The 140977-nt window shown below is 48.7% G+C and overlaps 5 protein-coding genes and 1 pseudogene across 16 annotated transcripts; 5 read left to right on the forward strand and 1 right to left on the reverse strand.

Moving 5' to 3' along the window:
- Positions 1-27276: 27276 nt before the first annotated feature.
- On the forward strand, positions 27277-63262 carry FXYD3 (FXYD domain containing ion transport regulator 3). 5 transcript variants are annotated; one of them, XM_081107046.1, is made up of 9 exons: positions 27277-27608; positions 57382-57473; positions 59818-59872; positions 60960-60992; positions 61119-61142; positions 62002-62076; positions 62156-62192; positions 62507-62544; positions 62680-63262. In XM_081107046.1, exons 3-9 carry the CDS (start codon positions 59830-59832, stop codon positions 62697-62699), a joined length of 270 nt encoding a protein of 89 aa, XP_080963172.1. In that variant the 5' UTR covers positions 27277-27608; positions 57382-57473; positions 59818-59829; the 3' UTR covers positions 62700-63262. The 5 variants fall into 5 exon arrangements, with proteins under 5 accessions (XP_080963172.1, XP_080963171.1, XP_080963170.1 ...); XM_081107044.1 differs by lacking the exon at positions 57382-57473 and adding an exon at positions 59566-59711 and having other exon boundaries at positions 27355-27608; XM_081107047.1 differs by having other exon boundaries at positions 27500-27608; positions 57382-57461.
- Positions 40334-40766, forward strand: LOC308531441 (10 kDa heat shock protein, mitochondrial-like; annotated as a pseudogene). The gene has a single exon. The product of its transcript is annotated as a 10 kDa heat shock protein, mitochondrial-like (transcript).
- On the reverse strand, positions 63228-72066 carry LGI4 (leucine rich repeat LGI family member 4). The gene is made up of 9 exons (XM_081108289.1): positions 71466-72066; positions 70988-71059; positions 70707-70778; positions 69265-69336; positions 69063-69134; positions 68673-68842; positions 66113-66277; positions 65507-66012; positions 63228-64627 (listed from the first exon to the last, which is right to left on the reverse strand). Exons 1-9 carry the CDS (start codon positions 71636-71638, stop codon positions 64313-64315), a joined length of 1617 nt encoding a protein of 538 aa, XP_080964415.1. The 5' UTR covers positions 71639-72066; the 3' UTR covers positions 63228-64312.
- Positions 72067-76266: 4200 nt separating this feature from the next.
- On the forward strand, positions 76267-80310 carry FXYD1 (FXYD domain containing ion transport regulator 1). The gene is made up of 8 exons (XM_081108487.1): positions 76267-76381; positions 77484-77548; positions 78018-78050; positions 78512-78586; positions 78895-78931; positions 79783-79832; positions 80020-80071; positions 80180-80310. The coding sequence occupies exons 2-7, from the start codon at positions 77488-77490 to the stop codon at positions 80040-80042; spliced, it is 279 nt and encodes a 92-aa protein (XP_080964613.1). The 5' UTR covers positions 76267-76381; positions 77484-77487; the 3' UTR covers positions 80043-80071; positions 80180-80310.
- Positions 80311-80432: 122 nt separating this feature from the next.
- FXYD7 (FXYD domain containing ion transport regulator 7) lies at positions 80433-88312 on the forward strand. Of its 2 annotated transcripts, none has more exons than XM_081107710.1 (6): positions 80433-80632; positions 84096-84125; positions 85747-85821; positions 85963-86005; positions 86198-86238; positions 87908-88312. In XM_081107710.1, the coding sequence occupies exons 1-6, from the start codon at positions 80602-80604 to the stop codon at positions 87928-87930; spliced, it is 243 nt and encodes an 80-aa protein (XP_080963836.1). In that variant the 5' UTR covers positions 80433-80601; the 3' UTR covers positions 87931-88312. The 2 variants fall into 2 exon arrangements, with proteins under 2 accessions (XP_080963836.1, XP_080963837.1); XM_081107711.1 differs by having other exon boundaries at positions 85963-85996.
- On the forward strand, positions 87908-101052 carry FXYD5 (FXYD domain containing ion transport regulator 5). 6 transcript variants are annotated; one of them, XR_013996876.1, is made up of 11 exons: positions 88308-88827; positions 89527-89587; positions 91129-91209; positions 91967-92023; positions 93644-93730; positions 97067-97132; positions 98164-98193; positions 98273-98347; positions 100148-100227; positions 100752-100797; positions 100865-101048. XR_013996876.1 is itself a non-coding variant. In XM_081107705.1 (10 exons), the coding sequence occupies exons 1-10, from the start codon at positions 88696-88698 to the stop codon at positions 100968-100970; spliced, it is 741 nt and encodes a 246-aa protein (XP_080963831.1). In that variant the 5' UTR covers positions 87908-88695; the 3' UTR covers positions 100971-101052. The 6 variants fall into 6 exon arrangements, 5 of the variants coding, with proteins under 5 accessions (XP_080963831.1, XP_080963833.1, XP_080963835.1 ...); XM_081107705.1 differs by lacking the exon at positions 100148-100227 and having other exon boundaries at positions 87908-88827; positions 100865-101052; XM_081107707.1 differs by lacking the exon at positions 100148-100227 and having other exon boundaries at positions 88014-88885; positions 100865-101052.
- The last annotated feature ends 39925 nt before the right edge of the window (positions 101053-140977 follow it).

The following is a 140977-nucleotide window of genomic DNA, read 5'->3' on the forward strand; positions in this document are numbered from 1 at the left end:
CACTTTCCTTTGTAATTGTCAGCCAAAAAGTGTACTGTACATGTGTTTTATGAAGTTCTGGGACTCAGAGAATATGGCCCACCCGCGGGTTCTGAGCAGACATGATCACGTCCTGGAGTGTCTGAGCGGACACAGCTCAGCTGGCCAGGAAGGGGCGGTCTAGGAGGAGAGGCTGCTGCTCCGTGGGGACGGAAGGGGCCACGGCCCTGCCCTGGGGGAGCTGAAGAATGTGGCCCTATTTCAGGGTATCTGTCCGATTTGGGGCGTTAAAAGTTAATAGGCAGCTTACTGGGAAAATGTCAATCAGGGGGCCCCTGTGGGTTCTGCCAGCATCATTGCTGCCTTGGAGGGGAAAAGGGGTGGGGAGATTATGATTCACTCAACAGCCAGTTTCCTTTGTATGCTAGGGGTCAGCCAGCCCCAGTTTCTCCTCCTGTTCCCACCAACCTGCCATTTCCCTTCCCCCCGCCCGAGCCCCCCCCCCTGCCCCCCCCCCCCCCCCCCCCCCGCAGAAGTCCCAAAGAGATTAGAAAAATAATAACAACCACAGGGCTGCTTTGAAGTAGTGCTGGAATTTTGGTCTTCAGAATAATTGCCTATCAAAACTCCCACTTCCATGTCATTGCTGTGCATCTCTGAGCCAGAGCATTTGACCAGTCTTATCTAATTACTGTAACCACATCAGCAACAGCAGCAAGGCTCTGCACTCATTGTTATGTTTATAGCTGAATATTCACTTTCAAATATAGAAAAGCCTCCTGGGTGTAACTTGGAATGGAGAGCTCCGTATGCGGTTTATAAGTTGGCATTCTCCAGTCAAATTCAAGGAGAAATGTACAATTATTCTTTCACAACAGCTATTCTGAAAGTAAAATGGCACCATGATTAACAATGATTGTGATGGGCATTCATTTTATATTCAGAAATAATTATTGTGATTGTTCAAATAGTGGTGTGAGTAGGGAATGGATTTTTGTTTCTGCAAAAAGGAATACTACTTAAATCCTGCAGTTATTAAGAGAGCAGCTGTTCCATTTCTACTGCTGTATAACAAACCGCCCTAAACTCAGTGGTATGAAATAGCAACCATTTATTATGCTCAAGATTATGTGGCTCAGAAAGTCAGACTGAGAGCAGCAGGGACCGCTTGTCTCTGCTTCGTGATGTCCAGGTCCTCATCGAGGAGACCGAAAGGGCAGAGTGGCTCAGTGAGAAGGGACTGGACTGTGAGCTTCCTTACCAGCCTGGTTGGTGTCTGGGCTGGAAGACTCCAAGACTGGGCTCAGTTGGGACTTCCAACTTAGTGTCTGTCCAAGCGGCTTGCGCATCCTCCCAGCATGGCTGTCCCAGGACATTTGAATTTCTCGCGTGGCTCGGCTCCAGAGTGAGCATTCCAGTAAATGCTGCCTTTTGCACCCAGTCTCACGTCTGCTTTACTCTGTGGTTGAAGTAGTCACACACCTGCCCAGACCCAATGAGAGGAGACAGAGACAGACCCCCAACTCTCTACCTGTTGAAAAAATTTTGGCCATGTTTTAAAACTGCTACAGGAACTATTGATTGTGAAGCATGTCGGCAGCTGACAGAGAGGAATTATACTAAATTATCACTGAAGTGTTCAGCCTGAAAGATTCACCTGCTATAATCCTTTATAATAAAAGCCTAATATGCAAATCGACTGAATGGTGGAACCACTGGTGGAATGACTGTTTGCTATGATGCACACTGACCACAAGGGGGCAGAAGCTCAACACAGGAACTGCCCCTAGCCTGCAGGCCCCAGGCCAGCCAAGGCAGGTGCCAGAGGGGGAAGGGGAGGCCCCCCAATCGCCCCACCAGTTGCCCTGCAGAAGGAAGCGACCAGCGGTGGTGAGACAATCAAAGGGGCGGGGCTGGCCAGCGAGTGGTCTGGTACCACCCCCCAATCACCCCACGGATCACCCTGCAGATCGGCCCTGATTGGTGGCCAGGCCTAGGGACTCTACCCATGCACGAATTTCATGCATGGGCCTCTAGTGTGGATAATAAAATTCTGACAGTAATACACGTCTAATACATTTTCTGATTTGTTTGTATATCTTAGAAATTCATTCTTAGATAGTGATATTCATTCAGCTTTGGCATATCTCTTTAAGTTTAAAAAAAAATTTTAAATTACAGTTGACATCCAATATATTAGTTTCAGGTGTCCAGCATAGTACATTTATATTACTTACAAAGTGATCCCCTTGATAAGTCCTGCACCCATATGGCATGATATAGTTATTACAACATTATCGACAACATTCCCTGTGCTGTATTTTTCATCCCCATGACTAATTTGTAACTATCTATCTTAAAGGTCCCAAGCACAGAACCACTTACTCACAAACATTCACCCTAAGCTCCAGAGAAGTAACATCAGCTGGAAGAGCTGCAGGGACAGCAAGGGAGAAACTGAATTATCTGGCATCAGGGCAAGAGCTGGAAGAGCAGCTCTTCTGGGACAGAAGTGCTATCAGGCACCATTGTTCCTTTGTGGAGATCTCCCCAACACAGCCTGCAGGCCCAGACAGGTGCCAAAATCTGAGCCTCCATTAACCTAACACTGCTCTTGCGCCACCTGGTGATTCTCTGAGACCCCCATCCCACTCAATTCAAGAGATCTTTCTGAGGCTACTCCACACAGGTGGCTGTCCTGGGCCCACACGGCAGACTCTCCTAAAATCTCTCGAAGGCCCACAAATCCCAAACAAGCAGCAGCTGGCCTCAGGACACCCTGTACCTCTTGCCAAATGGCCCCAAGCTCAGCACTAGTGCAACCAACCTCCATTCACAGCATAACCACCCCCAGGCACCTTCAAGCCCAGCACAGGCAGCTACCACCAAACTGCAGATCCTTTATAACTCCTATCAGGTGGCCCTAGGTCAGATACAGGTAGCACCTCACCTTGACCTGTACCAGAGCCCCTCCCAAGAGGCACCTGAACCACCATACCTGGTGGCCAGCTTCAAACCACACCTGAGCCACTACCCAGTTAGTGCCACAAAAAACACACACACCTAAAGGGTGGACTCAGCAGGCACCAGAGCCCTGCTAAAGCAAGGGGCCAGCCTTCACACAACAACTTGTCCTCTGTAGTCACAACCAGTCAGCCCACCCACGGATGTGCCAATAGCAATCAAGGCTCCATCACAACAGGAGAGCACACACAACCCACACGAGGGACACCCCTGGAGCACCCATCTCAGGTAAATAGGAAGACTGTGCCACTGGGCCCCACAGGACACCTACTACATAAGGACGCCTGCCAAAACTGGGAGACGTAGCAGATCTACCTAATATGTAGAAACAAACACAGGCAAACAGCCAAAATAAGGAGACAGAAAAACATGTCCCAAATGAAAGAACAAGACAACACTCCAGGGAAGGAACTATACAAAATGGAAGCAAGCAATCTACCAGATGCAGAGTTCAAAACACTGGTTATAAGAATGCTCAATAAACTTAGGGGAAGAATAGATGATCTCAGTGAGAACTTCAACAAAGAGATAGGAAATATTAAAAAAGAAGACAGAATACATAAAAAAGAACCAGTCAGAAATAAGGAATACAATAACTGAAATGAAAGATACATTAGATGGAATCAAAAGCAGATTAGATGAAGCACAGGAACAAATCAGCAATTTGGAATACAAGTTAACAGAAAACATCTAATCAGAATGGTAGAAGGAAAAACAAATTTTTAAATGAGGATAGTTTAAAGGGCCTCTAGGACAACACCAAGTGTATCAAAATGCCCATCATAGGGATACCAGAAGGAGAAGAGAGAGAGCAAAGGATTATTTCTATTTGAAGAAATAATGGCTGAAAACTTTCCTAACCTGGTGAAGAAAATAGACATACAAATTCAGGAAGCACAGAGAATCACAAACAAGGTGAGCCCAAAGAGGCCCACTCTAAATCACATCATAATTAAAATGCCAAAGGTTAAAGAAAAAAGAAGAGATTTTTATTTATTTATGTTTAAATATATTTTTAATTCACTTCAGAGAGGAAGGGAGAGGGAGAGAGAGCGATAAAAGCATCAATAATGAGAATCATTGACTGGCTGCCTTCTGCACGCCCCCTACTGGGCTTTGAGCCCTCAACCCTGGCATGTACCTTTGACCAGAATTGAGCCCAGGATCCTTCAGTCTGCAGGCTGACACTCTATTCACTGAGCCAAACCTGCTAGGAAAAAAAAAAAGAAAAGAAAAAGAAAAAAAAAGAGGGAGATTTTTAAAAGCAGCAAGAGAAAAGCAGTTAGTTACCAACAAAGGAGCTCTTATAAGACTGTTAGCTGATTTCTCAACAGAAACATTGCAGGCCAGAAGGGATTGGCATGAAATATACAAATGACCTATAACCAATTCTACTCTCCCCAGCAAAGCTATAATTTAGAATCAAATGACAGAGATAAAGACATTTCCAGACAAGAAGAAGCTAAAGGACTCAATCATTGCCAAACCAAGAAATATTAAAAGGAACTTTTAAAGCAGTGGTTCTCAATCTTCTGGCCCTTTAAATACAGTTCCTCATGTTGTGACCCAACCATAAAATTATTTTCGTTGCTACTTCATAACTGTAATGTTGCTACTGTTATGAATCGTAATGTAAATATCTGATATGCAGGATGGTCTTAGGCGACTTCTGTGAAAGGGTCGTTCGACCGCCAAAGGGATTGCGACCCACAGGTTGAGAACCGCTGTTTTAAAGAATGAAAGAAAGGAACATAAATAATAAAATGGGAATAACTATGTACATACCAATAATCACTTTAAATATAAACAGATTAAGTCTCCAATCAAAAGATATTGGACAGGATGTCAGCGGAATGGCAGTGTGACAGGTTACCCTAGTCTCTCTCCTTGAAGTTACAACTATTTGAACAGCTATAATTCAACAAGGGATTCCCTGCTCAACACACAGACACATCTGAGAGATCCACTTATTGAAACATCTTAAGGTGGGTGAGTCAGAACAAGTAGGGAGGAGGAAAGGAAAAAGAGCAGAGATAGGTACTATGGATGCAGTCCAAAGCTCACTGTGAGTCTCAGGAGAGGGGAGGAATCAAGATGCTGCCTGCACTCCCTGCCGCCTAGAGTAGCAAAGAGATAGAGTGAGTATTCCTGCCTGTGTGGTTGGTAGATGCTGTGGCTAAACCCAGTGACCTGGGGAGAGACAAAGTGCAGAGGTGCTGCTGTGGTCGTCCAGTGACTGCCACTGCCAGGCAGGAAAACAAAGCCAACAAACTTGCTGCCATCCCTCACCCTCCCAACACCCCCCTCCCCTCATCCTTCCAGAGCTAGCAGCAGGCACCCAGAGAAGCTGCAGAAGTGTGTCAGGCTACAGAGCACATTATCTACAACCTTGAAAAGTGGAGAAAAAGAAGCATTTTCCCCTGAGTGACAGTATACTGCAACTCATCCCAGTTATGGGTGGAGATACGGAGGGAAAGCAGCAGAGGTCTGGCAGTCTCCATTAGTAGGAGTACAAAGCCACAAATGCACCAGTTGGGCTCTCCCACTTCATCCTGCCCCTACCAATTGTGGTTACACTGCCCACGTCATCTGGTTGCAGGGGGTAGCACTGGGATTTCACAGGCTTGGAACTCCATCACCAACTGCATTGCCCCACAGGGGTAGTCCCCTGAGACAAGGCAACCTGATCACAAAGATGCCCACCTCCCCATGGAATACAGGGTATTTTCCACAACCCTACAAAGATCTGAGAGGCTAGAGCACTGTAAAAAAAAGAAAGGAAGAAAAAAAAGAAAAGAAAAAATTTGCACTTCAGCCACTCCTTCTGGAATTAAAGAAAGAGAAGATTTCTGTCCCATAAATGCTTAGATAGAGAAATAATCCATCAAGTACCATGAATAACCAAAGTAAGGCAGATAAGAAATTATTTCTTTTAATCTCTAGAAAATAAATGTAAACACATGGAAATATGGGATTTAAATGACAGAGAAAAGATGATTGCAGTTCTGAAAATGTTCAATGAGATATAAGAAAACACAAATAGGCAGTTTAATGAACTCAGAAATAAAATGAACAAAGGGAGTACTTTACCGAAGAGATTGAAACTTAAAAAAAAAAAGAAAAAAGAAATTCTGTAGCAGAAGAACTCAATAGAAGAGATAAAGCTTAGGAAATACAGTAGAGCTGACCAGATGGAGGAAAGAATTAGTGATATTGAAGATATAAATCTAAAATTGATAGAGAAGGAATACCTGAGAGTAAAAAAATTTAAATAATTCAATAAGAACTCTCTGACTCCACCAGAAAGAGCAATACTATATAATAAAAGCCTAATATGCAAATTGACTGAATGGCAGAATGACTGGTGGAACGATTGTTCACTAAGATGCACACTGACCACCAGGGGGCAGACGCTCAACTCAGGAGCTGCCCTCAGCCCGCAGGCCCCAGGCCAGCCAAGACGGGTGCCAGCAGGGGTCCTCCCATTGGCTCCGCTGATCGCCCCACAGAGAGAGGTGACTAGCAGCAGAGGGAGAGGCTGGTGAGCGGTCAGCGCCAGGCCTGCCAAGGTGGGTGCCAGTGGGAGCCCCCGGTCACCCCGCCAGTTGCCCCACAGATAAGCCCTGATCGCCGGCCAGGCCTAGGGACCCTACCCATGCATGAATTTCGTGCATTGAGCCTCTAATATAAGAATAATGGGTATACCAAAGGACAGGAGAGATTGGCACAGAGAGCCTATTCAAGCAAATAGTTGACAGAACTTCCCAAACCTATGGAGAAAAGCTAGGTCCTCAAATCTAGGAATCAAACAGAACACCTAATTATCTCAATCAAAAAAGCCTTCTCCAAGGCACATTATATTAAAATTGTCAAAAATTAATGAGGGAGATCCAAGATGGTGGTGGATTAGGTGGAAGCTACACTCAAACTGGAATAACAACTAAAGTATTAGAAAATCATCCTGAATAAGCAACTGAAGACTATCTGGAGAGAAGCTTTATAACCAAGGACTTGCAGAAGAGGCCACATCGAGACCGGCAGGAGATACGGAGGTACGAGAGGGCTGGCTGGTTACCAGAGTGAAAGGTGGGTGGGGGAGTAGTAAAGGCTAAATGTATGTTGACAAAAGGAGATTTGACTTTGGGTAATAAGCACACAATGCAATATTCAGATGATGTATTATAGAAATGTATAGTTGAGATCAATATAATTTTATTAATCAGTGTCACCCAATAAAATCGATTAAAATTTTTTTTAAATGACACAGGGTAGCTGAATAAGAAAACAAGACCCATACATATGCTGAATACAAGACATCCACCTCAGATCAAAAGACACATAGATTGAACGTAAAGGGACGGAAAAAGATATTTCATGCAAATGGAAATGAACAAAAAATCTGGGGTAGGAATACTTATATCAGTCAAAATAGACTTTAAAACAAAGGCTATAACAAGAGACAAAGAAAAACAATTTATAATGAAAAAGGGATCAATCCAACAAAAAAAATATCCTTGTAAACATTTATGCACCCACGGTAGGAGCACCTACTAGTAAATATATAAACCAAATACTGGCAGACATAAGAGAGATGGACAGTACTATAGTAATTATAGGAGATGCTAACACCCCTTCAACATCTTCCAGACAGAAAATTAACAAGAAAACAGTGACCTTAAATGAAACACCAGACCAGACACATTTAATTAATACTTTCAGATAATTTCACACTAAAGCAGCAGAATATACATTCTTTTCAAGCACACATGGAACATTTTCCAGGACAGACCACATGTTAGGCTACAACACAAGTCTCAATAAATTTAAGACAATTAAAATCATATTAAACATTTTCTCTAACTACAATGGGATGGAGCTAGAAATCAACTACAAGAAAAAAACTGAAAATACATGGATGCTAAATAACATGCTTTAAATAATGAATGGGTTAACAATGAGATCAAGGAAGAAATGAAAAGATATCTTGAAACAAATGAAAATGAAAACACAACCCAAAATTTATGGAACTAACAAAAGCAGTTGTAAGAGGGAAATTCATGGTAATACAGGCCAAACTCAAGAAATAAGAAAAATCTCAAATAAACAATATAACCTTATACCTAAGGGAACTAGAAAACAACAACCACAAAGCCCAAAGTGAGTAGAAGGAAGCAGATCAAAGCAGAAATAAAATAGTCTAAAAAATTAATACAAAATATCAATGAAACCAAGAGCTGGTTCTTTGAAAAGATAAACAAGATGAATAACTCTTTAACCAGACTCATCAAGAAAAAAAAAAGAGAGGACCCAAATAAATAAAATCAGAAATGAAAGAGAAGTAACACCTGACACCACAGAAATACAAAGGATTATAAGAAAATATTATAAATGACTATATACCAATAATTTGAACCATCTGGGAAAAATTGGTTAAATTCCTGGAAACATATAGTTTTCCAAGGCTAAACCAAGAAGAAACAGAAAATCTGAACAGACTCATTACTACTAATGACACTGAAACAGTAATAAAAAAAAAAACCCAACAAACAAAAGTCCTGGACTGGATGGTTTCACAGGTGAGTTTTACCAAATATTCAAAGAAGAGTTAACACCTATTCTTCTCAAACTGTGCCCAAAAAGTTAAGAGAAGGAAAGTTTCCCAAGTTTGTTGTACTAGGTCAGCATTACTCTGACTCCAAAACCAGCCAAAGACATTATTTAAAAAAATTAAAAATTATAGGCCAATATCCCAGATAAACATAGATGCAAAAATCCTCAACAAAATAATTGCAAACTGAATTCAGCAATATATTAAAAAGATCATACATGATGATTAAGTGGGACTTATTCCTGGGAGGAAAGGTTGGTTCGATATCCACAAATAAATTAATGTGATACACCACATAAAAAAATGAGAAATAAAAATTATATGATCATATCAATTGATGCATAAAGAGAATTTGACAAAACCCAGAACTCATTTATGATAAAAACTCTCAGCAAAGTGGGAATAGAGAGAACATACCTGGACATAATAAAAGCTTTATATGACAAATACACAGCTCACATCATACTCAACAGGGAAATGCTAAAAGTGTTTTCCCTAAGTCCAGGAATAAGCAAGAATGTCCCCTTTCACCACTGTTATTCAACATTGTATTGGAAGTCCTAGCCACAGCAATTAGACAAGAAAGAGAAATAAAAAGCATCCAAATAGAAAACGAAGAAGTAACTGTTTCTTGAAGATGACATGATACTATATACAGAAAACCCTAAAGATTCCACTGAAAACAAACAAACAAAACAAAAACAAAGACAAAAAACTATGAGAACTGACCAATGAATCCAGTAAAGCATCAGGATATAAAATTAATATTCAAGAATTGGTTGTATTTTTATACACCAATAAAGAACAATCAGAAAGAGAAATCAAGGAAACAATCCTATTTACAATTTCATTAAAGACACTAGGGGTAAATTTAACTAAGGAAGTAAAAGACCTGTATTTGGAAAATTACAGGGCATTGAAGAAAAAAAATTGAAGACAGAAAGGTGTATGTATCATGCTCATGAATAGGAAGAATTATTATCGTTCAAATGTCCATACTACCCAAAGCAATCTACAGATTCAAAGCAATCCCTATGAAAATATCAATGGCATTTTTCACAGAACTAGAACAAATAATTTTAAAATTTATGTAGAACCACAAAAACCTTGAATAGCCACAGAAAATTTGAGAAAAAGGAACAAAGTTATCAAACTATACTACCAGGCTATAGCAATGAAAACAGCATGGTAATGACAGACACAAAAATCAATGGAACAGAATACAAAGCTCAGAAATAAGCCCACACCAATATGGTCAATTAATCCATGACAAAAGAAGCAAGAGTAAACAATATGGTAAAGATAGTCTCTTCAATAAATGGTGTGGCCCTGACCGGTTTGGCTCAGTGGATAGAGCATCAGCCTGTGGACTCAAGGGTCCCAGGTTCAATTCCGGTCAAGGGCATGTACCTTGGTTGCTGGCACATCCCCAATAGGGGGTGTGCAGGAGGCAGCTGATCGATGTTTCTAACTCTCTATCCCTCTCCCTTCCTCTCTGTAAAAAATCAATAAAATATATTTTTTTTAAAAAATAAATAAATGGTGTGAAAACTAGACAGATACATGCAAAAAAAAAGAAAAAGAAAAAAAAAGAAACTAAACCACATTCATATACCAAATATAAGAATAGACTCAAAATGAATTAAAGACTTAAATATAGGACCCCAAACCATAAAACTCCTAAAAGAAAACATAGGCAGCACACTCTTCTGACCAGCAACCCCTGAATGACTGATGAACAGATTACTCCAACACAGTTTCACTGTGGGGGAGAGGGCTAAGGCACAGCCTGGTTGATAGCAGCCAGGAAGCCTCAATTGCCTGCCTCGTTAGGCTTTTATTGGAATTTTTATCTTTAGATACAATCAGTAGGGTGAGTAATCTTGGGAGGACACAGGTGTCTGCAGGGCCCTCTAAACAAGGGCACTTAGGGAGTAAGATAAGGATTCCAGTAAACACCCAGGGTTCTGCACATGCACAGAAAGGTCAAGGAATAATTAGGGGTGCCGCCTTTGACACTCCCCTAAGTCTGCTCTAAGTTAGAATTCCAATAAACAGGGCAGGTGGCCTTCCACACACTTCCTTCTTATTAGAATGTCCTCCTTACAACTTTCCAACCAAGTCTCTTGTGCTCCCCAACACTCTTTAACGTTGTTCTTAGTAATATTTTTTGATAGATCCCTTGGTCAAAGGAAACAAAATAAAACAATAAACAAACGAGACTGCATCAAACTAAAAACGTTTTGCAGAACAACACAAACCATCAACAAAATGAAAAGACAACCTACCAAATGCGAGAACATATTTGTCAATAATACATCTGATAAGGGGTTAATATCCAAAATTTATATAGAGTTCATACAACTTAACACCAACCCACCCCCCCCCCCAAATAATCCAATTAAAAAAATCGGCAAAGAATCTGAGTAGACATTTTTCCAAAGAGGACATACAGATGACCAAAAGACATATGAAAAGATGCACAATGTTAGTAATTATCAGACAAGGCAAATTAAAACCACAATGAGATACTAGCTTACACTTGTCAGAATGGCTATCATCAATAAGTCAACAAACAGTAAGTGTTGGTGAGAATGTGGAGAAAGGGGTACCCTCATGCATTTTTGGTGGGTTTGCAAATTGGTGCAGCCACTATGGAAAACATTGTGGAGATTTTTCAGATAATTAAAAAATAGAACTACCTTATGACACAGCAATTCTACTCTGGGAATTTATCCAAAAAATTCTAAAACACTATTTTGAAAAGATATATACATCCCTATGTTCATTGCTGCATTACTTACAATAGCCAAGATATAAAAGCAACCTACATATCCATCAATATTTGATTGGATAAAGCAGCTGTGGCACTTATATACAATAAAATATTACTTGGCTATAAAAAGAATGAAATCTTACCATGGATAGACAGAGAGGGTATTATGTTGAGTGAAGTAAGTCACACAGAGAAAGGCAAGTATCATATGATTTCATTTATATGTGGAGTCTGAAAGAACAAAATAAACAGAAACAGACTCATAGATACAGACAACGAAGTGATGGTTGTCAAATGGGAACTGGTTTGGGGGCTGGGTCAAAAAGGTGAAGAGATTAAGAAGTAACAAATTGGCACTGGGATGTAAAGTACAGTATTGGGAATATCCTATCTAATAAAAGAGAAACATGGTAATTAGCGTACGATCGCTACCCTTCCCATTGGCTAATAAGGGCGATATGCAAATTAACTGCCAACCAAGATGGTGGTTAATTTGCATACATAGGGGCAATGATGGGAGACCATAGGGGAAGGACGGTGATTGGAAACACAGGCGGCAGGCTAGAGCCGGGAGGCACTGCCCCTGGCCCTGGATTGGAGAACCGGCTGCCTCTGCCTGCCCCCCTGCGGTGATCGGAGAAGCTGGAGGGGGGCAGGGAAGAGGCAGGTGCCCGCCTCTTCCCTGGCAGCCCCTGCCAGGGATGAGCAACCAGAGATCCCGCAGCAGGAAAGGGCGGCCTGCAGCCAGCCCCCCTGTGCACCTGACTGCCCATGGGATCACGGATGGGATCCCACAGCAGGAAAGGGGAGCCTGCAGGCAGCCTCCATGTGTGCCTGCATGTGGGATCGCTGCGGCTATCACAGAGCAGGAAAGGGTGGCCTGCAGCCAGCCCCAGTGTGCGCCTGCCCCTGGGTCACAGCTGCAATCCCCGAGCAGGAAAGAGCGGCCTCTAGACAGCCCCTGTGTGCGCCTGTCCATGGGATCCCCCGGAGATCATGGAGCAGGAAAGGGGGGCCTGTAGCCAGCCCCTGTGTGTGCCTGCTCCTGGGTCGCCTGCGATCCCTGAGCAGGAAAGGGCGGCCTGCAGCCAGCCCCTGTGTGTGCCTGTCCCTGGGTCGCCTGCGATCCCTGAGCAGGAAAGGGCGGCCTGCAGCCAGCCCCTGTGTGTGCCTGTCCCTGGGTCGCCTGCGATCCCTGAGCAGGAAAGGGCGGCCTGCAGCCAGCCCCTGTGTGTGCCTGTCCCTGGGTCGCCACGGCGATCCCACAGCAAGAAAGGACGGCCTCTAGCCAGACCCCGTGTGCGCCTGCCTGTGGGATCGCCGTGGTGATCACAGAGCAGGAAAGGGAGGCCTCTAGGCAGCCCCCATGTGCGCCTGCCCCTGGGTCGCCATGGGGATACCACAGCAGGAAAGGGGGGCCTGCAGCCAGCCCCCATGTGTTCCTGCGGCAACAATCAAAGAGCAGGAAAGGGCGGCCTGCAGCCAGCCCCTGTGTGCACCTGCCTGCCCATGAAATCGCCGATGCGATCCCACAGCAGGATAGGGTGGCCTCCAGCCAGTCCCCCCTGTACGCCTGTCCCTGGGTTGCCCTGGCGATCCCACAGCAGGAAAGGGCGCCCCACCCTGGCCACAGCTCAAGGAAGAGTACAACATGCAGTGGAGGCCAGGAGCCTGAGAGATCAACAGAGAGGGGTGCCTGCTCCAAGTCTCCAAGGTGTGGCTGGGGGCAGGCCCCAGCAGACACACACACACACACACACACACACACACACACACACACACACACACGGGACTCCTGCACCGAGCCTCTGCTGCCAGACTGTGGCCATCAGTAGGATATCCACTGAGGGCTCCTGGACTGAGGGGCAGGCTTGGCTGAGGGAACCCCATCCCCCAGTGCATGAATTTCGTGCACCGGGACTCTAGTCCTATATAATAAAAGGGTAATATGCAAATTGACTGAATGGCGGAACAGCCAGTTACTATGATGCGCACTGACCACCAGGGGGCAGACACTCAATGCAAGAGCTGCCTCCAGCCTGCAGGCCCTAATCGCCCGATGGGGGCCTACCGGCCAATCTCTTGGTCTCTTCTCTGGCAGGCAGGCTCTGATTGCCTGATGGGGAAGGGGAAACAGGGGGTGAGTGGTGCCAGACCAAGGCCTCTGCCCTGCCAGTCGCCCCCCACACAGAGGCGACCAGGGGTGGAGGGGCCAGTGAGCAGGTGGGAAAGGGCAACCTCTCGGTCCCTCCCCCCAGCCCACAGGCTCCGATCCCTGGATGGCAAACAGGGGGCGGGGCCGGCTGCCAACAGCCTGGGAAGATGGCCCTGATCGCAGGCCAAGCCTATTTTGTGTGCAGGGCCTCTAGTAGTAAATAATATTGTAATAACTTTGTACGGTGCCAGATGGGTATTAGATTTATGGGGGGATCACTTTGTATGTTATATAAATGTCTAACCACTATGCTGTACACCTGACACTAATAAAATAGTGAATGTCAACTGTAATTGAAAATATTAAAATTAAAATGGAAAGAAAAGGTACAGGTAAATACACAGATTAGATAGAATGTCAGCAAAATGAAGCAGGGCGAGGGCTGGGGAGTGCTGGGGCAGGGCCATCAGTATTATATATTGAAGCCAAGGATGGCCCGCGGTGTGTGAGAAGTGCCAAGAGAGAGAAGGGAGGGAGCCATGTGGACTGAGTGGGAGCATTCAAGGCAGCTGGAACCAGGAAAATGGCCCAGGAAGGGTGCAGTTAATTCCCCCTCCCCAGGACTTCGGGTGCCCAAATCAAGATGAATTTTGAGCTGGAAAAAAAAACCTCCCCTGGCCCTGGCTGGTTTGGCTCAATGGATGGAGCATTGGCCTGCGGTCTGAAGGGTACTGGGTTCGATTCCAGTTAAGGGAACATGCCCGGATTATGGACTTGATCCCCAGTAGGGAGTGTGGAGGAGCCAGCGGATCAATGATTCTCTCTTATCATTGATGTTTCTCTCTCTCTCTCTCTCTCTCTCTCTCTCTCTCTCTCTCTCTTTCTCTCCCTCTCTCCTTTCCTCTCTGAAATCAATAAAAATACATTAAAAACAAACAAAAGCTCCCCTGTGTTCCATCCCAGAGCACTTCTTCTCTTCTGACTTCCTTTATTAATTCTGAGATTGGGAGGGAGACACTCCCTTCCCCAACACACACACACACACACACACACACACACACACACACACGCTCACCTCCTCAGTAATCTCTTCTCCATTATCTTTCCCCTGAGCTTTGAAACTACTGTCCATTGTTCCCCATCACTCTAGGCATGAAATCTGACCTTCACACATCTTCCTAAGAGACCCCCAAGTGCTGCTGCTTCTTGTTCAACAGCTCCCTTCACCTCTTACACGCCTTTCCCCTCTAGCTCAGCCAGCTCCTGCCACACTGGCCCCTGCTGTTCCAGATCATTCATACCGCAGGACTTCTGCATTTGCTGTTCCCTCTCCTGGAATGCTCTTCCCCAGACACCACCTGGCTGGCTCCTTCTCTCATACAGGTCTCAGCTCAGATGTTACCTCCGCAGGAAGGTCTTCGTGGCCACCGAACTCAAAGCAGCCCCAGAGGCTCGGCCACTCATTGTTACACAACTCAGCTTCTCAATCTGAAATGATCTTCCTTCTTTTGTTGCTAATTTTACTGTAAAGGCCCAGATAATAAATATTTTAGGCTTTCTGGGCAACACTTTTCCACAACTACTTAACTTTTCTGTGGTAGTGCAAGAGCAGCCCAGACAACACAAAAACAAATGAGCTGGGCTATATTAAAATGGTGTTTATGAACACTGAGATTTAAATTTTACATAATTTTCATGCCTCACAAAATGTTATTATTTAAAAATATTTTTTTCAACCACGTGAAAATGTAAAAACCATTCTGAGCTCTTTTTACTCACACTTTTGATGCCAAATGTGTGATGTTTTCACCCCCAGACCAACCTGTTCTCCAGCTCTGCGCACACCAGCTGGTGTCCTCCGGTTCAATTCGGTTCTGACACTAACTACTGGAGTCCCGGCTTCAGACTCCGCAGGTTTAAGGGCTCAGTCCATAGGATAATCCTCACCTCAGATGCCAGTCACAGAACCCACAGCCCCACGGGGAAAAATAATTTTCCCTCCAATGTTTTCCCATTGTTGCCTCTATGCTACGATTATACTCACTTTTCTATCTATGTTTGTCAGAACACATGTTTAAAAGAACAGAAACACCTCTCAAACCAGGTTAAGAAAGAAAGAAATTTCTTGGTTTACATAACTGAAAACAGTCTGCAGGCACACCTGGATCCAAGTGCCCAAACCACTGTCCAGAACTTGTCTTCATTCCCGGCCGAACTTCCCTCTGTGGGGACTCCTCTCCGGGCACTGTTGCCCCACACTGTGAGGATGATGATGGCTGCCAATTTGGTAAATGCCGCTGAACACGGAGGGCCTCTTCCGGGAAAATCTCAGGGCTGTTCCTCATTGGTCCAGCTTGAGTCATGTGACCACCTCAAGCAGTCATGTGGACTAGCTGATAGGCCGGGCCTGGGTCATGTGCTGGAAGCTCCTGTGGGTCACCTTCCTGTGAACTACATGGACAGAGAGATCGAGGGTGGTTTCCCAAGGAGATCCAAAGAAAGGAGAATAGGACGCTAAGCAGGATAAACCAAGAAATGTTCATTATTATAGTCCTGCCTTTGCTCCTTCACTTAAAAATATTTCACATATATTGGAGCATCTACTGTGAGCTAAGCAACAGGAACCAACCCAACGTGGTCCTGTTTTGAGTCTTTATCTATCTGCTCCTGCACCTCGAATGGGTGCCGGCTTGTCTGGGCTGGAGCGCCTCCTCCAGGCGCAGCCTGGCTTTGGCCTGCTGCTCAGCACTGACCTCCCCGACAACCTCAGCCTCAGCCTCAGCAGCCGCATGAGGACCACACTTGTGGGCTCTGCGGCAACTTCAAAGGCAGCAGTGACTCCAGGGGTGATGCTGAGGCCCGCATTGCCTTGGAGAAGAGCAAGGTGTCCAGTCTGCAGTGAGGAGGGGCGGACTGTCAGCCGGGAGGCGACCCTCAGGGCCCTGTGCCCTCTGCACAGTGAAATCCACCCAGATCCATGTGTATCCAGCTGTGTCAGTTGTTAGGTGGCTCAGGAAGCTGCGTAGAGAACAAAGAGAACCCAACGGTTAAAGAGGAGAAAAGGAAAAGGTTTTAATCTGTGTCCCCGGGCAACCCACGAACTCCAAAGACAGGGCCCCTCGATTCGCGCCCACAGGGAGGGGGGCACTTTGTTTTATACTGCGGTTGGGTGAGGGGGGGGGGCATGAACGGAGGAAGTCCCTGTCACAGGGGGTCGGCAGGGTATTCAGGAAGGAGTCAGTATCTGTGTGGGGGTCGTGTGGATTCCAGGGAGAAGCTGGTATCTGTGTCTGGCACGTTGATCTATTTGAAATTCCGGGGAGGGTCCATTATCTCATCACATGTCTGCATGTATCCATCCTGGGCTCTCTCCGACCTAACATCAGTCATCTGTGTCTTGCTGGGCACAGTGACCGCATCCCCTGCTTGGCCACAGTCTGTCGGGGTGCAAACGTCACTATTGGGCACGGGCGGAATTCTTCCTCCTGCGCGGAGTCATGGTCAAGCAGGGTGGGAACTCATCCACGTGCCCCTCAGACAGAGACACTTCTGTACTCCTGCGTGCCCTCAGCCACTTCCCACATTTCAAGGCCTGGGGTGGCAGGGCCTCCAGGCTCTCCCCGGATGTCAGCGGATGCATGCTGATTGGTACAGAGCCCGTGCCCTTCTGGTGGCTATGTACTTTAATACAGCCCCTGCGCTTGCTGGATGGCCCTGTGCTCTTCTCCGCCTTCTGCCAAGCGATCTGGGTGATCTTTTCCACCCTCAGGAAGCCTGGCCTGAGAGGCCCACCTTTCTAATTTCTGGAGATGCCAACATAATCATCAACAGCTGCTAACACTTACTGAGCATCCTCGCTGTCCCAAGCATGGGGCAGAGGGCTCCATGGGCTTGTTGCTGTCACCTCCTAAGAAATACCTTGTGAGTGAGAGACAATGTCTGTGCTTATCTCCTCTTACAGTTGGGGAAACTGAGGCTCGAAGAGCTAGTCAGTCATTTGTTCACAGCTAATAAAGGACATTGTGCGACTCGAACCCAAGATTTTCTTTTTCCAGGGATGGAAGAAGTTTTATCATACAACATCCTTCAATTCTTTCTTTTTTATTCACATAATTCTATAGTCTAGAAATTTTCAAACATAAACAAAAGTAGAGAGAATAGTATGACAAATGCTCCTGTATCCATCAGGCAGCTCAACCATGGCCAAGTTGTGGCTAACCTGGTTTTATCCACTCACTCCTCACCTTATTTATTTATGCTTGTAAAGTAAATCCCAGACATTGTGTAAACCTGTAAATACTTCAGCGTGAGCCTTTAATTAATTAGGATTTTAAAAAAGGTCATGATTTGTTCACACCTAACTAATTGAATAATTATTCCCTGATATCATGAAAAACCTAGTCCACATTCAGACCTTTCCGGTGTCCCCAGACATACTGCTCTCCTCCCCTGCAGCACAGCTTTTGCTGACTCCCTGGAGCTTGGATATTAGATGTTTGAAAATTAGGGCTGCAATAGGAACAAGGCACATTCTCTGGGGGTCACCACTCCCTTGCCCAACCAACAGGCACCGAGAGCCTCCAGGGACCATCCCAGGGGTCAGAATACCCCTAAAACCATGCCCTGCCCTATGTTAGAGTCATTATGAATCTGACCCCTAGGCAGTAGGGAGCCCTCAAAAGCTTTGGAGTCAGGGGAGGAGTGGGACAGTGCTCAGGGAGCTGGAAAGGTATGGATGAGGGGCTGTTTCTGGAATAACAATAGGTCATGTTTACCCTGGACTCATGATGTGCCAGGCACTGCCACAGACAATTTGTTTTACTTGCTTAGTCCTCAAAACAAATCTGAGGCCAGTCCTGAAGAGCCCACGTTAGGGATGGGGGGTGCTGGGCCCTAGAGAGGTGAAGCCACAGGTCAGAGGCAGGCCTGGGATTTGAAGTGCTGGGGCAGGGAGCAGGGACATCGGGCATGCAGATCCTAGGCCTCCTTATCTGTTTCCTTCACCCTGCTCAGCGCACAAAACCCAAGCACAGCTGCTACCTGCTCTGCTGGCCCCCACTTCCCATGTCTCTGCATCTCCACGCAGTGGCACCGGCACCAGCCCAATGGTGGCCCTGCCTACTCTCATGGCTGTGCCTGCCTCGAAGTGCACCTGTGATTCCCAGACAGGTGTGTGTGCCCCCAGCACCTCAGCGGTGAGCACAGCAGCTACTCCTACTAGGTGAGTGGAGGGCTGGGCCTTGCTCCTGTGAGGGGACCAGGCATCTTGAGGATCAGGAACCCCCAAAACATGCCAGGAATAGGTCCCCAATCCAGGACACCCATATTCAACTGGTGTAGATGGCAGACAGGGGATTTACCAGGTGCTACAACTCACGTCTGTAGTATTGGTGATTTTTACTAAGCTCATTCCCGGTGCTCAGCACTGTGTGCCAAGTGCTTCCTTTTTTTCAAAAAAATTTTTTTTATTGATTTCAGAGAGGAAGGGAGGGGGAGAGAGAGAGAGAAACATCGATGATGAGAGAGAATCACTGATTGGCTGCCTCCCACACGCCCCACACTGGGGATCGAGACTGCAACCCAGGCATGTGCCGACCTGCTTTACTATTGCTGTTGTTAGTGTTATTTTAGTGTCCAACACTTAAGTCCTGACCATACTACTATTGATAATAATAATTAAAAAAATGTATTGGGTACTAACTTTGTGTCCATACCTGGGCTTTTTGCTGTGGGAAATAGTGTCATCGTTTGCTGCCCTCTGAGCCCCACAGACCATCAGGCACTCCCTGTGGTTGACTCTCAGCATCATCTTCATGCCCGTCCTCATGCTGAGTCATCCCATTGGCCTCTGCTCTTTCCAGTCCAGCTGCCAGGCCCATACTTTTGCCTGCCCCAGGCCTCTGGCATGTCACCAGGTCAGGTCTCTCTCCCTTGGTGGGGCCTGGCTGGGTGAACCGATGCCCAGATGCTGCAGCTGTGACAGACCAGGGCTGTTGGGGAGGTCTGTGGTCTGTGGGGTAGCCAGTTGGGTGGCCTGAGCCCCCTAGACACCTGCATGGCCACTGGAGACTCTCATTATTTTACCCTTTGGTGGGACTGTGACTCACTTCCAAGGCGCCTGCACCTACCACCGGGCCTGTTCCTGTAAGCTGGTTCCCATCACGGGGGACTTCTCCTATAGTGTGGAAGCTTCTAATGGGCATTTCTGCAGCCAGCATGTGTCGTTCTTGTACCACATGGAGGTGGAGCTCAGCACTAAAGACCATGTGCTTCTGGAAAGAGGGCAGTAAGTTCAGGTGAGAAGGCAGAAGGGTAAGCCCTACTCTCAGCCCTGTACAGGCCAGTCTCTCATCTTATCCTCATCCATTTAAGTCCATGCTGCATCCATCCACCTACCATCAATCCTTACAACATCCTCCCACTTAATTATTCACCTATCCCTTAATTTTTCAATCCATTTATTCACTTTTCCATCCATTTATTTTTTTTATTTTTTTATTTTTTTATATATTTTATTGATTTTTTACAGAGAGGAAGGGAGAGAGACAGAGAGCCAGAAACATCGATGGGAGAGAAACATCGATCAGCCGCCTCCCACACATCTCCCACTGGGGATGTGCCCGAAACCCAGGTACATGCCCTTGACCGGAACCGAACCTGGGACCTTTCAGTCCGCAGGCCGACGCTCTATCCACTGAGCCAAACCGGTTTCGGCTCCATCCATTTATTGATCCATCCGTTCCTCTACCCCTCCATTCTTCTACTCCTCAATTCATTTATCCCTGCATCAACCTACCCCTCCATTGAAACTCCCTTGCATCACATCATCTGGGGCAACTTCAGTGGTAACCCCGACAATATAGCACACCACACACCATTGATCCCTCCATCCTTGCATCCATTCCTCTATCTACCCATTCATTCTTCCATCCTTCCACCCATCATCCACCCATCCATCCATCATCTGTACATTCAACAAAACTTTACTGAACATCGATTTTGTGTCAGGCCCTGTTCTAGACTTTGGGGACATAGCAGAGAACAATACAGTCAGGTCCCTTCCTCCCTGGAGCCTATTCAAAAATAGTGTGAGAAAGACAGTAAAAAATTAACATATAATATATTAGATTGTAATAAGTCCCAGAAAAATAAAACTTGAAAATGCATGCATGTATCGGGGGGGGGGTTATAATTTTAAATGGGATGAGGTTCCCTCTGGCTTCGTGTGGAAACAAATTGTTGGGGGCCAAGGGGCAGGTAGACTGTTTCAGTGGTACAGGCGGAAAGTGTTGGTGTGGTTGGAATCAGGGGGAGGGTAGTAAGGGGTGGGGAGAAATGGTGGGATTCTAAAATAGTTTGAGAGGATCAGATGTGGGGTGAGAGAGGGCAGGTTCCAGAATGACCTAGTTTTTGGTCTCTGCACCCTGTCTGTGCCTGAGATGGAAAGGGTGGGGCAGGGAGTGGGGTTGGGGTGAGATTGGAGCTCAGATTTGGTCATGCACTTTAGTGCTCCCTCACTCCCCCGTACCTGGTGTGGGGTCACGAAAGGGTGTGAGGATGGCATTGGGCAGGGGTGGGAGATGTCAGGAGAAGGCAGACCCTGATCTCCCCCACCCCCAGGTGGACAGCCAGGTGCAGCTGGGCGCTGAGGCCCATGTGCGGCGGGAGCAGAACCTGGTGCGACTGCAGATGCGTGCCAGCTCAGGTATGATTCAACAGCCTCAAAAGCTCTTCCTGCAGGTGGGGCCTGAGTACCTGGCCACCACCGTGGCTTCTGGGGCAACTTCATTGGTGACCCCAACAATGACAAGATGCTGCCCAGCAGGATGCCAGCCCCCAGTGATGCTGACTTTGGCAACCCAGGACAGCTGGCCTTGGTTAGTGGCCACACTGGGCCAGGCAGGCCTGGGCTGCGGGAACGGCTGGGCTGAGGACAGGCAGCAGGCAAGCAGTCAGAGTCCAAGGACAGACAGGATGAAGCAGGCCGCCACTAGCAAACATGTGGGCTTCTTAGTACAGGTGAGGAAACCGAGGCACAGAGGATTAGTGTTTGCCCCATTTCCCACAATAGAAAATGGTAAAATGGGGACTGGAACCCAGGCAGCCTAGCTTCAGAGCACTTGATCTCAAATACTCTGCTCTATCACATCTCAAAGAGGGGGCAGGAAATCCCCACCCTCACAGAAACTGTAGTCTGGAGATGACCAGTGCAGCAGCCATTAACCTCATGTGCTATTTAAATGTAAATTAATTTAAATCAAATATCTCATTCCTCAGTCACACTAGCTGCATTTCAAGTGCTCAATAGCCACAGGTGGCTGGTGAGCATAGATTTAGATTTGCCCAAGTAGCAAAGGTGGGATTTGAAGCCAACAAGGCTGATTCCAGAATCCATGTTCTGACAACCACTCTGCTGAACGATGGTATGAAAGTCATTTGTTACTGTGGGTGGGGGTTTTTATAAGTTTATAGAACTGTGTCTGGGACTGTCAGGGGCTGGAAGGGGGAGGCTGGGGGGCTGGCCAGGAGGGAAAGCAAGACAGGAGGCTTGGAGGTGGTCAATGTGAGTCCGCAGTATTCCCCAGCCGCCGGCAGGACACTGGTGCACCCAGCCCTGTTGAACTGCTTTGGGCCACTGCATTAGCTCCTATATCCTACACCCAGGCCTGTGTCTTCGACCTCTGCCCCTAGGGCGTGGGCAGCGGCATGCTGTGTACCCACCGGAGGCCTCCGCCACGCTCTGCACCCTGCACAGTGCCCACCTGCCGGAGCGGAGAGCCAGCCTGCGAGGCAGTAAGTGCCCCTTCACCTTCTGATGGTGACCTCACCCCATAGTCAGCTAGGATTCCAACATCCCTGGCTGATTGGAGCCCTTCATTCCCAGGGAGGCCCAAGCCCTGCTCCCTGGGATGGTGACCCAAACCTCACACCAGAAACAGGGTTTCTCTCAGCCTCTTTCTAATCCACCTCCCTGCGCTTGATCTCCAGTTGTCCTAATGGTTCGGTATGTGCCACAATTTTTAAGTGACCCATGGACATGATATTAATAAACTACATGGAAGAAAAGCATTACTCAGGCACAATGGCGGTTTGGGAAGGGTCCTATGGTCCATCCCTGACATCCCTGACCCCTCCCTGCCCTGCACCCATCCTAGTTTTTTCTCCCTCTGACTGAGGGATCCAGGGTTTTAGGGTGGTGGCCTCTGCCCATCTGTTTCCTCCCCCAGGTGTGGCATGTCCAGCCAAAAGCTACTATGATCTCTGTAGACCACCCTGCCCAGCCACTGGGCCAGCCTTAAGTCCTCAGCAACCTGCCCCTTCATGTGCACAACCGGCTGCTTCTGTCACTAGGGCTTTGCCCTGGAGATGGGCATCTGCACGCTGCACACTCACTGTGGCTGCCACTGCAGGGCCACTACCCCTCTGGGCACCATAGTGCTGCCTACAACCACCAATATGTGTGTGCTGTGGGCTTGGACACCTGTTCGGGTGCCACCCTCAAGCTGCACTGCACACTCAGGAGGGCTGGGAGTTGCCATGTCATGTGCTACAGGACACTGTGCTCTACAGAGACCCCCACCTGAATACCTTCAATGGGACAAACCATGAGTTTCAGGGCATGGCCAGGAAGTGTTGGCCAGAACATGTTAGTCACACCACACTCCATCATCTGGGCTAATGTTGGGCTCCAAGAGCCCTTGAGTGCCACATGGACCCATCAGGTGGACATGGACATGGTGGGATGGTGACTATCACTGTGGGCAGGACAGTTTGGGGTGGTCCAAGTAGGCATCACCCAAGTCTAGTCCTGGGTCTCAGAGAACCCTGATTACAAATGAACATAAATAACAGGCTGATGAAATGGTAGCCCAGTGCATCCCCTTTGGAGAGGGAGAGGTGACCTTAGAACTGGGCCCTGCCCTAGCTGTATACTTTAGAGGAACTGTTCTGACCTCCTCTGACTGTTTTCCTCTCCGGGGCTGGAGTCCAGGGACCTCTGGGAAGTCCCCCCTGGAGCCCGTGCTCCCTCCCAACCCCCTTCTAGACCATATTCCCGGGATCAGGATTCCCTACCTACAAGGCTCTCATTGAGTATCCTCATGGGAATGGACCATGCAGCCAACGTGCACATGACAAGGCCCCATGGCAGGAGCAGGGGGACCCAGCTGGGCTGAGGAGCACGGGAACACTGCAGTGCGGGCCAAAGCCAGGGACAGCAGGAGGTAGGCCTGGGGCAGCCTCTCCTGGGCACCGTATCCTGTCCAGGAACTCTGAGGACTCAAAATCCTAACTTAACAGCTGGCCTCCAGGGCACTGGGAAGGGCATGCGTCAAGGCAGGAGGATGGAACACATGTCATTTAAGAAGTTGGCAGCTTGAAGACATATGAAACGAGAGCCTCATTGGTGCTCTTGTTGTGGCCTCCAAGTGGAGGGCAAATGGATGTGGGCCCACCAGGGTGTCAGTCGATGCTCTAGCAGGCAACGTGGTGAGGTGGCAAAGTAATGAAGCATGTGGTTCTGGACACAGAAGCCTGGGTACCTTGTCCTATTGGCTTTACATCTCTGTGCCTTGGCTTCCCCAGCTGTACAAAGGGGGATAGTGGTGCTGTTCTCTGCTCACACAGAGCGCTCCTGTGACTAGACGTGTGGGTTTTCCACACCAAGCAATCCTCCACTTCTCTGTGACACTGGCCGAGTGCCCTACAATTCAGGTCAGTGCTGACTTGACCTAGAGATAGCATCAGGCTCCACAAGTTAAAGGCTCGGTCACTCAAGACTGCCCTTGACTTCTGGTGCCAATCACAAGTGTGGGTCCCAAAGTTATCACAACTCTGACTTGGCTACAAATTGGAGGTGCCCATGACTCTCTCTTCAGTTTCAATAATTTGTTATAATGGCTCACAGAACTCAGGGAAACACCTACATTTACTGGTTTGTTATAAAGGCTATTATGAGGGATACAGAAGAACAGCCAGATGGAGAGATACATAGGGTGAGGTCCAGGAGGGTCCCCAATGTAGGAGCTTCTGTCCCCATGGAGTCAGGCGTGCTGCACTCCCAGCACATGGATGTGTTCACCAACCCTGACATGCCCCACACCCCGTATTCAAGGCTTTTTACAGAGACTTCATCACATATGCACCATCAGTGTTAACTTGAAAGCCCCTTTCCCTCCCCAGAGGATGAGGGTGGGACTGAAAGATCCAGGTTTCTAATCATGGCCTGGTCTTTCTGGTGGCCAGCCCCGATCCGGGAGCCCACCAAACATTGCCTCATTAGAACAAAAGACACTCCTATCACCTAGAAAATTCCAAGGGATGTAGGAGCTCTGCATCAGGCACTGGAGTCAGAGACCAAATATCGGAACAGAGGGCTCATAGCCGTCCTGTCACTCAGGAAAGTATGCAGGTGTTAGGAGCTGAGTGCCAGAACTGGGGGCGGAGGCAATAGAGCCTATTTCCTAATATGTCACGGGTGTTTACCCATATGAAGATTAAGAAGTGTAGATTGCCGAAACCGGTTTGGCTCAGTGGATGGAGCGTCGGCCTGCGGACTGAAAAGTCCCGGGTTCGATTCCGGTCAAGGGCATGTACCTGGGTTGCGGGCACATCCCCAGTAGGGAGTGTGCAGGAGGCGGCTGATCGATGTTTCTCTCCCATTGATGTTTCTAACTCTCTATCTCTCTCTCCCTTCCTCTCTGTAAAAAAATCAATAAAATATATTTTTAAAAAAAAAGTGTAGATTGCCTAGGACAAGATACTTAGTAAGGGCATAAAAGTATTTGACTGAGAAATAAAACGTAACTGCAAAATCAAACCGACTTTCTGGCAGTGCCTTGCCGGTGGCAGGCAGAATGAAGAGGCAATCTCTAAAACCCTAAATCTGTTCACGTAGCTCCTTTCTCAGAGCCCTCCCATGGCTCCACCTTCCTCAGAGGAAAACTGTGGCATATGTGACCCCACAAAACCAGCCTCTGTCACCTCTCTGCCCTTCACTCCTCCCACTCGCCCCCACTCATGCTCCTCCAGCCACCATTACCTCTCTGTTGCTCCTTCAATGCTGCAGGCAGGATCCCCATTCAGGACCTTTGCAGCATTGTCGCTTCAGCTGTAACTTGTTCCTTGAGTTGCTCACATAGGTGATGCACTCTCATCCTTGAAGTCTCAGTACAAATGTCACCTCCTTTGAGAAGCCTTCCCTGACCACCCCCAAGAAAGGAGCCACCCTTCCCAGTCTCTATTATAACCCCATTTTCTTTCCTTTAAAGTATATCATCTTTTCTATTGATCACTTCTTTATTTCCTTCTGTCTTCCTCTTGACAGAATAGGAGTTCTCCCAGAACAAGGACTTCATTTATTTTGTTGAAACATAGATAAAAGTCCCCAGAGAAAGACAGCAAGTCAATATATGGTAGTATCCTATATAATACAGAGTGAATATGCAAATAGACCATCACTTGGCCACAAAGATGGTGACACCCAGAGTGGAGGGGGGGGGGGTGGTTTCCATAACACAAGATGGCTACACCCACAGTGGAGGCTGAGCTCCCATAACAAGCCTTAACAAGCAATCAGCAGGGACCTGAGGCTGCACGCCCCTCCCCTACCCCTACCCCGTGGGGCTTGATGGGGACCTCATGCCATGTCCCCCACCCAGGGTGGCTTGACAGGGGGTCTCAGGCTGCGTACCCCACCCAGTGGGGCTTGATGGGGGAACCTCAAGGCATGCCCCCCACCCCAGCCCTGGCTGGGGGACCTCAGGCCACGCCCCCCACCCTGGCACCAGGCCAGGGGATCTGAAGCTGTGTCCCCCATCCAGCAGAGCTTGACAAGGGTGGGACCAGCTGGGTCTGGATCTAGCCCAATGGGGAGGGGCCAGCCAGGTCTGGGTCTCGAGCCATTTTGAGGCACACATGGGTGGGCGGGACTTGACCCTGGTTCCCATGGCACACCCCAGACCCTGACAAGAGGAAGATTTTCACATACATTTTACTAATTTTCTTTAATCTCTGACACTTCTATTATAGAGAAAGGGCAAATAGCAATATTAAAATATTTCCTCTAATTAATCCCCTTTTAATGTGCATGAATTTCATGCACTGGGCCACTAGTAATTATTATAATGAGATGTAACTTCTAGTAATACAGTTTGCCCTGGAGAAAAATAAAGAAGGGAAGAAGGTCAGAGAGTGCAGTGGGGTGTTACCCTTTAAGACAGGGCAGGCAGGGAAGCAAGGGGGCAGAGGCCTGAAAGGGATGAGAAAGGGAGTCATGTAGACACTGGCGGGAAGAGCATCCAGGCAGAGGGAACAGCCAGTGTAAAGGCCCAGAGGTTGGAATGGTGTAGCTGGAGCACTGCATCCCCTCCTCCCACAGACCTGGGCCTCAGGGGCATCTTCAAGTGCCACCCACTTTTCCCTGGCACCTAGCAGGCATCTGGGCACTCACACATCACCACCTTTGATGGGAAGACTGTTGAAGTCCCAGGCACTTATTGTAAGATCAGAGTCGTTCAAGGAATTAGGCAGACTCAGCGAGCAAGTAAGCGGGGAGTTTATTAGAGGGAGTGGGGGGAAGGAGCCACAATTGGGGAAGGTTAAGACTCAGCCTCTGCTGTCCTCGGGGCTGAATTTTATGTGCCAAAACCACAAGGGGCGGAGGCTGGGGGATGCAAGTGCTCCAGTCTGATTAGATAGAGTTCGTTATCCTTCAACCCATTAGTGCTGGCCCTTGAGGCTGTGGGTTGTAGGCGGCCTTGTTATCGTTGGCCGGCTGTCTGGCCGTCGGTGCGGCTGCCTCCTGTTGAGCCCGACAGGCTGACGGCAGGCTGTTCCACGGAAGGAGGCTGGGGCCACTTTCTCATTCAGGGCTTTCTAGGCCACCTGAGCCACAGTCCTCTGCTGGCTGGCCACTTAGCTTCTGTCTCTACCAAGTCCTTGAGTCCCTTGGCTCATTGGCCCTTTGCAAGGTGGAAGTTGGGAAGGAGAACAGGTCCCTCTCAAAGACGTCTATCCAGGCAAACGGGACCCAGACTGTCGGCAGAGAGAGCCTTGACCTGGCTGAGGTAAGCACTCACTGGCCTCTGGAGATCTTGGTTTGTTTGAAGCTACAGGAAGCGCATTGGCTCAAGCTAAGTAAAACCATGTGACACATACCCAAGGGCCGTGATTCTGGGCTCGTGGAACTTCTTTGTATACCAGTTTATCTTTTCTTGGTTATAAATAACAAAAAACACATTAAAACTCACTCAAATAAGTCAGGTTTCTTTATTCCATAATTAAACAATCCATAGTGAAACCGGGTGTGGTTTGAACGGGGTGCTGACTGTTTCTCAGCTTTCTCTTGGTCTGTGGCCTCTTTAGTTTTAGCTCTGTCTTCAGGCTGCCTTTCTTGTGGTGGCAAAGTATTGGAATTTCCAGGTCTCCAATGTGCATTCCCCATCGTCCAAAGCAAACCCCAAATCTTTTCTTCCAATTACTAAACAAAACCCCCGAGCTTCACTTTGATTGGACCCCACTGATCCAGTGTTGTGGCCCAGAGATTGTCTTAAACCAGTGGTTCTCAATCTTCTGGCCCTTTAAATACAGTTCCTCATGTAAAATTATTTTCATTGCTACTTCATAACTGTAATGTTGCTACTGTTATGAATCGTAACGTAAATATCTGATATGCAGGATGGTCTTGGGCGACCCCTGTGAAAGGGTCATTTGACTGCCAAAGGGGTCGCGACCCACAGGTTGAGAACCCTTGTCTTAAACAGGTGGGAGAGATCCCCCCAACCCACACAGCTGCTCATGGCAAGGACAAGGATTCCCAAACCAGTATTTCTTGTTGCAGAAATTCTGCGAATTTACATTTATTTACAAAGATTGTAAATGCCCAGGAAGACCTGCCCTCTGAGACCTGAGACTTTTGTCTGGAATCCTCAGGGGTGGATGTATTTTCCACGCCTGAGGTCCCCTGCCTACAAGCATTCCATTGTTAACTGTTGGAATACACAGCCGTGCCCCTCCCACCTCACCCCTTCCAGGAAGGGGACAGCTTTCCGAATTAGTCATGCTGTCAGCTTTCCACACAACAGCCCTATTGAACACAAAGGGCAGCCTGTAGAGTGGGTGCTATTTTTATCCCCATTGCACAGATGGGGAAACTGAGGCCAGGAAGGGAGCCTTGCTTCCCCCAGATCACATAGTGAGAAAGTGGTGGAGCTAGGATTGAATCTAGGCTTTCTGGCTCTGACCTCCCTCCCTCTCCATCTGTGTACTTCATGTGCTCCCTCAAAGTGTGATCTACTTAAGGAGAGCTGGGTACCAGGTTCATCTGTTATGGGGCCTGGGATATAGTAAGTCTCAAGAATGGTTTTCATTTATTCACTCAACAAGTATTTCCTGAGCACGTACTATGGACCAGACCCTGTGCTCAGTGCTGGGGACACAGAGGGAATAGAATAGGCCAGGTCCCTCGCTCACTGAGCTGGCATTCCAAAGGGGAGAGACAATAAGCATGACCGGTATGTGTATAATTGTATGTATGTCAGGAGGTGATAGATGCCAGTGCTATGAAAAAAATAAAGGCCAGAACAGGATAGAGGGGGGAGCGGTGGTAGATTACAGGTGGAAGCTATGGTTGAATAGAGCGACCGAGGAAAGCGTCATCAGGAAAGTGATGTTTGAGCAAAGCCCTGAAGAAAGGAGATGAAGATGGGACATGGGTACATCTGTGGGAAGAGTAAGTCCCTAGAGGAGGGCCAGGAGCAGATTCTGGAGGCTGGAAGGTAGCTGGGGTGTATGAGGAATAGCAGAGAGGCCAGTGTGGTGAGCGAGCAAGTAAGTGAGAGGCTGAGGGAGAGAAAATGAGGCCAGAGAGGTGACAGGCAACCAGCTGGAGGGGCCTTATGGGTCGTGGTGAGGACTTTGGCTCTTTACCAGGAATGAGGCACAGCCAAGAGAGCTGAACCAGGAAGGCCCTGGCCTGACTCAGTGGTTCACAGGCTCCCTCTGGCTGTGTGTGGGGAGCAGACTGTAGGGCAGGACAGGAGCAGGGGACCAGGGAGGAGGTGGCCGTAATGTCCAGGAGGCAGGGGATGGAGGCTGGGCCAGGTTGGGGCAGTGGAGGAGGGTGGCAGTGGTTGGTTCTGAAAATATTCTCTGGGGTCTTATTCCCTCTTCCCACCCTGCTGTCTGTTCTTCAGACCCTCAAAGTTATGTGGGCCCCTGCTGTCCTTTGTCACCCCCCCCCCCCACACACACACACCTGATGTGAAGGCAGACAAAGTTGGCTTCGAATTCCAACTTTGACCCTTAATTAACTATGTGACTGAGGCTGACTGACCCCTATGTGCCACAGCTTCCTCACAGAGAGAATAATTGCTGCCTAGCAGGCAGTGTGTCCTGCAGTTGCATCCACCAGGATTGTTCTTTGAAAATGAGAGAGACTTTTAGCAGTAGGCAAATGACTCAGGGATGTGCAGGCCTGTGGAGCTGGCTCTCACTGGGCACAGCACCTTCTTGGACACGGAGGTGCTGGGAAGGGGGGATGGGGATGCTAAGATGTCAGGGTTCTGGCTGCCAGCAGGCTGCTGGGTCAGTGCCTACCATGGCCACAGAGCCAAACTCTCAAAACTGCAGACTCATCTCACTGCCTCTGCAGCCAGGCAGGAGCCTGCCAACCCTAGTGCCAGCCACAGAGCCTGGGGCCCCTTGGGCCAGGGCTGGGCAGCTGAGAGGGAGGCTCCACCACTAGGAAGATGCATAAGGGAGGGATCAGGGACTGGAAGTTGATCCAAGAGGAGGAAAAGGTAGACATTTTGGGAGGGTTAGGATTAAAAAGGAAAAAAAAATATATATATTATATAATACATACTATATGCAAAAATACATTTCCTAAGTTCAATTAAATTATTTGTTTAACTTTTAAAATAATAATTTATTCATTTTTAGAGAGAAAGAAAGGGAGAGAGAAGAGAAACATTGCTCTACATTGATCAATTGTCTGCCCCCGACATGCCCCTACCAGGGGTCTGACCAGGAATCAAATCAGCAACCCTTCAGTGCCCAGAACGACACCCAACCAACTGAGCCACACTGGCCAGGGCTGTTTATTTAACTTTTAAGTTACCCAATCCTAAATTTACTTTTCCTCTAATCTTTTATTGTTGTTTTTATCTTGTGGCTTATTATTGATTTTCCCAACTTTCCTTTTAAGCTTTTTGAATGATAGAGAAGTTGCATAAACAGTACAATGAACCCAAATCCCCTGCACAGAGATTCGCCAGCTCTTCGTATTTTGCCTCATTTGCTTTATGTCTCTCTATCTGTATCTGTTTATTATTTTTCTGAATTTCTTGCATCTCAGAAATCTCCTGCTCCTCTTTGTGCAGGCATTTCCAAAGACCGTCTTCTCTGTTGTTTGCCTGTCAACGTCTTTTCCAGAGGGAGTCACAAAGCACGACCAAGCTTTTCCTTAACTGTGCCTTTTCCTCTGACTGAATCCAGACAATGAATGGGTCTGAGCTCCCTGTCACTACTTGAGCCAATTAAGCAGAGAAAGGGTTGAATCATACATGAGCACTTTATTTTGTAACTAGAGGCCGAGTGCATGAATTTGTGCACAGATGGGGTCTGGCCAGCCCGGCCCCAATCAGAGCAGATCGGGGCTGGGCCTGTCAGGAGGAGGAGATGGCAGAAGATTGACTGGCTGGCCTGCCCAGATCGGGCTGATCAGGGCTGTGCTGGCTGGGGGAAGGGGTCTTGGGTGATTAGGGTTGGGGGGCCGATTGGGGGTGGGGCCGGCCATGGGAAGGGGCTGTGGGCAGTGGGTTGGCTGGTCCCGCCCAAGAATGGGGTGGGTGGAGGGTGCTGATCAGGGCCTAGTGGCCTGGGGGAGATGCCCTGTCCCTGATTGGGGTGGGGGGGGGGGGCAATCTGGGGTGTGGCCGGCCGGGGGGAGGGACTAAAGAGGTTGGCTGGCCAGCCCCGCCCCCTATTGAGGTGGGATGGTGATCAGGGGTGGTGCTGGCCAGGGGGAGGTGCTGCAGGCCAATCAGGGTGGTGGGGGCCCATTGGGGGCGTGGCTGGCCAGGGGGAGGGGCTGCAGGAGGTTGGCTGGCCAGCCCTGCCCCCTATTGGGGTGGGGGGTGTCATCAGGAGCAGGTTGGCTGTGGGGAGGGGCTGTGGGCCTATCATGGTGGAGCAGGCTGATGGGGTTGAGGCTGGCGTGGGGCGGGGAGGGGGGAGTATTGGGGGAAGGAGGGGATGTTTGGCCAGCAGGCCCCGTTCTTGTTCGGGGTGGGGGAGTCTGATCAGGGGCAGGCTGGCAGTGGAGAGGGGCCGAGAGGTTGGCCACCAGCCCCACCCCCTGATCCAGCTGGTTCTCTGGTCACAGTGGATGTCATAGTGACTGGTTGTTAGGTCGTTATGGCTGTTACAGTAGCTGCCTTTTTATATATATAGATATTGCAGGCAACATGGGAGAGCAGCAGGTAATCCACAAAAGTTTGCTCTACCCACCACCCCCATAAGCCAGCTGCTTATATTGGTTAGAAGGACAAAGATTACATAGGTATAATGGTTACAGGTTACAGGCAATGTGGGCTGGGGGTTGCAAAGGGCAGACACCTCTGGGACTTCATTGTTTTGGCAACAAGGTTGTTAATCTTTCCATGAAGAAGGCAGTTCTCAGATAAGGAGAATGGACCACATTTCGAGGTTAACTCCCAGCCAGGTCAGAATGCACTTTCTTTAATCAGAACAAAACAATCAGTTAACAGCATGATTAATATTTCTTATAACTATAGCTAGTCCCCACTATTCTATTTCTCCCTCTTGCCCCTAGCATGACCATGGGCAGACTTGGTGATAGTCCTGGAAGTCTTTCCTACAGAGACCCTACCCTGATCAACTCTCCAGTGTCTGTGCTGTAATGGTGGCCACAGGGTTGGAAGGTGGGTCTGAGATGGGAGATGACCTACCAGGCCTGAGCCATAGCCACTGTGAGTCTCTCTCGTGCTCACTTCCTCTCATGAAGCCTCAAACCAGGGAAAGATGGGGCTTTGGTCACTCCAGGGAGACAGGCCTACCCCTCCTAAAACTGCCCCCAAAGGGGAATGAGGTCTAGTTAGGACAGGTCTTCTAAGAGAAGCTGGAGATGCAGCCTGTTTTGTTGAAATATCCCAATGTTTAAATGTTAGCAACTATTAACTTTCAACACTTTGTGAACTGAAGGAAACATATAAAATAGTTGGCTTTGGCCCTGGAGCTACCAGTTTGAGATCCTTTGATGGGGAAAATGAGACATTTTGGGGGGCTAGCAATCTGAATCTGTGCCATTAACCTAATATACATTCTTATTAGCCTATAGTCTAGCCACTGCCCCTTTAATTGTCTGGTCCTGCAAGACCTGTTTACTCCCATTTTAGAGAGGCCATAAACCATCCCCAGATGGAGTTATCAGTGCTGGCGCCAGGCCAGGCCTTTAGTTGTGGTCTCAAGGTCCCAGCACATGGGACTCTTTAAGAACTTGCAAAGGGGACTGGAAAACCCTTATTTGGGAGACAAAGGGGTGAAAAGATATAAATAGGGAAAGCTTCCTCCATGTTTTTGCTCAGAATTTGAGAAATCTTCCTCTGAGCCTGCTGGCATAATAAACAATGTAACTCCATTTTTCTGGGTGTTGCTTGGTTTTTCTCTGGTCTTCTGTAACACCTTGTCTTAGTGAGTGAGGCAGGCTGGAAAGGAGCTGCAGGGTTCCCCCTTGACCCCTATCCCAGATATGTAGCCTTCCCCCCTCCTCCTTCTCTGTAATTCCCACTCATACCCAAGACTCCAAGCCATCCCTCCTTCAGTGATGAGGAAACTAGTCCAGGTCTGTCACCAAATCTGGTCCTCTATGCCCACCTGCCCTCACCACTTCACCTCAACTCCTGCAAGGCCTCTATGATAATTCGTAGAGGGATAAGAGCACTTTCATTATTTAACAACTACTTCACGAAACCTGCTATATGCCAGGCATGGTTCTATAATTTAGATGAAATTTCTTGGGAGTGTTACAGGCCCAAGGTTCGTGTTGAAAGCAAAATGTGGGGTTTGAATCTGAGTTTGTTGTCTCACAAAATCGAAGAATGAAGTTGTGGACAAAAACAGCTGGCAGAACCAAAGTTTCTTGAGAGAAGCCAGACCTGGAAAAGGTGCAGCTGGGGTTCAGGCCAGTGTCCAGAGCTTCTGTTCCATGTTGTAGCTGGGTGCACTTCAGCATCCATGCAAATGAAAGTCTACTAGTCCATGTGTGGAGGCCCCATATGGCCATAAGCCTTGTGGGTCCAGGGGAGCACCCCCCACCCCCCAGCTCACATCAGAAAAAAAAGAGAGGAACACGTGCTTTTTTGTATATATACTTGCTAGCTTCTGATTGGTTCTTTCAAAGAATTCTGCCTGAGTAACATTCTTGGGATTGGTTATGCGCCTCACTGCAAGCTGCCTGTCTTAGCAGCATTCATACATTTTTTTAAAAAATATATTTTATTGATCTTTTACAGAGAGGAAGGGAGAGAGATAGGGAGTTAGAAACATCGATGAGAGAGAAACATCGATCAACCGCCTCCTGCACATCTCCCACTGGGGATGTGCCCGCAACCAAGGTACATGCCCTTGACCTGAATCGAACCCGGGACCTTTCAGTCCACAGGCTGAAGCTCTATTCACTGAGCCAAACCGGTTTTGGCTGCAGCATTCATACATTTTAAAGTTTATGTCTCCCCTGTGCCCTTCTTTCCCCACCCAGCTGGGTTGCTTTTGTAACTTCCGCCAGCTGGGTTCCCCAGTTTTACTTCCTCCCCGTTATGGCCCCTGTTCCTGCCTACCTAGCTTCTGTCTATCTCCTCAGTGTAACTGATGCTTCAAAATGTCACTGAAAAGGAACTGAGACTGAGGCAGGTCTGCCCGGCACAGTCTGAATGTGTGGGTTCTAACAAAAGGAAGATAAACAATCCAATCAAAAAATGGGCAAAGGACCTAAATAGACACTTTTCAAAAGAAGACATTCAGAAAGCCAAGAGACATATGAAAACATGCTCAAAGTCACTAATCATCCGAGAGATGCAAATCAAAACAACAATGAGGTACCATCTCACACCTGTCAGTCTGGCTATCATCAACAAATCAACAAACGACAAGTGCTGGAGAGGATGCGGAGAAAAGGGAACACTCGTGCACTGCTGGTGGGAATGCAGACTGGTGCAGCCACTATGGAAGACAGTATGGAGTTTCCTCAAAAAGTTAAAAATGGAACTCCCATTTGACCCTGTGATCCCACTTCTAGGAATATATCCCAAGAAAACAGAAACACCAATCAGAAAGGATATACCCATCAGTAGATGAATGGATTAGAAAACCGTGGTACATCTACACGATGGAATACTATGCTGCTGTAAAAAAGAAGGAATTCTTACCATTTGCAACAGCATGGATGGAACTGGAGAGCATTATGCTAAGTGAAATAAGCCAGTCAATGAAGGAAAAATACCACATGATCTCACTCATTCATGGATAATAGAGACCATTATAAACTTTTGAACAATAATAGATACAGAGGCAGAGCTGCCTCAAACAGATTGTCAAACTGCAGCGGGAAGGCCGGGGAGGGTTGGGGGGCAGGAGGTAGGGGGGTAAGAGATCAACCGAAGGACTTGTATGCATGCATATAAGCATAACCAATGGACATAAGACACTGGGGGGTAGGGGAGGCCAGGGGATTGTCAAGGGCGGGGGGAAAAAAGGGACACATATGTAATACCCTTTGTAATACTTTAAGCAATAAAAAAAAAAACTGAAAACAAAACAAAACACAGGACAGTTCAATTTGAATTTCAGGTAAATGACAATAACATTTTTTTAGTATAAATATGTCCAGGTGGTGAATGGGGTATACTTACACTGAGAAGTTATTTTTTCATTGTCATCTCTGGGATTCAAATTTAACTGGTTGCCCTGAGTTTTTAATTTGCCAGATCTGGCGACCTTATCAAGAGTCCTTTTGCAGCATGTGAAAATGAAGTATGTGGGGTGAAGCAGTGAGGATCTCTCCTTTTCCGCCCTGAAGAGGAAGGCAGTTCACCGTCTCTGCTACTGGGAGACTAGGCCCTGGTGCTGCAGGTGCGTCTCCTGTCCTCTCTTTGCTGGAGCCCACCAAGCTGTTGGACAGCACCTACTGTTCCATCTGGGGAATCATGGCTGCTCAGTCTTCCCTGACCAGACACACAGAGGCTCATCATTAGAGGCCAGACTGTAACTGTGTTAGACTTTATTCTTTATTCTATTACACACCTGGGAAAACCTTCCAGACTAGATCCTCAGAAGGAGGGAGTCTACTTTGCCTCATGGCCCATTTTCTGCCAATGATAACATTTTCTGAGTATACACTGCAGTTCTGTGTGTACAGTAAGAAATTATTTTCTGAGCTTAGGTAATAATTCGTGTGTATGTGATATGACGCAGATAATAGGAGATTATTTTCTATACTGTTCAGATGAGAAGTAGATTTTGGTTTCATTATTTCCATTTTTCAAACGTTTTTGCAAAGGAGTTCTGCTAATTAATACTTGCTCTAGTTTATTAGTCCAATAGTGTTTGCATGTGAACGTCTATGGAGGACAGTTATTGTAGCACTTTGGCAGTGCACTAAATATTTCCACTTTGAAATGTTTCTGTAGTGTGTGTGTTGTGTATACACACATATATTTTTACAGTGGTTATATTCATTTATTGAAGAACAAAAATTAGTCATACTTATTGCTCAGAATTTCATTGTCTCTACTTATTCAATTATTTTCTCTTTTTGCTTTGGAAATATTTATATTCATAAAGTGCACTTAAAAAAAAAGAATGTGTGGGTTCTTGACTTCATTCAGGAAATATTTCAAGATATGAATCCAGGTGATTGTGAGAGTATGTTTATTAAAGCTGGGACAGTGAAATAAAGGAAGGTCTTAGGATGGAGAAAGCAAGAACACAGCAACAGGAGTAAGCCCAGGCAGAGCTTCTTTTTGACTCACTAAAAGGTTAGGCAAAAGGAGGATCCTTGGAGATAGAATCAGAAAGTAAGCCAGGGACAAGCTGCTGCTGCCCTCTGCTCCCCGAGTTGCAAGTCTCATTGGAACCCTTAGAGAAGTGGTTCTCAACCTGTGGGTCGCGACCCCTTTGGCGGTCCAACGACCCTTTCACAGGGGTCGCCTAAGACCATCCTGCATATCAGGTATTTACATTACGATTCATAACAGTAGCAACATTACAGTTATGAAGTAGCAACGAAAATAATTTTATGGTTGGGCCACCACATGAGGAACTGTATTTAAAGGAACCACTGCCTTAGAGCTTAGGAGAAAGAAAGAAAGCAAAGATACACCCTGAGGAAGGATGGGGAGGGAGGCTCAAGGGGAAGCAAGCACTGGCATCGTTGTCTTAAAGAGGTTTTTTTTCTGTTTTCTAATGGTAGGAATTTTAGGGGAGGTTTCAGGTTTTAGGTGAGGGTCTCAATAGAATATTCATCAGCTTTCTAGGTGTTGTTACAGAGTAGGAAAATGTTTAGTCCTGCTTAGTGACCTAGCCACCTCAGCCGCTCGACAGCCTGTGCAAAGTCTCTAGGAACCGAGCTCCCACACCTGAACAACGGCCCACAAAGGACAGATCACAATTAAGAACAGTCCTGACCTTTAAGTTACCCAGAAATGAGTGACAGGAAGAGGATGAATAGCTTGGCTAAAACTATGCAATTAGCTTTTGTAACTTGGCTTTGTTGCTATGGGAACCTGAGCACGGATGTAGTTGTCCCCTTTAAACATTGGACTCTGCAGGTGGTCGGGGCTGCTTCTCTCTTGGGCTTCCCGAGTGGAGGAGCGGACACTGGCCAGTCAATAAAGGCTCTCTACATTTTATTCCATCTGGAGTTCTGGTCATTCTGTCGCTCGCGCTCCAAGGCGTGTGACCTTGATATACTGATGAATAAAAATGAGGGTCATTCTCTGGTCAGTTTTACCTTCAAAGAATGCCGCTGGAAAGGAACCAGAACCAAGGTGGGTCTGCCCCACATGGTCTTGAATGTGTGAACCATTTGCTCTGTGGTTAGGGAAGATATTGCAATTTATTTATTTATTTTTTACATTTTGTTTTATTGCTTAAAGTATTACAAAGAGTATTACATATGTCTCCTTTTTTTTTCCTCCCCTTGACCTTCCCTGGCCTCCCCTACCCCCCAGTGTCTTGCGTCCATTGGTTATGCTTATATGCATGCATACAAGTCCTTCGGTTGATCTTTTACCCCCCCAACTCCCCAACCCTCCCTGGCCTTCCCACTGTACTTTGACAGTCTGTTCGATGTTGCTCTGCCTCTGTATCTGTTTTTGTTTATCACTTTATACTGGTCTTAATTATCCATAAATGAGTGAGATCATGTGGTATTTTTCCTTCATTGACTGGCTGATTTCACTTAGCATAATGCTCTCCAGTTCCATCCATGACGTTGCAAATGGTAAGAATTCCTTCTTTTTTACAGCAGCATAGTATTCCATCGTGTAGATGTACCACGGTTTTCTAATCCATTCATCTACTGATGGGCACTTAGGCTGTTTCCAGATCTTAGCTATGGTGAATTGTGCTGCTATGAACATAGGGGTGCATATATCCTTTCTGACTGGTGTTTCTGTTTTCTTGGGATATATTCCTAGAAGTGGGATCACAGGGTCAAATGGGAGTTCCATTTTTAACTTTTTGAGGAAACTCCATACTGTCTTCCACAGTGGCTGCACCAGTCTGCATTCCCACCAGCAGCGCACGAGTGTTCCTTTTTCTCCCCATCCTCTCCAGCACTTGTCGTTTGTTGATTTGTTGATGATAGCCAGTCTGACAGGTGTGAGATGGTACCTCACTGTTGTTTTGATTTGCATCTCTCGGATGATTAGTGACTTTGAGCATGTTTTCATATGTCTCTTGGCTTTCTGAATGTCTTCTTTTGAAAAGTGTCTATTTAGGTCCTTTGCCCATGTTTTGATTGGATATTGCGATTTATTATCTGGCTGTAAATTGTTCAGCCATTTTTAAACCATTTGTCTCAGTTTTCCTCATTCCACTTGCCAAGGAATTTTCCTAGCTTCTTGATAATCTCCTCAAAAATAAAGGCCAAGCCCCAAATGGTTTAGCTCAGTGGATAGAGCGTCGGCTTGCGGACTGAAAGGTCCCAGGTTCGATTCCGGTCAGGGGCATGTACCTGGGTTGCGGGCACATCCCCAGTAGGAGATGTGCAGGAGGCAGCTGATCGATGTCTCTCTCATCGATGTTTCTAGCTCTCTGTCTCTCTCCCTTCCTCTCTGTAGAAAATCAATAAAATATATTTTTTAAATAAAAAATAAAAATAAAAAAAAATAAAAGGTCCTGTTATGCCCAGAATTCAAGATCCCCAAGAAACCACGCCAGGGAGCCAGTCCGATGCAAAAGCAGAGGGTCTCTTATACAAGCTCGCTTGGTCCCCCCCTTGCCTCCATTACTGGATGCAAGAGAGAGCCCCGAATCCCAAGAGAACAAAGAATTTATAGGGCTTGGGGTCGGGGGTTCAGGCAGGGTGCAGCTAGGGTCTGGTTACACAAAGACAGGGGGGTGGCCAGCATACTTTTGGCCTTGGGCTAGTTTCCCCCGCTTTCCCATTGGCCGAGATAAGGGCAGGCTGAGTAACTGATACACCCTGCGGCTTTTTCTTGGAAAGAGGGGTTAAGGACACAGCCATCAGTCCTGCTCTGTCCTTTCAGGTCCCAGGTTCGATTCTGGTCAAGGGCATGTACCTTGGTTGTGGGCACATCCCCAGTAGGAGGTGTGCAGGAGGCGGCTGATCAATGTTTCTCTGTCATCGATGTTTCTGACTCTCTGTCCCTCTCTCTTCATCTCTGTTAAAAATCAATAAATTATATATTTTTAAAAAATAATAAATAAATAAAGGCCAATATTCAATAGGTCAGAGTTGGAGCAAGGAAAGGTTTATTGATCAGGAAGGCCTAGCTCAAGAGGATAGGAGAAATGATTCTCAAATGCATCTTAAGAGTCTCGACTCCAGGCATCTTCTATTGTTAAGGGAAGGGAGGAGGGGAGAGGCAAGCGGTGGGTGCTTCCCTTACACAGTTAGACAGGGAGGTGTCAAAAGGAATCCAAGGAGCCCTAACCGGTTTGGCTCAGTGGATAGAGTGTTGGCCTGCGGACTGAAAGGTCCCAGGTTTGATTCTGGTCAAGGGCATGTACCTTGGTTGCGGGCACATCCCCAGTAGGAGGTGTCCAGGAGGCAGCTGATCGATGTTTCTAACTCTCTATCCTTCTCCTTCCTCTCTGTAAAAAACAAAAAAAGGAATCCAAGGAATAGTGGGACATTCCTCAATCCCTTTGGTCCTTTAACCCCCCTCTTACCCCCCTACACACACACACACACACACACACACACACACACACACACACACTCTCTCTCTCCTCTTAAGGCAGCGGTTCTCAACCTGTGGGTCACGACCCTTTTGGGGGTCGAACGACCCTTTCACAGGGGTCGCCTAAGACCATTGGAAAACACATATATAATTACATATTGTTTTTGTGATTAATCACTATGCTTTAATTATGTTTAATTTGTAACAATGAAATTGGGGGTCACCACAACATGAGGAACTGTATTAAAGGGTCGCAGCATTAGGAAGGTTGAGAACCACTGTCTTAAGGAGACTCCTGTGAAGCTTTGAAAAAGTCATTACTGCTGCCTCCCTGTTGCCAGGACATGGGCTGCACTGAGGCCTCAGGGCCAATTGGGGCGCTGCTGCAGCCCTCTAGGGGGACGGGCTGTGGAGCAGTCACCTACATGCTGAGCCACTCTTGGGTTCACGTGGCCAGTGCCTGCCTGCAGGGACAGCTGGCAGGACAGGCCTTAGGAAGTCCCTTCCCCTTGACCGAGTACTAGTTGAAAGGAGTGCCCTGGTAACTGTAACCAAAGGAGGCATGATGCTTCCAGAAAAAGCTCAAGGAAAAGTATTGCAAGCAACAGTAGACACTGTTGGGTCCGGCTCCCAAGGAAAGGGTGGAGAGATTCAACAGGTTAGCGTGAAAGTTGGAGATAAAGTTCTTCCAGAATATGGAGGCACCAAAGTAGTTTTAGACGACAGGACTACTTGTTATTTGGAAATGGTGACATTCTTAGACAGTATGTAGACTGAAATAAATCACTATTGAGATGGCATCATGTGACGCTGCCCATTCCACTGAAGTCCTGAAATCTTTCATCATGTGAGTAATTTCCGTGTCTCTTTTATAATGAACTAATTATAACCACACTAATGACATCCAGTGTCTCTTAGAATTTAGTTTCACCGTGCTTAAAAATAAAAAAAGAAAAAAGAAAAGAAAAACAGTCATCACTTTGTGCGTATTTCCCCACCCCTTTGCTGACGGGCTGCTCAAGCCTCCATCAGAATTCTTCTAGTTAGTGGCATATCTACAGCAGGAGGCATTAGCCTCAGGCCACCGAGAGAGGAAGCATTTCCTTCGGTTACTGGAGGAGATGACTTGCCAGCAGGGGAAGCAGAAAATCAAAAAAGCAAAGAGAAGTTTCCTCAAATATGCTTTTAAAGATAGGTAAGTCATAAGGGAACAGAAAAGGCTAAGGGTGGGTATGATTTTAAATAGGGTGATTGTAGAAAATAGGTCTCTGTGGTCCATCTCCAGTATAGTCAACTTTTCAGGGAAATGGTAACTGAATCTCCCCAGGGCAAACAGAATGTAGGGAGGAGGGAAGAGGATCCAAGAACAAAGAACTGTGTAGGTGAACCAGCATCTGGGTGGAGACCCCCCAGGCGCCCAGGATGAAACACCTGCCTCCACTAGATTAGGGGGAGGTGGAAACAACTACAAAAGGCCTCAGCCCATTGTTTTAAATGGCCCAGTCGAGACGACAAGACCCAGACCAAGTGTGAGGGAACTATTAGCTATAGTCTCAGCCAGTGAGGAGCTGGAGCAGGGACTCTCCCACCCTAGGGGTAAATAGCCTGTGACCCTGCTCTGTGTGTGCCTGTTCAACCAGACAAACACCCGCTCTTGCAAGAATGTTCCAGAAGTAGGAAAAGACTGGAACAGAGTGACAATGGGGGTGGGGGTGGGCGGGAGGGGTGAGCCAGGGGGCTGAACACCCTCCCCCTCAGCTAGCCTAGTCTCTAAGATGGGGAACACACACCAGTACCCCCAGGGCCTGATCCAACCATTGGACATATTTTATTTGGTCTTCAAAGTGTTAAATTTAAAAAGTCAGTTGCCAGTACTTAAAAATCAGGAGATAACATCATAAAAACCAACATTTCCAGCTTCTCTTGGTGGGTGATGACATCAAAGTGTGATAGGCTGTTAGACAGATATGAGCAGAGCAAGAACGATGGGCCAGATACAGAAGGTCACCAGAGTGTGAAGCTCTGGGTGTCTAGCAAAGGACAGCTGTAGGGTGGGACCTCACCCCCAGGGTGACCGTTCCTCCTCTAGCATATCGCTGGTCGTTGGGTTTGGCCCCCCTGACCTTTCCTCCCTGGAGATAACTTCTAGGCCTCAGTTGTAAAGGGTGTCCCAAAATTCACACAAGAAGTAATTTTGATAGAAAACACACGTTTATAATTAAAAATTTTAAATTTTTATTGATTACTGAAGTATACAGTATAGGGTTATGTATGGAATAGCATACCTAAACACTGGATTATCATGTCTCGATAGCGAGCACCATTAACTGTTATTGCCTGAGCAGCCGCATTTTCGAAGAATGGTCCTATGATGCCTGCAGCCCAAAATCCGCACCAAACAGTGACACGTTGTGGATACATTTGTTTCTCAACAATCACTCGTGCATTTTCTGAACCCCAAATGCGACAATTTTGTCAATGAACCAAGCCATCAAGATGAAAATGAGCCTCATCGAAATTCAGCCACATTTATGCAAAACGGTCATGGAAAATTTCAACAAAAGAGTGCGTATGTGCCAGCAAAGCCGTGGAGGCCATTTTCCCGATATGCTATTCCATACATAACCCTATATTGTATACTTTATGAATCAATAAAAAATTTACAATTTTTTAGTATAAACCTGTGTTTTTTATCAAAATTACTTCTTGCGTGAATTTCGGGAGACCCTTTATTTCAGTTCCAGGCCCAGAAAAGCAGCAAAACCAGGCACAGCTGCCCTCAGGACCAGCTGCATTGGAAAATGAGCCCCTGCCCTAGCATAGGCCAATCAATCAGTGGACACCTAGACCCTGAAAGGACACACCTGGGAAGCTGATGAATAGTCTATTAAGATCTTCCCCCTGGGACCTCCCTAAAAATCTCCATCCTTAAAACCCATGCTCCTCCTCCAGGAGCAAGCCCACACCTTTCCCTATCCCCTACTCCTCCCCCGGCCCTCAGGCGCATTACCATTACCTTCCTCACGCCCAAGCTCCAAGGGCCCTTCCTTTGCCCCTATAACTTGTTTCCCAAGTCCATTTCTTCCACAAATTACTTCTTCTACCTATGAGATTTTATAAATAAACTAGAGGCCCGGTGCACAAATTTGTGCACCAGTGGGGTCCCTCCACCTGGCCTGTGGGATCGAACCAAAACCTTCTCCAACATCCCCTGAGGGGTCCCAGATTGCAAGAGGGCACAGGCCAGGCTGAGGGACCCCACCAGTGCATGACTGGGGCCAGGGAGAGATGGGGGAGGTTGGACAGTGGGGAGGAACCGTGGGAGGGCTCCAGGGCGTGTCTGGCCGATCTCACTCAGTCCCTATTGGCCAGACCCCAGCAACAAGCTAACCTACTTACTGGTCAGAGCACCTGTCCCCTGGTGGTCAGTGCATGTCATAGCGAGCGGTTGAGCAGCTTTAGCATATCATTAGCATATTACGCTTTGATTGGTTGAACGGACGACCGGACGACCGGACACTTAGCATATTAGGCTTTTATTATATAGGACTAGAGGCCCAGTGCATGAATTTGTGCACAGGTGGGATACCTTGGCCTGGCCAGTGATCGGGGCTGATTGGGGCCATCTTGCCCAGTCCTGATTGGGGTCAATCAGGGCTGGCCAGTGTGGGGGAGGGACTACAGGAGGAAGGCCTACTATGGGAGGTTGGTTGTGGGAGCGCACTGACCACCAAGGGGCAGCTCCTGCGTTGAGCGTCTGCCCCCTGGTGGTCAGTGTGCATCATAGCTCCAGCTGATCATCTGGTTGTCTGGTTGTAATGGTCACTTAGGCTTTTACATATAGAGAGAGTAGAGGCCCAGTGCATGAATTTGTGCATGGGTGGGGTCTACCAGCCTGCCTCCATGGGGCCATTGGGCCGGGTTGGCTGGGGGAAGGGGCCGTGGGAGGTCAGCTGGCCCTGCCCCCAATTGGGGTAGGGGGGGCTGATCAGGGGCAGGGCCGGCCGGGGGGAGGGGCTGCGGCAGTTGGTGTAACTCCCCAAGATCAGGAACTGCATAGGCGCCCCCGGAGCACCAGCATGGCATTTTCTTTCCCGTGCTCCCTCACTCTCCTCCATGAGCTTCAGGGCCACAGGAGGTATGGTGCTTCTTGGGAGTTGTAGTGTGCTTCCTCCACAAAGAGCTCTCCTATAGACTGGGCTCTGGGTTTCCGAGAACTACACCCCCTGGTGTACCCCGGGCCAGGTCAGCCTTATCTGTCAGCGCAGAGTGGAGGACCCAGGAAGCCGGCTGCAGCAGGAAGAGGGAATGTGCTTGCGCACTGGGCCAGCCTGTCCTGTTTGTCCCAATCATTGTAAACAGGCAGAGGCAGGGCGGGGTAAGAATGGAGTGCCTGAGGCCGGCCAGGGCACAGTGCAGGAGGAGGCTGTGGCAGCAGTGTGAGCGCGAGGAGGCAGTGGCTGCTGCGCAGGTGGGCGGGCACAGGTTAGTGAGGGGCAGCGGTGGTGTGCAGGGGCCGCAGTGCACCCCCCTCAGGTGCCTGGGGAGCCCTCTCCGCACCTGCCTCACAGTAGCGTCTGTCAGAGAGCCTGTGGAGCTGGGTTGGAGTTGCAGGTAGAAGGTGTGGCTGCCCCTAGTGCGGGTTCTTTCAGGCAGGCTTTTCCTCAGTTCTCACCTTCTTTGCTGTGCATTCCTCCCACTTCCCAGCCAGGCCTCCCTCGTGACAGCCACATTTGTAATTTGGTGCTCTCGAGGTCTGAAAGAGCACAGCCAGGAGCCTCCCCCCTCCCCCCTTGGGCTCCAGGCCTCAGGGCAGCTCTTGGGCACCTTGGAGTGAGGGGGGGGGGGGGGGCTAGATGGGGGCGGGGCCAGCTGGGGGGAGGGGCCTAAGGGAGTTGGGGGGGGCCAATCGGGGCTAGATCACACTGGTTGGCTGCCACAGCGTGCATCATAGCCACCAATCATTCTGGTCGTTCTGGTCATTCCACTGTAATGGTCACTTGGCTTTTTATATATATAGATGTTCCTTATAGTTGAAGTCTTGGCTCTGAATCTTTCCTAGGCTGAACTCAAGCACCGAGTGTTAGGGTCACAGAAGGAGGAATGCATGAGGTAGAAAGTGGTAAAGAATTATGAATTTATTAGATCATCTGGAAAACCAGATGGGCTGAGCCTCAAAATAGTGCTGGCAGTCAGGGACTGGGAGTCAGAGATTTTAAATGACTCTAGATAGGCTTTTTCTGGGCAGAGAATTCTCTGGGTGGGTGCAGATCCTGGGAAAGTCCCAAGGGAAAAGATAGTAGTCTTAGCAAGTGGAATGTGGTCTTCTTGAAAGGGAATGTAATGGAATGTCAATTGTGAAGTGGTCTAAAGGTCAGTTCCCAGGGGACAGGGTATCCGTTCAATTATTTAATCCAACCTGTTAGAAATAAGGTGAGCCCATAAACTAGGGGTCCTGATAGAACACCAAGGATAGTCAGGAGCCAGACAGTAAGGCAAATATCTTTACTTCTGCAGGAGTATGTGCAGCCAACACTGGGTCTGGCAGCATGCACATTGAATGAATGGTCTGCTTGGGTTTTATCCTTTGACACATGCCATCTGTCCCTCACTCTTGATTGGTCAGAGCATAGGTGCACATTCTTTTGTGATTGGCTAATTTAAAGAAAAAAAGGGAGGGATTGCCGTAACCGGTTTGGCTCAGTGGATAGAGTGTCGGCCTGCGGACTGAAAGGTCCCAGGTTCGATTCCGGTCAAGGGCATGTACCTTGGTTGCGGGCACATACCCAGTGAGGGGTGTGCAGGAGGCAGCTGATCCATGTTTCTCTCTCATCAATGTTTCTAACTTTCTATCTCTCTCCCTTTCTCTCTGTAAAAAAATCAATAAAATATATATTTTTTAAAAAAAATAGGGAGGGGTTGACCTTTGCCATTTCAAAATGGTGGTTGCCTACACTCCCTTTTTTGACAGAAAAGATTACTTGTTTATTCTTACAATTCCCCCATTTTCTTAGGGTGGAACCCTTTTCTTCAAACTCAGCATTAGCTGACTTCATGCTCTGCAGTGTTTAGGAGAAGGAGATCATTTTGCTGTTTGGTCAATGTGGTTTCAATTAACCTTTGGATAAGACCTCTCATACAAAGGATGATATAACATCCCATTACTGTAACTCCTAACCCGATTATCAAAGAGGTGAATATAGAAACCATCATTCTTTTCCACTTTCTGAACCATTGCTCTAGTTGGAGAAAGGATCCTTAATTCCAGTATTCTCAATGAACTCATTAGCTAAAGTTGCCAATCTCTGTAGGGCCTTAGTAATGGTTCTGTCTGGAGCTGTGTTGTCAGGAATGAATGTACAACATTGCCCACCCCTCCCAACATTACGCATACTCCTCCTTTTTCTGCCAGAATCATATCCAAGGCCAACCTATTCTCCCACATCATCCTGCTGGTGGCATCTAGTTGTTCAGCTATACCTTTAACTGCATCTCGAGTATAGTTAACAAACCTTTTCTGATTATAGTAAATATAATTAACCCAATCCACATTTTTGTTGACAGTTGACAACCAGAACAGGACAGATTCAAATCCTACAGTGATCTGATTTCTAGCCTTAAACTCATTTGGCACTCCTCCTGAACCCCAATAGAATCTGTGTAAATACAGGGATCAAAGGAGCCCCCTGGACTCTCTCTCTTCTTACTAGCCTGTCTGTCCATTGAAAAGGTTATGATATGCCAAAGTGAAAGGGATAGTCAATTGTATCAGAGCACAAGTTCTGCTCCAGTTGCTGGGCAAGGTCGCAACAATGGTCCCCCACAATACCACCAGACATTAGCATGGGATATCGACAGTGCAGAATGATTGACTTCTGAGGATACTCGGCCATTTATGCATCTGGATAAATTTTTCATAAACTCTGAATACTGTTCCCCCCCAAACACATTGAGAGGCAGGAGGTATAGTTTACATCAGAAGATGAAGGCTGAATTGTTTTGGGGACCCTTGCGCTTTACCTCTGTTGGATGGGAACAACAGGGATAAAGTTGTACAGGAAGCGTTTCCCCAGGCGGTTTCCTCCCGATACAGGCAAGCATACATTCCATCCCATTACTGCCTGAGGTCCATCCGAATGGAAATGGGACCACTTGGGCCTCTAGCCTTCGTGCTGCACAAGTATAACAGTCACTTTTATTTAGGGCACATACAGAATATTTAATCCATTCCACCCAGGCATTTGTTTTCTTATATCCTACTTCTGTTTGCATGCTGGTGGCCGTGGTCTAGGGCAGTGGTCGGCAAACTGCGGCTCGCAAGCCACATGTGGCTCTTTGGCCCCTTGAGTATGGCTCTTCCACAAAATACCATGTGCGGGCGTGCACGTACAGTGTGATTGAAACTTTGTGGCCCATGCACAGAAGTCGGTATTTTGTGGAAGAGCCACATTCAAGGGGTCAAAGAGCCTCATGTGGCTCGCGAGCCGCTGTTTGCCGACCACTGGTCTAGGGGATCTTGTCCTGTAACATCTACTCCTAAATGTAGTCCTAGCCAATCTCTGGGCCTAAAGGCTGAAATATCCAGGTCATTCAAGTTATCTATAATCAATAACTTAACTGGGTAAGCATGATCCTGATTATACACATTTCCCCTGCAATTTGCCAGAGCCCTAAAGCAAATAGACAGCTTACAGTTTCTTTGGTGTTAACTTTAAGGGGCTATGTCCTGAAATGGCCATCCAAGATGAGGTGTCTCCACCCAGAGAGGCTGGTGGTACACCCCCAACCCGAGTGGGATGGGTCCAACCTTGCTCTGCAGTCCAAACAGCAGACTCAGTGGTAACGTAGTCTCCTGGTCGATGGTGATAAGCCAGGAACTCAAGAAGAGGGCTTTGAGCCAGGAGGCCTTCTGATCTGAGAGACATTAAAATAGAAGAGATAGCCAGTACATAGTGCTTAAGAAATTGTCCCTAGTCTCCATTGTAGGGAGAGCTTGAGGCATACCGGGGCCTATTGGAATCACCTAAAGCCAACTCTAGGTCAAGAAAAAGTTTAACTTCATTTGTCCTTGGGTGTGGTCAGCAAATGACACTAATTGGATTTCTGCTACCTGTCTCCCTGAGTACGTTCATATAAACTTTTTATATGAACTCTTGTTAGGGAGGCAAAATGTAAATCACTTACTCTTAAGTGTCCTTGGTTTATGGAAGATGGGGTTTACTAAACAGCTCCAAATTGCTGTTTAACCACCTCAGCTTCCTATTCTACTTGTCCTGGCTTACTGGGCTGTGTCATTTATATAACTTCCTTTCAACAGTTCTCTTTACAAACATTCCTCAACGTTCACAAACCCTTCCTCATAAATCTTACAACTTTCAGAACCCACTTTCTTTTTACTTCAAAGTGACACCAAAACCATAATTTCTTCCTAATTAGTTAGAATTCTTAACCCTTAGAAACCTTAATTTTTAGGTGACATGTAAGTAATTAACATTCCTCAGAGTAGCAATACATTCACAATTTTAAGAGATATTTTAAATAAAATACAAGACTTATTGTTCATTAACAGATTCAAATCTATCCTCTAGATCAGGGGTGGGCAACCTTTTTGACTCGAGGGCCACAATGGGTTCTTTTTTTTTTTTTTTTAAATATATTTTATTGAGTTTTTACAGAGAGGAAAGGAGAGAGATAGAGAGTTAGAAACATCGATGAGAGAGAAACATCGATCAGCTGCCTCCTGCACACTCCCCACTGGGGATGTGCCCGCAACCAAGGTACATGCCCTTGACCGGAATCGAACCTGGGACCCCTTCAGTCCTCAGGCTGACGCTCTATCCACTGAGCCAAACCGGTTTTGGCAACACAATGGGTTCTTAAACTGGACTGGAGGGCCGGAACAAAAGCATGGATGGAGTGTTTGTGTGAACTAATATAAATTCAAAGTAAACATCATTACATAAAAGGGTATGGTCTTTTTTTTTTTTTAGTTTTATTCATTTCAAACGGGCCGCATCCGGCCCGCGGGCCGTAGTTTGCCCACGGATGCTCTAGATTCTCCATACATGGCAAACTGAGGTTAATATTTCAGTATCCTGGTATTTCAAAATACCTAGATATTTAATAATTTTTTTACCATTTAACCCAGCAATCTCAAAGTTTTAAGTTACTAAAACTTTGGAAGTTACTAAAAGTTTTTGGAAAACTATGTTTAGGCATATATAACTATTATCATATACACTTAATATTTTTATATTTACAACAACTTTGAGATTTTAAAGCTAACTATTATTACTCAAGGCATTTTATTGGCAATTTTGTAACAGGGACAACTTACCAGCCTTCAGTGGCTTTAATGTGAAAGTACTATTTATTTTATTTTTCTTTATAAAAACGGGAGTGACCCTGTCTACTCCCCCCGCCCCCCAACCCCACCCTATTGCTATCTCTCCAACTTGCTAGAGGGCACTTCTGCAGATCTGTTCCTCCCAGTGTTAGAGGCAAAAATCTGGAAATTGTAAGCCCCTGGGACCTGGTAGTCAACTTTGGACCTGGGAGTCAACCTTGGAATGTAGTCCATTCTCATTCAAGACCTGCCTATGATCATGGAAAGGTTAACAACGATGTTGCCCAAACAATGGAGTCCCACCCCAGCCCACATCACTTACTTCCCCGGGCCTGTAATCCCTACTTCCTCATGTAATCTTTGTCCCTATGTTCATAAACCAGCGAAGAGCAAACTAAGCCCCCAAAAGATAGACAGCAAGCAAAGTAAATTGGTAACCTAAATTACATTACAAACACACAGACAAGAACTCTCACTAGCTAAGAGTTTCAGGCAGCTGATGCCCTGAGAGGGAAAGCGAGAAGAGTCCCAAAGATTAAGAATTCTTGGCAGCTGCTGGACGTTCCTGCAATCTCTGCCACATGTTCAGCCTTGCCACAAATAGCTGGGCTCCCCCAAAGTGGGACATGCCCTATCTTTAAATAAATTAAACCAAAAAACAAAGAGACACAAACTGAAACACTCTTATATACAACTAGAGGCCCGGTGCATGACATTCGTGCACTGGGGGGTGTGGGGTGTCCCTCAGCCTGACCTGCACCCTCTCCAATCTGGGAGGTTCTGTCTGTCTTTACAATCATATGAGCAAATTGTCCGAGACCCCAACTCAGGTTGGTTTGTTGCTCACAGAATAATAGAGGTATTTTTCTTTTTCTTTGCTTCATTGGTGGAGATTTCCTGGAAGTTTTAGGATATCTTCCCTTTAATTTTTCCTAGACACTCAGATTTTACTTATGTCTCTCACCTTTGCTTTCCCTCCATCCCCCACCGCAACAGTAACTTGCCCCAGGCTCACTTTGCTCTAGTGCAGCGGTCCTCAACCTTCCTAATGCCGTGACCCTTTAATACAGTTCCTCATGTTGTGGTGACCCCCAACCATAAAATTATTTTCATTGCTACTTCATAACTGTAATTTTGCTACTGTTATGAATCTTAATGTAAATATCTGATATGCAGGATGTATTTTCATTGTTACAAATTGAACATAATTAAAGCATAGTGATTAATCACAAAAACAATATGTAATTATATATGTGTTTTCCGATGGTCTTAGGCGACCCCTGTGAAAGGGTCATTCGACCCCCAAAAGGGTCGTTTGACCCCCAAAAGTGTCACGACCCACAAGTTGAGAACCGCTGCTCTAGTGTCTAGGACAGTGGTCGACAAACTCATTCGTCAACAGAGCCAAATATCAACAGTACAACGATTGAAATTTCTTTTGAGAGCCAAATTTTTTAAACTTAAACTATATAGGTAGGTACATTGTTATTAACTTAATTAGGGTACTCCTAAGATGACCTTTGCTAAAAACGTCCTCAATCTGAGGGGTCGACCCCAGCGAACGTACCCCCACTTCTTCTAACGCCAATTCTTCAAAACAGACTCACCCAGGCCGAAAACCGACTTCTGCGCATGGGCCATGAAGTTTTAATCGCACTGTACATGCATGCCCGCACATGGTATTTTGTGGAAGAGCCACACTCAAGGGGCCAAAGAGCCGCATGTGGCTCGCGAGCTGCAGTTTGCCGACCACTGATATAGGATATTCATAGGTGCACACAACCCGCAGATAAAGCTTCTCATCATGCTCCTTGTCTGTCCAGCCACGCACCACAGAATGCCCTGTATAAAACACCACCGAAGCAGAGCAATCTTTCTTGTTCCTGGTTTGGGGACTGTCCCCCTCCTCCCTGATCCTCAGCATTCTCCTCAATGGACTATCTGGGGGAATGTATTCCCTAGGCCTAGAATTTTTGTTTCCCATCCTCAGAAAGTCCCTTGTGACTATTCTATGTGTCCTGTGTGCTCAATCCCCCATACTGGAGATTTCTCGCACTTCCCAAGATCCACTTCAACCCTCTCTGGACATTACCCTTGTGGGAGATTAGAACCACAGATTAGAATCCCCCACTCACTTTTTGTTCCAGACACATCCCAGTCACATATACTCAACCTCTGAGGATACCCAGCCATCAAGGCAGCCCTTATAGTCCAGTTTTCCGCCTTGGCTCATGCATGAGGTTACCTGGTTGCCCAGTGCTTGCTTGGGCCCTTCCCACATTGCTGGTGGACTCTCCATCCAGAGCTTGTAGTTGGCCACCACCTACAACAAAAGCAGTAGAGAGGGAAGGTTTTAAGGCTGCCCTGTGTGGCATGTCACCCCACCCCAAAATGGCAGGACTGGGCCACCTGCCAGCTCCCACTCTTCTCTCACAGGTGTGCAATACAGAGGCCACAGGGTGCAGTTTCAGAGCCCCAGGAGGCCATACTTATCTGCCCATGGGTCTCTCTGTCCTCATATTGCCCAGGAAATAGGAACTTGGAATATTGCTGCAACCTCACCTCCCCAACCTGAGACAGGACAGTAAGCCAGTAGAACAAGTGGAATAGGGAAATGAAGACAGATGCTGAACAAACTGCAGAGCAATTTCCAGCCGATACAGAAGGTTGCCTCCCTAGAAATAACATCTAGGCTTCAGTGTATTTCAGCTCCAGACCCAGAAAACAGCAAAACCAGGGGGTGACACCAGGACCAGCTACAATGACCCCTGCCCTGACACCGACCAATCGGTGGAGACCACCACCCTGGAGGAGCACACCTAGAAAACTGATGACTATTTTGCTGAAATCCTTCCCTAAAAGAAATAAAGCCAGTGAGAAAGAAATAAAGCCTCAAGACAAAGGACCTTGCACATGCTCTCCCTCTGGGGAGCAGTTCCCATCATTCCCTTTCCCCCCGTTTCCCCCACTCTTACAGCCATGCATCTCCTAAACTCTAAGAAACCCCACAAAACTTGCAACCAGAGGAGCAATGGGTAGCAACAGCTCATCCCAGGTTAACCCCTGAACGTGATCCCAAGGCCCCCTTTTCTCTGACTTTCCAGAGAACTAGGGCAGTCCACCCTAGACTCTCCTATTGCTTCTTCCATGCTAAATCCTTTCATATTTTACTGTCCTCAGCTTTAATAAACATTTCCTCATAGTCATCTGGACTCATGTTTGAAATTTTCCCTGCACAAAGTCAAGAACCCACACAGTACCGGCTGGTCCGAGGCAGACCTGCTAAGGGCCAGGTCCCCTTTCTGGCCTCTCAATTTTCACCTGGAAAGATGGGGAACTGGCCCAACAAGAACCCCTCATGAGTCAGGTGCCTCTGGCTCCCACACCCCAGGCTGTCCATCTGGGGCCTATAAATTTGTCAGGAGCCTATGGAAACATTCGCAGACTTAAAAGAAGAGCAATAAAATTATTGAGCCTGAATATTAAAACCAAAATTAATAAAGTTTTAAACAGGTGACTATAAAACACCCTATGGCTTTGCTTTTGTATTTTTATTCAGCATTCCTGAAAAGTTTGTGATATTCAGAAACTATTTGTAGATTTGGTTTTTCTCATTTTGCAAAGATTTCCAGGATACTGAGAAATCTCAGCCAATCACAACTTCAACAGGTTCTTCAGGGCCAAAGGATTTCAAAAGCAAAATGAAGGGGAACTATTTCAAATGACATTATTATCTATACGCTATATATATAAACTGTAAAGTTAAGAAACATTCAAACCTATAGGGAATTTTTTGTGAGTTTATTTGAGCCAACCTGTCGACAATTTCTGGAAAGCAAAATCTCAATGAATTGAGATAATGCTTCAGTGAATGGCAGTTTTGCACCTTATTTTCTATATATAGACTAGAGGCCTGGTGTACAAAATTTGTGCACTGGAGGGGGGCGTCCCTCAGCCCGGCCTGTGCCCTCTTGCAGTCTGGGAGCCCTCAGGGGATGTCCGACTGCCGGCTTAGGCCTGTCCCCCCCCTGGGCCTCTACTGTATATATAAAAAAATAAATGGACACACTTTAATACTGTTACCAGACCACCTCAGCCTGGCCTATAGTGTGTGGGTTCTTGACTTCATAGGAGTCCAAGTGATTTTGAGGGCATGTTTATAAAAGCTGGGGACAAGGAAGGGCTTAAGGTAGAAGAAGCAACAGGAGAGAGCCTAGGTGGGGCTGCTTTGGCTCACTGGCAAGTCAGAGAAAAAGGGGGCCTTGGAGATAGGATCGGGGGTTATCCTGGGACAAGCTGCCACTGCCCATTGCTTCTCTGGTTGTAAGTCTTGTAGAAACCATTAGAGTATAAGTGAAAGAGAGCAGAGATACACGCTTCTGTGGGCAGGAATCCTAGGGGAGTTCTCAGGGGAGGGTCTTAACAGAATATTCATTATTCCAGGTGTGTCCTCAATATGTTGATTCATCAGAATGTGTGTATGGAAAGGACAGGGTTTTTTTCTGGTTAGTTTCATTTTTCTTTTTTTTTTCTTTTTTAAATATATTTTATTGATTTTTTTACAGAGAGGAAGGGAGAGAGATAGAGAGCTAGAAACATCGATGAGAGAGAAACATCGATCAGTCGCCTCCCACACATCTCCCACCGGGGATATGCCCGCAACCCAGGTACATGCCCTCGACCGGAATTGAACCTGGGACCCGTCAGTCCACAAGCCGACACTCTATCCACTGAGCCAAACCGGTTTCGGCTAGTTTCATTTTTCAAGAACATCATCAAAGAGGGACTGGGACTAAGGCTAGTCTGTCCCAGAATGGTCTAGATCAGGGGTGGGCAAACTTTTTGACTCGAGGGCCACAATGGGTTCTTAAACTGGACCGGAAGCATGGATGGAGTGTTTGTGTGAACTAATATAAATTCAAAGTAAACATCATTACATAAAAGGGTACGGTCTTTTTTTTTTTAGTTTTATTCATTTCAGATGGGCCGGATCCGGCCCGCGGGCCATAGTTTGCCCCCGGCTGGTCTAGATTCTACCTGTGGGTCGTGACCCTTTTGGGGGTCGAACGACCCTTTCACAGGGGTCACCTAAATACATCCTGCATATCAGATATTTACATTACGATTCATAACAGTAGCAAAATTACAGTTATGAAGTAGCAATGAAAATAATTTTATGGTTGGGGGTCACCACAACATGAGGAACTGTATTAAAGGGTCACGGCATTAGGAAGGTTAAGAACCACTGGTCTAGAATGTGTAAACCATTTGCTCCTGAGTGTCCTTGGTTAGGGAAGATAAAGCCTTGTGATTCATTAGCTGGCTGGTCATTGCTCAAATTGTTTGGCCTTATTTAGTTATTTTGTCTGTTTCCTTTATTCCACTTGTCAAGGAAATTCCCTAGCTTCTTACGATCCTGCCTCAAAATGACTGAAATCAAATCAGCCTGCAAGACTCACCAACAGGATGCAAGAGGCTGCACATACCTCACTCTCTGCAAACCCTCCCCAGGTCCCAGTGTGCACACTTTCACCCATCCACAGGGGATCTCTAGTCCTACCCTCCCAGCCAAAAGCCCCGGCCCCAATCCAGCTCACTCTTGGACATGGCATGTTCCAGTCCAGCCCTGGGGAGAAGCTATGGTTGGCCTTGTTGGGTATAAGCCTCATAAACATTTGGATATCCAAAGGCAAAATCACAGTGACTAAAGATTCTGGAAGTGAAGTTGACAGAAATCTCTAATTGGTGGTCTTCCCAGGCTAAAACCAGCCCTCAGATGTGTTCTGTTTGACCTGAATAATTTTTAAAAAAATTTGACCCAACTTTTAATATTAGAACTTCCACATAAAGATTCAGATCTCTGATACCTATTAAAAATAGTAGCAATTGGCTGGAACTGTGTACAGCCTATCCCTTACTTTTTAAAAATTAAACTTTTTTTTCAAGGTAGCACATTTTTAGGATATATAAGTGAGTGTCTCTTCCCACCCCATCCTTCAGCCTCTCAATCCCCCTCCCCAGAAGCAACAATATTTTATTCATATTCACATATAAATTATTTTCCTCTTCACTAATGTCAGCACACTTTGATACATCTTGTTTTTTTCCCAAGGTATCTGGGAAGTACTTCTTTACCTGTCCATGTGAGCCTGCTCCAGTCTTTTTGGCAGCTGCCATTTAGACAGAACAATAGTTCTCCTATTTGCTGAGTTATCCCCATGCCTTATAATCTCACGTCTGTCCTGCTATACTCATTCATGATTCTTGCCTGGCCCCTTTGGCATCTGAGTTTGTAGACCAGTGGTTCTCAACCTTCTGGCTCTTTAAACACAGTTCCTCATGTTGTGACCCAACCATAAAATTATTTTCGTTGCTACTTCATAACTGTAATGTTGCTACTGCTATGAATAATATTGTAAATATCTGATATGCAGGATGGTCTTAGGTGACCCCTGTGAAGGGGTCGTTCGACCGCCAAAGGGGTCGCGACCCACAGGTTGAGAACCGCTGTTGTAGACGGTGGCATAGATGGAGGAGGCATGCTCTGTCCACCACAGTGCACTCAGGCCTTCTCACTCGGAGATGCCTGTAGTTCCCAAACTTCCCAGCAGGGAGAGACACCACTCCACTCCCAAGACCACCAAAGGGGTCTCCCAGGGATGTTACAATCTTGAGCTGTCTGTGCAAGAGATGCTATCTGCCCAGACACAAAGACCCCTTAGCTGGACTGGAATCCCCCGCAGGCCTTCCCTTCCTCCGTGTCTATCTCCACCCACCCCGAATTTCCCACTTTGACTGAGCCCCACCCTCCCTCCGTGTCCCCTCCACTTCTTGTAGGGACTGGCCCCTCCTGAATGGGAGTGGGGAGAGGACTTGTCCTAGTTTAGGGCCTGGGACGGAGAAATTGCCTGAGGGAACCACATGAAGAAACCATACAGCTGGGTGAACATTGCTGCCTCCCTGTCCCTCCCTGCTGAGAAGTGGGGGTCTGTTCTCCCTGCCCCCAGAAAATAGCCCCAGCAGAGCCTTGACCTCCAAACCCCTTTTCCCTGGCCTGCACTCCACCCTCTCCCTGGCCTGGTTCCTGCAGCCCTCCTCCCCACCCCTGTGATGGTATTGGGGGTCGCCTGGAGTCCAGCTGGTGGCCAGCACAGAGCCACCCCTTTTCTGGCCCTGCCCCTCCCCATGACCCTAATCCTCTACCAGCCACTCAAAGGAGCCTTGTTCTCTATCCAGCCCCCAGACAAAAGTCTCTCTGTCTAAAAAGGCGGAATTGGGGGGAGGGGGCACCCCAACGGGGACCAAGTGGGGGCATGCACAGACCCCAGCCGGAAGGAATGCCGTGAGGAGGAGGGGCAGGAGGGGAAGGAGGGCGGGTAAAGGAGTGAGCACGGTGCAGTGGGCCTTATCCGGAATGGCAGGCAGCCCCCCGCTCCAAGGCCCGCTGCTAGCCCAGGCTCTCAGCGCTCTGAGGAAGAGCCTGGGCTACGAAGGTCTGACCTGGTGCTCAGGAGCCAGTTCCCAGTCTCCCTGGGGCACGAGGGACACAACAGGGGAGGGGTCATGGTCTAAGGCCAAGCAGCCCCACCCTCTCCTTGGCCATACCGGCATCTTCTATTGACCCTCAAACTAAGTCAACGCAGCAAGTGGCCTGGAAGAGGACATCAGCTCTCCCACGATTGAGGCCAATCCCTCCTCCAAGCACAGCACAATCTAAGTGAAAGTAACGGGGATATTACACCTCTGCATAGCCCTCCTCCACCCCCTCCCAGACCCCCAGCCACGCTCTGCTGTTAAAACCCCTGCACGTTCTCCCTTCCAGGCCCCTTTCTGAGGGGCAGGAGATTGGAGAGAGCCCCCTCCCCTAATGTCGGGGTTGGGGATGAGTTCCAGCCCATCCTATTCTCACTGCACCTCACCTCAGTCTTGGACCCCAGGGAGCTCCTGTCAGTGGTGGGGTGGTGGCTGGAGCTGTCTCTTTAAGAGCAGGAATGGAATGGGAGCCCCTGTGCTTTAGGCAGTCTGACTTGTTCTCTACCTGCCCAGCGTTGCCCAGGTTTGCTTAGGGCGTGGCAGCTGCAGATAAAGGCAGGACTCAGGCGGAACTACACCGTCCACACAGCCTGGTGAGCCAACGGGTGAGCGATGGGGCCCCCTCCCTCCATTGCTCTCTGTTAAAGACCCTAGAACCTCTCCCTTCAAGGTCCTTTTCTGGGGGCGGGAGCAGGAGATCAGAGAAAGTCCTAATGAGATCCTCCTCCCATGATTCTCCTCTGGGGCTGGTGAGCCACCTGGGGAGAGGATAAGGTCTGCAGGTGCGACTGGTTGTCTGGATAGATCAGGGGCACCTGGGTGGACCAGGACAGGACTGGGGGCATCTGGGCCAACAGGGGGGTTGGGGGTGCCTGAGCGAATGGAGGTATCTAGTGGATCATGGCTGGTTGGTGGTATCAGAGCAGATAGGGTGACTGGCTAGACTCGAGTGTCTAGGGAGTGGGGTCCTGTCGAGAAAATGGAGCTGGAGGTTCCTGAGGAGATGTAAAATGGGGGGCTGGGTGGGAGATTTCAGGGACGCGAGGAGTCATTCCTCATGCCTGAAAGGCGTGGCCTCCAGCACCATGGAGGGACAGAGGGGAGAGCCGAGGGCAGCTGGCGTAGACAGGACCTCTGCGGCCGGGAAGGAGTGGAAAGGGGTGAGCAGAGCCTCAATCTGCAAAGCCGCCTTCCTTTCCAAGCCTCACGCCAGTAACAGTCAGTTCAGGAGCAGCTCAGGGCCTCTTCCAACGATGGCCTGACAGGAAAGGCGAGGGCAGGCCCCCAGACACCAGCACTCAGCCAGGCACAGCTGAGACCACTCCAGTCTCCCCTGGGCTGGGGATGCTGGGTGATGCTCGGGAGGGAGCATCATGGAGACTTTGCAGCGGGCAGGGGACTCGGAGGATCCCATGGAAAGAGGCGGAAGAGCTGAGACTCAGGTTGCCGCTGACAGAGTAGTCACACGGGTTACAGGGTTGCGACAGCCAAGTGGGCTAAGCACAGAGCCACCTTCATCTGCTGGGAAGTTTACACGCATGAATGGGTGCACAGGACTGAGAACAGCGTGCGGTGAACCTGGATGAGCCAGGCTCTTAGCAGTGCTGTTAGTCCTGGGGCGGCAAAGCCTCACCAGGTCGCTTTCAACAGCAGCAGCCCTTCTACAGGCCTGTCCTGCCCACACACCCTCCCCAGATCCCCCCTACAACGTTTTGGGCTCCTAAACTCATTAGTAATGCTCCCCCAAACTACAGGCCCTCTTCCTGAAATCGAAAGCAGCTCAGGTGGGGGTTCCATGGAGGAACCGAGAAGGAGCGAGATGGGGGTGCTCTCTCCAGTCAAAGGGGCTTTTCACCAGGGTGGGGAGGACATATGTTTTCCCATCAGGAGACGGGGCAGGTAACAGATGGCCTTCAGGGTTGTCGGGATTAGACGAGTGAAACCCAGCAGGGTCACTGGCAGGGCCCGGCACAGGTGGGTCAGAGGAAGTGTAAGCTCTTGCTGTTAAGGTTATGACAACCAATGCTTTAGCCGTGGGGCAGGGGCAGGGGCAGGGGCAGGGAGAGGGCAGGGGATGCACAGAGACTGGGTGCTTATCTCAGGCACAGAGGATGGTGGGAGGGTAGACTAACCCTAGACCAAGAGGGGACAGAGGTGTCCTCTTCGTGCTGAGCAGGGCTCCCTGGGGAAGGAGGAAGATTTGTTGCCAGGAGGAGCTTGGCAGGAGGTGGAGTAGGAGCAGGGGCTGGGACCTGGGTAGAGGCAGAACCAGGGACTGGGGTGGGATGAGCAGGGGCTGGGCAGGAATGGGGGTCAATGGTTAGGGTGGTACAAAAGATGGAGCTGGGGCTGCAGCCAGGCCAATTCTCCCAAGTCTATCCCCCCCACCCCAGCCTTGTCCTCTACCCGCCACACCCAGCCCTGAGTGGCTTGAATCTACAAAGTCTGGGCAAGGCAGGCAGGCTCCAAGCTGTCTATGGGAGACACTCCTAGGAACTGGGCCTCCTGCCACTTGGCTTCTAACACCCCATTTCCCAAAACACCCCGAGGCCCTGAGAATCCTGAGTTAGGGACAGCTGCTGCAAAGCCAACCCTGGTTTAAATCCCACTTCTGACAAGGCACCTATCAGAGACTCAGTTTCCCAATCTGTAAAATGGGGTTAACCAGAGGCAGCTTCTCTCTTATTTGGTTGCCAGGGTGATTCACTTCAAGCCTCAAGTCCATGTCCAGTGAGTTATTATTGCTGCTCCCCGATCAGGTCTGAGTTCTCACCTAGCACCCACTGCACTCCTCAGCTCTTGTCTCTCAGCCTTCAATGCCAGCCTTCCTACCCTGGGGTGAGGTGTGTACCCTGGGTGGGGCATGGAGTAGGAGGGGATTGGGAACCAGAGGCCCTGGTGGCATCCCTGCAGCTGTGCTAAAGCTGGGCCCTCCCCTCCCGCTTCCAGGCCGGCTCCATCATGCAGCAAGTGGCCCTGAGCCTGCTCCTCCTCCTCCTGGCAGGTGAGTACTGTTCCCGGAAAGGCCGTTCCCTGAGCTGCTCTGCTGAGCGGCAGGCAAGCCTCACAGTGTCCCCTGTGGGGTGGTGACTGTCAGGATAGCATCTCCTTGAGGGAAGAAGTGTTGTGCTGGTGATTTCAAGAGAATACAAAAATAGGACCTCTCATCACAGCAGCTCAACCAGCTAGAAAGTCTTGTCTTGATGTCTCCTTGATGACTTCAAGGAAATGCTCAGCCTTTGCTGTGCCCTCATGCCTCCCTAACACTTTATTACGGGGGGTAACTGGGAGTTTAGAGGCAATGAAACAAGTTACCAGTTGTGCCTCCATTTCCCTACCTGTAAAATGGGGACAATAACAGCACTTACGTAGACAGTCACTGTGAGGATGGAAAGAGCTGGCGTTTGGAAAGCACTTAAAACAGTGCCTGTGCAGAGTAAGCACTATGTACTTGTACTTAAAATGTAATTTAAAATTATTAATCTCCCCTTAACAAAGAACGAACAGAGCTTAGGCCCCGGGCTCCGGCAGCCACCGCTTCTAGCCAGAATTAGTCCTAGTCCTTTGCTTTCATTGTGTTTGTTTTTCTCTGTCACATCAGGCAAGGCTATTCCATGTAGGATGGTGACAGAAGATGATGTTTTAAATAAAGTGTACTAAGTTGATAATTAGCAAGTTGCTTTAAAGAGGAGTGGCGAGCAAACATCAGAACAGGTGGGTGGGATGTGGCCGAGCAGGGAGACGAGCTCTGAGGATGACGGAACTGACACTGTCTGTCCTGCGGACGAGAGCATCGCTCCATTTCTGGAGGAGGCGTGGAGCAGCCAGGGGTCTGGAAACATCGGGCCAAAGGGTGGCCAAGAGCTGCCCAGGTTAAAACCTAGTTCAGGAGACAAAATGCTGGCGTGGCTCGCAGGTGTGGGGTGAGTGGAGGGACCCCACTCCGAGATGGGACGTGCTAGTTTGGGGCTGGACCCCTGCACTCTCGGGAGGCAGGCCTGTCCATCAGGGGGCCTTTCTCCAAGCCCCTGGCCCTGCCAGCTTCACTGAGACCAGCACCCATGTCCTCTCCTTCCTGCTTCTCCCGCCAGGCCTGCCTGCTCTGGATGCCAACGACCCGGAAGGTAAGTCAGACTGTGCTCTTCTACCAGCCTCCCCGCCCGCCCCCCCCCCCAAAAAAAAAATTCCCCCTGGGCCCCCTGTATTCCAGCTCTGCTCCTGGATTTATGTTCTTTTTTCTTTCCTTTCAGATAAAAACAGTCCATTTTACTATGGTAAGAGCTGGTCCCCTCCCTTCGCTCCTCCTACCCCACCCCTCATACTGTTTTGTGCCGAGGGCCCCACACAGTGTTGGCTGAGGGTCTGCTGTGGGTGGAAAGGGGGCAAGGATAGGATTGGACCAGGACATTGGCCAGTAGCCATAGTGGATTCAGGGAACAAGACAGGCCAGCCTGGGCCTCGGGAAGGTGCATGACTATTCAGCAAGGACAGTTTACAAGAAGCAGGGACAGTTACGAGAAGCCACTGTTATGTTCAAATCAAGTCTGGGAGAGGTTTGACTTGAGAAAACTTCCTGGAGGAGCTGTGCCATTAGACCCAAACCTCCGTGGCCTCCAGATTCCACATGACCTGCTCCGTGTCCCTCCTCCGTCCTCCCTCCCCCATCGCTGCTTCTGCTCCGGCCACAGTGGCCTCTCTGCTGTCGCGCAGACTCACAGGTGCACTCCCTGCCTCCGATCTGTGTCCTTCCTGACCCCTCTGCCTGGATACTTTCTCCCACACGCCACAGGCTCCCTCCCTCCTCCCCCCATATCTCTGCTCCAGTGGGCCCCCTGCAGAGAGGCCTTCCCTGGCCACTCTCCCTAAAAGCGCTGCCCTCGGGCTTTCTGTTCCCTGGCGCTGCTTCCTTGTCTTCAGACCACGTCTCTCCATCTGACCCTCCATGAGATCTGTGCGCTTGCCTGCGTGTTAACTAGGTATGAGCAGAGGAGGGCTGGGCTTGTTCTCTGCACAGCTGTATCCCAGCGCCCAGCACAGCATCGGTGCCCAGTCATCCTTGTTAAGTGGGTGGGGGCTTGGATGAGGAGGACACTGGCTGGCTGACACTGAGGGCCCCCTCTGGGTTTCTCCTAGACTGGCACAGCCTCCGAGTCGGAGGGCTCATCTGTGCAGGGATTCTGTGCGCCATCGGCATCATCGTCGTCATGAGTAAGTGGGGGAGCTGCCAGGGAGTGGGGAGGGCAGGGCTGTGGGTCCCCTCTCCTGACTATTCCCCTCTCCCCAACAGGTGGGAAATGCAAGTGCAAGTTCAGCCAGAAGCCCAGGTGAGCCGGATTCCCAGTGTGTGCCTACTTCGTGCTGGACAGACACCTTCCAGGGGTGAAACCTTGCAGAAAGGCCCGGTGGCCAGGCTCTGCCCTGGAGATTCCCGCCACTAAGAAAGACTTCCTAGGTTTATTCTTCGGAGCTGAAAATCCCCAAAGGGCCCCAAATCTTGAAATGCTTGGGACCCTCGGATGGTACAACTCTATGATGGGAAAAAAGCCAGGAAGCTAGGCTAAGGAAAGCTGAGAGTCTTCTAGTCTTGAGGGTGAGGACAAAGAGGCAAACACAGATCTCACCACTTTTCTTTTCCTAGCCACCGACCAGGGGACATCCCACCTCTCGTCACGCCAGGTAAGACAGGAATAGATGGGGCTAAGGAGTACACGGATGTGAGGTGTGTGTGTGTGTGTGTGTGTGTGTGTGTGTGTACTCTGGGGACTAAAATCTCCATCCAGTCTCACAAGCTGACCCTATCACCTCTCCCAGGCTCTGCTCATAACTGTTGAGGATGGATCCATGAAAGAACAGAGGGCCTCTCTCTTGCCCCATGTCCTGGTCTGCGTAGGAACCTAACTCCAGGATGGAACCCCTCCTCCCCGCAGACCGCCTTTCCAGACCCCATCTCACTTTCACTGTAAGGGTCTCTGTTCAATATTTGATCTAAAGTGAGCTTGCCTCCTGCCCAAGCAGTTGAGACTCTGTATGTGTACTTGGTAAGATTTGCGGTGGACACGCTCTGGAAGCTGCCACAGAAGCTGGCAGCTGAATCTCTTTGTTGCGAAAAGCCCAAAGGCCTATTCCCTCGGGACCTGGCGAATGGCATGGGGTTTGTCCTCTGCTGCTATGGCCATGGGAGCCACATATGCAATTTAACATTTTCTAGTTCAAATGGGGGACGTTTTTGAGAGTGAAAGGGAGCTGTAACCAGAGGAAATGCTGGGATACTCGGCTGGACAGTGGGATCATCCTACCAGGATATGAGGACCCAGATAGCTTATGATTGTAATAGTAAGACCCCTTAAGGCTCACTCACTGCTGTGACCCCAATTTATTACACCAGACCCTTCCTAATACCCAATGTCTCCGTGAGGCTTTTACGTAATTGCCCATGATAAGCCTAATAATATATGATGGCCACCTGGTGTGAGAGCCTCCAATGAGCCTCAAAATTCCTTGAGACTCCCCAAAACCCAATAAGACCTCAAAATGTCCTCAAGAGGCACCCCTAAGATGCCTAAAAACCTTCAAAACATCCAAAAAGAGACCCCCCCCAGGAAGAGACCCACAAGAAACCTGTGTCCTGTCCCTAATAAAGCCCTTATATCCCTTGAACATCCCCCACAATCATGAACCCACACTCCTTAGACAAGTCCAAAAGCTTACCAGAGTATGCCAACATGCTCCCCTGGGACCTCCCCCTCTAAAACACTGCTCCTGGGACACTGCCCACCTCAACCCCCCTTTTCACTCAGGGGATGCCCTCTCCCACTGATCCCACAACAACAGCTGGGGCGGGCTCACAGAACATTTATTGAGCTCACACACCTTCGCCTTCACCTCGGTCACTCACTGGAAAGGAGTACGCAGGGCTCCCCGCAAAAACTCTCGCTCTCCCTCCCATTTCCCTCACACAGCAAGGCCGTGCTGGGCTTCCGCCTTGGCAGCAGGCATGCGCACAAGCAACAGAGGAAGTTAGCAAGCCTGGCAGGAAAACCTGCCCAGCAACTGGTAACGTCATGGAGGCCTGCACTAAAAGCGATTGGCCAGATTGAGTTTAGTGGGGGAGAGGAAAGCTGTCTCCTCCTGGGTACTTGCACAGGGAGCTGGAGCAGGAGGGATGGGTTGAGGGGAGGGGGGTGCTTCCAGGCCTCATGGAGCTCTGCACATTACTCCACCATGACTTCTGGATTCCAGTTCCGTGCCCCAGTCTGAGCGCCCAGCCAAGATGTTGCTTAAGATTGGAGGGCAGGTCTTGCCTTGAACTTGGCCTGTGGCCAGTATCTCACAGGACCAGCCATAACCCCAAGTGGGGCCGAGAGGTCAGTCAAGGAGGTGTCCAGAGGCCTAAAACTCCCCATGCCAGCCCCCTCACCAGCCATGTCCAGGATCCCATCCAGTGTCAGGCACTGAGGTCTAACTCGTGAAGCTGGTAGATCTGTGTGGGGCCCTTGAAGCAAGCAGCAAAGAGGAAGTGTCTGCCAGCCATGGCGATGTGGGCAAAGGCCCGGGGGGCCACCAAGGCTGGGGGCCCCAGCTCCTGCAATGGTTCCAGGAGCCCCTTGTCAGGCTCAAGGCGGAAGACCTGGCTGAAGGCGAAGTCACTGCCCAGGATAGCCAGCTGGTCCCTGGCTATGAGCAGTGGCTGGAAGACGTGGGCACCACGTGAAGGAAGTTGCTGCAGCAGGCGGAACATGGAACCATCCCAGCGCATGACCTGTGAAGTGTGGCGGCTGGTTAGGACTGGGATCCAAGAGGGCCAGGCCTGTTGATAGTCCTCTAGGTTTCAGAGGACTCAGAACAGCTTGTAAGTTGAGGCCTGCAGGTCCCTAAACTCCTGTAGCTTTCTTTAAAAATGTCATCACCCAGCCACTCAGGCCACATTCTTGGCCCTTCTTTCTCCCCCGCACGCCCCCTCCCTCCCCCCACTACCAACATAGAACCCATCAGTAATGGAATCTGTCAGTTTTACCTACGATGCTATATATTGCTCCAAGCTCCTCTGGCCGCACTCCAAACCAGCTATAGTCGCCTTTTCCCTGGCCACCTACTCCCATCCTTGTGCCCACAGTTTGCTCCCCACAGAGACACTCTGTGAACTGAATCAGAGCAGTGACTTCTAGGCTCAGACTCTCTCCCTGGGTACACCTTTCTCTAAAAAGAGTGCTGGAGGGTGTGGGCACCAGCGCTGGGGACTCAGCGGGTGATGCTGTGGTTAAATGTCAGTCCTGGAGTGAGTCAGAGTTACAGAGCCAGGGTTTGGGGTTAGAATCAGAGTCTTGGGGCCAGTGTCTATGCTGGGGAATGGGAGGAGTTTAGGGTTAGCAATGCCTTGAGGGGTCGCAGTCTTGAAGTCAGTGTTGGATTGGGGTCAGAATTCAAGGGTCAACACATTAGACGGGGTTGGAGTTTAAAGATCAGCCGGTGAGCTTGGGGCAGAGCTTAGAGGGCAGCGTGCAAAGTGGGGTCGATGCTGAAAGCCCGGCCCAGATAGGGTGGTCCCCACTGAAAAGACAGGCCTGAGTAGGAGTCAACTGCAGGCGGAGGTGGCCTGTGGCCTCTGCTCCCACTCCGACCTGGCCGGGCCCGGGCTTACCAGGGAGTCCCCGATGTAGCGTGTCAGGCACAGGAACACATCCCCACTGGCCTGGAAGTGGCGTGTGGCGTAGACGTCCTCAGCCTCGGGGATGTCCGTGCGCCTCTCGAAGCGGCCCCCGAACCAGTGGAAGAGCACGGGCCGCTGGGAGGCGGAGGCCAGCAGCAGGTGAGGCCGGCCGTCCAGCTCCAAGGCCTCCGCGTCCGTGTCCCGGTGCCAGGCGTGGAGGCTCTGGCGCGGGTAAAAGCCAGGCCCGTCGCGGCACAGCAGGGTGGTGCTGCCTGCCTTGGAGGCATCGGCCACCACGAAGCAGGGCTGCCCATCCAGCCACAGGAGCTCAGCGTCATTGGGCCTCAGCAGACGCTTTGGGGCCAGGGCCTGGGTCGGGGCCAGGCGCAGGCCGGGACCGGGCCGAGCCCACAGCTGCGAGCCTCCCCACAGGCGGGCGGCCAGCACGAAGAGGCGCAGGCCCAGCACCAGGGGCTTGCAGGACACCACCGAGGGAGCTGTGGGGGAGTCAGGGAGCAAGAGGCAGATCAGGCCAGCTGGGCAGGGCAGCCCCCAGCCCCCGCCCCCTGCAGGCAGGAAGATAGGAGGGGAGCTCACCAGACAGCTCTTCCTCAAGCCGGAAGCGCTGCAGGCCATAGTCCCAGGAAAGGATCAGGCAGCGGCCAGCAAAGGGTTGTGCCAGGACCATGTGGGGTTCCCCCTGGTAGGAGAAAGGCTCCACGCCCAGCGCCGACTCCCCAACCGTCTGGAACCGGGACAGCTCTGGGGATGGCAGGAGAAAGTCAGGCAGGCCCGGGAGACCCCAAAGGCCTTCATGGCTGAGCCTCGGTTTGCACATCTCTGAAATGAGGACCGTCATGGTGTTCATCTCATAGGTACATAGAGTGGAATCTTTTTAATCTATAGCTGTATTCGTTCAAAACAACATGATAATACTTTATTTTCTAAGCTTGGTGGCATCATCAAACAACTGCTTAGAAACAGCATGTTTAATTCATTTAACTTCACAAAATCCCAATGAGGTACATCCCACTGTTATATCCACTTTACGGATGAGGAAACTAAGGTTAAGAGACACAGGCAGCCAGTTGTCCAGCAAAACCCATCCTTCCCATTTTCCATGAAATAGGACTGGAGGGGGCACCGCCTGCCCAGCTAGAGGCCACATCACCCAGCACCTGCTCAGGGCCCCTCCTGAAGTTAGGTGTGGCCATGTCCTAACCAGGTTTCCAATGGGACAAGAGCAGAGTGGTGGCTGCAACGCTTGCCTCAGCGTACGAAGGTGGCTCACCCTGGACTTGGTCTCCTTCCCCTTAGACCTGGCAGGTAGACGTGCTACAAGTCAGTGTCAACCATGGAAACCAGGACAACACCCAGAGGTGCTGGGAGTGCACATCGCAGTCCCTCTGTCTTCTTTAACTCGGGGTGTTTGGAATCTCTTTGCTACAACTTAGCTTCTATGGTAACAGCGCACCCAGGTTGCCCAGCAGAGTGGTGGTGGAACTGAGCAGTTGACTCCGGGTGATATGCCAGGCCTGTTTCCAAGTGCCAGGATTGCAGCACTGAACCAAACTAACCAGGATGGCCACCCAAAGGGGGATCTTTTAAAATGTCCATCAAATTATCACTCCCTGCTCAAGACCCACCATGGCTTCCCACAGCCTCGTGAAACCCACGCTCCTCTCCGTTGCTCTCAGTGCCCTGTACAGTGAGACTCCCGCACCTTTGACCTCATGTGTCCTTCCTTTCACTCACTCTCCCAAACCAACCCTGCCTTCCCTTGATCCCCAAGCAGGACAGGCTCTGTGCTGCCTCAGGGCCATTGCACATACACCCCCCTCTCTGCAATGTCCTTCCCTCTAACCTCAGATAGCTACATCCAGATCTAATGCCATCTCTTTAGAAACTCTTGTCAGATGCCCATGTAAGGTAGGACCCCCCCCCCTTAATTTTCCTCGTCACTGCCTGTGTTTATCACAATATGTAACACACATCTATTTGTGCAATGTTTTGTTTAATGTTTGCCTCTCCCTTCCTCCCCACAGAACTGTGAGGCCAGGGCCCAGAGTTACCTTGGTCACCACAGTGTGCCATTGCCTTTCACAGGGCCAGGCACAGAGTGGGCCTCGGTGGATATTTGTTAAATAACTTAATAAAAAATCACCCTTGCCCTAGCCTGTTTGGCTCAGTGGATAGTGTCGGCCTGTGGACTGAAGGGTCCCAGGTTTGATTCCCGTCAAGGGCACGTGCCCAGGTTGCGGGCTTAATCCCCAGTAGGGGGTGTGCAGGAGGCAGCCGATCAGTGATTCTCTCTCATCATTGATATTTCTATCTCTCCCTCTCCCTTCCTCTCTTAAATCAATAAAGAAATATATTTAATATATATATGTGTATAATATATATATATATATATATATATATATATATATATATATATATATGATGACCCTAAAGTTAAATTATCTTCTATGAGTCTGACAAACCTAAAACATGTTACATTTAGAAGTGATGATGATAATAATATTTATTATTATATTAATAACCTTCAGATTTGAACTCAAATGCCCATTCCTTCAGGAGTATCTGACTCTTGCTCTGACTCTGGGCTCCCATAGCCCCGGGGGCTCCCCACCTCCCAGCCCTGACCTCTCTGTGCTTCCCCCACCCTGGCCCTGATCATTCCAGGCTCTGCTGTCCTCTGGACTGTGGGCTCTATGAGGACAAGACCCGGGACCATTTCATCACTGCTGTGCTTTCTGCATTGCCCAGTACCCATAACAGCACCAACATATGTTTATGGAAAAGCAAAATGGTCATAGGAAGCATTTTAGAAATGGCCATTTTTATACTAATAAGAGTAGCAAGAATGAACATTTATAAGGGCCTCCCATTCCAGGCTCTGTGTCAAATGTTATACAGGCGTGGATACATCACTGAATTCTCACAGCAATCCCGTCACTGTTTATTACCTCCATTTTACAGATGAGGAAACTGAGGGTCAGGGAGGTGATGCTGCTTGCTCAGAGTCTCACAGCCAGGAAATGGCAGGAAGCAGGAAGCGAGGTGAACCCCTCAGCCCGGGCCTCTGTCCCCCTGATCTCCCGCCTTCTTCTGGGAACCCCTGCTGTCCCTCCCACCCCACAGGGAAAGCCCCCACCTATGGTTCTGCACTTGAACGTCTTGGGGTTGAGAAGGCGGAGCTGCATGTGGGCCAGGGCGGTGGGGCCGGCGCAGGCCCCGGTACCCACGCTGGCGTTCACGCTGGGGATCCACTGCAGCAGCCAGAGGACACGGCAGTCACACTGGAACGGGTTCCCACGGAGGTCCCTGGGGCAAGAGGCCGGGGAGGGGCTGCGACCCGGCTTCCACATCCGGAGGCACACTCCCCACCCCTCCCCAGGTAAGAGTTCAGGATGGAGCCCCACAGGTGGTGTGAGAAATATGCATCATTGCAGCCATACACATTGTGCCTACCAAAAGTGGGCACAGATATCCCCTCCCTCCTCAAACATTCTCACCCTCCCCACGCAGCCCCCTTGAGCCTCACACATGAGTCAGGGTCTCCAGGCCTCGGAACAGGAATCTGGGGAGGGCCTCCAGATGGTTATTGGCCAGGCTCCTGGTGGAAGGAAAGAAAGAGGAGGAACCATCAGCAGCTACGAGGACAGCCTATGCTCTGGATGATGGGGTGTGGGGTGCCTGCCAGGGTGGGCTGGGCAGTGGAGGGGTGAGGCCTTGGAGGCACATACAGATGTGTGAGTGAGCGAAGTCCTCTGAGAGCGTTCTTAGAGATGGAGCCAATTTCATTGTCCTCGATGAAGCTGTGGAGGGAAAGGGTGGGAAGGGGGAGACCCTCATTTTTTGCTTTGGCCTCAGAGTTTTTAGGGAAACTCACCCCATGGAAGCCATACACCACTGGAATGTGCTGAGTTCTCCCCAACACTTGGCATAATCCCAGGGGAAGCCTCCTCAGAAACCTCTTCTCACCAAGGTGCCAGCCTACAATCCTGGGGGCCAAAAACCTGACCCTGTGGTCATTACCAGCCTCACAGTGAACTCTGCCACCTCCCGCCCCCCCTACTGCCACTGTGATCACCAATACCAGCACCCGTATCACTACCAATACCTCCACGATTATCCATTGTGACCAATACCCATGCCTCTACCATTGTCATCAACCCCAGTATGAATAACTGCATTTATCACCAACACCATACTGTGCCACCACTGTCACTGATACTGCCACCCTCATCACCAACACAACATCACCACCTACTTCCCCAACACCATCATCACCAACTCTGACACCAGCAACACTAATAGGCATCACCAACAATACAGCCGTCATGATCAACACCAAATGACTGCCACCATCATCACCAACACTGCCACCATTATGACAAGCATTAGCGCTAGCACCAGCATTGCCAACATCACCATTATGCCCCACACTCACCCGTAGCACCACTACTGCAACACTCCACCATCACCACCGAACCAGTGCCAACAACATTTTCATTACATCAACACCGACACCAACATCCTACCCACAGGCATCACCCACACCAACACCAGCACCAACACCAACCCTAATACTGGAATCACCGGAGTCCTCTGCACTGACAATTATCCTACCACCAGCCCCTCAGACTTCATCATCAGCATCGCCATTGGGCCCGCCATTTCTATCAGCATCATCCGCACCCCATCATCCTCAATAATGCCACTGCCTCCTGTGAGCAGCCGCAGCAGGATCACCACCAACACCAGCATCACCAGTACCAGCTTCGACATACTGTCGTCACCACCATCACCACCACCACAACCGCTACCATCACTACCAACTCAGAGTTGTTTCCTATTAATTCAAAACATTTCCTGTCTCCGGCCTCTGTGCACTCTCCCTGGGTGTCCATAAGTCAGGTAGGGCCAGAAATAGTCCCAGGTTTCCAGGCTTTTTGTGGATCTTCAACACAGAGAAGTGGGGTGAGTAGGCTGAGATGCCACAGCCGAGCAGGAATCCTGACCCCACTCAAGCGGCCAGGCCCTTTGCCCCTCAAGGAGGGATCCTTGTCCAGATATTTCCTCCCCAGGGCAACCAGCCCCTCCCTCCCCCTACTCTGGGAGCACCAAGGGGCCCCTCCTTCCTTTCCCAGGTCCCCATTCTGGCCCAACCACTGGCCACACTCACAGATATTGCAGGTGGGACAGGCCCGCAAATGCATCATCCTCAATCACCGAGAAGGAGTTGAATGTGAAGAGGCTGGCAAGGGAGCAAGAAAGAAAATTTTCCAGAATTGCTGCCCCCTATCTGACATTTTAACCTTGACCCCCACCCTCAGCCCACATGGTTTCACACACACACACACACACACACACACACACACACCACATATGCACATAGCCCCACACGCATATGCATGAACACCCACTCCCTTGAGCTGGTTGTCAGCTCTGCTGGGCCCCACTCACAGCAGGTGCAGTGACGGCACCCTCAGGAAGCCGCCGGCCTTCAGCTGGGTAACTCCAATCCTGACGAGTGAGCTGGGGACAAGGCGATTGTGGGTGAGGAGGAACCCACTGCAGTGCCCCACTCCCATCCCAGTCACCTCCTGCAGGGACCTGGCATGCCACCATGGCCCAGGTGTCTCTCCTCTATGTCTTCGCAGGGAGACAGGCATTTGCTCGCCTCACTTGGCAAGGATCCTGGTGGCTCTCAGCCCACCCCCTGGCTATCCCTCCTCCCAGGCCCCTAGTGCTGATGCTGCCCTTTGGCATTTCCCTTCGACTCCCCTTCAAATCCAGCAGCCCCCTTTTAGGCATCCCAACATCCTTTGCTGCCCATCTTCCAAGATCCTGACACCCTGTTTCCTTGGCACCCTACCCCCGACCTCTGGGGTACCAGGACTCCCATCCCCACCCTCAGGCCCCCAAAGGGCCTGACACTCACAGTGACAGCAGGGTCGGGGAGAAGCTCTCGGGCAGGTCCGGGGAGCCTTCACACAGGGCACTGTCTTTGGAGCAGGAGCAGCTCAGAGGACATTTTCCCTTTGGGGGTCTCCAGGCTGCCCCGGCCCCCACCTCAGCCAGCAGCAGCAGCAGCAAAATGCCTGCCCCTCCCATGCCCCCTCACCCCTGCGGAGGCACCAGCTCCCCTCTGCCCACCCAGCTCTGCCCAGGCTTCGGCCACTACATCTCCCATGCCAGGCAACCCTCCATTCCGCCAGCTGGCACACTCTGCCCTGGCTTCTCTCTCTTCTTTCTGTTCTCTCTTTCAGTCTGTCTTTCTCCCTGTATCTCTTTGGAGCCCAATTTTCTGTTTATTTCTATTTCCCTGTCCTTCTTCCTGTCTCTCTCTCTCTCTCTCTTTCTGTTCTTCTGACTCAGTGAGTTAGCCTATTTCTCTGCTCTGACTCTATTTCTGTCTTTTTCTTTTTTCTCTCTCTGTGTCTGTCTCTCAGTCTGTTGGCCTTTCTCTCTGTGTGGTGTGGTGGTGATGGTGGTGATGTGTGTGTGTGTGTGTGTGTGTGTGTGTTTCCCTCTGTCTGTCTTTATTTCTTGTCTCTCAACCCCCCTTTCCAGCTCTCTGTGTGTTTCTTCCCTCCTCCCACACTCCTTCTCCCTGGGGGTTTGGGAAAGGGACACAATGGGCACCGGCTGTGCCCAAAAAGCAGGGTAAGAATGAGGAGGGGGATCAGAGGCCATAGGAAGAGCAGCTCTGGGGAAGGGACTGGATAACCCCATGGGAGGGGAGGGGCCACCAAGGGCTGGAGCCTCCCTGGCCACTCCCAGGCAGCCTCCCTCTCCCTGCCCCGCCCAGATTCCCCACTCAGGGAATGTGAGGAGGATGCCACCAGGGTGGGGACCAGATGGCTCTGCAGGTAGGAAGGTGAGGAGAGACCTCTGAGGGCTGGCGTCACCCTAGTCACTCCCAGAGGGCCCCCTCCGCAGGCTTCAGGAGGGTGCAGTGGACTCTGTTGACAAACTTGGAGGGGCCAGTTCAGGTCCAGCTGCTCCCTCTGGTGGCCATACTTGGCAGGACATTGCTCAGCTCAAAATTAACCCCTTGAGTGTTCACCTCCTACTGGGGGTAGGGAGTTAACCCAGGAAAAAATGATGATGATGCCACCCCCTTCTTCAGCGTTGGCTCTGCACCAGGTCCTGTCCTGACGGCTGATCTATTAGCTCCTCCGACCTCTTCACAACCTTCTGAGGCTGATACTATTGCAGGGCTATCGTACAGAGGGACATGCTGAGGAGAGAAGTCCGGTAGTTGGAGGTCTGGATTACCCGGGGAGGGCGGAGGCAGGACTGAGCCAGCTCCAGAGCCTCTCCACATGCTCTTGCATTCTTTCTTTGGAGATCAGAACTCATGGGTAGTGGTTATTTTTATTTGGACTAAGCTTTTAGCAATTTGGATAGATTCTGTTCATTAAATAGGAAAAATAAATAAATGGCATTTGTTACCAAATCCCAAGTAACAGTAATAATACTTACTGAGCACTTACTGTGTGCCTGTCTCTACATAAAATTACTCAGTCCTCACAACAACCCTGTGAGGTGTGTAATATTGCTAGTTCTGACTTTACAGATAGGGAAACTGAGGCACAAGGAGTGTAAATGATTTGTTTCATGGCACTGGATAGATCTAAACCTAACCACTCCCCCGCCACTGCGTAAACACACAACCTCCTCCTCCTGCTGCACACACCCAGAAAACTTGGGGAGCAAAGGGCTAAACGCTCGGGCAGGATCACATATATCTGGATTCCAGGCTCAGTTCTGTGTGGATTCAGGCAAATCAATCATTCAGCCTCCCTGATCCTCACTTTTCCCACCTCTCAAATGGGACAATCACGCACCTACTTCCCAGGTGCGTAGAACACTGATGAGACAATAGAGGCAATGCCACTGTGCAGGGTGGGCATTGCCCAGTGGCTGGTGGGCTTGGGGTGGGCCCTGGGCCTAAGTGCATACCTCCACTCAAACAGCTGTGCGATTTGAGCAAGGCCCTTGGGCCTTGGTTACCTCAGCTATAAAAGAGGGATATTAAAATTCCTTGCAGGGCCTTTAAAAAGATAAAGGACTTAGTGCCAGGGTACAGAGGGGGCACTCACAGCATGCCCAGCCCAGCAAGGACGATGATCATGGCCACTTATTGTGTGCCAGGCTTTGTTCTAAATGTTTTACATGGATCATTTCTTTCTTTTTTTCCCCCTCAAATATATTTTATTGATTTTTTACAGAGAGGAAGGGAGAGGGAGAGGTTTAGAGACTTAGAAACATTGATGAGAGAGAAACATCAATCAGCTGCCTCCTGCACATCTCCTACTGGGAATGTGCCCACAACCAAGGTACATGCCCTTGACCGGAATCGAACCTGGGACCCTTCAGTCCACAGGCTGACACTCTGTACACTGAGCCAAACCGGTTAGGGCTACACGGATCATTTCTGATAATCATTCCAACCTCCCTGTAAGGTGAATACTATTATTATCTCCATTTTACAGAAGAAGAAACTGAGCCACAGAGAGGTTAAGTCATGTGCCCAGCATCACACAGCTAGAAAGTGGCTGAGCCACTCTAATCTGGAGCAGTTGGCCCTAAGAGGGGAGGAAGCTAAGGATTGGCTAGAGCCGGCCAGGTGCCCCCTCCAGGCTCACCCCCATGCTCCCTGTCACCCCTCCCCAGTGCTGCATAAACATCAGGGTTATCATTAACCAGGAACTGCTGGTGACCCTGGGGTGCAGGCCCAGGGTGAGCAGAGGCTAAAGGCTCAGAAAGATGGGGATGAGGGAGCATTTCGAAGCTCTGCAGGTCCTCTGAGGCTGTGTGCACACATGTATGTGTGTGCCAGGGCTATGCCGGTGCCGAGTGTGCGTATGCACACTTCCCCTGACTCTGTGTCCTGCAGAGCCTGAGGTCTGGGCCTGCTTCTGACCTTCGGCTGAAAGGGGAGCAGTTCCTGCCCTTAACCACCAGGGGGACCCCCGGAGAACTACTAGTAGCTCCACTTTGCTCAGCCTAGATTTGCTCATCTCTAAAATGGGGTTAATAATAAGACAACGTCTGGCCAGAGACTTCTGAGCTTGGCCTGAGGTTACAGTCTGACCTCAGTTATTTCTCCATTTTGTAGGATGGGAAGCTGAGGAACAGAGCGGTCAGATGGACTGCTCAAGTTCACACAACCAGGAATGGCAGAGTCTAGACCTGAGCCCAGATTTCTCTGCCACCAGTGTCTTGTGAATTTGGCCTGCCTATGGGGACGCCAGCTGTGGTGTCCTCCAGGAGATCCGAGAGGCCACATGAGCTCAGGGAAGGGGAAGTTCAGGGTTAAATACGTCAACTCATGTTTGATGGTGTCAATGTGTGAACAAAAGCATGTAGGCCTATTATGTCTGTGACAGTGTGGCCAGCTGTGTGCTTGTTTGCCTGTGCATGAGGTTGTGCTCACAGGTGGTGTGTGTCTGTCTCTGTGGTTATGTGTAAGAGTGGCTGCTTGACTGGCTGTGTCCTTGACAGTGTTTCTGCTTCTCTGTGTGCCAATGTAAATGTGTGTGTGTCTGTGGGCATGTGTACACAACTTTGTGGACTTCAGATCTCTGAGAGCTTATAGGCGTGCTGGCTGTGGGCCTATGTCTTTGAGTGTATTTCTGTGTGGCACGTGTGCATTTCTGTGTCAGGATGTCTCCATAAGAGTGTGTATCTTGCCCTGACCGGTTTGGCTCAGTGGATAGAGCGTCAGCCTGCGGACTGAAGGGTCCCGGGTTCGATTCTGGTCAAGGGCATGTACCTTGGTTGTGGGCATATCCCCAGTGGTGGCTGTGCAGGAGGCAGCTGATTGACGTTTCTCTCTCATCGATGTTTCTAACTCTCTATCCCACTCCCTTCCTCTCTGTAAAAAATCAATAAAGTATATTTTTTTAAAAAAAGGAAAAAAAGAAAGAAATAATCCCTTGCCTAGTTTTTTTTTTTTTTTTTTTTTTAAAAAGAGTGTATCTTTGTGACCGTTTGCAAGCGGGGCTAGGGTGGGCTGTGTCTCTGATTGTGCCTATGTACAGGTACACATCTGAACGAACACAGGTGAGCAAATGTGTTTGTCTTGGTGTTTTGTGACTGGTGTAAGAGGTGCTGGTTGTGTGTGTGTCTTTGGGTTTCTCTATGAGTGTGTTATTCTGTGTGTGTGTCTGCCTGTTTGTATGTACACACATACATGTGTTTGTGTGCTTTTTTGCCTGTTTATCTGGGTCTGTGGGTTTCTCTGTGTGTGCGCACAGGCACATTCCTGAGGGACTAAACAGTCAGCAGTGATCAACACGTACACACACTGAAATGTCCCCCCAACAGTCCTGTGCTGCTTGCTGACCGGGGCTCCGAAGAACACTGGAGTCTGGGTCAGTGGGCTCCTCAACACTCAGGCTAGGTGGCCTTCAGCTCCATCTAAGCCCACTTCCCAGGGAACAGCACAGAAAATGACTGACACCCCTCAGTCCAGCTCAGAAGCTGTCTGAGACAGGCCTGAGGCATGTGCGTGTGCGTGTGCGTGTGCGTGTCTGCAATCCAGTCCTCTCTGCCAGGACCTCCTTCCTCCAGCTTTCCGAAACGTGGCTGTCTACTGTTCCTCTATCTGAGCGGAGAGAGTTAACTTAGCGGGCCAGGGCGGTCTGGGCTGGGGGCCGCCCCCTGGCCCCCCTCCAGCACCAGCTCCAGTTACAGCTGCTGGTTGGGGAGGGCATACTGGGGTGGGGCTGGGAGGGGAGATCGCTGGGGGCGGTGCATCCAGCTCTGGGCCAGGGGGTCCAAAGTGCTTGCCCGGTCACAGCCAGACTTGGGGGCCTGCTTCCAGCAGGGGACAGCCTGATTGGGGTGAGCGTCCCCTACCCCTCCCCTCCCGGCCTCACCCCTGGCCTAGCTGGGCAGCCTATTTTGGGAGCAGGAGTGGCCAGTCCCTGGCTTCCCAGGCAGGCCAAACCTAAGAGAAATGCAGTATGTTTGGGACACTGGCTTGTCGCGGGGGTGGGACTATGGGTGCCACTTCTCCCTTCCTTGCTGTTGCCCCCTGGCTGGTGTGGGTTATGGACATTTATGTGTGTACGTCGGGTTGCGTCACTGTTTGGGTGCACTGGAGGCCTAGATGAGGAGTAATATATGCCTGACTGTGTCTCCACCCCATATCCTTCTCCAACTGGAAGTGTAGGGGTACCGGACGGGTGCCGTATCAATTTCAGCCCCAGTGTGTGTGTGTGTGTGTGTGTGTGTGTGTGTGCGCTCTCTCTCTCTCTCCTGCCCCTGGCATCTGTCTTTGACCTCATGTCACTTGCCTGGTGTTGTCCGCTTGTGAAAGATGTCACCCAGAGGTGGGTGGAGGGGATATTTTTCCCTTTTCTCATTGTTCCCAGAAGAGGAGAAGGGGTGGCCTTTTCCCCAGCAGGATTGTGCCTGACCCCAAGGAGGGGAAGGAAGGCTGTTGCCATGGTGGCCTGTACGAGGCAAATTCCTCCAGAGTGAAGTGGGAGATATTTATACCCAGGGTCAGGCAGAGAGCGGCTGTCAGGGCCAGGGCAGCAGAGCTGGGATATTTCGGACACAGCACAGCCATGGTGGGCAGATGGGCCCTTGGTCATGTTTGTCCCTTGCAGTGTATATGTCTGTCCATCTGGGTGGAGTGAGGCCTCCTGCTCTCCACTGGAGTGGGTGGGGGAATCTGTGGCCTGCTATGGGGATGCCCAGCCCGCAGGAGATCCCCGTGGGCAGTGTGTGTTTCACCCCCATCCTTGTGGCCATGTGACCCCATTTTGTGGGTTGATTTGGTGACACTGTGTCCTGTGGAGCAGGGGGTGCCCCTGTTACTCAAGGTGCATGCCAAATGCTTTTGGAATTAAGTCCCTCTCTGACTTAACCCCTTGGGTTCAGGCCCCAGTGGTAGGGGAACAAGGGTACACATTTTCTAACTCTTGGTGTCTCCCAGGACAATGGCATCTCTCGACCACATCTTGGTTCTCTGTGTGAGTCTCCTTGCCATGGCTAGAGCAGGTGAGTCTGGGGAGGCAGCCCACTACCCACCTCAGACCCAGGGTGGCAGGAGTTGGGGAAACCCTGCTAGAGAACCAATTTGGAGACTCCAACCTAAACTGAGTCAGTTAGGGCACTGGGAAAGTGGGGGTCTCACATGGGATCCAGTAATAGGCTAGTACGTGGGGGAGGAGGGAGGGTGCCCAGGTCAGGCAAAGGGTGGGATGGTGGCTGGCTTCCCCAGGATGATGGGATCAGAGACAACCTGTAATGAGATGGGAGCGGGAACAGTTAGGTGTGCCTTACCCCACCCAGGGCAGTGCAGAGAAGGTAGCTAAGACCCAGAGAGGGCTGGTAGCTTGCTCAGGGTCCAACTGTTCCCCAACTCTCAGCCCAGGAAGGTAGAGCCCCCAAAAGAGTCTGTTTATGCCCTTCCTTGTTCAAGGAGCCCAGGAAGCATCCAACCCCTGATTTCTCTTTCTCTTTCCAGAAGCTCCACAGGAACATGACCCATTCACCTACGGTGAGGGAGGGGGAGCATCTGTCTTTGGGAATTGGGGTAGGGGGGCTGGGTTTGCCTGTCTTGTCCTCATTCTCTCTCTCTCTCTGTGCCTCTGTTTCTCTATTTGATCCCTCTCTGTTTTCCTGCTTCTCTTTCTCCTTTTACTTCTCAGTATCTTGCGGCCCATCCTCTGCTGCTTCCTGCCCTTTCTCCTCTCCCTGCCCCCTCATCCTCTCCACCATCCTTCCGGCTCCCTTGTTTCCCACGTCCTCCCTGCACTGCCCACCTCCTTCCCTTCCTTCACTCTCCTCTTCCTGACCCATCGCCTGCCTCCGTCCTGCCATATCTGCTCCTTTCTGATTGATCTTCTTTCTCCTCTCCTCCTACCCATCCTTCCTCCTTGCTCCCTCCTCCCCATTTTGCCCTTCTCTTATCCTTCTTCCTCCCCTCCCTGCCCTCACCCTCCTCCCTGCTGCCCATAGACTATCAATCCCTGAGGGTCGGAGGCCTCGTCATCGCCGGGGTCCTCTTCATTCTGGGAATTCTCATCATCTTCAGTGAGTACCCCCACTGCCTCCAGCCCGGTTCGCCCGCTTTACACCCCAATCCCCCCGCCCCCGTCCCCGCCCCGCCCCGCCTTCAACCCCGCCCTATTTCCACCTTCTGCCCGCCCTGTTCCTGCCCCGCCCAGGCACTGCCCCATTTTGCCCCACCCCCATCCCATCCTCGACCCCGCCCGCCTGTACTCCCGCCCTTGGCCCCGCCCCCGGCTCACCCTCGCCAGCACCCCTGGAGCCACAGTGCCCCTCGGTGCCCGCCTCGAGCGGACTCTCAGCCCTGTCTTCCCCCCGCTCCCTACCCACAGGCAGAAAGTGCCGGTGCAAATTCAACCAGCAGCAGAGGTAAGAGGCCCTGCCGCGCTCGCTCACCTGCTCCCGCTCTGCGGGGGCTCTGAGGGCGACGCGGAAGCCCACCCAACCCACAGCCAGAGACCCGTCAGCAAGTCTGTACCAAGCACCTACTGGGTGCCACGCCCCAACCCGGGTCCTGGGACCAAGCCATGAATTCCCTGCCCTCCCTGCCCGGCTGAGCTCCCAGCCCCGGGCGGCGGCTGGAGGTGCCAAGTGCTCCCCAAATACAAAGTCAGGAGCGCGGGGCGCGCTGCGAACGAGCCGCGGAGGAGTGAGGTCACCGCTTGGCGGCCCGGTTTAGCTCAGTCTTGTTGCTCGCTCTTTGATTCGTCGTTAAATAAGAATGTAAAGCCCAGACAATGCGTAAGTGCAAGTACCTTCTCCGTGCTGAAACAGTTACAGATGTTATTACAAATAACAGCCAGGACTCACGGGCGTGTCCCACGTGCCAGAGGCCGTTGCGCTGTATCTTATTCACCCTCCGCGCCACCCCTCCGAGTAGCTGCTGTGTTCACCTCGTTCTACAGAGGAGAAAACCGGGGCACGGGGGTAAAATCACTTGCCCGAGATCATCCAGCGGGAAGAGGCCATCTCGAGGCAGTCTGCCCTCAAGCCCTTTGGTCGCCCGCCCCCACCCACTCCCAGTCCTTTCCCCGGGCGGTACTCACTGGCGCCCGCAGGAGCGCCTCCCGGGGGCCCCTGAATTCGGTCGGAGCCCAAGCCTGCCCCTTGCCCACCGCGCCTCAGGGCGCCCGGGTCCGCGGAGCGAGGGCTGCCTCAGAGGGATCTGGGAGCGGCCGCCCCCTTTTCCCATTCCCAGTTCCTCTGCTTCTCTGTTCCAGGACTGGGGAACCTGACGAAGAGGAGGGAGCTTTCCGCAGCTCCATCCGCCGTGAGTGTGGGGAGACTTCGGGTGTTTGGGGGTGAGGGTTGGTTCCAAGAACTGCATTCCTGGCCCTCCCCGGGCGTGTGGAGGATGGGATTGATCTCAAACTGGAGGGCGGGGAATTTCTCTGCCGCTCCCCACTCCACAGGGACCGGGGTACCCTCCTGACACCCGAACTCTGTGTTCCCCTCAGGTCTGTCCAGCCGCAGGCGGTAGAGGCACCTGGCGCCATGGAACCCAGCCAGGTCCTGCAGCTCGGTCTAAGCTGGGCAGGGCGGGGGGATGGGGGGGCGGGCGAAGGGCTGAGGCAGGGGATGGGGGGCTCTCCTGACTCACCTGTTCCACCCCCACAGGATTCCCCGGGCACCTGATGCCCCGCCACCGCCCGCGCACCCGCTGCCACCTGGACTGCTCCACTTCCTAGCCCAGACCCACCGGCTCCTCTGCCGCCCCGACTTCCAATAAAAAGTGTTTTCTCTCCTGACAGCATTTTGTGGATGTCAGTTCTGCGCGGAAGCCTAGCCAGGCACCCCCTAGGACCCGGCAGGGGGCGCCCCCACCCTTGGGGAAGGGGCGGAGACCTCGGCAGGGGGCGGGGGCGGGGGCGGGGGTGGCCAGGACGGAGGCGGGCTCTCCGGGCCCCCATTGGCTACGGCCCCCCCCCCCCCACACCAGGGCTCCCCCATCTCCACCAGACATCAGTCCATCGGTCTTCCAGCTGCCGCAGCCGTGCCTTCACCGCTTCGGCATCCAGCCTCCCCTGCTCCAGCCCGGCATGGCGACCCCAACCCAGGCCCCCACCAAGGGTGAGCGTCGCCTGGGGAAAGGGTGCAGGGGGGCTCCGGGGTCTTAAAGCTTCGGAGAGAGGATCTGAGGAGCTATCAGTACTGGAAAGGGAGGGGAGAGGGGAAGGGGATGTCCGTTCCTCCCAAGGGTGAGGCCCCTGCAGTGCACCCCTTGGCGCCCCTCTGGGCCTCTTGGGCACCCTCTCCCAGTGGTGTCGCTCCTGTGCGAGACCCGCGGTGGGAGAGCGGCAGTCGGGAGAGAAAGGATGCTCCGACCGGTAGCTATGGCAACCGGGTGGCTGATCCTGCACAGCACAGCATGGTAGTGGACGGCGAAGAGATGGGCTTTGAGGGTGGGAGCTGATGGGTCAGCAGCCACAGAGGTTCTAGCCCTTTTCAGGGTCCCTGAAATGGGTGTGTGTGTGTGTGTGGGGGGGTGTCATATCCCTCTTTTTCCAGCGCTAGCTTCTGTGGTGGGAAAGCCCTAGCAGGCAGGTTCAGTGGGAGAGGAGAAAAAGGAATAGACAGGGAGATGGAGGAAGTGACAGATGGAGAGAGATGAAAACTGACTGAGCCTGAAAGAGATAGAAAGGGATCAAGGGAGACAGGAGACCCAGAGTCAGAGACCCAGAAAGACAGATGTGAGACTCAGAGAGATTCCAGGATAGTGAAGGGGAGAGGCAGAGAGAAACAGAGACATGCAGAGAAAGAGAGAAAATCAGAGACAGAGGAAGATAGAGGGAATGAGGCAACTGTGGAGAGGGACGCAGAGAGAAAGACACAGGAGGTGAGAGAGAGACCCAAATCGCCAGAGAGGAATGAAGAGAGAGGAGGAGGGGCAGCACAGGGTGGGGCCTGACCTACTGCAGCAGCCCCCCTGGCAGGAATGGGTGACAGGTCCCTCCTTTCCAGCCCTCATTCAGGGGTCTTGTCTGGACTGGGGGGTGCACTTGGTGCACACAGATGCTCCTCCCCACCTCCATCCAACCACAGCGATGTGCATTTCACACCCATTAGCCCAGTTATATGCACCCGCTTAAACACTCTCTCTCTCCTAAGAGCCTCCTTTCCTTCCCCAAGCTTGCTTCTTCAGAGGAGCAGGGGAAGACTGGTTTAATTGAGGGTTGGGGGCAGAGGAAGGGTTCCCAGCGCCCAGAGAGGACCAGGGGATAAGGCTAGCGGTCCCGAGGAAACCCCACTCCACTCCAATCTTTCCTTCCCTGCCCCCTTTCCCGGCAGGCAGGGGCTGCTGCATGAGCCGTATCTGCAGAATTGGAAGCAGGGCGGGGGTGGGGGGGCCTGCAGAGGCTGGAAACCACCCTGGGGAGAGGGGGCTGGGCTGAGCTGGCAGGCCTGGCGGGAGCCCAGGGCTTCTTTTCATGGAGGTGGTTAGCAGGATCGATGACAGTAGGCGGGCCAAGGTGGGAAGACACACGCCTCAGCCACCCGCCCCCCCATCTTTTCCCCAGTCACATCATCAGAGGGGACCACAGGTCTTGGGGAACCCCAGGAGGAAAAGTACGGTGGGTCTTGCAAACTGCTTAAGGAAACTAAATAATGGATTGTTGGGAGGGGAGGGGAGAGAAAGGTGAAGTCTCTCCCCAACCTGTCACAAAGCAGGAGGGAGAGCTGGGGACAAACAGGGAATGCAGGAGACCTACTGGGCCTGGGTCCCTTATTCCTGAGAAGGACCCTCAACTTGGCCAGAAGCCAGCCCTGGGGAGGGGCAACAAAGGGAGGTACAAAGGGAGCAGAGGACGTCAAGATTGGCTCCAGAGTTAGAAACCCAACCCCTAAGCCTCCCACAGAACCCCACCGGCCTGAGGTGCCTGAGCCCACCACCTCTCTTCACTTATCAAGATGCCCCAGTTACCATAGCAACCACCTCCTTCCTCTTGTCTCTGGCAACTGGCCAGGAGTGGTGCACATTCCTTTTCCTGCCTCCTGGCTCCACCCTTAGCTCAGCCTAGCCCTGAGAGCCCAGATTGCTGGGGTAGCAGGAACCAGAAGAACTTCCGCATGGAGCACAGAGCAGCCAGGGAAGAACCAAAGAGGATTCTAGGACAGGCACTCACCCAGCGGGTTTCTGATGGTTTGGGTAGGGAGGGTATATGGAAACACAGGCAACAAAAAGCAGGATAATCCAATTGCTGTACCTAAGATTTCCTCTTTGAAGACTGAACAGAGAATGGAGAAGGGTGAACTTGCACAGTGTGTGAATCAGTGCTCTTCAGGGTCTTGCCTAAGTGCCACCTGTATTAGTCAGTTTAGGCTAGAGCATTTAGGGCAATAAATAGTACCAAAAATCTCAGTGGCTTCTGACAACCAAGGTTTATTTCTCACTTATACTATTCATCAATCACAGGTCAGCTGGGGACCTCATTCACCAATGAACACCGGAGCGGTTACCATCCTGAACAGTCATGTCACCAGGTCAAAGTCAACAGGGAGCTCTTGTCTGGGCTCTTAAATGCTTCAGCCTGGAAGTGACGATGACATTTCCACTCACAGTTCATTGACCAGGATTAGTCACATGCCCTCTTCCCCCCACATCAAGGCAGCCATCTCTCCCTGAGCCTGGAAGGGGAAGAACGCTAACTCTAACACCTGGCATGGCTGGCACCCCTCCCCTCATGGTGCCCTAGAATTCTGCCCTCGACACAGCAGACTGTACTAAGAGCTGTCGGAGGAATTCAGGAGCCATCGGATGGGTTCTTGAATGGGAAAGATGTTCTGAGTTCTCCTGAAGGAGAATATAGTTTGGGACAAGGAGAAAAGAAAATCCACACACATACATATTTTACCCACACATTAACATTTATGAAATCAGGGTGAGTTTTCTAATAGATGGGTGTTTCATGTTGTACAGTTACATACATATTCATGCATAACACATCCACTGGGGAAGCTATTACAAAATCAGTTATGAATCTTAAAATCGGTAATGCCTTAGAAATAAGTAATATAAACACATTATATATAGCAGAATAGAGGGTATATTATAGGGCAGCTCCCTGTGCTGGACTTGGTAGCAGAAGCAAGTGGATGAGAACAGTAGCTGCAGTGGCTGCCTTTTGGAGCTCAGTGACTGAGGGTTCAGGGAAAGCTGACACACTCAGCAGCCCAGTGAGATTGGGGTCTCTTCACCTCCATCACCATATGCACGTGAGATTATGTATGTGCTTTCAGGGAATGAATCCATCATTTGCAAAAGCCTCCACAAGGGCCCAGGACCAGGACTGTACAAGGGAAGGTATCAGCCAGTGGATTAAGTGGGAGCTGGAATCCGTCCTGTGCTTCACTCTTCAAACCTTGTGTCCTTCCATGAAGCCCTATCACCCAGAGCAAGGGGTCTCTCTTTATCTGATTTCTACACAGAAACCGTTAGGCCAGTGGCCCCATCTGCATCCTCATATACGTTAAGACACCCAGTGCTGAAATATTTTTTTCCCCTCTCTCTCTTTCTCTGCCTTTCTTCCTACAGTTCCTCAGGAACCTGACCCATTTCACTATGGTGAGTGGCAGATTCTGTGATAAGAGCACCTGGGGATGGATGATGGCGGCTGCTGATCCCCAGGGGTCACTGCTGAAGTGACTTCAGTTGTGGCTGATATGTGCTGGGCTACTAGCCATGGGACCATGTGGGTACAGCTCACAACAGCTGGGCTCATGGAGGGCAGAATCAAATTGGGGTACCTTCTCTGGAGTCCTTCAGGCTTCACCCGGACTCAGGGCTGGTGCATTAGGGTCACCAGAGTAGCAAACAAGTCTGAGGCCAGGTTGCCTGGATTTGAATCCTGGCTTAGCCACTCACTAGCCTTGCTGCCTTGAGCAAGCAACTTTGCCTTTCTGAACCCTTCTGTGAAAAAGGGAAAGTAATAGTTCCCACCTATAAGAATTGTGAGAAAGATTTACTTGGATGATGCCATTCAATCATTCCTTCCCACAACATGGAAGCTCAAAGAAGCTACCTCCAGGTCTAGCAGACCTGCTCCCTGTTCCCTCTCCCAACAGCCCGCCTGCCCCCTGCCTTCGCTCACTCACGCTGTTCCTCCCACAAGCCGAGTGCTTTCCCACCGCAGGGCCTTTGCCCTGGCTCTTCCTCTGACAGAGACAGTCCTCCTCTAGCTCGGCACACCGTGCTGGCGGAGGCTCCTCTCCCTTCTTCAGGCCTCAGTCAGTACTGACTGCTCTGCTAGGAGAGGCCCTCCCCAATCCCAGGCAAGAGGAGCCACACCTACACATGGTCACATGACTCAATTTTTGGTTTTGTTTTGCTTAGTGCTTTATCACAATAATAAAGTCAACTCCCTGAGGGCAGAGGCCTGGACCACTGCTGATATAGAGTGGGTGCCCTATAAATTAATATTTCAAAAAATATTTACTGCGGTATAATTAGACAAGAATAATTCTTATGTAGGAAAATACTGGAAAGAACTAGATTAAAGTGTTGAGAAGAGGATGGGAAATTCTAAATAGGACAGCCCAAGAAGGTTTGACTGACATTGGAATAAAGCCCAGAAGTTGGTATGGGGGGGGGGGGGAGATTTGGGGGCAGATCTTTCCGGTAGAGGAACAGCAAGTGCATAGACCCTGAGGTAGGACCATGCCCGATATGCTCTGGGAAGAGCAGGGAAACTAGTGTGCCCGGGGTTAGGGGGCTGAGGGGAAGTGGAGTGGGGGGAAGTCTGAGAAGGAACAGAGACCAGATCTTACAGGGCCCTGTGGACTGTGATGAGGACTGGCTTTTACTTGGAGTACAATAAAAATGGGGAGGGGAAGGGGCAGTTCTGAGGGGAGGAGGACCCTGATCTGACTCAGGTGCTAAGGATCCCTGTGGCTGGGCGAGGAGAGCACGGAGAAGGTGGCTTGCTGCAGTAGTCCAGAAGGGTGACAATGGTGGACAGGACCAGGGAGAGGCAGTAGAAGGAGGGCCAGAGGAGGGGGTGAGGAAAGAGAGGACAAAGGGAGCCATGTCATCCTCACCCACCGGAGGAGCCTCCAGCACAGCCTGCAGCAACCCTGAATTTTGGGACCCTGGCTGGGCAATCTGAAGACAGGTGGCGGTGGTGGCGGTGGTGGGGGGTGGTGCTGAGGTACCACCTCACCTTGATGTCACCCGTTATCTTCCCCAGACTATGACACTGTGCAGACCGTGGGCATGACTCTCGCCACCATATTGTTCCTGCTGGGCATCCTCATCATCATCAGTAAGTGTGTCCCTCTCCTGGAATCTAAAACCCTCAAAGAGGGCCACCTCCGGCCAGGCCCCAGGCGCAGAGTTCTCCTGCTGGCTCTCGACCAGACCCTCATGTCCTGTCTTCTTGTTCTGTCTGTCTCTCTCCTAACAGGCAAGAAGGTGAAGTGCAGGAAGGCGGACTCCAGGTCTGAGAGGTCTGGCAGCAGTGGGGAGAGCGGGGAGAGGGGTGGGAACAGAAGGGCCCAGGGCTAGCCTGTGCTCCACATAAACCTGTGGCTATTGAGGCTCTTTTAAAAAAAATCAATTAGACAGTACATAACTTACTAAGTGATCATCCCAATAAATCTCAAATCCTATGCTTTTCTTTCTCATCTTTGCTTCCACAGCCCAACATGCAAGTCCTGTAAGTCGGAGCTTCCCTCCTCAGGTGAGGGTGAGAAAGTGTGTGGTTCTGGGAGGAGGACAGGTGGGAGCAGGAAAGGGAGTCATTAAAGGGGAGTTGCACTGTCTGTCCCTAAGAATGGGGCCACCAACCCAATGGGTGGACATGAGAGATTCAGTAGGAGCTGAGATCCTGCAGCTCAAAATGTTAAACCGTGGCTCGTCAGTGGGATGTCAAATGTCCTAGCGTCCACTAAGCCTCCAGACACAAGGACGCAAGCTTATAGAAGCAAGGATGCACTAATTCTGCCCCCGAGTAGAAAGCCAGAAGCCTGGGAAGAGAGGGGACCCACATGGGAAAGGACTTCCGCAGTCAGAATAAGACAGAGTTGAGTCCTAGAGAAGCAGAAAGCAGATGTTTTCCAGACTTAATTGTTCGATTTGGAAGATCTAGAATGAAATGCAGGAGAGAAGCGAAGGAACTCAGGGAGAAAGGGGTGAAGGAAGGAAGGGCTTTTGAATGATAGTATCAAAATAACAAAAGAAGAGAGGTATGGAATGCAGATTTTTAAAAACTGATGTAAGTAGCATGAAGCAATGGAAAGGGATAAAGAGCAGAGGGGATTGAGGGTGGGGGAGGGGTACAGGAGAGGGTGTGGATGAGGCTGGATGGAGGTGGGGGAGGGAATATAGGAGGGATGGGTGCAGAGGGGAGTAGGAAGAGTGGGGGTACTGCAGGGGGAGAGTGGGTGCAGGTGGATGGAAGGTGTAAAGGAGATGGAGAGAGATGTAGGCCGTGGAGAGGGATAAGCATGTAGAGAAAGATTGTGACTCCTTGGGAGTGTTAATTTTAATTATGTAAAAATATCTTGACCTGTTTTTATTGGACCTGCGTCCTCTCCAGGGATATTTAGAAGAATCAGATGGGAATCTCTCTACCTCTTATAAAGTTCTTGTAACTAAAAAGTGGGCTTTGGGGTACTCAACATTTGGGGGGATTTGGTGGCAGATTTCATGTGTTTCATGAGACTTTCTTTTAATGAAACTTAAAACCATTAAGGGGACACTCTGTGGATGACTGGGGGGGGGGGCGGGGGGGGGGCGGGGAGGCCCTGATGCCTGGGGCCGCTCTAAGGGCATGTGCAGGATTCTGACCCACTCCAGTTGAGTGCCGTCCCATGTGGGTGGGAGGCCGAGACTCCCTTTGTGACAGGGGGACCCTTCCCCCCCCCCCCCAGAAGCCCAAGCTGGGCCAAGGAGCCTCCTCACAGATTGTTCCCCTCTGACAGTGTCCTACAGGGCAGGTCAGAGACACACAGGCGTCCCTGTATGGCCCACACCTCAGGGAGGGGGAGGCAAGACAACTCCCCGGTGCTGTCTCAAGACTGTCAGTTCTTGGGGGTCTGGATTCCATGTGGGGGTGAGGGCTCACTGGCTCTGGGGAGGGGATGCTCTGCCGCTGAGGGCAAACTATGGCCCGCGGGCCCGATCCGGCCCATTTGAAATGAATAAAACTAAAAAAAAAAAAAGACCGTACTCTTTTATGTAATGATGTTTACTTTGAATTTATATTAGTTCACACAAACACTCCATCCATGCTTTTGTTCCGGCCCTCCGGTCCAGTTTAAGAACCCGTTGTGGCCCTCGAGTCAAAACGTTTGCCCACCCCTGCGTCTAGTCACTGACCTAAACTGTCTCTCTCCCTCTCTCTCCAGCCCCAGGAGGTGGCGGTGTGTAAAGCCAGCCTCGGCACCTCCACTGCTGTCCCTGCCTGAGTGTGGGAGCCCGAGGACCGGGTGGAGGTGGTGGGGACCCCAGCTTTGCGCTGCTGGGAGCGCTCCCCGGAATGAGCCGCCCCACCCACCCCGAGGCTGGAGCCGCTGCACCCTGCTGCCCCTCCCAAGGCCTTGGCAATGACGACCCCCCAAAGAGCCTATCTGCATCCCAGATACAGGGACTCGGCTCTCCAGCTCTTGGAGTCCGAGAGCCCAACCCCTGTCCCTCCGAGTTCCCGGGTACTGCCCCCCTGAACCTCCTCGTCTCCTCCCCAAGGATTCGTTCTCCTGCACCCTCGGTGTCTGTGTCTTGAGCTTAATAAATGTGCACTTGGTTTTTCCCCCGTTCTGTCTGTGTGCTCTCATCTGTGGGGACCAAGTGGGGGAGGAGCAAAACTGAACCTGGGGAGCTCTCGCCCAAGTCCCCAGGTGGTCCCTCCTTCCTCTTCCCCAGCGGCCTCCTCCTCTTTCCAGGATTCCCTTCCTCTCCCTCAACTCCTTCGGGGCTGTGCCCTTTCCGTCTCCTCCTCTAGAGACCCCAATAGACGCCCCCCTTCTCGCCAGCCCCCTCCCCAAAAGAACCCCACCCATCCAAGACCTCCTAGCCCCAGGCCCGGCGGGTGGAGGTCCCTGCCTGGCTTCTCACCCCTCTCCCGGTTCCCATCACCCGTAGCGTCTCCCCCTGCAGCTCCCACCCCAGGCTCTGAAGCCAGGAAACCCAAGAGGAAATGACTGAGCCCGTCTGGGTCCCCGCCCGCCCGCCCGCAGGCGCTCTCCTGGCCACACCCTCCGCCTGCTCGCAGCTGCGGCCGCCGCTGCCCTCTCTCCACGAGGCTGCCGGCTCGACCCCCAGCTCGGACGTAAGTCTCTCCGCCGACCCTCCTCCACCTTCTCCACTCTGCCCAGGCCCGGGCCCAGGTGAGTAAAGACTGATCTTAGCGGGTCCCCTCTGCCCCCATTCATGCTCAGCTCTCCGGCCTGCTCTGCCTGACAGGGGTCCTGGGCTGCGCTGCCCCTCTTGCCCCTGCCTCAGTCTCCCCAGCTCTCCCCTCCCTCTCGGACCATCCCTCCCAGCTCTGCCCAGCATCATGTTCTGTTGTCCCTGCGGGGCGGTCCTGACACTCACTTTTTCCTCTGAGGTCAGGAGCACATTACTCACTCTTCCTCTTTCCCCTCCTTGCTGACTCCTGGGCTGGGAGACAGCCCCTGAGGGAGGGAAGGGGCCCCGGATCTACCCCTGTGCCCCAGGCCCCTCTGGGTGCCGGCAGGGTCAGTCCTGGTGGGCAAGTGCTTCTCTGCCTCGGGCGTCTGCACAGTGGCTGCTACCTGAAGCCCAGTTTTGTCTGATGTGTCTTGTTTTCTTTGGGGACCTGCAGAGGGAAGAGGGGTGGCTGCTGGGGATCCCACTTCTGAGACACTCCTATTAGCCCTGGTAGGGGCGTTCTTGAAACCATAAGTACCTGCTCAGGCTGGGGAAGGGGGCTGTAAGGATCCCTGGGGCTGCCCTGGGCCTGCCTCGCTGACATCATGGCTGACCCCGGCTCCTGCTCACCCCATAGATGTCGCCCTCCGGCCGCCTGTATCTCCTCACCATTGTGGGCCTGATTCTCCCCACCAGAGGTAAGGCCCAGCCCTTGTCTCCACCCTGCTCCGGAGCCCCCAGCCCTACCTCGAGGGCCCGGCTGGGTGGGCAGCTGGTGGGTTTGGATGTCCTATCCTGTGTCCTCACCTCCTACTGAGCTGGCACCCGGAAGTGGGGGTCCCAATGAAGGGGCCAAGATTACATTCCTTTTGGACACCTCAGACCTGGGTGGCTGCTTCCAAGTCTGGCCAGGGCCTGTCCTGCTGAGCAGCCTCCATTTCACCTCCCAGAAGAACTGAGTTTGATTTGGCGAGGAGATGGGTGTCGGTTTTCTACTCAGCAGCCAGGAGCCCTGGGCTCCCAGCAGAGCAGCTCGCTGGATGCCCGGGTGATGCACAGTTAGGCAAAGGGGGTGAGCCAGGGCCAGTCCAGGAGCTGGAGGCGTCTCCCCTTTGCCTGGAAGTGCTTTCTGAAGGCAGCAGCCATGGTGGCATTGGCAGGTGCGTTCTGCATGGCAGTGTGTGGGAGCTGGCCTTCAGCTTTACTGTATTATATTATACGTGTTGCCCTGCTTGTTTCACAATGAAGAAACAGACTCGGCAAAGGAAGTGTCTGTGCCAGAGGCTAATGAGTGGAGGGGCTGGGCCCAGTCATGCTGTCTGTCCCAGAACCCAGAGCACACTCTCCACTCACTGCCGCAGCTCTCTTGGATACAATGGTTTTCGTGTCTTTCATCAGTCATGCAACAAGTATTCGTTGAGCAGCTACTATATGCCAGATCTTATTGCATGCACTGTGGAAACAGCAGTGTATAAAACAGGGGCTCACATTCTATTTGGGAAAGACAGAAAGCCATTGGTAAATTACATAGTATTCTAGAAGGTGATACGTGTTATGGAGGACAGGAATGAGGATTGTTTGAATAAGGTGTTCAGAGAAGCCCTGACTAGGAGGTGACATTTGGGCAGACACTTGACGGAGATGAGGGAATGAGCCAAGCAGGTATCTGGGGGAATGAGTGAGTCTGGTGAGGAACAGCAGGTAGGCCAGGTGGCTGGGTTGGGTGAACAAGGGGCAGGGTGGGAAAAGGAGAGGTTAGAGTAGTGACAGTAGGGCCAGGGCGAGGCACTGACTGCATGGTAAGCAGTGGGGGAGACTCTTCCCCCCTCCATCTCATTTCATGCTCTCTAAGGTCTGAGAAGTCGATTCAGTCATCCCTACCTTGCAGTCGAGGCTCAGAGTGGGTGACACAGCAAGGGAATGGCTGGGAACAGCATTTGAGATGAGGGCCCTGGCTGACTCTAGTGCCTGGGCTAACCCATCTCCCCCAACCCACAAAGATGGGCAAGGAGAGGGGCTGGAGGAAGGGTGTTGGGGCATTAGCATTTCTTAAAACACTTCTAAAATCATGTATTGATACCACCAAAGCTGATCAATCAAAGAGCTGTCTGCTGTTCTACCAGCAGAAGGACCTCCTGAATTACACGCCCCCAAAGGCTTCAGAAGGGAGGGTAAGTGGGGATGTTGGTGAGAGGAGGACCAGAGCCTACTCCCTGGCTTCTCATCCTTGATTTCTCAGGACAGACACCCGAGGAGGCCACATCCATTTCTCTAGCAGACTCAACCACTGTGAATATTCATGCCCTGACTCAAACCCCAGGTGAGGAACGAGGGACAGACCTGGTAAGATCCTGTCATTGCAAATAACAATGGCAATACAATTCTCAAACTGGACCAAACTGGTATTTTTGAATTTGTGTAACTGAAAAATCCAGGGATAGACCTTCAGGCGTGGCTTGATCTAGGTTCTCAAATGATGCTATCAGGAACCTGTCTTCATCTCTTGGTTCTGTTGTCTCTGTGGTCGCTTCATTCTCAGGCAGAGTCTCCTCTTATTGTGCCAAGATGGCGTTCAGAAACCTGGGATTTCCATCCTACCTGCTAAGAATCCGGAGGGAAGAGAATTTTCCCTTCCCCAATCCAGCAAATGTCCCAGAACTGAGTGTCATTGACCAAGCTCAGGTCACATGCCCACCCCTAAGCTTTGTGGCCACAGACGCAGAAAGCTGATTAGCCAGACCTGGGTCTCTCTCATGTTCAACCTCCAACAGGGCTGGTGCCAGCCCCCACTGAATTAAGTAGGCTGAGGGTTGGGAAGGATGGTTCCCCAAAGGAAGTTCCAGGACTCTTACCAGAGGTGGGTGGATGCTGAGAGGGGGAATGGGAATTGGTGGGCGGGGAGGGCAGGGCCTGAGACAGGGAAGATGCTGCCATTGCATTTAGGCAACGAGGAAATGGCTGGATTAATTAAGTCATTTCCATGACATCAAAATTGAGTTGCTATGGAAATACTCCTGTACCTCCATTCATGGACCCCCTCACCTCTTCTCTCTTCTCTCCCTGTTTCTGGACTTCAGACACAGTCCCTCCAGAACTCCAGTCCACCCCTCAGACTTCAACCCTGCAGGCCGGTGGTGAGTGGGGCAGCGATACGGGGGGAGGTAGGCCTGGGACCAACATTGTTTCCCCACTTTCCCTGACACTCTGGGTCTTCGGTTACCCATTTCAGCCCTCCCAACTCTGAATCCCCTGGTTTAATTTGTGGTTGGACAGCCAGCCAACTCATTCACTTCTTTAAAAAAAATCTTTTGGAATCTTGAAAAATAATATGCATGTAGAAAAGTACAAAAAACATAAATGTACAACTTAGCAAACCATTCTGGATTGAACCCCTGTGTAACCACCACCAGGTCAAGGAATAGTTTTGCAAACACCCCAGAAATTCCCTATGTGCCAACCCCATTCACTTCTTCCTTTAATCTCTTTATCTTTTTCCCTTTTAAAAAAAATTTTCAAATCATTTTTGAACTTTTTCTTGGAGTCTAACATAATTCAAAAAGTGCTCCCCAATTTTTTCTATTAATGTTTAATGATACAGGTGTATATAAACACATTCTTCTGGGAAGTAATAAAAATGTGGTAGGCAAGACGAAATCCCTTTGTCCATTCCCCATCCTTGTTGTCTCTCCCATCTCGGGGAGGCCCCCGCTGTTAGCATGGGGTTGGGAGTAGTCCCCCAATGAGATTGTATCACGTGTGTGTAACCTGGAGAAAATATGCTGATTGGGAGGTATATTTGTGTGAGCTTAAGGATATTATATGATTGCGTTTCTGCAACTGGCCTTTCCCCCCATGAAATAATGTTTGGAAATTCTTCCCACATTCCCATATAGACACTGATCTTGTCCTTTTTCACTGCTAAGTTCTCCACAGGGTACCGGTGCACAGTTAATGAATGTATGCACATCTTTTAAAAATATGTATTTTTATTGATTTTTAGAGAGAGAGGAAGGGAGGGGGAGAGAGAGAAACATCGATGTGAGAGCAGAAGATCGATTGACCGCCTCCTGCATGCCCCCAACTGGGACTCAAACCCCAGCAATCGGGTTTGTGGCCTGCCTGGGAATTGAACCGGTGACCTTTTGGTGCATGGGATGTCATCCAACCAACTGAGCCACACAGGCCAGGGCTCTCTGCACATCTTGATGAGCACCTTGGCCACTTCCAGTTTTTTCTGCCACACTCAGTGCCACAATGAGCAACCTTGTCCCTTTCCCTTTGATCAAACACAGCACTTATGTGACTGTTTGGGTCTAAATATTTTACCCTTGTTCACTTGTTCAATTTTCACACAATCCCTCTAAGGTAGAAATGATCATTATCCCTGCCTTAGAGATAGGGACATGGAAGCTCAGAGTAACTTGCCCAAGTTGTCACAGCATGTCAGTGACATGGCTGGGATCAGGGTCCAGGAACCTGGCTCTAGAGCCCAGCTCTTGCCCACAATACAATGGGGCTAAGGGCATGAACACTAAAATTTGTTTTCAAGGCCATTTGGAAATGGCCGCATTGATTTGCCTGCCACCAGCAGTTACACGAGTCCCCCTTTCCCACTCCCACAGTGCCACTCGGCTTATGAACGTCTTTGATTTGTGCCAGCGGGACCCGGGGAAGAGGGTCCCTTGCAGTTCTGTGGATCCATGCTGCTCATTCACTTGTTTCTTGCCCTCCCCTCCCTGCTCTTCTGACCTCAGTAGAAACACCAACCCAGACGCAGCAACTGAAGGGAGAGACTGTGCTTCTAACCACAGACCCGGGGACGGATGAGAGCAGCACGGAAGGTAGAGCCTTTCACTAGAACAGGAATGTGCAAGTTTTGTTTAATTCTCTTCTAGGTCAGCTTTTCCCCAAGGATATTTCTCAGAGCACCCGTTTGGGGAGTTCTTTTTTTTTTTTTTTAATATATTTTATTGATTTTCTACAGAGAGGAAGGGAAAGAGATAGAGAGTTAGAAACATCGATGAGAGAGAAACATCGATCAGCTGCCTCCTGCACATCCCTCACCGGGGATATGCCCGCAACCCAGGTAGGGGATATGCCCGCAACCCAGGTACATGCCCTTGACCGGAATCGAACCTGGGACCCTTCAGTCCGCAGGCCGACGCTCTATCCACTGAGCCAAATCGGTTTCGGCTGGGGAGTTCTTAATACATCTTCCAAAAACATTTTTTTTTTTTGGTTTGCCCAGCCTGTGTGGCTCAGTGGGATTTGCTGTCAAAGGTGTTTGTGAAACTCTAAGATAAAGTTAATCATGTTTCTTTCTGGCAGGATTTTCCAGAGTCTCAACAAACCTTATTGCAGCAAGTGTCCCCAGAGGGGCATCTAATTTGTGACATTTTCTAAGCCTAATAGACTCAGGATGCTCTTTTGTTCAGGTTCCTTTGCAGGGCTGGGGCCAGGAAATGTGGCTATAGGTGTTTCCCTTGTGTATGTCTTCTTGTTAGAGCAGGAGCTTTTCAAGTGTAAATTACAGAAAACCCAACTAAAATAAAAGCTTATTGGCTGTATATGCTCTGTGAAGTCCAGAGGTACCACTTTCAGGCATGGTTGGATCAAAGAGCTCAAGTCATCATGACAGACTTGCTCCTTCTCTCTGTTGTCTTCATTCTCAAGTGGCTTTCTCCCTCTTGGTGGCAAAGATGGTCCCATAGTTCTAAGTGTAGGTATCAAACTCAGCTAGAGCACAGCTAGAGCACATCTCTTTCTCATCATCTGCACCCCAAGGTCCAGAATTGACTTTCATTAGCGCAGCTGGGGTCACATGCCCATGTCTGACCAATGAGAACCTGGGAAAAGGGCTACTCTGATTGGTCAGGCCTGAGTTTTGTGCCCGGACCCTTGGGCTGGAGAACCTGGTCAGCCTTGTCTGAATTGCATAGACCAAGAGTCAGGGAAGAGGTGGTTCCCTTAATACCAGTGAGCAGCAAGTGTTCCCAGAGGTGTGGGGAAGGGGGCTGAGACCAGATGAAGGTGGCCTGTGTGATGCTCCATATTTGAGGAGCAGCCCCTCCTGGAAAGGACCTGTAGCTTGGGCTACTCCTTGGCTGAGATACATCCACAGTGTGCGTTTTGGGCACTGGGCAAGAGCGCCACCTCTAAGGCCATGCCATTCCCCTATAACAGTTTTTATAAATGTTAGTTTTCCAGTGATGGCAGTAAACTACCACATTCTGACAGACAGAATCTGTCTATTAAAGCCATTTTATGACAGATGGAAATAAAGGGTCTTGGGGAAGGGAACATCCCCAAGTGGGGTGTAGCAACTCTTTCCACACTTCCCAATTGAGAAAATATCTCCATGTCCCTCATTCACTTGCTCTGAGTCCTTGCTGACCCGAGTTATATGTGCTGTTCCATACTCCTGGTTATGTGCGACCGAAATTCAGCTGAGCCTCAGGGCCACCCAGACCCTGAGCACGGAAGCCCCCAGTGCCTCTCTGCCTCCATCTTTGTTTCTCTTGTGCTGGAGCTTGTCTCCCGCCTTGGCTCCTGTCATCTGCTGGTTCAGAGCTGCCCAGCTTCACCTCGCTTCCACTGAGAATCCCTTCTTGGAATTTGCAAGGTCCCAGGGAAAGGCGAGACTGGGTCACGTGCTCCCCCTTGTGGCCTGGGTTACAATTGGCGAACAAGATAGACGGGAAGCCTGAACACCGCCCACCCCCAGCCCAAGAAAGGGGAAGCTGATCCCGAAAGAACGGATTAGTGTGTGCCAAGTAGATAGTAACAGCCAACGTTAGCTGAGAGTTTGCTCAGTGCTGGACCCTGTGCTAAGCTTTCATGTATTCACTCAATGCTCATAACCATCACCTTAACCGCATTTTACAGGGAGGAAACTGAGGCCCAGAGAGGTTACTCCGATAGCCCTAGGCCACACCCTACGTGGCAGGACCAGAGTCTGAGCCAGGCTCTGCAGGGCCATGGCGCCTCAGCACCGCCCGCCCCCAGGCTGTCTCTTACCTTTTCTGTCCCTGCTATTAACCCTGCCTACCTCTGTTCAAGGCTTTTCTGAACATGTCAGCATCCTTGGCTGATGGTTCATGTTTTGGGAGTGAGGAGCTTAGATTGGCCTGGGGAGCTCCGGGTTCATGAGGCAGCTTTTCTGCCTGTTGACTTCACACTGGGACATCAGACAGTAGTAGCCATTTCACTGGGACACTTCTCAGTGCCAGAGGGGCAGGTCAAGAGAAGGATCCTCTGGTATTTTCGGCCTGGGAGCAGAGGCGATATTCAAAATGTTTTATAACAAGTGCCTCCAGGCTCTGTAACTGGGCTGGGGTCCTGGGGGCACCCAGCCTGGTTATGAGAGATGTTATCCTTTACTTCCTGGGTCTGGGGCTGTCCACAAAGTCCTAGGAGAGGGGTCAGGAGGTTGGAGGGAATCTTATATAATAAAAGGCCAGTGATCATAATGGCGTAATGACCAGAACGACCGATCGACCAGTCACTATGAGGTGCATTGACTACCTCTTGGTCCCTCCCTCCAGCCCTCAGGCTCCAATCGCTGGATGGCCAACAGGGAACCATGGCGGGGCGGGAACAGGGACTGGGGACGGGTGAGCGGGCAGAACGACCGACTTCTTGGTCCCCCCCTCCCCCCCACACCCCGTCCGGAAGGCTCCGATTGCTAGATGGTGAACAGGAAACCATGGGGAACCGGGGTGGGTGGTGGCAGGGCGGGACTGGGGACTGGCAAGCAGGCAGAAGGCAGGCCTCTTGGTCCCTCCCCCCGGCCTTGCAGGCTCTGATCACTGGATGGCAAACGGGGAACCACGGAGAACCAGGGTGGGCAGGAGAACCAGGGTGGGCAGGAGAACCAGGGTGGGCAGCAGCGGGGCTGGGGATTGGCGAGCGGGCGGAAGATGGCCCTGATCACAGGCTAGGCCTAGGGACCCTGACCGCGCACGATTTCGTTCGCCGGGCCTCTAGTTTCAATATATTCATTATTTACTGGCTTCAGGGGTCGGAGTGGGGGACGCATGTGCCTGCCCACTGCATGTGTCGGTGTGGGAAGGGGGTTTCTCACAAAGACACGGTCAGTAATGCCCCTTGTTTCCCTCCACGGCTCGCTCCTGCCCTCCACCATCTTTTGGCCACTCTCTCTGCTGATCCCACTAAAGGCACCACACTCTCCAAGCAGTCTCCAGACAAAGACTTCGCAACAGACCCTGCCCGCAGGCCTACTGGTCAGTAAGTCCCCAGATTGGAAACAGGCCATTTCCTACTGACTGTGTGTTCTAGCGCCTGGAATACTGCCTCAGTAAACATATGTTGGGTGCATACACAACTTCAAGGCTGGCAGGGGGTGGGTACAGGATAGGCACATAATAAATAGAGGAATGAATACATAAATGAATGTTGCATGCAAGCCAACCCATAACTCAGTGACTCAAAATGACAATCATTTATTTAGTTTTTGAGAACTAAACTTGAGTCTGCAATTTGGAAGTTTAATCTGGGCTCACTGGGTGGTTATTCTGTACTCATCTGGATTTATGTATCTGAGATCATTTTGGGGGGTCAGCAAGGAGCTCTGCTTCTAGAGGCACCATGATTCTTCCCCTTGTTCTTCTGTCTTCCACTTCCTGACCAGCCAGCCCCAATGAGCAGATGGAAATGATATGTCCATGTGACACATTCATTCATTCATTTATTCATTAAAAAGATATTCACCTAGTGCCAGGCACTGTTCTAGGTGCCAGGATACAGCAGTGAACAAAGCAACAAAAATCTTTGCCCTCATAGAGCAGACATTCTAGTGGGGAGAGAGAGACAAAAAAGTAATAGCCATATTAATTATATGTCATGTGGTTTTAAAGTTGTTATCAAGAAAAATAAAACAGGGTTAAGTTGAGAGAGTGACTGGGATTATTTCTGTAAAGGGCATGGAAGGCCTCTCTGAGGAGTTGAAGGGGACGCATGAGGATATCTGGGGATGCACGCGGGGCAGAGGGAGCAGCCGGTGCCAAGGCCCTGAAGTGGTCTGGCAGGTCATGAGCAGGGCTGGGGCAGATGATGAGGGGAGAATGAGGAGGTAAAGTTAGGGAGGTGATGGGAGCCAGATTGTGTGCCACCTGAGAACTTTAGGTTTTGTTCTATGTGCACCAACACTGAGACACAGGTGTCCCCTCTCCTTGATCCTGTCAGTTACTGATTCACTTCACAATCTTTTGCTGAACTTCAACTTGCTCTCTGTCTGTCCCCCACCCCTCTGCAGATTCAAGTGAGGACGATCCCTTTTCCTATGGTAAGTTACCCAGGGAGGATTCAAGGGGGAGGAAGGGTTAAGGCCCTCTTACCACACTCCTCCACTCTTCTCTCTGCAGATAATTACACTCTCCGGAAACATGGGCTGTTGGTCGCAGCTGTGCTGTTCATCACAGGCATTGTGATCCTCACCAGTGAGAATGGGCGTTGGATGGGAGGGGCACCAAGACTGGGAGGAAGGAGGCCTTGGCATGGGAGTAGGCCAGGGTGGGGGTAGGTTCATGAAGGCTCCTGGGCAAGGCAAATTTAAATGAGGCATATCTCTTAGCTTCATAGCCATACAAACCACCACAGAATTCAGTGGCTTAAAATGGCAGCTGTCTACTTAGCTTTCAATTCTGCAATTTGGAAATGTAGCCTGGGCTCAGCTGGGTGGTTCTTCTGGTCACTGCTGGGTTTATTCATGCATCTGAGGTCAGCAGGGACTTCTGTTTCTGTTGGCACCTTGGTTCTTCACCTCATTGGCCTCGGCTTGTTCATGTGGCGGTGGCGGGATAACTGGATGGTGCAGTATCCAGGACTAGTAGCCATGGGGAGCAGTAATTACACTGGCCTAAAGGGTCGAGAGATAGAACTATCAGAGAGGTTTGCAGCCCCTGCATCATTGTAACCCAGCCAGGAGGGAGCAGGATGGAGGGGACCAGATACATAAACCTTTCTCTCCTGTCCTGCTCTCTCCTGCAGTGCCTCCTTGCCACTGCTGAAGAAGAGGGCGAGGGGCTGAGACTTTGGCCTCTCAGGTCAGCCAGCTCCCAGGGCCCAGCATCACATGGGGAAGGGAGCAGAAGGAGACTAACAAGCAGAGAAACGACTTTTTAAAAAATATATATATTTTATTGATTTTTTACAGAGAGGAAGGGAGAGAGATAGAGAGCTAGAAACATCGATGAGAGAGAACCATCGATCAGCTGCCTCCTGCACATCTCCTATGAGGGATGTGCCCGCAACCCAGGTACATGCCCTTGACCAGAATCGAACCTGGGACCTTTCAGTCCACAGGTCGACGCTCTATCTACTGAGCCAAACCGGTTTTGGCAGAAAAACTACGTTTTAAAAAAAAGGTTTTAAAATGCTGCACATTAAATAAAACACTAAGGCCACCAGTTTGCAAGCTCTCAGTTAAACTGTGTAACCTGCACCAAGTTTTATTACCTCCCTTGTCCAACTTTCTCATCAGGAAAATGGGCACAGCCACATCTTTTTTGTCTTAAGGTGGGAGGCAGAACACTGACAGAATAGAAAGAGATTGTTAACATGTTAACACGTGTCTGAACCTCATTGAATCAGGGATCAAGCCACATGTGTTTATTGATCCTGACTTTGTGTCTAGCCTTTTCTCTCCCCTGTGGGAAAAGTGAGGCTCAGAGAGTTGGACTGGATCCAGGTCTGTGTGAGGACAGAGCCTGAAGTTAGTTCTGGGGCCATAAATTGTTCCAGAGACAAATATTTTGGGCACCTACTCTATGCCCAACATGTGCTCTGATGCTGGTCTTGCCCTGGCGGAGCTCAGAACTCATAGGGGGGTGACAATAAACAAGCAATAGGTCAGTGCCTGGCATGTAGTAGGTGAATGCACTAACGAGCAGAGTGGATACAGAGAAAGACAATAACCATGAGGAAAATAAAGCCATATGATGTGACTGAGAGGGAAAGGGAGAGCTGCTCTCTCTCAAGAGGTAAAATCAGAACTGATTCCTGAGGATGAGAAAGATGATTTAAAAAACCAAAGAGGTAGAGAGAGAAGCCCCAGGTGCAGTAGTGAGCTGAGCATGTGGCAATAACTGTGGAAAGGGGCTGAATAGGCCAGGGGTCCGGGAAGTAAGGGTGGTGTTCAGGAGTCCCCTTTGTCTTCTGAAATCCCCTCTCATTCACTGTGGTCCAGCCTCCTGGCCTCCCTGCTGCTCCTTAAGCCCACCTGTTCCTTCCTACCCCAGGGCCTTTGCAATGACTCTTCACTCTGTGTGGAATACCCTTCCTTCAGATGTCCAAGTGGCTCCCCCATCACCTCCTTCAGGTCTTCTGCCTCCTTCCTGGCTTTTTCCTTATAGCTATAGCATGCATCACCTTCTGACTTATCACCACCTGTACACTTGACTTAGTGGGTTTTTTTTTTTAATCCTTACCTGAGGATATGGTGTTTTTTTTTTTTAAATTGATGAGAGAAAGGGAGAGGGAGAGAGATGTGAGAGAGAAACATCAATTGGTTGCTTCCCATACATGCCCCAACTGGGGATTGAACCTGCAACCTAGGTATGTGCACTGATCAGGGATCAAACCTGACATCTTTTGGTGCACTGGATGACACTCCAACCAACTGAGTCACCCGGTCAGGGCTAGGCCATTGATCTTATTCCTGGGCTCCCCCACTAGAAAGCCAGCTCTTCTCCTATCTGCTGCTCATCACTTGCTCAGAGTTGCCTTGGTGCTTCCCGAGGAGTAAGGTTGATGGGCTTTTTCCTCCAGCATCCAAAGCACACACATACACACAGAAGTCAATATTGTTCCAACTTGTGATTGGATCATTTCCTTCATCCACAGGTGGCAAGTGTAGGCAGTTGCCCCGATTATGCCGGAATCATAACAGGTGAGCCCATCAGAAATGGGGGCCAATGACAAGCTGCCACCAGCTTACCATCTCCCTCCCCTCACAGAGCCTACAGAGTCACAAAAGCCCAGCCTGAGAGGGAAGAGCCAGATGGAGCCAGAGCCAGGACCGATGGCCTGAACCCCCTACCTTCCCAACCCTGCCTGCCCTGAGGGCTGTCCAGCTCCCCAGGCACTGCCCTCACGTTGACCATTCTGTCAGAAAAAAAGTAAAGCACTGCAATCCTTGTCTGTCAATCTCTGGTCATTCATGTCTGGGAGTGGAAGAAGTGGCAGGACGTGGGGACAGGCTCCCTGAGGACTAACATGAGGAGGTCACACTAAAAAACAAGGTAAGAGATATAGTGAATGAAGCCAGCCTGGGGTGAAGCAGGAGGGATGGGGGAAGGGCTGCAGGGGTTCTGGTCAGTGCTGGATTCTGCCCATGGCAACTTGAGACCGCTGGCCTGGTCCATGCGCAGAGCCTGGTGTCCAATGTCACCTCACCCCGAACATTGGTAGGTAGCCTTGGTAACTGGGCTAGCACAGTGGAGGTCCCAGCCCCATGGTGGCCCCCTTTTCTTCACAGCCTGGGTCCCTCCAGCATGCACACATGAGTGTTGGCCTTACATGAGTGTGGACACCCAGCCTGCATATCTGAGCTTCATCCACAACACCAGCCCACAGATTGGGCTGCCTCTTGATTTAGGGAGTGCCCACCAAGAAGCCACATAGGCCCTGGAGTGGGCTCAGAGAAATTTGGATGGGGAACTGGGTCGCAGGTCCCAGAGCGTGGTTACGTCGAGCACAGGCTCCAGTGGGCACTTCCTGAAGGCTCCGGGGTTCTTCAGCCTGTGAGGAGGGGCTCAACCAGACTAGGCCAGAGCAGGCCTCCGAAGCACAGGGCTTGGGGCAGAGGCCTCTACTCAGGTTTAAGGGTCTTCCTGCCAAAGGAAAGGGATAAGGTCCTGTTCACAGGTGGTTGCATGAGAGGATTTCACAAACCAGGTCACAGCCTATTCATGGATTACAAGGTCAGTTCAGTGGGCTGTGAGTAGCATAAAAAGAAGTAATAAGGTATGAAAGGAAATAGCAGTGTATCAAATTATATATATATATATATATATATATATATATATATATATATATTTTCTCAATTTTTGCTACAATTTCATCCTATCTGCATTATTATTTTATTTTAATAAATCAACTCACTTTAAAACTTAAGTACCTTTATTTTAAAAACACTATCATATATGGAAGAAGCACTGCTTCATATAAATAGAACATAGCCAGAAAGATAAATCTAATGAAAACAAACGTATATGTGATATGTATCATAAATATGTGACATATTCTGTAATATGTATATACACATAAATTGTGAATAACACATATATGTGTGATGGATATTGTATGTGATATACATATAGGAATTATACTGAAAATATTTTTGATTGTCAGCTACCAGCAACAGAACAGATGCCTAACCAATCAGGAGGAAATATCACTCATGTACATATTATATGTATATTACATATGTACACATACACATACATATGGTCAACTCTCTTTTTAACTTAAATACATTTATTTTAAAAGTTACAATCATATGTGGAAAACCAGTACTGCTTGATATAAATAGAAGATAGCCATAAAGATAAACCCAGTGGAAAGTAACAAACAAAAAGATTCAGTGCATTTTAGCTGGAAACTGACTTGTTGGCCAAGGGCTCTGAGCCAGGGAGGAGGGACTGCTCAGTTGGAGGGACCATCAACTGTCTGCCCGAAGACACTGCAGAGTTCGGGAGGCCAAGACCGCTCTCACTTCTGACACCAACTGCGTTTGTCCCCAAGGCCACCCTTAGGTTCAATGATTCACTTGAAGGACTCACAGAACTCGCTGAGAGCTGTTATACTCTCAGTTAGCTTATTACAGTGACAGAAACCAGGTTAGTATTTGCCAAGAAAAGAGACACATGGGCAGAGACTAGGGAAGTTCCAAGCACAAAGCTTCCAATTGTCCTCTCCCAGCGGGGTCGTGGACAGCGCTACCTTCTGGCAACTGTGTGACAACTTGCATGAGGTACTGCCAACCAGGGAAGCTCCTGCAAGCCTTGGTCCAGAGCCTTCATGGGAGCTCAGTCACAGAGACATCACAGACCATCCACACGGTCACCTTAGCTTCCAATCCCTTTGGAGGCCGAGCTGGTGCCTATGGCCCACAGACCTGCGCTGCCCCCCCCCCCCCCCCGCCCCCCATCAATCCCATGGTTAGAGAAAGCCCCAGGTAAAGAGAGACGCTCTTCAGAGGCAGCACATTCCAGGGGTGCACCTTCCTGGAGCTGAGGGCAAAAGTCAGACCTCTCTTTGCGTAAGGTTAGTTCTTTACTACACAGAGCCTCCCTCCCGCATATCATTTAATGCATTAAAAGATATTCAAAAGTTATACACTCTCTCATGATGGGATTCAATGTGATTAGTATTATTTGGGGCCTAAAACCATTTCATGTCCACCACTGGAGCCCAGCCTGGCCTTGAGTATACACCTGGCTCCAGGGCAGATCAAGGGCAGCGCTGACCCACCGCATGGATGATTGGGGGATTGGCACTCTGGGTCCATTCACCGCTCATTCCATCTTCCCTGGGTGAGAGGAAAAGCTAATCCTACGCTTCTCAGGTACCCCTGAGATGGGGTTCTGGATGTGGCTCCAGCTCTGCTAATCAGAGGCCCTCATATGAGATTTAGAAGGTCAAAGAGAACGTCTTTTTGCCTAATTGACTATATTCTGCTGCCGTGTTTGTGAAGGTGATGAGGTTTTCAGTGACACCATTCCAGTATCCAGTCACTAACCTGTGGGAATTAAGATGCAGTTACACACACACACACACACACACACACATGATATCTAAATGGTCAAGAAACACATGAGAAAATGCTCAGTATTATTAATCATCAGGAAAAATAAATGAAAATCAGAATGAGACACCACCACACACAGAATGGCTAAGATGAAAAAGACTAACAATACCAAGTGTTGAAAGAGGATATGGATCAAGTGGAATTTTCATTCATTGCTGTAAATTGTTACAATCACTTTAGAAAACTATCAGTTTCTTTAAAAGATAAATGTAAACTTAACGTATGACCCAGCAATTCAATTTATAGCTACTCATCCAAGAGAAAAAAAACCAGATGTCACAAAGAGACTTGTACATGAATGTTTGTAGCAGCAATATTTGTAATAGCAAAAAAGTGAAAACAACCCTCAAAGGCCATCAGTACAGGTGAGTGGATACCAGCTGTGGCATTTGCGTGCATAGAATACTGCTCAGCAATGAAAAGGGGGAACCACTGGTGCACACAACACATGGACAAACCTCAAAAGCTTTATCCTAAGCGAAAGGAGCCAGATACAGGAGTCAGACTGTATAATTCCAGCTGTATGAAATCCTGGAATGAGCAAAAGTAACTGACAGTGATAGAAGTCAGAATAATAGTTGCCTCACCCTGGCTGGGCTGCTCAGTTGCTTGGAGCATCATCCAGTACACCAAAAGGTTGTGGGTTCGATTTCCAGTCAGGGCATGTACAAGAGGCAAACAATAGGTATTTCTTTCTCATATCGATGTTTTTCTCTCTCTTTCTCCTCTCTCTCCAAAATCAATTAAAAAATATCCTCTGGTGATGATTAAAAAAAAAAAAGAATAACAGTTGCCTCTACTATTATGTTGACTGAGAAGGGGCATAAGGGAACATTCTTGAAGGATTGAAATGTTCGGTATCCTGATAGTGGTGCAGATTACAGGAATGTATATATTGTTTAGAAGTGACTGAAGTGTACACTTAAGATCTGTATACTTTGTAAATAATGCCACAATGAACATAGGGGTGCATATATTCTTTCAAATTAGCATTTTGGGTTTCTTGGGATATATTCCCAGAAGTTAAATCACTGGGTCATAAGGCAGTTCCAATTTTAATTTTTGAGGTATTATAGAATTGCACACCTGAAACCTATATACTTGTATTAACCAATGTCACCTCAGTAAATTCAATAAAAAGGAAAGAAAGACCTGTGTACTTTACTATATGTTATTTATACTTCAAAGCAAAACATAACAAAATTGAAAACAAAAGGGCAGTTATGTCCTGGTTGGTGAAGACTTTCTGATCCTGGGTCAGAGACAGAGCAACAGGATTCTGAAGATGCCATGTACAGTAGGGCCTCCTGCTTGGGGTATAGGGAGGTGCTCCCTATATGGATCAGTTTGGCCATTATGAAATAATAGAAAACATGTATGTTGGGTTTTGCTACCAGTTCCGGACATGCAGCTCCTAAAACACTTGTAATTTCCTAGGATAGTGGTCAGCAAACTCATTAGTTAACAGAGCCAAATATCAACAGTACTTCTTCAAAATAGACTCACCCAGGCTGAAAACCGACTTCTGAGCATGGGCCACGAAGTTTCAATCGCAGTGTACGCGCGCCCGCATGTGGTATTTTGTGGAAGAGCCACACTCAAGGGGCCAAAGAGCCGCATGTGGCTGATGAGCTGCAGTTTGCCGACCACGGTCCTAGGGGATAAGAGCACCAGGAGCATCTTTTGTTCTAATATTTGTTCTTTGACCCCAGTTCCTGATGCAGAGACCTTAATTCCCTCGGAATTTCCTGGGTGATGGGAGTGTCTTTTGTTCTAATGAGGCAATGTTTCATGGACTCCAGGATGGGGACTGGTCACTAGAATGACCAGGCCATGATTAGAAGCTTAGAACTTTCAGCCTCATTCTCTATCATCCAGCAGGGAGAGAGGGGCTGGAAATTGAGTTAATGATCAATCATGCCTGTGTGATGAAGCCTCCATAAAATCCCAATAGTATGGGGTTCAGAAAGTTCCATGTACTGGGAGGGTAACACCAAAACTCCATGGGGACAGGAGCTCCTGTGCTTGGGACCCTTCCAGACCTCACCCTATGCATCTCTTCATCTTGCTGCTCATCTGTATTTTTTTATCATATTTGTTATCTATGTATAAAAGCTTAAGCGACCGTCCGACTGTTTGACCATTTGACCGTTCAACCATTCGACCGTTCAACCATTCGACCGTTCAGCTGGTAGCTATGATGTGCACTGATCACCAGGGGGCAGATGCTCAACGCACATGCATGGAAACATGGAACAGACTGATGAAACTCAGATGGGGGAGGGTGGGAAGAGATTAACTAAAGATCTTATATGCATACTAGAAGCCTGTGGGGCCCCTCAGCCTGGCCTGCAGGGATTGGGCTGAACCAGCAGTCCAACATCCCCTAAGAGGTCCTGGATTGCAAGAGGGTGCAGGCCAGACCAAGGGACCTCACTGGTGCACGAATCCGTGCATGGGGCCTCTAGTTATATAATAAGCTAGTAAATGTAAGCATTTCCCTGATTCTGTGAGCTATTCCAGCAAATAGCCAAATTCAAGTGGAGGAAGTCATGGGAACCTCCAATTTTTTTTTTAATTGCTTAAAGTATTACAAAGGGTATTACATTATGTGTCCTTTTTTTTTTTCCCGCCCTTGACAATCCCCTGGCCTCCCCTACCCCCCAGTGTCTTATGTCCATTGGTTATGCTTATATGCATGCATACAAGTGCTTCAGTTGATCTCTTACCCCCCTCCCTCCTGCCCCCCAACCCTCCCAGGCCTTCCCGCTGCAGTTTGACAATCTGTTTGAGGCAGCTCTGCCTCTGTATCTATTATTGTTCAAAAGTTTATAATGGTCTCTATTATCCATGAATGAGTGAGATCATGTGGTATTTTTTCTTCATTGACTGGCTTATTTCACTTAGCATAATGCTCTCCAGTTCCATCCATGCCGTTGCAAATGGTAAGAGTTCCTTCTTTTTTACAGCAGCATAGTATTCCATCGTGTAGATGTACCACGGTTTTCTAATCCGTTCATCTACTGATGGGCACTTAGGCTGTTTCCAGATCTTAGCTATGGTGAATTGTGTTGCTATGAACATAGGGGTGCATATATCCTTTCTGATTGGTGTTTCTGGTTTCTTGGGATATATTCCTAGAAGTGGGATCACAGGGTCAAATGGGAGTTCCATTTTCAGTTTTTTGAGGAAACTCCATACTGTCTTCCATAGTGGCTGCACCAGTCTGCATTCCCACCAGCAGTGCACGAGTGTTCCTTCTTCTCCACATCCTCTCCAGCACTTGTCGTTTGTTGATTTGTTGATTTTTTGATGATAGCCAGTCTGACAGGTGTGAGATGGTACCTCATTGTTGTTTTGATTTGCATCTCTCGGATGATTAGTGACTTTGAGCATGTTTTCATATGTCTCTTGGCTTTCTGAATGTCCTCTTTTGAAAGGTGTCTATTTAGGTCCTTTGCCCATTTTTTGATTGGATTGTTTATCTTCCTTTTGTTAAGTTGTATGAGTTCCCTATAAATTTTGGAGATTAGGCCCTTATCAGATATGACATTGGCCAATATGTTCTCCCATGCAGTGGGTTTTCTTGTTGTTTTGTTGATGGTTTCCTTTGCTGTGCAGAAGCTTTTTATTTTGATGTAGTCCCATTTGTCCATTTTCTCTTTAGTTTCAAGTGCCCTAGGAGCTGTATCAGTGAAGAAATTGCTTCGGCATATGTCTGAGATTTTGTTGCCTTTAGATTCCTCTAGAATTTTTATGGTTTTCTGTCGTACATTTAAATCCTTTATCCATTTTGAGTTTATTTTTGTGTATGGTGTAAGTTGGTGGTCTAGTTTCATTTTCTTGCATATATCTGTCCAATTTTCCCAACACCATTTATTAAAGAGACTATCCTGGCTCCATTGTATGTTCTTGCCTCCTTTGTCAAATATTAATTGAGCATATTGGTTCGGTCTGATTTCTGGGCTCTCTATTCTATTCCATTGATCTATATGTCTGTTCTTGTGCCAGTACCAGGCAGTTTTGAGAACAGTGGCTTTGTAATACAGCTTGATATCTGGTATTGAGATCCCACCTACTTTGTTCTTTCTCAGGATCGCTGCAGCTATTTGGGGTCTTTTTTTATTCCAGATGAATTTTTGGAGAGTTCATTCTAGATCTGTGAAGTATGTCGTTGGTATTTTAATGGGAAGTGCGTTGAATTTATAGATTGCTTTGGGTAGTATGGACATTTTAATGATGTTGATTCTACAATGTTGATTTGTAGCCAACTTGGACAGAAGTTGTGGGTTACCTGGGGACCTGGTAGCAATTGACATCTGAAGTGGAGGGGGGCAGCCTTGTGGGACTGAGCCCTTAACCTGTGGGGTCTGTACTAACTCCAGTTAGTGTTGGATTGAATTGAATTGTAAGACACCCAGCTGGTGTCACAGAATTGCTTGGTGTGGGGAAAAGGACCCACACAATTGCTATCAGAAGTGTTGTGAGTGTGGTAGTTGTGTGTAAGAGCAAAGGAGAGACACAGGAGGTGTGAGGTTTTCCTTACAGTCATGTCCTGGGAATCATGTGCAAAGTCATAGCCTAGAGCCCACTCAACTAGCCTTTCCAAAGAGCTGGTCAACCCCTAACTCCATCAAGCCAGCCCATTTTTGAAAATTGACAGAAATAAATAAGGTCAAAATCTCAGTAGTTTACAACAGAAGTTTGTTTCTCACTCATACTGCATGCTCACTACGGGCCAGCTGGGCGTGATGCTGCAACCCAGCTGATGGAGAAGCTGCTCTCAGAAACATTTCCAGTTATCACTGACACAAAGAGAGTGAGGTGAGACACACACTGGTACTTGTAGCCTCGGCCAGGGAGGGACACACAGCGTGTCAGCGCACACTTCACTGGTCAAAGCAAACCACCAGGCCGTATTTGAGCTCAAGAGGACAGGAAACTATGATCTTCTGGATATTGCTGAACAGAGTGCAGCTTGCCACATAGGGATTCATTATCTCACATAGCTAAAATTCTGGAAGCAGAAACTATTCAACTGCAAGAGACGTAAGCCAGAAACAACAGTGGCTTGAAGAAGGCGGTTTGTTTCTCTCACATAACGGAACACTGAGGTATGTAGTCTAAGGCTGGGGAAGGGGCTCCTTGCGGTGACAAGGGACCAGACTCCCAGTGAGTTACTGCTCTGCCGCCCTTAGCATGTGGCTCTAATCCTCAAGGTCATGAAGTGTCTGCAGAAGCTCAGCCACCGTGCTGATGCCATGGTGACTAACTAGTTATTAATAACAGGAAAGGAGCAAAAGGAAGGCCAAATATTATAGGCATGTCATTTGGGCAGCTTCACCAGGAAGCTAAAACTTTACACTCCCCAGGGAGCCACCGGTCTGCTCCCTGCAGATTCCTGGGGGAAGGGACTGAACCGGGAGGAGAGTACATGCAAGCCCAGTAAAGTTGGGGTGCCATTAGGAAGGTATTTGTCAATCACACCTGGGAGCAGGTCATTGGCCAGAATGGGTGTGGCCTCTGCAAGGGTGTGAAATTTGGGATATTTAATCACCTAAACAAAGGAGTTTGCTCTCTTGGTTGCTCTTGATGTGTTGTGTTTGACTCCTGGCTTGTAAGACTCCTGCTTCCTGTATTCATCATGGGTCCTCATGGGCCCTGTGAATCCCACACACAATAGACTAATGGACTGTAACTAGCCTAATGCTGAACTGGATCTGGCTGCAACACGGAATGGAAACTAGACGCTGGCTTTGCTTCCAGCTCTACTGAAACCCCAGCTACACTTCTATAACTGACCAAGAGAAACTGGACTTTGGAAACCCGGGGATGTAATTCCACACAAATAAAACCCACTCATCCTCCTGTGAGAGTCTCCGAAAATTATTTTCCTCGAGATATCGTAAGGACTCCACCTCCAGCACTCAGAGGGGAAAGGGACACCCCAATTTCCCTGATAATAATGCCACATTCCAGGAAAAAAAAGAGGAAACAAGAAAAGAAAAAGGTGGGCGCTGGCAGGGTAGTTCAGTTGGTTAGAGCGTCATCCTGACACTCCAAGGTTGCAGTTTCAGTGTATGGTCAGGGAACGTATAAGAAGCAACCGATGAATGCATAAATAAGTGGAACAACAAATTGATCTCTCTCTCTCTCTCTCTCTCTCTCAGAATCAATCAATAGTGAAAGATCAGACGGAGGCCTAAAACCAGGACTACAGGCTTTATTAGAGGAGAAGCACCTGCTGGGCTGCCTCACAAGGGGAAGACAGCAGCACGTGCAGGGGTGGGCACGCCTTTTGAGGGGCGGAATGGGAAGGGGTCGGGGGCTTAGTGTACTCGGCGCACACTGATTGGTGGTTTACTGTATTGTCCATATAGGACAAGGGCTTAGGGTATTTGGCAGGTGTGTATTGGTGGTCCAATGTATAGTCCATATAAGGTACCTGGTTAGTCACTCAGGTATTTCTGGGCTGCAGGTTACATCATACCCCGCCCACCAGTTGGGGGAAGGGAGGATCTATCAAATAGCCCTAGCCGGTTTAGCTCAGTAGATAAGAGCTTCGGCCTGAGGACTGAAGGGTCCCGGGTTTGATTCCGGTCAAGGGCACATGCTCCGGTTGTGGGCTCAATTCCCAGTAGAGGGTGTGCAGAAGGCACCGATCAATGGTCCTCTTTCATCATTGATGTTTCTATATCTCTTTCTCTCTCCCCTCCTCTCTGAAATCAATAAACATATATTAAAAAAAATAAAAATAAATCAATAAATAAAATTTTTTATAAAAGAAAAAGATGGGAGAAAGGAACCACTAGGTGACTCAGTTCCTTTTAGAGAGTTTCCAAGATCCCCTCCTAAAGACGTCTGCTTGCTTCTGATTATCCACCTCTATCTGCAAAAGGAAACAGAAATATAGTCTTTTAGCTGAATCCAGGACATCCTGAATGCCATCAGGGAAAATAATACTGGAGTCTGTTCACACCTCCAGGGGACAGAACACTGAATCTCAGACTTGGAGAAGCATCTAGAGATCTCTCCAGTAGAGCCCTTAGTGCTTTCCGCAGGCTGTCATCTGCTGCCCAAACCCCTTCTGGCATAAGACACTTTTTTATGTGAAGTGTCTGAACTGCAGCCTCCTCCTTCACTCTTACATCAGGGGAGAGATTCTTGCCAAGAGCTAATGGAGTGGCTCCTGTAATGCAGCCAGCCTCCTGGGTACAACAATGACAAGGTTCTTATTCTGGAAGAATTAAAGCCAACTTACATTAACTGAAAGAAGTCTGATTACTCATCTGAAGCTAGATTGTTCTTTTTTTGGGACCTTGGGAGGGACCGTCAATGCTTGCTTCAGTAGGTGTGTTTGCTTTAAGGAGGTTGATGAGTCAATGTCCTTCAGCTCCTGCTCGTGGGAGATTAAACAGGATTTGAAACATCAAACATCTTCTAAGTTGGCTTTGTAACGTGTTCACTCATCTGGGTTAAACTACATTTCCCAGAACTCCTCTTCCCATGTCTCTATGCTCATGGTTAGGGAGGGCCACAGAGATGTTCTCTTGGGAGATTTGCTAGGTAGAGGTTGGAGCAGCAGCCTTTTGTGGCTTACACGTAAGATAGCAACTAGGCCTGCAACTGCTGTACTTCCCCCTAGCGCCTCCTTCAGTTTCTCCCCTTTCTGGGCCAGATGTGTGCTCAGCCCCATCACCAGGGGCCCTGACTTCAGCAGGACACCTGCACCACCAAGGTAAAAGGCAAAGACAATAACGTAAGGTTTGGTCCATATTCATGGACTCCAGCCTGTGCTTGTGGGTTCCAGATTGCTCTTGATTTCCCCAATCTTACATCATCTTCCCTTCCTTACTGCCTGTCCCGTGGACTTCAAGTTCCAGGATAAGCACAAAATTAACAGCCTTACAGAGACAACTTGACCAACTCCCACAGTTGTGAAAGGTCAAATTCCTGTAACAAATTGTGTGTGTGAGTGTGTGTTAGTGGTTCTGCTTTGGTGACACAGAATTTGGTCTCAGAGTGACTCCAGAAGAATAGAATCTTAAGGATGAGTTCTGGTTTGTTTGTTTTTTAAATTGGTCCCCTGATCTAATTGGATTTAAAGTCATTAATGACCCAGTTTCCAGTAGTAAAGGGGACAGATAGTTCATGGCCTGAAGTGGGGATTCAGTTATTCAGATCATTACCAGTAGCTTCCTGTATCAGGTTCCTATAGAAGGCAAAACTCTGAGTGGCCAAGTATTTGCTTTCAATGAACAATTAAGCGAAAATAAAGAGTGTAATGGGGTTGGTTGGTTGCTTCTAACTGTGGTGAAAACTTAGGGAAAGAAAATGGTGAGCTCAGAGCTTTAAATTTCCAGCTCAGGATATGTATTGAGGGACTTGAAGGCTTCTGTGATTGCTCTGAAAGAAACTGCTTTCCCATGGCCACATGGGTGACAATTCTGCAAAGCAAACTCAAAGTCCAATCCTGTGGGTGACTGGATTACAGCACAAATCGAACTTCCAGCCTCACAGGGTCTCTTTTTAAAGTTGTGGCATTGCTTGGAAAGGAACGGGATCCTGAAAGTTGGGACCGGGACATATGAGAAGATTCTAATAAGCCTGGACCTAAAACCCCTCAATTCTTCTGAATCTTCTTTGATCATTGAAGCAAACTGCACCCCTGGCTGAAGAGGCTGGTTTCCTCTTGCCTAAAGAAATGTAATGGCCTTCCCTGAGGTAGCTGTCTAGCAAGGCCCTGCAGATACTTCTCAGGACCTGTTCCCATCATCCCTTCTTGCTTCTAAGACCTACAATTAGGCCCAAGTCTAAACAGAATCCAAAGGAAGAGGTACAAAATATGACCCACACAGAGGTGCAATGTAACATCAAAACAATTGCCAATTTCTGTTTGCCTATTTATATCAACATAAAACTGGAAAATATGTGTGGAAATAGATGTTAAAAGTGTGGAATTGGGTAAAAGAATATAAAGTTAGATCAAGCCAAATTTATTGATATTGCCTCACTAAGCAGAGGATTCAATGTTTGAGTTTCAGGGGCTAAGAAAAGCTTTGACAGTTTGTGTGGTTAACTGATATGTAGACCCAAAGGCGACCTATACTAGGTTGAAATGTCAGAAGTTCTTGGTATATTGTAGAGCATGCGTCAGCTACCTTTTCCTATAAATGGCTAGATAGTAAATGTGTTAGGTTTTACAGGCCAGTGCCAGTTAAAATTATTCAACTCGCTCATTGTAGCAGAAAAGCAGCCAGACAATTTATAAATGAACGAGCATGACTGCGTTACAATAAAAGTTTACAAACATTAAAATTTGAATTTCATGACAAATTTTTACATGTCACAAATATTATTCTTCTTTTGATTTTATTTCATTTAAAAAATGTAAAAACCATTTTTAGACTGCAGGCCATACAAAAACAGCTTGTGGGTGGTTATATGCTGACCCTTGCTATAGAGGAAGCTCTCTAAAGGCTTAGAACCTGGGGGACACTATGCTAAATAAAGTAAGCCAGGCACAGGAAGACAAATACTGCATGATAGCACTCATAAGTGGAATCTAAAAATGTCAAACTCATAAAGCAGAGAGTAGATAGGTGGTGGTTGCCAGGGAATTGGGGGTGGATGGGAAAAATGGAGGGATATTGGTCAAAGGGCACAAAGTTTCAGTTATATAAGATAAATAAGTTCTGAAGTTCTAATGTACAGCACAGTGACTATGGTTAATAATGCTGTATATATTATAGTAATACTGAAATTTGCTAAGAGAGTAGATCTTAGGTGTTCTCACCACAGGGAAGAAAAAGGATAACTGTGTGAGGTGATGGCAGTGTTATTAGCTTGACTTGGTAATCATTTCACAATGTATGCATATACCAAAACACCATGTTGTATACCTTAATTATATACATAATAGAGGCCCGGTGCATGAATTTGTGCACCAGTGGGGTCCAGTTGGCCCTCCCTGATGGGGGCCCATTGGGCCGGGCTGGGGAGGCAGGGGTTGGGGGTGGTTGGTTGGCTGGCCCCACCCCCGATCAGGGTGTTGGGGCTGATTGGGGTTGGGCTGGTGGTGGGTTGGGGGGTGGCGATCTGGCTGGTTGGCTGCCACAGTGCATGTGATAGCCACCAGTTGTTCTGGTCATTCTGCCATTCTGGTCACTGGGCTTTTATATATATATAGATTTTATTTGTCAATTATACCTCAATAGAGCTGAGGGGAAAAAAACACAGGCTGAGGGATATCGGAACACCAAGTACCTTTGTCATTTAAGATTGCTTATCCACATACACTGGGAGGGTCAAGGGGATGCAGGTGTTTTTCCCTGTGGTGAGAACACCTAAGATCTACTATCTAATAGATAGTCACTATTATTAACTATCATGTAGCTATCAGAAATAAATTTGTGGGGGAGAACCAAGATGGCGGCATAGGTTAACGCAGGAGTTTGCTGCCTTGAACAACTACTTCAAAAGTGAAACTAAAAAACGGAACGGACATCACCCAGAACAACAGGAACGCTGGCTGAGTGGAAGTCCTACAACTAGGAGGAAAGAGAAACGCATACGGACCCTCAGAGGAGGCGCAGTGCTGAAGTCAAATTCTGAGGTGCGGAGTGCGCAGAGCGGGCTGGCGGCGGAGGGCACAGTTGGCATTTTCAATCAGGAGGGAGTCGCAGACTCTGAGCTCCAGATACGGGTGAGTCTTTAGGGACCCAGACTCAAACGGGAGAAGCGGGACTGTCTGGCTTCGGTCAGAGCGAGTGCAGCTTTCTCTCCGAGGTTTGCAGCGGGTGCTGGGACTCAGAGAGGCAGAGCCCCTGGGGACAGGACTGAGAGCCGCCATAACTGCTCTCTCCGGCCCACTCTGTTGATCCTGAGTCCGTGCAACCCACCCCGCCCAAGCCCTGAGCAGAGCCATTTGCCAGATAGCCTCAGGCAAAGGCTAGATTAGCACCTCCCTAGAGGACAGAAGTTCTCTCACTGCAGACACAGCTGATTCTCACAGCCACTTGGCCTGGAGGTCAAACCCTCCCTGGTATTAGCTACAACAATCAAGGCTTAACTACAAGACTGTGCACAAAGACCACTAGGGGGTGCACCAAGAAAGCATAACAAAATGCGGAGACAAAGAAACAGGACAAAATTGTCAATGGAAGATATAGAGTTCAGAACCACACTTTTAAGGTCTCTCAAGAACTGTTTAGAAGCCGCCGATAGACTTAATGAGATCTACAAGAAAACTAATGAGACCCTCAATGTTATGATGGGGAACCAACTAGAAATTAAGCATACACGGACTGAAATAACGAATATTATACAGACTCCCGACAGCAGACCAGAGGAGCCCAAGAATCAAGTCAATGATTTGAAATGCGAGGAAGCAAAAAACACCCAACCGGAGGGGCGGAATGAAAAAAGAATCCAAAAATGCGAGGATAGTGTAAGGAGCCTCTGGGACAGCTTCAAGCGTACCAACATCAGAATTATAGGGGTGCCAGAAGATGAGAGAGAGCAAGATATTAAAAACCTATTTGAAGAAATAATGACAGAAAACTTCCCCCACCTGGTGAAAGAAATGGACTTACAGGTCCAAGAAGCACGGAGAACCCCAAACAAAAGGAATCCAAAGAGGACCACACCAAGACACATCATAATTAAAATGCCAAGAGCAAAAGACAAAGAGAGAATCTTAAAAGCAGCAAGAGAAAGAAACTCAGTTACCTACAAGGGAATACCCATACGACTGTCAGCTGATTTCTCAACAGAAACTTTGCAGGCCAGAAGGGAGTGGCAAGAAATATTCAAAGTGATGAATACCAAGAACCTACAACCAAGATTACTTTATCCAGCAAAACTATCATTCAGAATTGAAGGTCAGATAAAGAGCTTCACAGATAAGGAAAAGCTAAAGGAGTTCATCACCACCAAACCAGGATTATATGAAATGCTGAAAGGTATCCTTTAAGAAGAGGAAGAAGAAGAAAAAGGTAAAGATACAAATTATGAACAACAAATATGCATCTATCAACAAGTGAATCTAAGAATCAAGTGAATAAATAATCTGATGAACAGAAAAAAAAAAAGGAGTTGCAGACCAAACGGCAGGCAGTCAATGATATTGCACCTTCCCCCATGTTGTTAGCCAGCCGAAATGACTTTGAGGAGATTTAAAGGGCTATGCTCTTTTCCCCCCACCTCTACTTTTCCTCCCCACCCCTGATTTTTAGGAGTTGGATAGTAAACACTAAGGCATTAAAAAACACTCTATATACAGAGAAAATTATAATGTGACAATGAACACCCAGGGTAATGTGCAGGCTCAGAAAAGACCCCAGAAGACCTTAAATTTACACACCAGGCTGATCCTTGGCACAGAGACAGCCTACAACAATAAAAAAAAAGCCGTAAACAAAACAATAACAAAAAATAGCAAACCTTGAGGATGGGGAAAAATCTGATTTCCTGAGTTACCACGTTTTATATTCAAGTGTCCATTTTTCAACAAAAATATTCACAAGTCATACAAAGAAATAGGAAAACACAACACATTTTAAGAAAAAAAATAAAGCAACAGAAATTGTCCCTGAAAATTAGGTGGTAGCATATCTAATAGGCAAAGACTGTAAAACAACTGAAAGATGCTCAAACAACTTAAAGTATAAGTGAAGAAAGTCAACAAAATGATGCGTGAACAAAATGTAAGTGTCAATCCTATCTAATAAAAGAGAAACATGGTAATTAGCCGTACATCCGCTACCCTTCCCATTGGCTAATCAGGGTGATATGCAAATTAACTGCCAGCCAAGATGGCGGCTGGCAGCCAGGCAGCTTGAAGCTAACATGAGGCTTGCTTGCTTCAGTGATGGAGGAAACCAACGTTCCCTGCCTGCCTTGCCGGCCTCTGAGCTTGCAGTTTGAAACATTGTTACAAATATAGAAGCTAAACAAAACCCCAGAAACCTGCTGTCAGCCAGCCTGGATCTCAGAGCTGGAGTTGATACAGTGTTTTGATTATAGAACCCAAACAAACCAGATACCTGCTTTCAGCAGCAGAGTCCTCAGAGCTGGAGCCAGAGCTAAAGCTGGCCCAGAATAAAAAAGAAAAAGAAAAAAAGGAGCAGTTGGGAGCTTCAGTCACCCGCCAGCCTGAAAACAGCCCTCAGCCCCTCACCCAGACTGGCCAGGCATCCCAGTGGGGACCTCCACCCTGAAGGGGGTGTGACCAGCTGCAAACAGCCATCATCCCCTCATCCAGGCTGGCCAGGCACCCCAGTGGGGACCCCCACCCTGATCCAAGACACCCTTCAGGGCAAACCAGCCAGCCCCAACCCGTGCACCAGGCCTCTATCCTATATAGTAAAAGGGTAATATGCCTCCCAGCAACGGGATCAGTGGAGCCGAGAGGCCTCCCAGCACCGGGATCAATGTGACAGGGGCAGCGCCCAAACCCCCTGATCGCCCTGCGGCTCTGTGTGTGACAGGGGGCAGGGCCACAACCTCCCTATCCACCCTGCTCTGTTCGTGACAGGGTGCGGCGCCCCAACCCCCTGATCAGCCCTGCTCTGTGCCTGATAGGGGGGAGCTCCCCAACCCCCTGATTGCCCTGCGGCTCTGTGTGTGACAGGGTGCGGCGCCCCAACCCCCCCCCCCCCCACGGGCCCTGCTCTGTGTGTGACGGGGTAGAGCCATAACCTCCCCATTGGCCCTGCCCTGAGTGTGACAGTGGTGGCGCCCCAGCCCCTGATCGGCCCTGCTCTGTGGGTGATAGAGGGCGGCGCCCCAACCCCCTGATCGGCCCTGCTCTGTGTGTGACAGGGGGCGGTGCCCCAACTCCCCTATCGGCCCTACTCTGTGAGGGACAGGGGGGAGCTCCTCAACCCCCTGATCGGCCCTGCTCTGTGCATGACAGGGGTTGGCGCCGCAACCTCCCCATCGACCCTGCCTTGAGTGTGATAGGGGGCGGTGCCCCAACCCCCCAATCAGCCCTACCCTGAGCGTGACTGAGGGTGGCATCGCAACCTCCCAATCCGCCCTGCTCTGTGCAAGACAGTGGGTGGCACCCCAACTCCCCAATTGGCCCTGCTCTGAGCCCGACCAGGTGCTGCACCTAGGGATTGGGCCTGCCCTCTGCCACCCAGGAGCAGGCCTAAGCCAGCAGGTCGTTATCTCCCAAGGGGTCCCAGACTGCGAGAGGGCAGAGGCCAGGCTGAGGGACCCTCTCTCCCCCCTGAGTGCACAAATTTTTGTGCATCGGGCCTCTAGTCCTATATAATAAAAGCCTAATATGTTAAGTGTCCGGTTATGGGTCAACTGTTCAACCAATCAAAGTGTAATATGCTAATGATATGTTAAGGCTGCTCAACTGCTCGCTATGATGTGCACTGACCACAAGGGGGCAGACACTCTGACTGGTAGGTTAGCTTGCTGCTGGGGTCTGGTCGATCGTGACTGGGTGAGATGGGGCTGGACATGCCCTGGAGCCCTCCTGTAGTCCTTCCCCAGCCCTGATCATGCACCGGTGGGGTGCCTTGGCCTGGCCTGCACCCTCTCACAATCCAGGACACCTCGGGGGATGTCAGAGAGCTGGTTTCGGCCCAATCCCGCAGGCCACTCCCCTCAGGAGGGCACCAGACACAGGGCTCATGGCTGGTGAGTGCTGCTGCAGCAGCGCAAGCCTCTCCTGATCAGGATTGATTGGGTGAGAGTCCTTGGCAGGCACAGTGGTCCAGGATGAGCAGGAACAGCAGGTAGGAGCTGCAGGTAGCATTGGACTGTGGGTTTTGGCCTGATCCCCACAGGCCACCCCGAGGGATCCCACCCATGCATGAATTCATGCACTGGGCCTCTAGTAAAAATATAAAACCCTAAATGAAACCCAAAAGAAATTCTGGCACTAAAATGTATAATGGCTGAAACAAAAAAATTCACTAGAGGGATTTAATGACAGATTCGAGCAGACAGAAGAATCAGTGAACTTTAAGATAGGACAATGGACATTATTGAGTCTGAGGAACAGAAAGAAAAAGGATTGAAAGTGAACAGAGTCTAAGGGACCTATGGAACACCCTCAAGCAGACTAAAATATACTCTGAGGGAGTGCTAGAAGGAAAAGACAGAAAGAGGTACAGAGAATATTTAAAGAACTAATGGCTGAAAAGTTACCAAATTTAATGAAAGATCCTATATAATAAAAGCTTAATATGCAAATCGACCAAACAGCAGAACAATTGGCGGAATGACCAGTCACTATGACATGCACTGATCACCAGGGGGCAGATGCTCAATGCAGGAGCTGCCCCCAGCCCACAAGCCCCAGGCCAGCCAAAGCGGGTGCTAGCAGGGGCTCCCCCAATCACCCCACCAGTTGCCCCACTGATCGGTCCCAATTGCTGGTCAGGCCTAGGGACCCTATCCATTCATGAGTTTCATGCACTGGGCCTCTAGTATAAATATAAACATCTAAGAAGCTCAGCAAACTCTGAGTAAGATGAACTCAAAGAGACATGGCAGCACATTATAATCAAACTTTCAAAAACCAAAGGAAAAAAGAATCTTAAAAGCACCAAGAGAGAAGTGACTCATCACATATAAGAGCTCCTCAATAATATTATCAGGAAATTTCTCATAAGAAACTTTGGAAGACAGAAGGCAATGAGCTGATAGATTCATAGTGCTAAAAGACAAACATGTCAACCAAGAAGTCTATATCCAGTAATTGTCTTTCAAAAGTGAGAAATTAAAAAAAAAAAAAGTGAGAAATTAAGACATTCTTAGATTAAAAGAAAAAAGCTAAGGGAGTTCATTTCCATTAGCTATACCCTGTAACAAATGCTTAAGGAGGTTCTGCAAGATGTAATAAAATACACTAGACAGTAACTGGAAGCCTTATGAAGAAATAAAGATCTCAATAAAGTTAAAATATATGGTGAGATTCTGCACCCAATTCTGGCATGTGGGTTTGTTTACCCCAACACCAAGTAATTCTTCAACACCAATTGTGTCCTACAATTCAACAATTCTGACACTATCTACCCAAAGTTAGCATCAGATTCCTCAGGTTAAGGGCTCAATCCTACAAGACTGCTCTCCCTTCGGATGCCAATTGCAATCCAGATTGTGCTTATGATCTACTGGCTATAAACTGGAGGTTCTAACAACCCCCTTTTCTGTCCAGTTAGTTTTCTAGAGTGGCTCACATAACTTAGAGAAACATTTTACATACTAGATTATGGATTTGCTAGAGGCCCAGCACATGGATTCATGCAGTGGTGGGGTTCCTTGGCCTGGCCTGCACCCTCTCACAATCCAGGACCCCTCACGGGATGTTGGACTGCCAGTTTTGGCCCTATCCCTGCAGGCCAGGCCAAGGGGCCCCACCGGTGCACGAATCCATGCACCAGGCCTCTAGTATGCATATAAGATCTTTGGTTAATCTCATCCCACCCTCTCCCCTCCCCACTTCAGTCTGTTCCTGTTTCCATGCCTGTGTGTTGTGCGTCTGCCCCTGGTGGTCAGTGCACGTCATAGCTCCTGATCGACTGGTTGAATGGTTGAATGGTTGAACCGTCAGACAGTCACTTAGGCTTTTATATATATATAGACTAGAGGCCCGGTGCACAAAATTTGTGCACTCAGTGGGTGTGTGTGGGGGGTGTCCCTCAGCCCAGCCTGTGCCCATATACAGTCCAGGACCCCTTGGGGGATGTCCACCTGTCGACTTAGGCCCACTCCCCGGGGGATCAGGCCAAACTTGCAGTCAGATATCCTTCTGGCACCAGGGAGCCCTCCAGGGATGTCCAACTAAAGGCTTAGGCCCCCAAGGGTGCTGTGATGAGGAAGCTAGGGTAACAGAGGAGCCACGCTGTCCCACCTCGCTGCCCTGGGTCGGGGAGCACATGGGATGCCCACTGCCCCAGGTCGCAGATAGCAGGCCTGGATGCTGGCAGGGTAGCCGGGATGGCACTGACCCGCCCTGCCTGCAGTATGCAAATTAGCCGCCATCTTTGTTGGTGGTTAATTTGCATATCGTGCTGATTAGCCAATGGGAGGCGTAGGAAAGTATGGTCAATTACAATGTTTGTCTATTATTAGATAGGACTATAAAAGGAAATAACTCAGGAACAGCAAGGTGGAAGAGATGCATAGGGCAAGGTATAGGGAAAGGGTGCAAAGCTTCCATGTCCTCTTTGAGTGTGCCACTCTCCCCAAATCTCCATGTGTTCTCCAACCCAGAAGCTCTATGAACCCTGTCCTTTTGTTTTTTTATGGAGACTTCATTAGATAGGCATGATTGATTAAATCAGTGTTCCCTCTTCCATCCCAGGAGTGTAGTGAGACTAAAAATCCCTACCCTTAACAATATGGTTGGTTGCACTGGCAACAGCCCCCATTCTTAGACACTTTCCAAAAGTTTCCTCATTAAAATAACAAAAGACAACTTTATCACTCTCATCATAGAAAATTCCAAGGGTTTTAGAAGTTCTGTGCCAGAAATGGGGACAGAGATCATACATATATTTATTATTATAAATCACAATGTCACGTGTGGGCAAATAAAAAGCTACTATTATTATTATTTTTTAAATAAATCTTTATAGTTCAGATTACAGTTGTCTCTCTTTTTTCTCCTTATAGCTCCCCTCCACCTGGTTCCCACCCCACTGCATACCTTTACCCTCCCCCCCATTGTCCTCATCCATAGGTGTTCAATTTTTGTCCAGTCTCTTCCTGCACCCCCACACCCCCATATCCCCGAGAATTGTCAGTCCACTCTCTTTCTATGCCCCTGATTCTATTATATTCACCAGTTTATTCTGTTAATCAGATTTTTTATTCACTTGATTTTTAGATTCACTTGTTGATAGATATGTATTTGTTGTCACTTTGTTGTTCATAATTTTTATCTTTACCTTTTTCTTCTTCTTCCTCTTCTTAAAGAATACCCTTCAGCATTTCATATAATACTGGTTTGGTGGTGATGAACTCCTTTAGCTTTATCTTATCTGTGAAGCTCTTTATCTGACCTTCAATTCTAAATGATAGCTTTGCTGGGTAGAGTAATCTTTGTTGTAGGTTCTTGCTATTCATCACTTTAAATATTTCTTGCCACTCCCTTCTGGCCTGCATAGCTTCTGTTGAGAAATCAGCTGACAGTCATATGGGTACTCCCTTATAGGTACCTAACTGTTTTTCTCTTGCTGCTTTTAAGATTCTCTCTTTGTCTTTTGCCCTTGATATTTTAATTATGATGTGTCTTGGCATGATACTCTTTGGACTCCTTTTTTTTGGGGTTCTCTGTGCTTCCTGGACTTGTAAGTCTATTTCTTTCACCAGGTAGGGGAAGTTTTCTGTTATTATTTTTTCAAATAGCTTTTAAATATCTTGCTCTCTCTCTTCTTCTGGCGCCCCCATAATTCAGATGTTGGTACACTTGAAGTTGTCCCAGAGACTCCTTACACTATCTTCATATTTTTGGATTATTTTTTCTTTTCCAGTTGGGTGTTTTTTGCTTCTTTGTATTTCAAATCTTTGACTTGATTCTTGGGATCCTCTAGTCTGCTGTTGGATCTCTGTATATTATTCTTTATTTCAGTCAGTGTATGCTTAATTTCTGATTGGTTCTTTTTCATATCCTTGAGGGTCTCACTAAATTTATCGGCGGTTTCTAGAAGATTCTTGAGTAACCTTATAACCGTGGTTTTGAACTCTATATTCAGTAGTTTGCTTGCCTCCATTTCTTTTATTTGTGACCTGTTTCTTTGTCTCTGCATTTTGGCAGCTTCCCTGTGTTGATAGAGTGGCTTTGTGTGCCTATAGGGCCCAGTGGCTCAGCCTCCTTAATTACCTGAGGTGGACACTCTTGGTACACCCCTTTGTGGGCTATGCACACAGTCTTGTTGTAGTTAATCCTTGATTGCTTATCTGGGAGGATTTGACCTCCAGGCAATTGGCTGTGAGGACCAGTTGTGTCTACAATGGGAGAACTGCTGTGCTGGAGACACCCTTATGGGGCAGGACTTGCTTCAGTGGGGTTTTGGTGCTCACTGAGTCTTCCCCCTGAATGTGTCTCTTATGGATCTGAAGAGTTGTAATCTGGTATGGTCTCACTCTGACCACTCGGTACACTGGCTCTTGGATCTCCAAGGAGGTGCAAAGTAAACCACTGCCTGTGGCCACCCAGCAGGAGCTACAGAGAGATCTGCAGATTCCTCCTCTTTGTTTGGGGTTTGGAGGTGCCTAGATGAGGCCCAGTTGTAAAGCAATGTAGGCTGCTGTGGAGCCTTAAGTCTTCTTTTGGAAGCTTTGGGGCTCTCTGACCCAGCTGCAGTTTGTTAGGTTTTAGATTGCAAAAGGCCAGGCCATTCATATGCAAAAGTCTCTGCGCACAGCTTGGGTGGGGTTGTAAATTGGGTGGGGCGGGGTCTCAGGGAATCACCAGGGCAGAGCAAACAGCAATGGTTGCCCACCAGTCCTGCCCCGGAGAGGTCCCTGGGTCTCTGTGTCCCCCGGCCCTGTGCAGGCAAAATGATCGCTGCGAGCACCTCTGAGAGAAAGCCTCCCTCGTTCCGGCCCGATGCCAGACAGTCCAGTTTCTCTCCGTATGAGTCTGGGTCTTCAGAGTCTCACCTGGAATTGGAGTTCAGAGCAATCAGGAGCTTGTTTTTCCCTACCAATTGAAAAAGACCACAGTGTACCCAGTTGCCAGCCCATTTCTCGTGCCTCCGTACCTCCGCTCTTCTGCACCTCTGCACCTCCTACCAGTCTCAATGAGCTTTTCTCTTTCCTTCTAGTTGTCGAACTTCCACTCAGCCAGCCTTCCCATGGTTCTGGATGATATCGGTTTTGTCTTTTAGTTGCAGTTTTGATGCAGTTGAGCGAGGCAGCAAGTTCAGGTGTTTACCTATGCCGCCATCTTGGTTCCTCCACTAATATTATTTTAATAATGATTTGTAACTGCACTTTTTGTATTCCATATGATCTAAATGACTAATACATTTTAAAAAGTAATCTAAAAGTAATCTAAAAGCTAGTATTATTGCAGCTTTTGATTGTAACTTTACATTTTGTTTTCTACATAATTTAAGAGACTAATGTATAAAATTATAGTTTGTAATTATAGTCAGTAACCAAAAGAAATAGAGTTTTGTTATGTTATTGAAATTAAGCTGGTATAAATTCAAATTAGAGTATTATAAGTTTAGGATGTTAAATATGATTCCCATTGTAAACACAAAGAAAATAGCTATAGCACATACACAAAAGAAAATGAGATTTAAACACTTCCTTATTTTAAAAAATCAACTTAACACAAAGGAAGGCAGTAATGCAGGAAATGAGAGACTAAAAAACTATAAGATATTTGGAAATTTAAAAGGAAAATGGTAAAAGTAAGTCCTTCCTTATTAGCAATTACTTTAAATGTAAATGAATTAAATGCTCCTATTAAAAGACAGAGACTGAGGCTGGCCAGTGTTTCTCAGTAGTTGAGCATCAATCTATGACCAGGAGGTCATGGTTCAATTCACAGACAGGACACATGCCCAGGTTGTGGGCTCCATCCCCAGTAGCGGGTATGCAGTCCACAGACTGACGCTCTATTCACTGAGCCAAACCAGCTAGGGTAATCTCTCTCTCTCTCTCTCTCTCTCTCTCTCTCTCTCTCTCTCTCTCTCTCTCGTTATGGGTTCAATCAGCAATCAGCGAGATAGACCACCAACTCAGAATTTAAATTTAGGAGCCTTTATTAAATTGGCCAGCTGACTACAGCCGCATCCCTCCCCCTTCTGGGAGCCTCGCAGCTTGTAGTGCCGACCAGACCGAGGGTACAGCAAAGCCTTTTATCTGCAACACTACAAAGCATTTCCTGGCACTGGCAGGGTTCACACAAAGTTTACAAGTACGAATGGTGAGGCAAACGGAGTCACACCTGGCTGGGTTGAATCATAATACATTGTTTTTCTAAGACAATCTAGCAATTTTTCTCTGCCAGGATCCTGGACCCTAATACAATCCGTAACCTTTCCATGCCTCAGTCCCTCCCCCTAGCACACTCTCTCTCTATTTTGGTTTTAGTATTTGATTATGATTTGCCTATGCATGGATTTCGTTGGGTTTAACCTATTTTGGGATTTACTCAACTTCTTGAACTTCTTGAATCTGTGAGTTTATGTTTTTTTGCCAAACGAAAAATTTTTCAGCCATTATTTTTTCATACATTAAAATAATTTTTTTTCAGCACTGTGCTCTTACCCTTCTGGGACACAAATGTTAGAACACTTGCTGTCATCCTACAGGTTTCTAAAGCCCTATTCATTTTTAAAAGTCTTCTTCCCCTCCACACTACAGATTGGATAATTTCTGATGATATACCTTTAAGTTTACTGACTCCCTTCTATCATGTCCCTATTGAGTCCATCAGTGAATTTTTTGTTTTAGTTACGTTGTGTTTTTTAGTTGCAAAATTTCCCTTTTCTTGATATATCCTATTTCTTTGCTGATACCTTTTAGTTTAATATGTTTCAAGAATGTTTATAATTGCTCTTTGAGCACTTTTACAAAAGTCGATTTAAAGTATTTTTCATATAATTCCAACATTTGTACTGTTGCAAAAAATATCTATTGGTTGTGTTTTCCCATGAGAGTTAAGGTTTGGTGAATTATTCATATGCCAAGTATTTTGAATTGTATCCTGCACAGTATGAATATTATATTATGACACTCTGTGTCTTGTTTAAATGCTATGAAGATTGCTGATATTTTCTTGTTTTAGCAGTCAATTGACCCAGGTAAATTCATTTTGCAAATTCCTATCTGCCTTCTATAATCTGTAGTTCCAATGTCAGTTCAGTTTTTGAAGAATTTGCAATGCTATTCTGATCTGTTTCATTTATTGTCACCTCGTTGTCAGTCTGGGCAGAAGTCTAACCATTAGCTCAGTTCTCAAAGTTTTTGCTATGTTAATTAAGGTCAGCTGAGCCCAGGAGGTTTTTGACCTTGGGGTCACTTCCCAAGCCCTTTTCTCTTGGTACCTTCTTGGTACTTTCTGATCCTCTGAGCTCCCCTTTTAGATCCTCCAGCTATAAACTGTCCACTTCTTTGATTGTATCAGGTCTAGGACCAAGAGATAAGGCAACAGAGAGGCGGGGGGTGGGGGTGGGGGGGAACGGGGGAAGGGGGAGGGGGAAGCAATAAGGATTGGCGGTGCCCTCCTGGAGCCAGGGCTCCACTGAATGAAGAGAAAGGTCTCTCTCCATCACAGTTTTGGCTTCTACTGCCCGCTCCTACTGCCAGGTACTGTTGCTGTCATGGTGTAATCACAAAGGAAAGTAGGCAAAGGAGCAAATGGGCAGTTTGCAGATATGAAAAAGGGCTGGGGATCTTCAAAGGGCTGGCATTCTGATTTCTGTAAGAAATCTTGTTAATCTTTCCATGATAATAGGCAGCTCCAAATGGGGAGTAAGGGCTGCATCTCCCGGTCAGCTCCCAGGTCCCCCGTGCGGCTGGCAGCCAGGGTAGAGTGTGCCTTCTTTAATCAGAATAAAACAATCATGGTGAACAGAGCATGATTCATATTTTTTACAACACTAGTTAGTTCCCTAACATTCTATTTCTGCTCCTTTTCAATTGCTCACTGTGGGCTTGCCTGCAAGAGAGAAAGAAGAGAAACGAAAATTTCCCACTCTCTGAGCTATAGGAATTCCCTTTCCTGCTTCTGGAATCAAGCTTCTCCTAGATTTCTCTCTGTCTGCACCACAATGCTCCCTTCTGGGTTCTGGACTGTGTTGAGTTCAGGTCAGGAGATACAGGGGAAAAAATGAAATTGTAAACTCACCATTGATTCAAATCTCATCAAATATCCATGACCCAGTGAGGTGGTTGCTGGGGGCAAAGTGAACATGGAGTGACATCTTAGTGCACTCTTAGTCCATTCCGCTGCTATAACAAAATATCAGAGACTGGGTAGCTCATAAGCAACAGAAATTTATTTCTCACAGTGGAACATCGAATTCTTATGTCCTTCTCCAGTCCACCTATTGCAATTACTTTTCAGGAACTTCAAATAGGTAAGCCATGTATTCTGTCCAGATTTTATCTTGTTTTTTTTTTTCTGTACAGATTTTAGAATTGCGATCAATGGGAAAGAAAGGGTGGCACCAACTTTTGAACATTTTATACAGTGCTGGCTATGGGGCAGCATCCTGACTGATACAGCCACCAAATTCGTGCAAATGCAGAGCCAGACTTTTTTCATTTTGGGCTGAAAGCTGCCCCGTTATAATTGCCACCTAAACATCCTCATTCTGCCCACTACAGTCATGGGTGAACTGGTTTTATCTCCCTCATGTCAAGACCAGCAGATGCTAGAAGCCCCATGTCTTTTCTCCACCACCAACCCCTGGTTTCTCCCACTGCCCCTTGTTAAATATTCTGGTTTCCCTTATCATCTATTCCAGGTGTGGGCTGATCAGCTACCACAATCACCTCCTTACACTGACTCAAAGCTCACCTTTTTTTTTTTTTTAATTTATTGCTTAAAGTATTACAAAGGGTATTACATATTTGTCCATTTTATCCCCCCGCCCTAGACAGTCCCCTAGCCTCCCCTATCCCCCAGTGTCTTATGTCCATTGGTTATGCTTATATGCATGCATACAAGTCCTTTAGTTGATCTCTTACCCCCCTCCCTCCTGCCCCCCAACCCTCCCCGGCCTTCCCGCTGCAGTTTGACAATCTGTTTGAGGCAGCTCTGCCTCTGTATCTATTATTGTTCAAAAGTTTATAATGGTCTCTATTATCCATGAATGAGTGAGATCATGTGGTATTTCTCCTTTATTGACTGGCTTATTTCACTTAGCATAATGCTCTCCAGTTCCATCCATGACGTTGCAAATGGTAAGAGTTCCTTCCTTTTTAGAGCAGCATAGTATTCCATCGTGTAGATGTACCACGGTTTTCTAATCCATTCATCTACTGATGGGCACTTAGGCTGTTTCCAGATCTTAGCTATGGTGAATTGTGCTGCTATGAACATAGGGGTGCATATATCCTTTCTGATTGGTGTTTCTGGTTTCTTGGGATATATTCCTAGAAGTGGGATCACAGGGTCAAATGGGAGTTCCATTTTCAGTTTTTTAAGGAAACTCCATACTGTCTTCCATAGTGGTTGCACCAATCTGCATTCCCACCAGCAGTGCACAAGTGTTCCTTTTTCTCCACATCCTCTCCAGCACTTGTCGTTTGTTGATTTGTTGATGAAAGCCAGTCTGACAGGTGTGAGATGGTACCTCATTGTTGTTTTGATTTGCATCTCTCGGATGATTAGTGACTTGAGCATGTTTTCATATGTCTCTTGGCTTTCTGAATGTCCTCTTTTGAAAGGTGTCTATTTAGGTCCTTTGCCCATTTTTTGATTGGATTGTTTATCTTCCTTTTGTTGAGTTGTATGAGTTCCCTATAAATTTTGGAGATTAGGCCCTTATCAGATATGACATTGGCAAATATGTTTTCCCACACAGTGGGTTTTCTTGTTGTTTTGTTGATGGTTTCTTTTGCTGTGCAGAAGCTTTTTATTTTGATGTAGTCCCATTTGTTCATTTTCTCTTTAGTTTCAAGTGCCCGAGGAGCTGTATCAGTGAAGAAATTGCTTCGGCATATGTCTGAGATTTTGTTGCCTTTGGATTCTTCTAGAATTTTTATGGTTTCCTGTCGTACATTTAAGTCCTTTATCCATTTTGAGTTTATTTTTGTGTATGGTGTAAGTTGGTGGTCTAGTTTCATTTTCTTGCATATATCTGTCCAATTTTCCCAACACCATTTATTGAAGAGACTATCTTGGCTCCATTGTATGTTCTTGCCTCCTTTATCAAATATTAATTGAGCATATTGGTTCGGGCCGATTTCTGGGCTCTCTATTCTATTCCATTGATCTATATGCCTATTCTTGTGCCAGTACCAGGCAGTTTTGAGAACAGTGGCTTTGTAATACAACTTAATATCTGGTATTGAGATCCCACCTACTTTGGTCTTTTTCAGGATTGCTGTAGCTATTCGAGGTCTTTTTTTATTCCAGATGAATTTTTGGAGAGTTCGTTCTAGATCTCTGAAGTATGCCGTTGGTATTTTAATGGGAAGTGCGTTGAATTTATAGATTGCTTTGGGTAGTATGGACATTTTAATGATGTTGATTCTACCAATCCATGAACACGGTATGTTCTTCCATCTGTTTATGTCTTCCTCTATATCTTTTTTCAACGTCCTGTAGTTTTCTGAGTAGAGGTTTTTACCTCTTTAGTTAAGTTTATTCCTAGGTAGCTTAATTTTTTTGGTGCGATGGTAAACGGGATTGTTTTTATAATCTCTCTTTCTGAAAGTTCACTATTGGTGTATAGAAATGCCTCAGATTTCTTGGGGTTAATTTTGTATCCTGCTACATTGCCAAATTCATGTATTAAGTCTAGTAGCTCAAAGCTCACCTTAAGCTAAAGAAAAACCATACTGTTAGGTCGCCGAGGGAGGAATGCATGAGGCCAGAATGGTGAGGGTTTATGAATTTATTTGATCATCCCCACACCAGGTGGCTGAGCCTGGGTGGCTCCAGCACCCCAGTGACAGGAGTCAGCGGTTTTTAAAGGACTTTTGGCGGGCTTTTTCTGGGTGGAGAATTTCCTCTGTGTAGGTCGGATTCTGGGAAGTCCAGAGGGAAGAGATAATGGTCTTAGCAAGTGGACTGTGGTCTAGACAAGTGGAATGTCCATTGTGAAGTGGCCTAAAGGTCAGTTCCCAGGGAAGGGGTATTGATTCAATTGTTCAATCAAACCTAACATTCCAGCCTTTTTGTTTTATGGAATAGGGATGCAGGTCAAATCTTCTGTAATTACTTCGTGCTGAGTTTGGACCTCGAGATAACAGGGGGTTGGCCTTTGACTGTAGTCAGCTGGAATGTAGTATAGGTTCCTTCTGGTTGGAGCGAAGGGATGTAGTGAAAAGGAAAATGGGGGGCTTTCAACCTAGTTCAGTATCTGGTTAAAACTGTAGTCTTCCCCACTCTGACTGACTTGGGCGGAGCTGCAGAGCCTAACCCCAGGGCCCCGCCACAGCTGGCTTGGGCAGAGCTGCGGGGACCCTCAGGGGCCCACCACAGGAGGAGATACATAGGCCAGAGCCTCCCCATGAGTTCAGTTCAGGCTTTGGATCCGGAATTTCCCTGGGCTAGCAGATCTGTGAAAGAAAGGTTAAACTTTCTTCCCTCAGAGTGCTGGCTGATTGTTCTTCTGTGCATTCTGCCACATTTGGTGCATTGTCCGAGCAACTGTCACTTGAGCTGGCTCTTAGGCCACTGCTGATGAGAGTGGACTTCGGGGCACTTGCTTCGGGCTCTGGGACCCAAAGAAGGCACGCCTCCAGCACTTCACCAGTTCCAAAAGAGGCAGGAAACACCTTTCTGGGAATTCCCAGGAGGGAAGTCAAAATCAGACGTCTGAAACTGTAAGTTTTTCCCCAGGGAAACGGGTCTGAGTTCTGACCTGTCCTACGGGACAGAAGAGGTAGTTGGCCCCTACCTAGGTAATTATTTACCTCAGGATAGCTCAGATCACCTGGAGGAACGGCTTCTAGACAGTTTTCATTGGACTGGCTAAGGGTCCGAATCTGGCCTGCCTTTGAAAAAGGTAAAAGAGAAGCATTCCTCGACAGTTTTCTACTGCCTCTGTTCAGGGACTTATTCTGTATCTCTGAGCAATTGAAACTGATTTGGTGAATGCAGGGTATTCTGTGGTGTAAATGTGGTGTGTGCCAGTGTAAAAGTGTTTATTTACTGTTGGGTTTTATATTTGTTTGTTTCTGTGTTTTGTTTTGTTTTTTAAAATCCTTCTAAACCTCTCCCATGTTTCTGTGGTCATTCAAAGTTTTTAGTGGGGAATGTTATCTGTCTTTATTGTTTAAATATGTCTCTTTGTTTTTTTTTTTAGCTAGTGAAATTTCTGTTTGTGTCTCTTAAAAAATATGAATGTATTGCTAATCTGAGGAAGGTTAATTATTTACATGTCACCTAAAAATTAAGGCTAAGAGTTCTAACTAACCGGAAAGAAAGTATGGCTTTGGTGTAATGGAGAAAGTTAAAGAGAAATGTTGAAAGAAAGTTGAATAAATGACAGGCCAGTAAGCCAAGACAAATAGAATAGGGAAACTGATATGGTTAAATAGCAAATTGGAGCCATCTTGTAAATCCTGTCTTCCCTAAATCAAGGACATTGGAGCCATCTTATAAATCCTGTCTTTCCTAAACCAACGACACTTGGGAGTAAATAATTTGCATTTTGCCTCCCTAAACAGAGGTTAAATAGCTTATGTCAATGTACTCAGGGAGACTGATAGCAGAAATCTGATTAGTGCCATTTGCTGTCCACACCCAAGGACAAATGAAGTTAGAAAATAAGCCTTATTTTGATTAGTTCTTTTATTCAGGTATTTCATTTTTTAAAAGGAGGCAACCCAGTCCCTCCCTGCAACATGGGTAATAGTTCCTCCTCAAACTCTACTGTCTTAGAACGTATGTTAAGAAATTTTAAAAAGGGGTTCATTGGGGACTATGGGGTAAAACTAGTCCTCTGGGAGTGAAAAAGGATGTGTGAAATAGACTGGCCATCTTTTGGAGTAGAATGGCCATTGGTGGGCACATTGGATTTCAGGAATGTTCACAGAATTATCACAGAAGACCCAGATCATCCCAACCAGTTCCCTTATATTGACCAGTGGCTAGAAATAGCAGAGCTTAAGCTGCTTTTGATCTGGTTTTGTGTATATAAGGAAAAAGGGCAGGCCCTCAGAAGGAGAATAAATTTCCTATTCTGCAGGAACCCCCTGAGGAAGCCCTGCCAGTCTGCCACCTCCATTCATGCCTCAAGCGGTACCCAGTGCCCCTTTGCCTAGCCAGGGAAGCTTAGATACACCACCTCCTTCCATCTCCCTCCAACCAGACTCTCCAGAGCAAGTTGGACGACGTTTACGCTCAGCTGATTGGGGATCCAAACCACTCCCGACTTTCCAGATGCCTCTCTGAGAAATGTGGGGTCCTCATATAATTGGAAAAAACGGGACCCCATAAGAGGTGGATCGGTCTTTTACTACCAACCTTTCACTACAACTGATCTCTTAAATTGGAAGCATCACACTCCCACTTATTCCAAAAAACCTCAAGGCATGGTTGACCTCCTGGAGCCAATTTTTCAGACCCATAAGCCCACCTGGGTTAACTGCAAGCAACTCCTTCTTATGCTTTTTTACACTGAGGAGCACATGAGAATAATAACAGAAGCTCGGAAAAGGCTCCAGACCCAAGCCCTGCCAGGGACATTAGACACAGACAGATGGGCCAGGGAGGCTCTCCCAGATGTGGAACCCAGATGGGACCGAATTCAGAGGATGAGAGGGCCAGATTAGAGAGATATTGGCTGGCCTTCCTCCAGGGACTATTTGCTGGGGCCAAGAAGCCCATTAAAATGGCAACGACCTCTTGAAGTTTTCCAGAGGCCTGATGAAAACCTGGCAGCCTTTTATGAGAGACTCTGTGAAGCATATCGAGTTTACACTTCCTTTGACCCAGATGCCTCAGAGAATCAAACTATGGTCAATGCAGCTTTCGTTAGTCAGGCTCAGCCAGACATAAGGAGGAAGCTATAGAAGCTTGAAGGATTTGTGGGAAATAATGCAACCGAGCTACTAGAAAATAGAAAACAAGGTTTTCATTAATCCAGACAATGTGGCTAAAAAGGAGGTTGAGGAGAAACTAAAAAGAAAAGCAATTCTGATTGCTGCAGCTGTTATAGAAGCTAGCTCCCAGAAAAGGAAAGGGAGACAACAAGAAGCCAAGTCAGGAAAAGGAAGGATGGATCTTAAACAGGACCAGTGTGCCTATTGTAATAAATTAGGACACTGGAAGAATGAATGTCTGAGCTGCCAGAAGAAGCAGGCAAGGCCATCCAAACCACCCAGCCACTATCAGCCAGAGCCGCCTGAGGCAGACCTAATCGGTCTGGCAGCAGCCGACTCTGACAAGGAGAGGCTGGGCTCTTTCCAACTGGGCCCTCATGAGCCCATGGTTGAAATGAAAATCAGGGGCCTGACTGTAAACTTTATGGTTGATACAGGGGCAGAGTACTCGGTAGTTACAGAAGATAGAAAGTAGCTCCCCTCTCAGGACAGGAAGTCACCATTATCGAAGCTACCAGGGACCATACCCACAGACCATTCTGCCGCCCCTGCTGATGTCAGTTAGGCGGCCACCAGATGGTTCATGAATTCCTGTACTTGCCAGATTGCCCGGTACCTCTAATAGGCAGAGACCCTTTAGCCAAAATGGGAGCAGAAATCACCTTTGCCCCAGATGGCTCAGCACAACTGCACTTAGATGAGGAGACCTCTCCAATGATCCTGTCTTTAGCAGTGCCTAGGGAGGAAGAATGAAGACTTTATACCTCCCAGTCAAAGGACTCACCATTAGAGCCTGAACTAGAGAAGGAATTCCCACTGGTCTGAGCAGAAGGAAATCCCCCAGGCTTGGCTAAGAACCATGCCCCACGCTAATTGACTTGAAGCCTGGGGCACAGCCTGTAAAACTTTGCCAGTATCCAATTCCAGGGAACGCATGCCTAGGTATCCAGGGCCACCTAGAATGACTACTTCAATGGGAACTTCTTAAGCAGTGTCAGTCTCCATGGAACAGTCCTCTCTTACCTGTCAAGAAGCCTGGGACCAATGATTACCACCTGGTACAAGACCTGAGGGCTATTAATGAGGCCGTTATAACCCTGCATTTGGTGCTGTGGAATCCATACACCCTCCTGGGACTTATTCTGTCAGAAGTGGAATAGTTTACATGTCTAGATCTGAAAGATGCCTTTTTCTACCTTCAGCTGGCATCCTCCAGTCAGCCCGTTTCCCTTCGAGTGGGAAAACCCAACCACAGGGGCTAAGAACAGTTCACCTGGACCAGACTGCCACAAGGGTTCAAGAACTCCCCAGCTCTTTTTAGTGGAGCATTAGCAGCAGATTTGTCCAAAATTCCAAGACAGAACTTGGGGTGCATTCTATTCCAATATGTAGATGACCTCCTACTGACTAGCTTCACACCAGCTTAGTGTTGGGAAGGAACACGAACTCTTCTAAGACTCTTAACTGAAACAGGTTACTGGGTATCTAAAAGGAAGGCTCAAATCTGTCAGAGGGAAGTCAGATCTGAATTACTGAAGGGAAACGAAGACTAGGGTCTGAAAGATGTGCCACACTAGTCCCCAGCACCGGGTGACAGATTCAGGAATTCCTAGAGGCAGCAGGGTTCTGTCGAATTTGGATCCCAGGATTCTCAGATCTAGCTAAGCCTCTCTATGAAGCCTTAAAAGGAGAGGAAAAGGCACCCATTAACTGGGGTCCTGAACAGGAAAAAGCCTCAAGACCATAAAGACAAAGCTCGCTCACCAAGGCGCTGGCCCTAGGGCTCCCAGATGTGACATGGGACTTTAACCTTTTCATTCATGAGAACGGGGTAGCCCTAGGAGTTCTGACTCAGGGGTTGGGACCCTGGCAGAAGCCAGTAGCCTACCTCTCCAAACATATTGACCCAGTTGCCTCCGGGTGGCCCCCATGCCTCAGGGACCTTGCAGCCATGGCCTTATTAGTCAAAGAGGCAGACAAGCTCACTCTGGGACAGAACTTAAATGTTAAAGTGCCTCATGCTGTTGTCACCCTAATGGGAGCTAAGGGGCAACATTGGCTGACTCATGCCCGGATGACTCAATACCAAGGGCTCCTATGTGAAAATCCATGAATAAGATTAGCTTTCTTATCTGTAGCTTTCTTAATCCTGCCACTTTCCTACCCATCGAAGAGGGAACCCCTAAGCGTGATTGCCTGGAAGTCCTAGAGGAGGTTTACTCCAGCCGGCCAGATCTAACAGATAAGCCTCTACAGCAGTGGTTCTCAACCTTCCTAATGCTGCGACCCTTTAATACAGTTCCTCATGTTGTGGTGACCCCCAATTTTATTGTTACAAGTTGAACATAATTAAAGCATAGTGATTAATCATAAAAACAATATGTAATTATATATGTTTTCCAATTGTCTTAGGCGACCCCTGTGAAAGGGTTGTTTGACCCTCAAAGAGGTCGCGGCCTACAGGTTGAGAACCACTGCTTTACAGAATCTGGACTTAGTATTGTTCACAGACAGCAGTAGCTTCCTAGATGAAGGAAAAAGATGAGCCGGGTATGCAGTGGTATCAAACTTTGAGATAATAGAGGCACAGGCCCTGCCTGAAGGATGGTCAGCGAGGAGGACAGAACTTTGGGCCCTAGTCAGAGCTTTAAATCTCAGTAAGGATAAGAATGCCAACATCTACACTGATTCATGCTATGCCTTCGTTACCCTGCATATCCATGGGGACATATACAAGGAAAGGGGGCTCCTGACGGCCAGAGGAAAAGGAATAAAAAATCAGAATGAGATCCTGAAGTTACTAGAAGCAGTATGGGAGCCCAAGGAAGTAGCAGTCATTCATTATAGAGGACACCAAAAAGGAAAAGACTCAGTGTCAGAAGGGAACCGTCACACAGACGCGGCGGCAAGGCTAGCTGCTAAGGAGCGGGCGGTGCCATCTGGATCATGTTGGTTCCTGAATTACCTGTACCTTCCAAATACACCCCACAAGAAGAAGAAAAGACCCAACAAGAAGGGGGTAAAAGGACGAGGGAAGCTCTCAAAGTTGCAGAACTGAACACCTGGATCCACCACTCCCGGATAAACGCAGCCCACCAGCTGGACAATCAGCATCTAGAGTGGAAGGTGACCTCTGACCTGAACCACCCCCTGTGGATCATCTTCAAGAAGATGGCAGGTCTGGCTGACTGAGCTGAATCTCCTTATCCCCTACAAGTGTCGCCGGAACCCCAGACTGGTACTGGGAGGAGAACTTCTCTGCCCTTGCTACTCCAATGACCCCCTTGGGATACTGAATCCCCTTTTTCTTCGCCCCCTCCCCCACTTCAGCAGGAGGTAGCTAGAATGGGCTGTTATCCAAGGGTAAAGAGAAAGGGAAGGGAAGGAGCAGTTGAAGCCTGAGGTCTGGATAGTTGGATAAGAAGTAAAACAGACTGGCTGTAGGAAATAACCATTGGTTTCTAGAGAGATCTGGTAGTCAACCTGTTGGGACCATGGGTATCCGGTAGTTCTAGTTTGACTGTGGTGTTGCAACCTGATGGTGGGAGATGGCCTTTTGTTATATTGCCCTGTGACCTTGTAAAGCATAAAGGGGCTTGGGCGATTAGTGGGGTGTGTGGAGTGATAGGACCTGTGACTGGGAGGGAGGAAGGAGCTACCTTAGTAAGAGATAGAATATAAAAACAGAAAAGAAGGGAGGCTTGATTTGCCTGGGCTGTGGGATAATTACCTGGTAGGGTGTCTGCTTTTTCAGAAAATATAGTTCCCTTTTCCTTTTTATAAGCTACAGCGATTTTTGTCTGATTCCATCTCTCGATTGGTATAGGGATGGTGGTATACACTGAAGAGGAGAGGGAGAGGCAGAGCCAGCAATTCCCGGCTAAGGAGGGAATGGGTAAGGTTAAGTGTGCGTTCGAGATGAGTGGTGGTGAGAAAGTTTCTTATGGGTGTAGGAGAGGAGGGCTGGAATAGGATGAGAAGGAGAGTTAATTCACACTTCCAGGCTCGGGATTGTCCCAAGGGGGAAAGGGTATGCTTAGGATTTAGGAAGAAGGAAATCTCTTCCCATGGCTAATCGAAGTCCCCTAATAGAAGGAAGTCCCATAGAAAGGTGAGAATCCTGATGCGAAGAGAGAGAGAGGGGGGCAGCAGCTAGGGCCTGGAGGATTTGTATCGGGAGAGGAGGTGGGCTTTCAGGCAGGTCAGGGTTATTAGGGTACATAGGGAGCACCTGCAGGAGTGCTCACTCATTTGTCCTCTTCTCCTGGGATGTGGGTAAGGTGGAGTCTGGTGGCTGTAATACTTAGGGGACTCCAGTGCATGTGATGGAGGTTTTTCTAGGGATGGGTTGTCATCTGGAAAGGTGGAACCATGGAGTATGCCCTGATAGTTTAGCTGCATTGGGGCAGTTAAGAGTATCTGATAAGGGCCTTGCTTTCAGGGCTGTCAATTATTGATGGATTTCCTTTAGGAGGAGTAAGGGGGATGTCTCCTGTAAAAGGTTGAGGGAAGATCTGATTAGCATGTTCTTCAGTAATTGTCAGATGCAATTTAAAATGGGGACATAGTCTCTGAGAGGGGTCTCTGTACAAGGAAGTTTCCTAATAAGAAGAGTCTTCCATACATGTGCTCAAAGAGACTAAGAAAGGAGGGTGCATGGGAGGATTGCCCTGATGTGCATAAAGGCTAGAGGCAGGAGAGAAGTTTAAGGTTCTTTAGTTTTGAGAGTTAATTTAATTAGGTGAGACTCAATTAAGAATTTGCCTTTTCTACCTTGCCTGAAGATTGGGCTGGTAGGGGGATATAAGATCCACTGGATGTTCAGAGTAGAGGGGACCTGGTGAGTTTTTTGAGATCTGAAAGCAGGTCCATTATCTGATTGTAATGAGGTGGGTTAGACATAGTGGGGAATGGCTTCTACCCACACTGAGACAGTATCTACCAGGGTTAAAAGATACTTGTTTTTTTGTTTGTTTGTTTTGTTTTTAATATATTTTATTGATTTTTTGTAGAGAGGAAGGGAGAGGGATAGAGAGTTAGAAACATCGACCAGAGGGAAGCATCGATCAGCTGCCTCTGGCACATTCCCCACTGGGGACATGCCCACAACCAAGGTACATGCCCTTGACTGGAATCGAACCTGGGACCCTTCAGTCCGCAGGCCAATGCTCTATCCACTGGGCCAAACCGGTCAGGGCAGATACTTGTTTTTTGTTTTGTTTTGTTTTTTGTTTGTTTTTTAATAGGGGGCATATGAGTGAAGTCAATCTGCCAGTCTTTGTCCAGGGATTTGGCCCCTTGACTGATAAGTGGGGGGGAAGAGGTCTAATCTAACCTGTCCTTGTGGAGATACTGAGTAACAAGTAGAACAGGTTTGAGGGATATCTTGCAGTAGGGAGGCTAGGTTAGGACATGTGATGAGGGGTTTTAGGAGTTGTAAATATATCCTATATGTAGGGAATTGTGAATAGTCTGTAAGACATCGGGGGCCTGTCCCTGGGGAAGGATATGTTTTCCCTGAAATTTTAACCATGGATCTTCCTGAGTGGCCCCAAGAGCTAATAGGAACTGAAGTTCCTCTGGGGTGCATTAGGGTGTTATGTGGGGTATAGCTAAGAGCTGGGGAAATAGAGGCTTCCTCTGAGCCGCTGCTTTGGCCTCCTGGTCTGCTTTGTTATTTCCCTGTATTACGGGATCATTCCCTACTTGGTGTCCTTTGTAGTGTATGACTTTTAAGAAGGCTAGAAAAGGGGAGGGGAGAGAGGTTCCTAAATACCAAGCAGGAAGGCCTGTGAGGCTTTCAGTGATGGTGTCAAGGACTGGGAATGAGCAATGGAAATAAAGAAAGTCTAGGCTCAGATATAAGGACTTAAGCAACAGTAGCCTGGGTGGGGCTACTTTAGCTTCCTAGGAGAGAAGGGGTCCCTTCAGACATCCGGGGTGATCAGGCCCTGACTCAGTGGACAAACTTTCAGTAGAACTTTCACAAGCATTTCTACCCATTCACAGATAACCAGCTTTAGCCTAAAAGTAAGCAACCAGCATTTCTTAGATTGACATTTATTAACACACTTTAAGCACACTCTTACTTCCAAGAAAATATACGTTCAACGAAGTACAAGAGACCTTCTATAATAAAAACTAAGAGCAGGCGAATTTAAATGTGTCTAGCAATCAATGTTTCAGTATTGTATGCTATTTTAAAATCTTTAGATGTTTATCATTTAACCCAGCAATGCTCCAAAGCCATTAAATCACCAAAGACTTTGGAAAATTATGTAAAGGCCGATGAGGCTGGAGAAAAGGACAGGAGGGGGCGGGGAGCAGGCCCAGCAGCCTGTTCCCAGTCCTCTAGCCGCTTGGATTCAAAACTGCCACATTTTTCCTTCGAGATAACATGCTACGGTTTGGGAGATAATGAGTTCAGCTTCTGATAATAGCCAGACTGTTAAGTAAGCATTTGTAGTTTTGCAGTAAAGAAAGTTGTTCTTTGGGAAAGGTGGCGGGGGGTAGGTGGGTGTTGGTGAGAAGGCACTGAGATCAGAGCAGTTTTCAGAGCATGAAAGGGGTGCATGCTGGCCTTGGGATTTAAAGGCTCAGTGAGTGGTCCCTTTGCTCAGTGGGAGAAGACTAAAGTTGGGAACCCAGAGGTGAAAGTATTCAGCGAGCCCAAGAAAGGAGGCCATTTCTAGTTCAGAGGAGGGGACAGTCATGGAGGAGATAAGGAGATAAGGCGTTTACAGTCCAAGGAATGACTCGGCCTTGTGAGGTCAGAGTGAAACTGAGGTAGGTGACTGTGGTTTGGGACAACTGGGCTTTATGAGGGGATGCATGGTAGCACTGGCCAAGCACCGAGGTAGAATGAGAAGAGTGAATGAGGGTATTTAGTAAGATGCAGTGTAGAGGTGAGATGGCTAATGGCTATGAGATTAATCCGTCAACCCCATAATGGAGACTGAGGAGGGGACAAGGGTCCCAGTGAATTCGGAGAGGGCAGAATAACTGGCCCCAGTGTCAATTAAAAAGGAGATTGGCTTACCTGCCACCACAGTCGTTACCCAAGGCTCTGTCCTGGTGATGTAAGTCTGTGGGGCCTTGTCAGGGCCTGGGCAGCTGCTTTGGTGGCCAGTCCCAGGAGGTCTGGGAGTTCCAAACCGGATCCAGAGGGCAGCCTTGCTGGCCTGGCTGAGGTCCGACCTGGAGGGGCCAGGCTACAATCTAATTTCCAGTGGCCTTCCCTTCCACACCTCGGGCAGGGCCCAGGCGGGGGTCTTGGGTTTGAGCAGGACTTGATTGTTTGAATATCCTTCCTTGTTGCATTTGAAGCATGGACCTGGAGGAGGCTTAGCCCTTGACTTACCCTCCGTAGGGGTTCATGAGAGTGGTGGCTAGGAGCTGGAAGGCCTCCTTCTGGGACGCAGCCTTGGCCTGATCTCGCCTTTGTTTTTGGACTTGGGTCTCCTCGTCTCTATTATTAAAGATCTTAAAGGCCGGGTTAATGAGATCTTTCTGAGGGGTTTGTGGACCTCTGTCTATTTTTCAAAGTTTATGATCTGTGTCAAGGGCTGATTGAGATATAAAATGGGTGTTCAGAAGAAGGGCTCCCTCTGGGGAGGTGGGTTCTAAGGTGGTCAATTTCCATAAGGCCTCCATGAGGCAGGAGAGGAGGAGAGCTGGGTTTTCGTCAGGGCCTTGAGTTATTTCATTAAGTTTGTCATAATTGATCACAATACACTCAGTTCCTGCTGCCTCCCTCCGGGGTCGAATGGGTGCAGGAATAGAAGAAGCTGTTGGGGAGGGTGGTCTATGGGTGGCCTGAGAGCAAGTGTTAGATGGGAAAAGGCTGTTTTGGAGCTTGTATTCTTGGGATTTAGGCTCTCAGGGGCTGGGGAGAAGGTGGTGCTGGTTAGGAAGGTTTGGGGTTTGGGAATCTACTGCAGGTGAGGGAGGGGATGTGTAAGGGAGTGGAGGTCGGTGGTCTGCTGGATCAAATGTAGATTCAGAATCAGAAGTGTTAGGGGTACGATGTTTTGTGTGAAGGAGAAAGATCTGATGGGTAGAGCAGGACTGAAAGAGAGGATAGGGACTGAAGGATGAAAAAGGCCTGAACATAGAGAATCTCTGACCATTTTCCATTGCAGTGACAGCAATTATCTAAATTGCTCAGTGTGTTAAAATTGAAAGTGCTGTTTTTTAAACCTGGACGCCTTTGGGCCTTTGGGCCTTTTTAAAGTTTCTTGAGCATTTTTAAATAGAAGTAAATTTGGGTTTCACAAAAAAAAAAAAAAAAAAAAAAATTGAAAGTGCTGTTTTCAGGCCATTGAGACTTATTATCTAGTTTATGTTATGGCCAAACGGCGGTGTTACAAAATAAAGTGAGGTGGCTGGGCATGATCTCCCCGCCGGGAGTGTGCAGCGGAGGGAGTGTGGCGAGGCCCACGAGAGAGGAAGGGCGAGTGACAGACCACAAATCCAGGGTAGGCGTCCCTGCAGCTAAAGAAATCACCATGAGAAATGAGAGGTGACCCTCTGGACTGGGCGT

Source organism: Myotis nattereri (assembly GCF_964212035.1).
Source record: "Myotis nattereri genome assembly, chromosome: 15".
In the NCBI taxonomy this organism is placed as follows: domain Eukaryota; kingdom Metazoa; phylum Chordata; class Mammalia; order Chiroptera; family Vespertilionidae; genus Myotis; species Myotis nattereri.

Bases quoted from the DNA above. Each gene is read 5' to 3' on its own strand.
- FXYD7 (XM_081107710.1), top strand. From the start codon at position 80,602: ATGGCGACCCCAACCCAGGCCCCCACCAAGG. The intron at 80,633-84,095 runs GTGAGCGTCGCC...TTCTTCCTACAG, and splicing joins AACCCAGGCCCCCACCAAGG to TTCCTCAGGAACCTGACCCA. The intron at 84,126-85,746 runs GTGAGTGGCAGA...TATCTTCCCCAG, and splicing joins ACCTGACCCATTTCACTATG to ACTATGACACTGTGCAGACC.
- LGI4 (XM_081108289.1), bottom strand. From the start codon at position 71,638: ATGGGAGGGGCAGGCATTTTGCTGCTGCTGCTGCTGGCTGAGGTGGGG. The intron at 66,013-66,112 runs GTGAGCTCCCCT...ACTCCCCCACAG, and splicing joins GCTTGAGGAAGAGCTGTCTG to CTCCCTCGGTGGTGTCCTGC. The intron at 64,628-65,506 runs GTAAGCCCGGGC...CACACTTCACAG, and splicing joins GCTACATCGGGGACTCCCTG to GTCATGCGCTGGGATGGTTC.
- FXYD1 (XM_081108487.1), top strand. From the start codon at position 77,488: ATGGCATCTCTCGACCACATCTTGGTTCTCTGTGTGAGTCTCCTTGCC. The intron at 78,587-78,894 runs GTGAGTACCCCC...CCCTACCCACAG, and splicing joins GGGAATTCTCATCATCTTCA to GCAGAAAGTGCCGGTGCAAA. The intron at 79,833-80,019 runs GTGAGTGTGGGG...TGTTCCCCTCAG, and splicing joins TTTCCGCAGCTCCATCCGCC to GTCTGTCCAGCCGCAGGCGG.
- FXYD3 (XM_081107044.1), top strand. From the start codon at position 59,685: ATGCCAGCCTTCCTACCCTGGGGTGAG. The intron at 60,993-61,118 runs GTAAGTCAGACT...CTTTCCTTTCAG, and splicing joins GGATGCCAACGACCCGGAAG to ATAAAAACAGTCCATTTTAC. The intron at 61,143-62,001 runs GTAAGAGCTGGT...GGTTTCTCCTAG, and splicing joins AAACAGTCCATTTTACTATG to ACTGGCACAGCCTCCGAGTC.
- FXYD5 (XM_081107705.1), top strand. From the start codon at position 88,696: ATGACTGAGCCCGTCTGGGTCCCCGCCCGCCCGCCCGCAGGCGCTCTC. The intron at 89,588-91,128 runs GTAAGGCCCAGC...TTGATTTCTCAG, and splicing joins CCTGATTCTCCCCACCAGAG to GACAGACACCCGAGGAGGCC. The intron at 98,194-98,272 runs GTAAGTTACCCA...TTCTCTCTGCAG, and splicing joins GGACGATCCCTTTTCCTATG to ATAATTACACTCTCCGGAAA.